Below are 144,179 nucleotides of genomic sequence, written 5' to 3' on the forward strand. Positions count from 1 at the left end.
TTGGGTTACGTGCTCATAAATGTGTAAACAGTGTAACATAAATAAAACTGTTGTTACTGTTTATATTGAAAAATCACATCCCAACATATATGCAACAACAGCAATATTAATATGTAATTTAATAATAACTAAGTGCTTTGCTCAAGGGTTTCACCTCAGTCGTGGTATTGAGGGTGGAAAGAGCCCTGGTTATTCACGCCCCCCCACCGACAATTCCCGTTGACCTGAGACTCAAACCTTCAGGTTACAAGTCCGACTCTCTATCCATTAGGCCACGACTGCCTCCTGATGACAATAAAATTCCCAGTGCTATTCGCTATTGATGCCAGGTTTCTTATTTAAAGCAATGGAGGACCCTGCACATAGAAAAATTACGCTAAAGGGGTACCCTGTGTATCAAGAAGTGATGCCAAAGGGTCCTGACCAAGTGTCAATATGTGACGAGATGAGTTAACCCACCAGATGAGTTAAGTATAAACAGGGATAAAAAGTACCCCATGCCCACAGTTAAATATACTGCTGGATCTTTAAGTTCAAGTTCAGCATCTTTAATGCTGTAGGCCTGCTTTTCTGCTGGAGGTCCTGGACATCTTGTTCAGATGCATGACATTACAGATTCTATCAAATACCAACAGATAATAAAATCTAAACCTGACTGCTTCTGTTAGAAATCTTATAATGGGCCGTGGTTGGAAATTCCATATTATAAATACTGCCATGTTGCTCCATTAATTGATGATTCACTCCTCTAAAAACAGTAGCCTAAGTGTCATTTATTTATTTATTTAGGCTATTTATTATTTATTTTTTATTAAAGTGACTGACAGCGCACAATCGACAATCTAATGGACTTTTATCAATCTATAACTTTCAGCCATTGTTTACAAACTTTATTCATCTAGTTTACTTTTTTAGAATAACAACAAAGTAATAAAATAAAAAAACAAAAAGTAAATAATCATGTAAAATAATAGCATATAATGTAAAATAATGTATAGCCTTTGCCTTACCGCTTAGCATACTGTAGGCTTTTCTTAACTAGTTATGTGAATCCTGGGATGAAGATGAAAAAATTTTGTCTACGAAACTAATTTGAAACTGAGCCTTATTATCAAAAGATTTTCATAATCATGAGAAATAAATTCAGTCAAGGTCAAGTGTGTCTAAACTGGTTTCCGAACTTTTGGATGCCTTTTTGCATTATGTTTGGGCCCTACCTATGCTAATGACATCAACAAGAACATCAATATTAAGTAGCACAAAATGCACAAAAATTATTTGAGGTTAAAATTCTTTGACAACTTTTTGTCATTAGTGTCTATAGATTATACATGCAAAACTTCATGAGAATCAGTCAAGTGGTCAAAATAAATTTTTGCCAACTCAAAATGGCCAACAGACTACAACATGTTACATTACTAATCACATTGTTGTCTGCTAGAGGGAACCACAGGATAAGAAATGTGATTTTTTTTCTATCAGTTTCCATCACTCTGAATAACAAAGAATTGTTTTTACAGAGGTAAATGTTTACAGAGATTAAAAAAAAAAAAAAAAACACCCTATGCTCCATATCCTTAGGTATATTTTTGTCTTCCCTTACTTTACATTAAAATTTTTCCAATTGACATAGTTTAAGCAGATTTTTTTCAGCAATTTCTCAGGGATCAACAGTTAATATTAATGTGAATGACACATGAATGTTCATAAATTGAAATCAGTGTAAATGGTTCAGAATAATGACTTGTAGTAAACAAGAAAACAATTGTTATAGTTTCATATGGATGAATAAACTTTATTAGATTGCAAAGAAATGTGATCTCTAAAGCACTTAAAGGTCATTAAATGCTACCTTCCTTTTAATATGTCCTAATGATATTACAAACATTTGTCAAATTGCATGACAGGACTTTATGTATTACTGTCCATTTAAAATTAGAAGTTGCCTCTTTTTTATTGTAGTAGCCTGCATATTGCTGCATTCATGTGTGCTCATTTCAACCAGTAAACATGCCAACCTTCACAAATTTCTGATGTCCTGGGTGCTAACATCAGTTAATTATGTATCAGCCATTTATATCAATTTAAATGGGAGAGGGAGGCCATAACACTAATGTTGTCCACCAGAGGGAGGCACAAGACAACAAATTATTTTAGATCGCATAGTTTAAAGTCTGTGTAAATGGTTTAATATATTAACTATGCATAACATTGGTTATATATTCATAAAGTTAAATAAAGGATAAAACAATATAAGTCTAATCTGTGATCTCCAAAATAGCCTTCATATTCATGTACTAAATTCAGAAAAAATTTGTCAAGTTGACAGACAAGTTAAAATGAAAATACAATATTATTTGTCCGTTGAAGACACTTAAATTTACATTTACATTTAGTCATTTAGCAGACGCTTTTACAAATAATGACTACAGAAGCAATCAAAACCAACAAAAGAGCAATAATATGCAATAATATATCCGTAACTGTATCCTCTACAAGGCGTTCGTGCTTGGATCCCGATGATCGTCGCTTGCTGTTATATTTTAGATTTATTTCTAAATGAAATTTAATGTCTGCTATTTTTTACACTTTAAAGTTACGTGAACACTCTTATAGCCCATTTATATAAAATAAATCACTTTTAGAAACTAAACAAACCTGTGTCAGGGTATTAAACATTTTTAAATTGAAAACATCGAAAACAGTGGCTTGCGTAAAGTCTGGTGAATACAAATATGAACATCTGAAATGTTAGTGTGCAGGTCTGATGCGTTGTGTGTTACAGTGTATACACAGGGGAGGAGGGCACCAATCCTCCCAAACTCCTACACAAGCGCCTCCAACACCTAATCATTAAAACACACACACATACACACACACACACATACACACATACACACACCCTATCTCCACGGATACTAAACTTATACACAACACCGCGTCCATCATAGCCTTGAAACATCGGGCTTGAACATCACCACACACCACGCGTGAGTATCTTTAACCAGATGTAATGGATATATCGGAGCGCGAACGTCAATTGTTGCCCCTTTTGTTTAGGGGCTTTGAGCAGGGGGCCATGTTGTGAGTTTATCAGCCAAAAGACATGGGGCTTTATTAATGAATTCTTATGAAATATCCTCGTTGTTGGGTTCATAACAGTGAGGTCAACGTGTAGAGATGTATAATTATTTGTAAATGGTTTTAAGGGTTGTAAAACAAACTTTTAGAGGTGAGAGGCCTGTGTGTTGTTTTATCAACAAAGCGTCTCGCGCACTAACGTTAGCAGAAACACTAAGACATTGAAGTCGGGCTTGCAAGGATTTTTAGTACACATTTGGATTTACGATTCAGTTGCAATGTCGCATATCAGTTCAATGACGCTGTTGAATTTTAAATAGAAATAAATCCGGTTTTGTTTTAAAACAAGCCCTATCTTGCGCTGACTGTTAGCGAGGTGCTAGCTGGCGGAGTCAAGGGCCCCGCGGTGCTAACAAACAACAGACAGGCCGATCAAATAACAACACTACTGAGACCAAACATTTAAGGATTTAGTTGTGAGCTCGAAGCTTTAAAGGCAATGCGGCATAATTTTACATCTAATATAAAGCCTACATTCACCGCCGTCCATCATTTGTGTGTTAGCCGTTAGCATTCTGCTATCCCTGTACACCCAAAACATTCACATAGAAACGCGTGATTTCAGGTCTTTATTAAAACGCATTTTCTAAATCTAGAATCGTATGCTTTTAAAATGTCCTGCTTTTAAAAAGTGAGTAAGCAAGGTTTAGTTATTGGGCACATTTCTGGAGATAATAGGAAATTATTCTGCGGCTTTGTTCTCTTGACGATTTATGTCATCTGCTAAATGATTAAATGTAAATGTAAATGTTATGTAGTTTTATGTTTATTTGATTGCATAGCTTACTTATTATGTGTGAGACACACATACTTGGTGTATATATATATATATATATATGTGTGTAAGTGTGTATATATATATATATATATATATATATATATATATATATATATATATATATAGTTATTATTGAAATGTAGTCCTTATCTTGGCGGCTGTTGACTGGTTACTTTGTTTACATTTAACTGTTGGCTTCTATGTAAAACAACTTGCATAACCCAATGATTTTCTTCAACATTGGTTTTATTTCACAGTGATTCTGTATTCCAAATAGTTCAAGATGAACAATTTAGTCAATTATTGTGGAATAAAATGAAGATTAATCATTAATTCCATGGAGGCAAATAAACGTTTTTTTTTTTTTTAAACTTCCCTGGTCCTTAAAACAGCACATTTTTCTGTAGGTTTTTCCGTGGAATGAGCATTCCATGCAGCATCTTAGGTATGAATGACGTGGCCTGGCAGGAGACGAGAGGCGGGATGCTGCACACAAATGGTGCGCCAGAGACTGGAGGGGTCAGAGTCCTTGCAGGGGGTTCTCTAGCCACAGTAGGAGGTGCTGGGCAGGGACCTGGAGGAGCTCACCCTCTGCCAGGTATGGACCGGGTGGCAAATCCCAACCCCGGGACCCCTCAGCCTCCACTGAGCGGTCGTTCCCAAGATGATGCCACTGTGGGCTATTTTTTTCAAAGGCAGCCTGGGGAGCAGTTGGGTGGCTGCACTGCAAGCAAACACCGCTGGCCTACTGGTGATGGAAACCATGTTGACCAGGTAAGAAAGACCTCAGTCGATTGTGAATGTGAATATGGGCACAAAGACAGAAGACCGTTTAATTAAATGTCACACCGACATGAAACAACAAGCTTATTTGAAACAACATACTTATTTTGACTTGTACTTATTAAAATACAGGAACAAACGTGATAATACGTATTTTTAATACATTTTAAATGACTAAAAACTTCTTGCTGACAAATGGTAAATTTGGTAAGATTTATAATTACAATTGATTAGTTTTTTGGGGCTGCACTGTGATCCTTAAATAGTTTTTGTAGACATCTAATGATTTGTGCTCTATATGCCTGATAAGATTTTTTTGGTATATGAACTATTGTTGCACTGAATGTGACATTTTAGTGGGTTCTAAATAAATAAATTCTTATTATTCAATGAAAGGTTAGATTTTTGTGAATTTAAAAAAAATAAAAGATCAAAAGGTTTAACAATGCAGATTAATTTTCAACAGCCTTCTTTGATCATATTTACCAAGTGTGCCGATATTTTTGGCCATGACTGTATATATGAAGCGGTATTGTTTTGATGCTTTAAAACCACTTTAGTATATATGTATATATAGTATATACACACACACACACACACACACACACACAAACACTTGTAAATATGTGACCCTGGACCACAAAACCAGTCTTAAGTCGCTGGGGTATATTTGTAGCAATAGCCAAAAATACATTGTATGGGTCAAAATTATCGATTTTTCTATTATGCCAAAAATCATTAGGATATTAAGTAAAGATCATGTTTGATGAAGATATTTTGTAAATTTCTTACCATAAATATACCACAACTTCAGTGTTGATTAGTAATATGCATTGCTAAGAACTTCATTTGGACAACTTTAAAGGTGATTTCCTCAATATTTTGATTTTTTTGCACCCTCAGGTTCCAGATTTTAAAATAGTTGTATCTTGACCAGATATTGACCTATCCTAACAATCCATACATCAATGGAAAGCTTATTTATTCAGCTTTCATATGATGTATAAATCTCAATTTTGAAAAATTTACACTTAAGACTGGTTTTGTGGTCCAGGGTCACACATTTGTGCTATCAAATGATCAGTTGCGATTAATCGCATCGAAATACCAAATACATATACTGTGTATATTTATTATGTGTATATATAAATACACACACATACAGTATGTATTTTGAAAATATTTACATGTATATTTTTATTTTTATATTCATATAATTTATATTATATATAAATGTATTTAATATAAAAACTTAACATATTTTTCTTAAATTTATATATGCATAATAAATATACACAGTACGCACACATTATGTAAACAAAAACTATTTTGGATGTGATTAATCGTTTGACAGCACTAAAATATATGTATAAAATATAAGTCAAATGTCTCTTTGTGTAGGTGCGCACTGTGGATGAGATGAATTATGACTTTCAAGCCTTGGCTCTGGAGTCTCGTGGAATGGGTGAGGTATGTTGTTAGAGTCCTTAAAAAGCCTAGTAATCCTCTTGCGTCCTTGTTGACCAGTATCACAAGTGTTGAGTTCCCTGTAATACTTTAACATATGTTAACTAGTTTTTTCCTGTTTGTATGATATACTTTGCAAAAAGTGAAAGCCATGTTGACCTTTTTTGCAGCTACTTCCTGCTAAAAAATTGTGGGAATCAGATGAATTGGCAAAAGATGGACGCAAAGGGATGTTGTTGGGTGAAGAATGGAGAGAAAATGCCTGGGGTGCTTCCCGTAAGTTCTTCTAAAATGCCACCATGTTTTGATCATGAAATATAACTGAAGAAGCATTCATGCTGAGATAAAATTGGACAAGTTTGACAAATTATGCTTCAGAGAAGGCTCACTTTAGTTTATGCTAAAGGTGTACCAAATATTTGTTGCGGTGATGTCTTTTGCCTATAATTTAGTTTCCCTATATAGTTGGCACTTTATACAGCAGAGATTGTTTCAAAGCAGATTCAAAGTATTAAACAGGAACATGACATGAATCAATGAAATGAAATGAGGCACATACAAAATTCTGCTACAAAGCAGCTGTGGCAAGTAGGGTCGTCAAAAGTACTGGTACTTTGTTACCAAGTCGATATCTGAATTTTAAAAATGATTCCAGCCTTTCCACTGTACCAGTTGTAACTAGTGTAGGTTCAATCCAGTATCAACTGATTCAAACATTCCATTCCAGTATTTGTGTGAGCACTCCATGAGTGTCAGAGGTTTTTTATTTAAAACTTTTTTTTTTGCAGTGTTCAATAGTTCCATTTTTAACAATAACTGATAAACTTTAAAATACAGACCACTTGTGAGCTCTGAGGTTGTTAATTAATTGTATGTGCTTTTCTTTAACCCATCTATTTGCATTAATTAAACAAATTTTTTATATAATTTGTGGTGGAAAAACTACGGTAACACTTTATTTTAAGGTCTCTTAACTAGTTGCTAATTAACATGCATATTAATAGAATATTAGCCATTTATTAGTAGTAATTAAGCACATATTAATGCCTTATTCTACATGACCTTATTCTACATCCCTAATCCTACCCAATACCTAAACTTAAGAACTATCTTACTAACTATTAATAAGCAGCAAATTAGGAATTTATTGAGGGAAAAGTCGTAGTTAATAAGTGTTCCCTATTCTAAAGTGTTACCAAAACTACATTACCCATGATTAGGGCTAAAATGACTATTCAGCTATCAATTACAATACAAAAATTGTCGTCATATTTTTTCGAATAGTTGTTTGATCTCTTTTGACCTAATGTAAGGGTCTGCAGTAATGAGATTTTACCACTGTGACACTGTAGCGCAAGAGTGTAATTCAGCCGTCCCTCATGCAATTAATATAGCACTATACAAAAGATTTAAACAAAAGCAAGCAGATTTAAGCCGGGCTCACATTACAGGAGTTTTAAAATCCTAACCGATTATGAGATCTGGCTGCAGCACACATATAAGGAGAATCTTCACAGATTCTCTTCCCTCAAATCTTAAAGTGTCATGAAACCCTAAAACACATTTTTTGAGATGTTAACGTATGTGAATAGGTTGCACATCAGTGAAAACAACTTTAGCGCTCATTATGTCTATTATTAAGGTGAAAGTGGTTATTTTTTGAAACATTTTCGTTCTTCCGTATCAAAAAGCAAAGTTGAGCCTGCGTCACAAACTGACGTATATGTGTTAATTTGCAGTGGTGATTAGTGGCTGGAGAGTACGTGTCTACGTCATCAGTTTCCCGAGCTTTTGGCAGCATTGAATATTAACCAGCATGCGCACATATCACGTCGTCTTCAAATAAAAAATGCAATAAGTGCTTGTGCTGAAACATTGTGCATCTGATCATGAACGCAATGACACGACAGATTATTGTGATATTTGTCTGTATAATGAGTGCGTTGTAGGTCTGTGTTTTATTGGTTGTTTTCTCCCTTCTTCCCACCCTCTACTTTTCCACAGTTTTACACGCCCATTTCTAGAGTCTTTTTCAGATCTAAGGTGTGAAAGACCAGTGCTGAAACAGGGGGGTTTCATGACACTTTAAACGTGCATGCACTACAAGATTTGAAAATAGTGGCTCATCACACACTACAACATATTAAGATTATCATGCCAGAGGGAGTGCCTCACGTGATCTCACGCAGCAGATCATCATTGATATTTACATACAGGTGCATCTCAATAAATTAGAATGTCGTGGAAAAGTTCATTTATTTCAGTAATTCAACTCAAATTGTGAAACTCATGTATTAAATAAATTCAATGCACACAGACTGAAGTAGTTTAAGTCTTTGGTTCTTTTAATTGTGATGATTTTGGCTCACATTTAACAAAAACCCACCAATTCAATCTCAACAAATTTTACTTACTAAAATGTACCTTTAAAATAAACCGACCATAAAAATAATAAACCCTCCTTTTTTTTTTTTTAAGTGGGCAAACTTACAAAATCAGCAGGGGATCAAATAATTATTTTCACCACTGTATATAGATTATAGATAAGTGCCAGTAGATATATAGAAAAGTTATTTCTATAGATAATAACCAATAACTTAATAAATAATTTTATATTTCTCAATCGTCTTTAATTTGATTGATGTAATTTGCAGTGCTTTATGGGATTGTAGTTCTTTCACTAACTAAAGCTGTTCAGTACACAGTCTTGTACCAGTCTTGTAGTCTTTTTGTCCAATTTTAATTAACTTTTTTTAATTCAAATAAAATGCTGTATTGTTGCCATTTTCCTCATAGCTAGTTGGCTTTGTTCATGGCTTATAACTCTTTAACTAAGACTTTAAAATCCCTAAAAATTAATGGGGAAAAATACTTCTGGAACCAGCGCCACTGAAAAACTGGGTACTTTATGGCCAGTCAGAAGCTTGCAATTCAGAATTTGCACAATATGCCAGAGTTATAAACACAATGTAAATAAGAGATTCATTGTGCAGTATAGACAGATATATATATATATATTTATTTATTTATTTTTTTTTTTGATTGCGCATGCACTGTAATAATTTACTCTTTTTAGTATCCATTTCATTAATTTAACATTTAATATTGGGGGCATCCAAAGTTATTTGACATTTGAACATTTTTTAAAAAGTAACGCAATAGTTACTTTCCCTGGTAATTAGTTACTTTTATAATGATGTAACTCAGTTACTATTTGTGAGAAGTAACTAGTAACTATTACTAATTACTTTTTTAAAGTAACGTGCCCAACACTGGTGATGACACAGAAGAACTCATCCACAATATCCACATTGACCGCCACAAATATCCACCACCCCTGCCATCAGCTTCAGCGTCTCGCACACATCAGCGTGACATAAACACAAATTTACATTTAGTCATTTAGCAGACGCTTTTATCTAACTAAATAAACTGGAGCAGGATTTTGAAAATATGAACAGCAAACAGGCTTTTCAACATGTCAGGACTCTTACTGGACAATCTATTAAACAGTCTTATTTGTGTTTCAGATCCTATCACCTTTGCTATCAATCTTAATAATTTTTATGCCCGTTTTGACACCTCTGATTTTTCAGCAGAGTGTGACAGCCTTTTGAATTCCATGCCTCTTCAAGAGTTGGATTATGAGTCCCTCTTAACTAAGCAGGATGTCTATTTCCAACTCATTAAATGCAAGCCGAATAAGGCTCCTGGGCCAGATGGAATTCCAGGTCGGGTCTTGAAAACCCTGGAATTAACTCCTATTCTTCATTCTCTCTTCCTTCGTTCGCTCTGCACTTTAAAAATACCTGTCATGGAAATCATCAATTGTCATTCCTGTCTTCCTGTCACATCCATCAGAGTTAAATCATTACAGGCCGGTGTTGTTAACCTCAATCATAATGAAATGTTTTTGAGAAATTGGTCCAAAATATAATTTTTCCATATGTTTCACCATTTTTGGATTCTTTTCAATTTGCATACAAGCAGAAAAGAGGTACAGATGACGCAGTGGCTTGTCTTCTGCACTTTTTGCTTCAACACTTGGGGACACCCCTGGAAATTATGCTAGACTTCTTTTTATTGACTTTTGTTCTGTCTTTAATTCAATTCAGCATCATCAGGTAATTAAGAAATTATAGGGCCTGCAAGTTCCATCACCATTAATTCACTGGATTTATAATTTTCTGCCTAATAGGCCTCAAGTGGTAAAAGTGGACAATTCATTATCACCCACCATTGTTCTTAATACTGGGGCCCCCCAGGGATGTGTATTAAGTCCATTTCTTTACATTCTCTATACAAATGATTGTCCATTTACTACTATCCATTATTTTAAATATGCAGATGACACAGCTATTCTTGCATTGCTTAAAAACAGTGATGATTCTTTTATGGATTATCAACGTTCCATAACATATTTTAGCACATGTTGTGATGACAATTTTTTTTTACATCTTAACATTTCAAAGACTAAAGAACTGGTTTTTGGCTCTTCCATAACACAGCTCCATCCAAGTATTCATATTAAAGGAGAGATGGTTGAAAGAGTGGAGCATTTTAGATACCTTGGTATTACATTGGGTGATCATCTCAGTTTTAATCAGCATATCTTAGGTATCTATAAAGCCTGTCAACAGAGACTTACAGTTCTCTGTAAACTTAAGCAGCTGTCTGTTCAGCCTTATCTGCTTCTCCTGTATCGGAGTATTATTGAGGCAGTTCTTATGAATGGTGCCATTTGTTTTTGTTTTTTTCATATGCTTACAGTTGTTAATAGGAACAAACTTTTAAAGATACGTAATTTGACTAATAGGATTATTGATATTCCTACTCCTAAATTATCTGACTGCGTTACATCAGCTACAATCCGGAAAGCACACACAATCCTAAATGACCCAGATCACCCACTCCATCGTTATTTCATCCTTCTCCCATCTGGGCGTAGGTATAAATTACATATGTGTAGGAGGACTAACTTTAGTAAGAGTTTTTTTCCTGCAGCGAAACAAGCTTTAAACGCATAGGAAATCAGCCATCATCTAACACTCTAGCTTTTTTGTATCTATCTATCTATCTATCTATCTATCTACTTATCTATCTAAAGCGACTTACAAATGAGGACAATGAAAGCAATCAAAATCAACAAAAGAGCAATGATATGCAAGTGCTATAACAAGTCTCAGTTAGCTTAACGCAGTACACGGAGCAAGGATTTTTTAAAATTATATAATAAAAAGAAAACGGATAGAATAGAGCAAGCTAGTGTTAGAGGCCTTTTTTGCTATTGTTAATTGTATAATAAATATAAAGAAAACGAATAGATGGAATACAAAAAGATTAGAAAAGCAATTTTTTTCCAAATTCTTTCAATTTTTTTTTTTTTTTTTAAGAAAACAAGCAGTAAATGAATAGTGCAAGTCTAAAAGGGACAAGTTTTTTTTTTTTTTTTTAAAGAATAGAATTAGAATAGAAAGTGCTAGAATTAGAGGGTCAAATAAAGATGGAAGAGATGTGTTTTTAGCCGATTCTTGAAGATGGCTAAGGACTCAGCTGCTCGAATTGAATTGGGCAGGTCATTCCACCACATGAAAACACACGAGCGTGGATAAACCTTAGCTTTCATTCATTCGGAAGATTTCTCCGGTAATGCCCCGCAAGTGCAAGGTCTGACTTTACCGGCGCAGTATCGCCTCTCTCAGCGTCTGTTCTGTGCAGTGAGCGGCAGTGAAGCAGCACATTCAGCTGGCCGTACCGCAGCAGACTCGTCAGTTAAATACAAAACAGCTTTTTCCAAGCACATGCCACTAACTAACTGTTTGGAATTATAAATATGAGCATAGTTCGTCTGCACTTTTTTGTTTGTTGTTTTAGTTAGTTACTCTGCAGGCAGAGTAAAAGTAATATAGCCAAAACCACCGCATAGCCGCCTTTAGTGTAGATGCATGTTGATTTTATCAGACGATGTTGTGATTATAAATGAGAGTGACTCCTGGTTAACATGTATTAATGGGTTGTGTTTAGTCACTATTTAGTGTGGAATTTTTCTACAATATTCACTCATGACAGTAAAATAGGGCATTCTAAGTCAATCACTGCAGTATTTCCTCTCACAGTCAGTAGAAAATGTGGTTAACAGCTGGACATGCATGAAAAAAAATACCGTCATATACCGTGAAACTGGTATAATTTTGAAAAATATCGGTGTATTACAGTACCACAAGAGCTATAGAGAGCAGACTGCTCCGTACGCTTTCGAATCGCTCTCGCGGATGTCAAACACTGATTGATCTGCGCTGCGCCGCTTCTAGTTGAACACACCTAGTGCTGCAGGCTTATTGGCTTACTGACGTTGATGAGATTAACCCCTTAGGTATCGAAATTTGGTACCGAACGACGAGACGTTTTTCAATACTCAATGGTATCGAGGCAATTCGGTCGGTGCCTAAAAAGTATCGAACCCGATACCCAGCCCTACGGCTTGGTGTATCTCGCCCTTTACAGATAACATCTGAAGTAACAATTGATTTACTTATATCCTAAAAATTAATCCTGTGTGACTGATATGTTGCAGATTGGGTAATTTTAGGTCAAGGTTTTGGCTTTCGGTCAATGATGTCCACTGTTGGTTGGGAATAGCAATATGACCGTTCAAAGTCTTCTTGTGGCTTTACCTACTGATGGCAGTGTAGAATTCTATGAGCAATCCAGTCATTTATTTAGACCAGTAGTCAAAATAGTCATTAAGTCTTGCAGTGCAAGTGCAATAGACCTGCCTCTTCAGGGCTTGACATTAAGCATTCTCATGTGGTTGTCTTTCGGACAAGTAAATTTGTCGTTTACTTGTCCGAGTATAAAAGTTACTTGCCCGGAGAGAAAAAAAAAAAAAATTAAATTGAGTTGTAAATATCATTATTTATTGTAGATACACAAAACATATTATAGTGTTTACAGAGTTTAGTAGGGTATATGCAAGTTTGTGTGCATGTCACATTTAGTCCAGCACTTCTGTCTTGATTGCCAGGGGTTAAATCCTGGTCGACGCCGTCTTTGGCTGCTGGTCCACCACCTCTCCACTGCCAGTGCAGCATCAAAATGCTTAAGAGCTGGGCCTTCCACTGATAAAAACATCAGTCGCTGGTCTGGGCTCAGGCTGGTCCTCCAATCAGACTTTACTTGTTTGCATGGTGGAGAATCCTCTCTCACACACAGTGTTGACTGGTAGGACAAGGTAGACATTCATCAGAGGCACCAGATTCTTGAACCGTGTACGCCTTTCCTCTGAAAAGCATGACATTAAGCTGTGAGTTTATCAGTACAGGGCTGTTTGTCAAAACATTTCATTTCAAAACATGAACTGAAAAGGGTCAGTGTTCATCCTGAAATTTTCCTGTTAAATACACCGAATATAAGGATTCAGAATTCAATATTCATTCATGTCAGTACAATATTACACACATCTGACATCAGGATGTTCATAAATGTGTCCCTCATAGGAACAGATGATCTGCCTTGAGCAAAAGCTTTGTAAGTCTGGAGGTCTGACACAACATCCTCAGTGCAAATTCCCTCCCTAGACAGAAGACCACTGAAGTGCTCTGTTAGTGACCTGACATCTTCCAGTCCACTCTCCCTGAACTGCATGCATGCACTGAGGTCTGATTTCTAACATTTGGGCCAGACAGATGGATCGAACACCCTAAAACGGCTGGCAGGACTGTCCCTTTCCAGGTCCTTCATCCTCTCCTCTAAATGTGAGATAATGACATCTGTTTGGACCATAACAAAATTAATTTTCAGAACAAATATAATTTTAATGAAATCCAAGAGGTTTCTGTCCCTCCATAGAGAGCCTGTGCAACTTAAACATCCAAGGCCCAGAACGCTAGGAAAGACATCATTAAAGTAATCCATGTGACTCCAGTGGTTTAATCTTAATTTTATGTAGTGATGCAAGTGCATTGTTGGCTCGTATGGAAGTAAGCGCTGTTACACGTGGATATATAGAGAGATGACGGTTTAATAAAAGGGAGAAGCGTGCATGTGGTGCTTCTTGGTCGTGAATCGTTGGAGGGGGAAAAAACTCTTACGGCTGATCCGGAATGGCTATGGTGTCGACTGTCTCGTTGTGGAGTATCTATTTTTGCTTGGATTACTCACCTTTGAGAACATTGGGATAAAAAGAAAAGATTCTTCTGTTGGACTCTGTATTCCGGTGAGGCTGATCTTTTATTCACTGAACTCACTGGACTGTTTACACTCTCACAACACACAAAAATATACAACTACGATTTTCAATCTTGTTGTAATTAATGGTCTCATCTGAAGGTTTGTTAATGTTGTTGGCTGGTTATTGAAAAATTGTACTGTAAATACACTGTGGGCTTAATGATGCTTCATTGTTTGTTGTGGGTAATTTATAGGCATTGCTTGAGCGGGGCTGACGTTCCCTTTTATTTACTGTACCACCGCTATAATATTTAGTAGAGTGTTACATATTGGTGGTTCAAGTTCTGTTTCTTTTATAAGCTTTGTTTGTATATATTGTGGAATATGGAGGAAGCAGATGCGGTTGCTCAAGCTACAAGTGTAAATACTAGTGATAACACTCATGAACATGTAACTGAAACCAGGATTGAAACAGATGAGGTGTGTAATGCAGATTTTACCGCAGATCCTTTTGTAACCAGGCGTAATCCGGCTGCTGAAATAACTTCTCTGTTAAGTTCACTTTATATTTCCGACCATGATGATGAGGGCACTGATGATTGTGAAGCTAATGAAAGTTGTATTGTGAATGATTATGTCAGTCAAACAATGCAAGCAGAAATATCTCAAGTAAAAGTGGATTTATTGGCTCTTAATACAAAAGTACAGGGCCCGGTTGCATAAAGCACCTTAAGTTTTTCCCTTAAGTATGACACTTAAGGCGTGATTTTCCCCTTACCTAAGGGAATGACTTGAGGGTGTTGCATACAATCCATTAAACCATTCCCTTAGTTAAGGGAAACAGTTAAGTATTTCACAACAGCGACCCAGGTTTTGCCGTTAAAAAAATCTACTGTTGCCATGGACACGTTATTTGTTAATGCAGATAGCGGTGTCACATTTTCAGGGACTAATGTGAATAAATCTATATTTAAATGCAAAGGGACAAGATAGTCATTTTATTTGTATCTAAAACGAGGTGATGTGAACATTATTAAGCACTAAACACTCCCATGCAGTGTATGTTTCATTCATACTCGAAGCCGGAGGGCGCTGTCGAGCTGAAAGTCCAATCCGGACACATAGAAGTATCTTATGATGGAATACAGCAGCAGAAATGTAAACACAAAAAACACACATACAAAATATATTTTCGCAATCGTGTGTTTATTAAGTCATCTCCCAGGTAATATGTAGGAAAATACAGGAATAAAATATTATAGAATATGTTCTCGCATGACGCACTCACTTTTGAGCTATTAGTTGTATGTAATTTGATTAATGTGAATAAATGCCTAAATCTGTTATAAAGCGGCCGATTGTGTCTTGTAGAAGACTTTAGGATTGAATCTTCTTGCTGTGTAACACTTAAGGTGACATTTTCCATACCTTACGTTATACTTAGAAAAATTACAGTTAAGGGGCTTTATGCAACACTTAATGGGCTTTAAGGGACACTTAAGAGAAATTCTAAGGGTTTATGACGTTTCACCTAAAGAAACCCTTAAGTGTCATTTAAGGTATATTTTATGCAACGCCCTTAATTGTAAGGGAAACTTAAGGGCGATCTTAAGGGAAAATTACACTTAAGGTGCTTTATGCAACCGGGCCCTGACCATTGAACAGGATGTTAAGTTGCAGAAAGTACCTTAAATAGGGAAACTAATTTTAGACAGGCGGTGGACGCTAGCTTGGCAGACTTGGATGATTACTTCCGTAACTGCTTGGCGAAACTAGAAAGAGGAATGACGGACTGTTTATTACGGAGAGATGCCCATTGGGAAAAACGACTAAAAGAGCTACATCTTACTAGTACCCCAGCTCTCTCTAGAATGCAATCGTATATACATACTGATTCCGTCGCATCATTATTTGCACCCATAACCCCAGTACCAACCCCAAGAGCAAAAAGTTCAATAAATAAATCTGCCAATTTAACTTATGATGCTTCTGCAGTGTCTGCTCCACAGAGTTGTGGGCTTGATATGCCAGCTGTTCCAAGGATGTCTTCTTTCAGTACTCAACCCCCATAAGGCTCGAGTTTCCCACTTTTGGTGATTCGTGCGAAATATCTGATGTGCTCAACTTTCTGGAGCACTGTGAAAACTATCTGGATATTAGACCACTTCATCATTTGGAGCTCTATGGAACCTTGAGCACTGTTCTGAAGGGACCTGCTCAGAGCTGGTGGAAGGCGGAAAGAGGTAAGGTAACAAATTGCCTAACTTTTAAAAAGGCTTTTATGGATGCGTTTCTGTAGGACCATTATCTTTCAGAAGTAGAAGATAAGCTGAAGTCTTTGGTGCAACAGTCAAATCAACGCCTAAGTGATTTTGCCTATGATTACCGAGCCCTCTGCCTCAAATGGAAGCCGGATCTGCCTGAGCATGAGATAGTGAGCCGCATACTTAATAACATCAATCCCAGGGTGGCAGAATGTTTGAGGGGAACTGTGAGGACGGTGGAACAACTGGTGAAGACTGGGTTCAGTGGTGGAGAAGGACTGCATGAGTGCGAAGGACTATTGGCAGAAGGTTGGGAGTCAGAACATCAAGTACAAAGGAGGTAAAAAACTTAACGAATGTAATACCTCGAAGGTAATGGCAGGATTGTCCATTGCACAATCGCATCCACTTTCATCTGTCCTCCTGGTACCTATGAACATAAGAGGGACAGATGTGAATGCAGTGGTGGATACAGGAAGTACTTAAACTTTGATGCAGCAAAGTTTGTGGAGGCAGTTGGGTGAAGATAAATCTTCAGTGGTACCAAGCACTTCTCAACATTTCATGATGGCGGATGGGAACGTACATCGGGCTGTCAGACAAAGCCCAGTCAACTATCAATGGCATGACAAGAGGTGTACAGTGGGTACGTATATTATGGAAGATATGCACTTGGCATTTCCTCTAATTGTTGGCTTGGACTTTCTGAGAGCAGCTGGAACCGTCCTTGATATGGGAAGAGAGAGATATGGCCTGGAAGCTGAAAAAGGGTTGACTTATTACCTTTTCTTACCTTCTTTAACCACCTTCGTACACTCCGTTATGCTGAAGGAGGCCAACACTAAACACTCAGCTGCTGTGACGTTGTACTACGCCTTACCTCCAGCCTGGCAACTCACCAATACTACCTTGAGCCTGGAAGTTGCTTCTTCTTGGGATACAGGCAATCGTGAAGAACTGTTGAAGCTAATGACCACCTAGCCTCATACCACCTCCAATGTTCTAGGAAAAACATCAGTGGAACAACATAAGATAATCTTATCAAAAGACATACCAATAAGATCCCGGGCTTATCGAGTATCTCCCATGAAGAAAAAGATCATCGATGATCATATCGACCAGATGCTTAAAGGTCGCATTATTGAACCTTCCTTCTCTCCTTGGTCCTCTCCCGTCGTATTAGTCCCCAAACCGGATGGCAGCTACCGGTTTTGTGTTGACTACCGACGGCTTAACAGCAGAACAGTACCTGACGCATATCCTATGCCCCTCATTCACGACATCTTGGAGTCTATGAATGATATAGCTTCAGGATATTGGCAAGTGGAGATGGAAAGGGGAAGCAAAGAGAAGACGGCATTCATCACCACTAAAGGTCTCTACAAATTCTGTTCTATGCCGTTTGGCCTCCAAAATGCCGCGGCCACTTTCCAAAGGCTGGTGAAGAAAGTCTTAGCGGAAGTGAGAGGTGACTTGTGCTTTGTGTACGTAGACGACATCATTACAGGTGCTGGTCATATAATTAGAATATCATCAAAAAGTTGATTTATTTCACTAATTCCATTTCAAAAAGTGAAATTTGTATATTATATTCATTCATTACACACAGACTGATATGTTTCAAATGTTTATTTCTTTTAATTTTGATGATTATAACTGACAACTAAGGAAAATCCCAAATTCAGTATCTCATAAAATTAGAATATTGTGAAAAGGTTCAATATTGAAGACACCTGGTGCCACACTCTAATCAGCTAATTAACTCAAAACACCTGCAAAGGCCTTTAGATGGTCTCTCAGTCTAGTTCTGTAGGCTACACAATCATGGGGAAGACTGCTGACTTGACAGTTGTCCAAAAGACGACCATTGACACGTTGTACAAGGAGGGCAAGACACAAAAGGTCATTGCAAAAGAGGCTGTCTGTTCACAGAGCTCTGTGTCCAAGCACATTAATAGAGAGGCGAAGGAAAGGAAAAGATGTGGTATAAAAAAAGTGTACAAGCAATAACCGCACCCTGGAGAGGATTGTGAAACAACAAAACCCATTAAAAAATGTGGGGGAGATTCACAAAGAGTGGACTGCAGCTGGAGTCAGTGCTTCAAGAACCACTACGCACAGACATATGCAAGACATGGGTTTCAGCTGTCGCATTCCTTGTGTCAAGCCACTCTTGAACAACAGACAGCGTCAGAAGCGTCTCGCCTGGGCTAAAGACAAAAAGGACTGGACTGCTGCTGAGTGGTCCAAAGTTATGTTCTCTGATGAAAGTAAATTTTACATTTCCTTTGGAAATCAGGGTCCCAGAGTCTGGATGTTACAGATGGCTTAAGTACCTTCTCCTCCACAGCCTCCGCGATTAGTTAAGTTAGTTAAGGCAGTTAAGTTAAAATGACACCCATACAATATTATCTGTGTGAATGGCATGCAGAATTCCAGCAGCGGTTCCCTGTTTTACATCTTGAATAGAGAGAAAGACATTTACTGGCCCTTCTTCACCCAGAAAGCAGACATAGATGAGCTCATTTTCAATTGTGCCTGCATCAGTTGCCCCGTCAATCAGAAATACTTGGTCGTCTTTAAAGTCTCCATTAGTTTTTCCCTCTCCATGTCATATATGACGCTTATGAAGCTGTTAAAAGAACAAACAAATTCAGGTTTTTTTTTTTTTTTTCTTCGACTGGAAAAAAATAGCAGTTTACAGTTGTGGGTGATGAAGGCAATACATACCGAGCACACGCTTTGTCAGAATCATAGCAGTCTGGAAGTTTTCCACCTGTTTTTTGGATGAGCCCATGACGAGAGGGTAACAGACTGAAAGGTAGCTCCTCCTTTGCAAAGTAGTAGGCTGTGTACATCACATTCTTCATTTTTTCAAACAAAGCCTGCTCCATTTTTTGCACTCCTTGAACAACAGCTGGCACTGGTGCATTAGGTTCCTTTACCCTCTGTGTGCAGCACTACAGTGCTGGTGGTTTTTGCTTTTGTCATGGGCCAGAAGTGTATCATGCCTGAAGGCATCTGTCCCCTTTACTAATGAAGATAAGCTGTAATAGAGTAATACTTCTCACTTTCCTAACCTCCTCTCAAACTCTCCACCTCATTTAGCAGGGGAGTGTAAAAACAACATACACAAATACAAAAGTTACTTCCCATGAGTCCTTCTGATTACACACACACAATGATGTATCTTTAATAATTTTACAGTATACAGTTTAAAAATCAAGGCTGTCACTATTCAGACAGTTATTTTGGTATTATTTTAAATTATTTTTTAAGTAATAAAAACAGGCCCAGTGAACAATAGCCTTTAAAATAATGTAAAACAACAATAGTTCAATAATTTTAAACAATACTGTTAAAATACATCAAGTATTCTATGCACATCGGCCTGTTTTATACTGCAAGAGACATACAGTATATACATTGAAATATGAATTAACATCGTGCAAGTCGTAATTTTAATGCTAAATCATTACTTGCCATGAGTGGAATAATAATGTGGATTAATTTATTGACGAGGGCGCCAGCAGTCTTTGTTACACTTTAGGAGGGAGGGAGCGAGGAAGGGAGGGAGCGCTCGCGTGCAAGAGAGTAGAGTGTAATGGCAGGATTTACATCAGCTAACTACAACCTGTTAAGAACCATCAGAGAATCACATCACCTTAATTAAAAGGGGTCGAAGCCTAGAAGCGCATCTAAATAGTTAACAAGCGGTTACTTGCATTGGTTTTGTTGGTGCTGAGTAATGTGTCCTGGTGCATGTATAATGCGTAGATTCTTGATGAATTCCTTTAGGAGTGAAAGCTTCGTCATTCCAGCCATGGGTTGATTGGTCCGAAGTGAATCGACAAAGTTACTGAACTTAAAACTGCCAGAAGCTCGGACTCCCCCCGGAAGGGGAGCTGCGAGAATTCCAAGGTGATAAGTGTGTCTCCAGGGCACCGAAAGTAAAGAGAAGACCTCACCTTTTGGGTGTGGGAGAAGTTTTATCTGGTTTCCTTGTAACACCCATTTTGGTTAGTTTGACCAATAACAAGGCGTATAGTTTCAGCGGGAAAGTGTTTCTTTGTCCCACTTGACACCTCATTTGCATGTTTTATGACTGGTCTGAAGAATCGGTGTAGTTTTTCCACAGTACAGTAAAAATAGTATGATGCATTTCCCAATCATATAGTGTACATCATTGTTTGAGGAACAAAGAGCAGATCATTTTAATACCAAGAAAGAAACACCTAGAAGATATTAAACCAGAGATACATTCATACACCTGAATATGAGAGTTTAGAGCTTACTAATACGTATAACGAGTGGTAACTAGGCTAATATAATAAGGAAACATACAAACAACACATGCATATACCAGATACATTTGTAACTGATTAATTATGTTCTAAATAAAGAAAATGTCTCTGTGTCTTATGTGTATTGTAATCATGGAGGTAGTCCACTGGTCAACCAGGCCGTTGGTGCCTGGTATCGAGGGTCATTTAGTTCTCTTTGGAATGTGTTTGAAGTCCGATGGAGAGAACAGAGAGTCGAATTGTTTAGCGCCTTTTTGACAGTGGGGGGACAACCATTGGCAATTTAGCACCCATATAAATGTAGAATGTGGGGCCAGGTCTGTGAATTATATGCAGATGTCAAAAGGCTAAAAGGGTCTCTTAAGACAAAGTCCCAATGACCATCAAGAATCATAAGCAGATGCTACACTATAATGAAGACTAGATCACAAATAAAGGCAGATATTATTGTTTTTGACATTTTCAAATTACTTGTTCGATCAGGCAAGTACATTTTTCTTTCACTTGCCCGTCCATAACATTCACTTGTTATGCAACAAGCGTTAATGTCGAGCCCTGCTCTTGTTTTGTTACCTGTAATGTTTATTTATTTTATTACTTTCATTTGATCTTTTTAATGTGATGTTTACATTATTTAACATCATTTGAAGGGTGCATGTTAATATTTAACCATCATTTCTAATAATAAAAATTATATTATATATGAATAATGAGCTAATTTTAATATTTTTATTTTTATTTTCAAATAGTTAAAAAATATACGTGTTAGTAGTTTTTGCTGTGGTACCAAAGTTGGTATCTAGAAAAGTTGAATTTTACTGGCACTTTATAGGTACTGACTACAAAAATTTTGGTCCAATGACAATAGTGTTGTTATTTAGCTCTTCAGTGTTGGTTCAGTTTAATAACTGTGTAAAGTTAATTCATTATGAATAAATTAACTTTGAAAAAATTAAAAAATTAGAATTTTCTTTTGTAATTTTGACAGCACTACTAATTAATTAAAATCCTGAAACGTCAACAATTTAACATCAATTTATTAAAAGTTTAACACAAATTACATGTTTAGGGCCAATTTTTTTTTTGTTGCCAAATTCTTTGTTTTAGCAAGTCTCATTATTTGAAAGCATAAGTTTCATTTATTCTTACAATAGCCTTATGAATTTTTGTTTCCTTCAGAGATTCTGTGTATTTACATTGTTTATCACATTAATCTTTTAATTAACGAAAATTAAACAAATTTTATTTTTTGGAAAATAAAGGAGAGTTAATTTTACAATTTAAACATTAAAGAAATATTGTATGATTATTCTTTAAAATTAAGGTTTTAATATTTTTAGTAGTAGTATACTACAGTCTGCTGGACAATAGTAATGTATTTCTGCCATAATGTAAAGTTAAACCAAACTTTTATTTTGATGGGTTGCTGTGAATCCCTTTACATTTCTGTGTAATATTGAGTTTTACTCAAATGAAACGGTCAAATGCTCATAAAGTGACTCTCAGAGCAGTTCTGGAAATGTTGTTCATGTATTTATGTCCTCATTAGTGAAACGGCAGACATTAATACTACCGAAAGCGTCACGTGCGCTTTAGTACAAGTAGTAAACAAAACCGCGCATCTGCACCATTCATTAACACAGAGACACACATAATTCATATTTAAATAGTCTTTTTACGGCTTAATATTTACGAATATTAGTGGGAGTGTGCTCGCCTGTGTGCGCGCGCATTGGGGCGGAACTCCGCAGTGTGCGACCATGTAGAGACAGAAATGACATGCCCTCGTGTAAATAAAAGATGAATAACATAAAGCTGTTTAGTTTGTTTAAAAGGTATAGATCTGTTCTATTGGAAAGGTAACTTTAAATAACTTCTGTTGTGATCTGGCGCCATAGAGAAAATTAAATTAAATAAAATTAACTTGACTTTCAGGGGGGGGGACGGGGGCCCCCATAATATAATGGCAGGGGGAACACTGGAATCTGTCCAGTTGACTTAAGCTAAATAGATAGCAGCTCCAGTATAAAGAGTAAACAATAAAATAAAGAATAAATTGAAAGATATAAAATTATCAGCATCAGCTGCGAAAAGTGGTTGATTGTTACTTGTAGTTATCATTCTAGAAATTCCATATTGCATACATCCATTATAGTAGCATTAGCTTGATTTTCTTGATGCATGTTTAAATGTTTTATTTGTCTTCTGGTTTGTTTTTGTCATAGCAATATTGTTTTCATCTGCTGTGTCTAGATCATTCTGTTTCTCAGCCCATTATGGTGCAAAGGCGACCAGGCCAGAGCTACAACGGGAACGGAGATGCAAGCTCGGTACTGTCCCCTCGCTCAGAAGGGGGTGGTCTGGGTGTGAGTATGGTGGAGTATGTCCTCAGTTCTTCCCCTGGAGACAAGATGGATGGTCGCTACAGAAACGGAGGCTATGTGAGTCAATTATCTTATTACACTCATTGGGTATCTTATTACAACACGTTTTTTTCCTCAAGCATATGTGTTATAAAATCAGGACAGAATTTGTGGAAGTTAATTGAATAAAACGATTCTGAAAGAAGCACTAGTGCAGAGGTGGACAACATCGGCCCTGGAGAGTAACAGTCCTGCAGAGTTTTGCTCCAACCTTGATTAAAACTCACCTGCCTGTAGCTTTCTAGTAACCCCGTAGTACTGGATTAGCTTCTTCAGGTGTGTTTGATTAGGGTTGGAGCTGAACTCTCCAGGACTGTGGCTGTCCAGTACCGACTTTGGCCACCCCTGCACTAGTGAATACAGGGAGTGTTTAAAGGGTTAGTTCACCCAAAAAATGAAAATTCTGTCATTAATTACTCATCCTCAGCTATAATCAGCTTTGTTTACGTTCAACATGCGTGCGCCTTCTACTGAACGTAAACACCGCTGATTATGTTGATTACTTTCTGGGGTGCTCGCCAAAATGACGGATGACTCGGTGAGAAGAACAGTTGAATAATTTGTTATTATTGTTTTCTTTGTGCACAAAAAGTATTCTCGCTGCTTTGTAAAATTACGGTTGAACTAGGGGTGTGCGATATATGTCGTCTGCGATAATATCGTAATTGTTGTTTTAACGATGTGCAATTTGACATTGAGTATTTTGCAAAAACCAACCAAAACACCCCTACAGAGAGCACGCATTCATTACGTGAAGTCTAGACTAGAGCGCGTGCGCATTTAGAGTGTGTTCTTTCACTGCATGATTCAGTCTATTAAAATGCATTAAGAATGATCACAAAATTCAAGATACGAGGCCAGAAAATGTCAAGTCACCTTTATTTATATAGCGATTTTAACAATACAGATTGTGTCAAAGCAACTTTCCAATATTAAAATAGGAAAATAGTGTCAATAATGTAAAATGACAAATTAAACACTCAATTTTCAGTTAAAGGCATTTCATTATTGAATTCAATGATGTCATTGTCCAGCTCAGTTCAGTTTAAATAGTATCTGTGCAATCAAGTCGACGATATCGCTGGAAATGAAGTTGGCGACAAGGAACCAAATCTCCATCGGTGACAGATTGGAGAAAAAACCTTGGGAGAAACCAGGCTCAGTCGGGGGGCCAGTTCTCCTCTAGCCAGACGAACCAGCAGTTCAATTCCAACAGCAGCAAAGTCAGATTGTGTAAAGGACTAATTTGGTTCCCGTGGTCTTGTCCCGATGGTTGTCTAGGTGATGAGGTCCTCACTTGGGATCCATCTCTGGGGCTCATCTAGGTGTCCTGATCTCCGCTGACTGGATCGGGTGGCTACGGTGATCTCGGAATAAGAAAGAAACAGACTAATATTAGCCATTCTTCTTACGATGTAACAAGTACATCGGGTGTTATGGGAAGTGTTCCCAGTTCTGGTTGACCTAAATAATGCAGCCTAACAATCCTTTAACGGATTTGAATATTAGAAGCGTATTACTGTATTATGTGTAAGCCAGGTTAAAGAGATGGGTCTTCAATCTTGATTTAAACTGAGTGTGTCTGCCTCCCAAACAGTGTTAGGTAGATTGTTCCAGAGTTTTGGCGCTAAATAGGAAAAGGTTCTGCCGCCCCCAGTTGATTTTGATGTTCTAGGTATTATCAAATGGCAGTAGTTTTGAGAACGTAGTGGACGTGGAGGACTATAATGCGATAAGAGTTCGCTCAAGTACTGAGGAGCTAAACCATTCAGGGCTTTATAAGTAATTAACAAGATTTAAAAATGTATAAGATGTTTAATAGGAAGCCAGTGCTTTGTTGACAGAACCGGGCTAATGTGGCCATACTTCCTGGTTCTAGTAAGAACTCTAGCTGCTGCATTTTGGACCATCTGGAGTTTATTTAGCGTGCAGAACAACCACCCAATAAAGCATTACAGTAATCTAACCTTGAGGTCATAAATGCATGAATTAACATTTCTGCATTTGACATTGAGAGCACCGGTCTCAATTTAGATATATTTTTAAGATTAAAAAATGCAGTTTTACAAATGCTAGAAACGTGGCTGTCAAAGGAAAGATTGCAATCAAATAGCACACCTAGTGTGTGTGTATGTATGGGTGTATAAAAATATATATATATATAATACAGTGGGTACGGAAAGTATTCAGACCCCCTTAAATTTTTCACTCTTTGTTATATTGCAGCCATTTGCTAAAATCATTTAAGTTGATTTTTTCCTCATTAATGTACACACATCACCCCATATTGACAGAAAAACACAGAATTGTTGACATTTTTGCAGATTTATTAAAAAAGAAAAACTGAAATATCACATGGTCCTAAGTATTCAGACCCTTTGCTCAGTATTTAGTAGAAGCACCCTTTTGATCTAATACATCCATGAGTCTTTTGGGAAAGATGCAACAAGTTTTTCACACCTGGATTTGGGGATCCTCTGCCATTCCTCCTTGCAGATCCTCTCCAGTTCTGTCAGGTTGGATGGTAGCGTTGGTGGACAGCCATTTTAGGTCTCTCCAGAGATGCTCAATTGGGTTTAAGTCAGGGCTCTGGCTGGGCCATTCAAGAACAGTCACGGAGTTGTTGTGAAGCCACTCCTTCGTTATTTTAGCTGTGTGCTTGGGGTCATTGTCTTGTTGGAAGGTAAACCTACAGCCCAGTCTGAGGTCCTGAGCACTCTGGAGAAGGATTTCGTCCAGGATATCCCTGTACTTGGCCGCATTCATCTTTCCCTCGATTGCAACCAGTCGTCCTGTCCCTGCAGCTGAAAACACCCCACAGCATGATGCTGCCACCACCATGCTTCACTGTTGGGACTGTATTGGACAGGTGATGAGCAGTGCCTGGTTTTCTCCACACATACCGCTTAGAATTAAGGCCAAAAGTTCTATCTTGGTCTCATCAGACCAGAGAATCTTATTCAGGTGTTTTTAGCAAACTCCATGCGGGCTTTCATGTGTCTTGCACTGAGGAGAGGCTTCCGTCGGGCCACTCTGCCATAAAGCCCTGACTGGTGGAGGGCTGATGGTTGACTTTCTACAACTTTCTCCCATCTCCCGACTGCATCTCTGGAGCTCAGCCACAGTGATCTTTGGGTTCTTCTTTACCTCTCTCACCAAGGCTCTTCTCCCCGATAGCTCAGTTTGGCGGACGGCCAGCTCTAGGAAGGGTTCTGGTCGTCCCAAACGCCTTCCATTTAAGGATTATGGAGGCCACTGTGCTCTTAGGAACCTTAAGTGCAGCAGAAATGTTTTTGTAACCTTGGCCAGATCTGTGCCTTGCCACAATTCTGTCTCTGAGCCCTTCAGGCAGTTCCTTTGACCTCATGATTCTCATTTGCTCTGACATGCACTGTGAGCTGTAAGGTCTTATATAGACAGGTGTGTGGCTTTCCTAATCAAGTCCAATCAGTATAATCAAACACAGCTGGACTGAAATGAAGGTGTAGAACCATCTCAAGGATGATCAGAAGAAATAGACAGCACCTGAGTTAAATATATGAGTGTCACAGCAAAGGGTCTGAATACTTAGGACCATGTGATATTTCAGTTTTTCTTTTTAATAAATCTGCAAAAATGTCAACAATTCTGTTTTTTCTGTCAATATGTGGTGCTGTGTGTACATTAATGAGGGAAAAAAATTAACTTAATTGATTTTAGCAAATGGCTGCAATATAACAAAGAGTGAAAAATTTAAGGGGTCTGAATACTTTCTGTACCCACTGTGTGTGTGTGTGTGTATATATATATATATATATATATATATATATATATATATATAAAAATAAATAATATATTAGTGGTGGGCCGTTAATCTATTCTCAAAGTTGGTTTGGGAGCTGGGTCTATACTACGCAAGCTATGATGACTTTCACCTTTATATTTTAGCGCGGATGTATACCTTGCCGAATTGCACTGTAGGGGGCGAGAACGAGTCTTCAAACCTGTTTGTATGCGTGCTAACATGGATGCAGCTATGAAGCCGGGTTTGCTTCAGGAAAATTAATTTTAAGAAGCTTCCCAATGGAAATCGCCAAGTCATTTCTGTCTCGTTACATGGTCACGCTCTCTGTATCGCACAGCGGAGTTCCGCCCGGTTCGCACACACACACACACACACACACACACACAAACAAATGTAAGCGCACACACAAGTGAGCACACTCCCACTCCTATTTGTAAATATTAAGCAAAACGCCTATTTAAATATGACTTCTGTGTCTCTCTGTGTTAATGTATGGCGCAGGCACGGGTTTGTTCACTACTCATACAGAAGACCGTGTGACGCTTGTGGCGATATTAACGTCTGTCGTCTCACTAAATGAGGACATAAATACATGAACAACATCTCCAGAACTGCTCTGAGAGTCACTTCATGAGCATTCGAGCGTTTCATTTGAGAAAAACTATCCTCACGGCAACCCGTCAAAATAAAAGTTCGGTTTCACTTGAAGACATTGGGCAGAACGTAATAGGCTACTACTACTAAAACTATTAAAACCTTATCTTTAAGGAATAATCATACAATGTCTTCAATGTTATTATCAATATTAAATTCTTGATGACTGCTAGTTGTTTACTACTAGTTGTGAACTTATTCTGGTCTACTTGGCAGAATTCAAATGAGCCAAATGAACCATTCCAAGATTACAGTGAGATTAATCTAGATTAAAAAAATTAATCTATGCCCACCACTAATATATATACACACACATACATACACTCACTCCGGGGAAACTTCAGGGAAACGCACGGCGAACGTAGTTCCAGGCAGCTCTTGACCGCATTACATGACCATATCACTTTGCCAAATGATTTCTGTTATTTCAAAGGTCTTACAACAGCAAAATAACCAAGACCCACAACGACACTGGCCAAATAAATAAATATAGTAAACAATATGATAAAAACGACAGATCATGTCCATGTTTTTGCCACAAAATTACGCTTTATTATGTACGGAAAGCACATACTCTATCTCTCCCTCTCTCTCTCCCTCACAGACCGCACATACATAAGTTACAGTTTGCACACACTAACATACATCGCGCTAATGTTGTTAGCACTACTCTGACGATTTTGTCAATAAACAACTTAAAAACTACATGATTTCTCTCATGCGAGGTAACAACAACGGTGCTGTTCGTGAACAAAAGGAACTAAGTTTCACTATAACTCTCTCTCATAACTTAGTTATTAACTGTATTAAGTAAGGAATAATTGACGACGGGCTGTTGGATTATTAGAAAAATAATGCACACCCGAGGTGGTGATGCGGTCACAACGCGAAGCGTATATATTTTGAGGTATTCATCCGTATTTCTACTTAAATCGCTATTGTGAGTAGGATTATTTCTTCCGATTTTATCCAACACCTCCGTTGCTAATTCCTAAATGTCATTTTTAACCTAGTAACGGAGGCTTGAGCCGTTGATAACAGACTAATAATACAGTTAATACAGTTAATAACTTAGTTATGAGAGAGAGAGAGAGAGAACCTCTGTGCGTCTCTCAATAGTAGAGGTCGACCGATTCATCGGTTTTGGCGATTAATCGGCACCGATAGTTGATTGCCACAACTATCTGTTATCGGCAAAAATCCATGCCGATAGTTTTCTGATTTGCAACCGTTGCTGGAGTGGCTGAGAAGGGTCCGCTGGCATTATACAGTGCGAGAACGGCCTTTAGAGGCAGAAATCATTGACAGTACGTGTTGTTTATTTTGACACGTGACACGTGACACTGCGCGCTGCACAGAGCGGAAACTCCAGACTCTCATTTAAATACAGGCGACAGAAAATCCTGCTGCGGAACAGAGCGCCATTCACATAGTTTTCTATTAAATTACATTATATTTGTCCCAAATCATTGTGAATGTACATAATGACTTCACCCTAGGCTATAAATTATGTATTGTGCATTTTTCAGCAAAACGTTTGTCTTTCTGTGGCTCTAATAAAGTCTGTATCCTTCATTTAGAGAACTGTAATACAGATCGCGCGTTCTCTTTCCGCTTGCTCTGTTTTTTGTTTTTTTTTAAACTCCGAACTTCAAACTCATTTATGCCACAATGTTCATTCTTGAAGCAAACTTATGTCCATTTGGTTATTAAATAAATTATTTTAGACCGCCACTTGATTTGAACGCAAAGCGTCTGGTGTGTGTGTGTGTGGGATACCTCTGAGTTCTCCTAGACGCAACGCTGCGCTTTTGCGTGTGACTTAACTTTTTTTTTTTTTTTTTTTTTGAGTAGATAATTATCAAGTGTTAAAAAATAGAAGCAAATAAAGTGTGAGTACACATACAATATTCATATGTATGTAATTTTAATGCTATGGCCTTGTGTAGGTATTTAAAGATGGCCATCTTTAAGCATGACTGTTGAAATTAAATGGTAACACTTAACAATAAGAGTCCATTCGTAGCATTAATGAAAACAAGTATTGTTCCTTGTTAGAGTGTGTTCATTTCAACATTCACTATTAGCTACTAATAGGCTACATTTTTAAATTTTAAAGTTTCTTCTTTTAACATTAGCAAACTATGAAATAACTTTAATGATCAATATAGTAAATAATATTAATATATTTATTCATTTACAAAGTATGGTTCAGTACACTTTTTTTTTTAAATAGTAAAGCACTAGCTCCCTTTCAGTATCCATTTTGAAAACTATCGGTTGATTAATCGGTATCGGCCAGTGTGGTCCAACCTAGCTATCGGTATCGTTAAAATTCACTATCGGTCGACCTCTACTCAATAGTGTTCGGCAGCAATGTCTCTAGTTATAGTGAAACTTAGTTCCTTTTGTTCACGAACAGTTGTTACCTCGCTTGTGAGAAATCATGTAGTTTTTAAGTTGTTTACTGATAAAATCGTCAGAGTAGCGCTAACAACATTAGTGTGACGTATTCTAGTGTGTGCAAACTGTAACTGTTATGTATGTGCGGTCTGTGAGGGAGAGAGAGCGGGAGAGACAGAGTATGTGCTTTCCGTACATAATAAAGCGTAATTTTGTGGCAAAAACATAGACATGGTCTGTCGTTTTATTTGTTTGGCCAGTGTCGTTGTGGGTTTTGGTTTGAAAGACCTTTGAAATAACAGAAAGCATTTGGTGAAGTCATATGGTCATGTAATGCGGTCAAGAGCTGCCTGGAACTACGTCACGTATGCTTCCCTGAAAATAATGCACACCTTAGAACGTTCGTCAGCCAATCAGATTCAAACATTCAACGTCCCGTAGTATAATCTGTTATTAAGGGCTCAAGCCTCCGTTACTAGGTTTAAAATGACGTTTTGGAATTAGCAACGGAGGCGTTGGATGAAATGCGGAAGAAATAATCCTACTCACAATAGCGATTTAAGTAGAAATACTGGACGAATGCCTTGAAATATATCATCTGATCGATGTCTTGAGGTGTGGCAACCGTAGTATAAGCGGAATAATTGACTTCGGTCCGTTGAATTATTAGAAAATAATGCACACCGAGGTGGTGATGCAGTCACGACATATATATATATATATATATATATATATATATATATATATATATATATATATATATATATATATATATATATATATCATATATTTACAATCACACGAAGAGTGCCGTTTTTGTTCAAAATAAGCATGATTGTGATATTAATTTTATACAACAGTTAATATTAAGAGACTTGCGTTTTAGACACCATATTGCTTGTTTTTGCTCCATTTCACCAACAAAAAACATTCCAAACACAGCCACAGCACTGTTTTGTGTCTCTGAGCAACATGACGGTGTTTCGTTTCCTGAATGAATCAACCATTTAAATGATTCGGTTCAGTCGCATTGCTGCCAAGTATATGTTCATTTTAAAGTAATTTCAAATATCAGTATTTAATGTTTTATGTTTAAAATATCAAAACATTATGTATTTGTAACTGCAGGTTAAAGCACTCCATGTCCTAAACAGTGTGTAAATACATCTAAATGGCACTTCAGATGCAACTTCTGCAAAGATTAATTTTGATACTGGTTTCATTTGTTTGGTAACAGCCTAAATGTCTTATTATTCTAATTGACTAATTGAATGTAACAATTTGACTCAAAAGATGTATACTTTTAGAAAAAAAAAGGCTTTATTACAGGTAAAATTGCCCATAAAAGGTAAAAATCAATTTAAAGTTATATGAAAAGATTAATTTCTATCACTGATGTGAACTGACCACACAGAATATGAAGAATATCAAAAACTGCAGCTGTCCACGGTAGTCAGATATCAGCACAATAACACAGTCGGCAAAATATCGTCTAATTATCGTTATCGAAAAAATCCCCAAAAATATTGAGAGAGAATTTTTTTTCAATCTGCACCCTCAGTTGATGTTTTTAAATCCCTTGTGAAAACACATTTGTTTTCTTTGGCTTTTAATTGTTGATCTTTAATTGTTAATTGTTATTGTTGATATCTATTGTAGTTTTGCTGTGTTGCTGTACAGTCCTTTGGTCTACTTTGTAGTGGAAAGGGCTTTATAAATAAAGTAGACTTGAGACTTAATTTGTGTTCCGAAGTCTTACGGGTTTGGAACGACATAAGGGTGAGTAATTAATGACAGAATTTTCATTTTTGGGTGAACTAACCCATTAATTCTTGGTTTATTTAAAAAACAAAACAAAAAAAAGAACAGAATAGGCATTTCTCCTTTTTACCCCATAGAAATAAGTAACTGGTCCCACCCCTGGGTGGGTGGGACAGCCTTGGTTACTTGGCAGTGGACTGACTTACTGTTTACAAACCAACACACCCCAGAAAAGAGTAGTCAGAAACCGAGCCATCTGTTTCCATTATTATTGGTCCTTTAAGATTTGACACATTGTTTGCGTATGATACAGTCATGGACAAAAATATCGGCACCCTTGGTAAATATGATCAAAGAAGGCTGTGAAAATGAATCTGCATTGTTAATCCTTTTGATCTTTTTATTTTAAAAATTCACAAAAATCTAACCTTTCATTGGATAATAAGAATTTAAAATGGGGGAAATATCATTATGAAATAAATGTTTTTCTCAAATACATGTTGGACACAATTGACCTATCGGTAAGCCCCGACCCCCTTAGTTACTGTTGCTCCCTCGGACAAACAAATGGAGTTGTCCACTGTCTTTCAATGATAGCTACAGTGTGAAAACCTTGTCCCACAATGTTTTTGCACAATTTTGGACACAGAAGACCACCAAATGGGAATTAAATATTCCATGGAGGGATTTATAAAATATTTAAAAATAAATACGGTGGGTAACTCGACGCGAGGGTTTACAGATTACAATGTAAGCGGGAGAAGTCTCATATTACGGTCGGTCATCACGATCGCGGATGGCAACATGCAGGATCAACACTGTTCATGTATCGCAGGGTACGATTAAATTAATGTACATTTAACCAGTTTAATATGGAGAGGCACTGAAATGTAGACCTACTTTTGTGTGTTTTTGACCTACACTGTACAAGACGCGAGAACAGTCCACTATTTAGGTTTGTACATTAGCATGGACTCACTAACTTTAACGTTAGCAAGTTTTAGCCAGAGATACCTTGCTAAAGCACAAAATAACATTAACGTTCTGCTTGAGCAGATGAAAACTGTAACTTAATGAGTGTATGACAACCAGAAAATGAATGTTTTTGCCTTCATTTGTATTGGGGTGAATACTTAGGGACATTTTGCTCTGTTTTGTTTGGATTCAGGAAATGTAATAAAATAAATTATATTGCCCATCCTCTCAGGATACCTGGAATCAGTGTTACAAGTACCCCAGGCACATCATTTTTCCATTTTTGCAGCATAAACCCCATAAAACCGATGCGAGCTTCGGATCGTCCAATGTTTCTCTATGGCGCTGAAACCTAAATATGTCCGAGTTCCGCTCCCCGTGCAACTGATACTCGACTGCCATTGGCTAGTCTGCATTCGAGGGGAGGGGCTTACCGATAGGTCAATTATTGGCACTTCTAGAAATTCTTATGAGTAAAATATCTCTGAAGTACAGTGGGGCAAAAAAGTATTTAGTCAGCCACCAATTGTGCAAGTTCTCCCACTTAAAAATATGAGAGAGGCCTGTAATTTTCATCATAGGTATACCTCAACTATGAGAGACAAAATGAGAAAAAAAAAAATCCAGAAAATCACATTGTAGGATTTTTAAAGAATTTATTTGCAAATTATGGTGGAAAATAAGTATTTGGTCAATAACAAAATTTCATCTCAATACTTTGTTATATACCCTTTGTTGGCAATGACAGAGGTCAAATGTTTTCTGTAAGTCTTCACACACTGTTGCTGGTATTTTGGCCCATTCCTCCATGCAGATCTCCTCTAGAGCAGTAATGTTTTGGGGCTGTCGCTGGGCAACACGGACTTTCAACTCCCTCCAAAGATTTTCGATGGGGTTGAGATCTGGAGACTGGCTTAGGCCACTCCAGGACCTTGAAATGCTTCTTACGAATCCACTCCTTCGTTGCCCGGGCGGTGTGTTTGGGATCATTGTCATGCTGAAAGACACAGACACGTTTCATCTTCAATGCCCTCGCTGATGGAAGGAGGTTTTCACTCAAAATCTCACGATACATGGCCCCATTCATTCTTTTGTTTACACGGATCAGTCGTCCTGGCCCCTTTGCAGAAAAACAGCCCCAAAGCATGATGTTTCCACCCCCATGCTTCACAGTAGGTATGGTGTTCTTTGAATGCAACTCGGCATTCTTTGAGTTTTTACCAAAAATTTCTATTAAAAGTTCACCATATGACATTCTCCCAATCCTCTTCTGGATCATCCAAATGCTCTCTAGCAAACTTCAGACGGGCCCGGACATGTACTGGCTTAAGCAGGGGGACACGTCTGGCACTGCAGGCTTTGAGTCCCTGGTGGCGCAGTGTGTTACTGATGGTAGCCTTTGTTACTTTGGTCCCAGCTCTCTGCAGGTCATTCACTAGGTCCCCCCGTGTGGTTCTGGGATTTTTGCTCACAGTTCTTGTGATCATTTTGACCCCACGGGTGAGATCTTCATGGAGCCCCAGATCGAGGGAGATTATCAGTGGTCTTGTATGTCTTCCATTTTCTAATAATTGCTCCCACAGTTGATTTCTTCACACCAAGCTGCTTACCTATTGCAGATTCAGTCTTCCCAGCCTGGTGCAGGTCTACAATTTTGTTTCTGGTGTCCTTTGACAGCTCTTTGGTCTTGGCCATGGTGGAGTTTGGAGTTGGACTGTTTGAGGTTGTGGACAGGTGTCTTTTATACTGATAACGAGTTCAAACAGATGCCATTAATACAGGTAACGAGTGGAGGACAGAGGAGCCTCTTAAAGAAGAAGTTACAGGTCTGTGAGAGCCAGAAATGTTGCTTGTTTGTAGGTGACCAAATACTTATTTTACCGAGGAATTTACCAATTAATTCTTTAAAAATCCTACAATGTGATTTTCTGGATTTTTTTTTCTCATTTTGTGTCTCATAGTTGAGGTATACCTATGATGAAAATTACAGGCCTCTCTCATCTTTTTAAGTGGGAGAACTTGCACAATTGGTGGCTGACTAAATACTTTTTTGCCCCACTGTATATTCCCATTCATATTCACAATCGTGAGCACTCCAGGGTGATTATGAATATGAAATTATCCAGCCATGGCTTCCTGCTTCACAGAAATATAAATAGGAGGGGAAACAAAGCCCAAATTCCCTTAATCATCCATCACAATGAGAAAAACCAGAGAATATATTTCTGATGTGCAGCAAAAGATAATTGAGCTTCACAAATTCCCATTTCCACCATCAGGACAATAATTAAGAAGTTCCCATCAACATAAAATGTTACGAAACTGCCTGGAAGAAGACATGTCTATATTGTCCTAATGCACGGTGAGAAGGAGAATTTGAGTGGCTAAAGATTCTACAAGGACCACAGCTGGAGAATTGCAGAAAATAGTTGAGTCTCGGGGTCAGAAAACCTTAAAAAAAAATAGTCAAACGGCACCTACATCAACATGTTGTTTGGGAGGGTTTCAAGAAATATTCTCCTATTTCATCCAAAAACAAACTCCAGCATATTCAGTTATCAGACACGACTGGAACTTCAAATGAGACTGGCCTCTATGGTCAGATGAAACTAAAAAATTCGATTTTTAGCAGCAAACCCTGAAATACAATGAAATAAACTGCTGTATTTTTGATGTTTTGATGGCCTAAATTTCTGCTGGAGGTCCTGGACATCTTGTTTAGACACATGGCATCATGGATTCTATCAAATACCAACAGATAAAAAAAATTAATAAGTGACTGACTCTGTTAGAAATCTTATAATGGGCCATGTTTGGATCTTCCAACCGTACAATAATCCACACACAAAAATGGGTCACTGAGCACAAAACCAAGCTTCTGCTATGGCCATTCCAGTCCTCTGAACCCTATAGAAAATGAGCGAGGTGAACTGAAGAGAAGCACCAACATGGAGCTGGGAATCTAAAGGGTCTGGAGCAGTGTTAATTTCGTCAACGAAGACGACGACAAAAAATATTCATTAACAAACCTTTTTTTCTGTGACTAAGACTAGACGTTGATGAGCTAAAAATAATAACTGATGATTAAAAACTATGACAAAATTTATGCCGCGTCTTCGTTAACAAGACGGGACTAGAATGTTATTTGAGGAGTACAGGACATTCAAAATACATCCTATAGGCTAAGTTAACTGTCTTGTCTTTCAAAATGTGTGTCCCTGTCATTGGATTGCAATCAGATGAGGTGCGTTCGCATATCTAGTCTCAGTATGGCAGCCGCAGTGGACGGATAGGCTACCAAAACGCGAACTAATGATCTGAAACAATGGCCTCAGCACCTGAAGGGCTAGGGATAGGGTGACCAGATGTCCCGTTTTTCCCGGCAGTCACAATTCGTTGTTGATTAACTTAAAGTTAGTGAAGGCGGGATAGGCGGAATTGCGCTGGTAGAAGCGCTCTCTCTTGCACACGCTCCACTTCTTCAGTTCTCATACAGCACGTGATCAGTTCTCAGCGCTCAAAAACACACACAGCAGTCCAAATGTCTATTGTGTAAAGTATCTCACGTACATGCAGTGTGGCTTAAGTGAACGTAAACAGGTGGGTGAAAACTGAATTTGTGTCAGTAAGTATTACATGCATCGGTCTTAAATGGACAGCATTCCTAATTAAATACCTATCTGTGTCATTAATGCTAACCAACAAAAGATGTTAAATAAATGTATACATGTTAAGTAAACCTACTGTATCTGAAAACTGAGTTTAATTTGTATCTCTACCAAAAAATGAATATTTATTCCAGTTTTTCCAAATTCAATCCTTGATTCAAATTTCTCATAAGCTTATTGATTTAAAGAGAGAATAGTTAATGACTATTTTTGTTTGAAGACTACATATAAAATGGCGGTAACACTTTATTTTAAGGTCTCTTAACTAGTTGCTAATTAACATGCATGTTAATAGAATATTAGCCATTTATTAGTAGTAATTAAGCACATATTAATGCCTTATTCTACATGACCTTATTCTACATCCCTAATCCTACCCAATACCCAAACTTAACAACTACCTAATAAGCAGCAAATTAGGAATTTGTTGAGGGAAAAGTCGTAGTTAATAGTCAATAAGTGTTCCCTATTCTAAAGTGTTACCAAAATGGCTACCAAAATAAATGTTGGTAACTGCAGTTTGACTAAAAGTAGCCTAATGACTAAAACTATGAAAGACTCAAATTACTAAAATGTGACTAAGACTATTAAGCATTTTCGTCTCAAGATAAAGACTAAGACTAAATAAAAAATGCCTGCCAAAATTAACACTGGTCTGGAGTGATTCTGGATGAAGAAAAGGTCTCTGAACTCTTGTCAGGTGTTCTCTAACCTCATCAGGCATTATAGCAGAAAATTTAGAGCTGTTAAACTGGCAAATGGAGGTTTCAAAAAGTATTGAATAAAAGGGTGCCGTTAATTGTGGCCAATGTGTATTAGAGAAAAAAAACATTTATTTCATAATGATATTTCCCCCATTTTAAATTCTAATTATCCAATGAAAGGTTAGATTTTTGTGATTTTATTTTTTTTATTTTTTTTATTTTTATTTTTATTTATTTTTTATTTTATAAAAGATCAAAAGGATTAACAATGCAGATTAATTTTCACAGCCTTCTTTGAACATATTTACCAAGGGTGCCGATATTTTTGGCCATGACTGTATATAAAGATATGCCAATAAAAATCACACAGAAGAAAGTATGTCATGTCATTTCCCTTTAAGGAAATAAATATGGTCAGTTTTGATTTCATGGCTTTGAAAAGTAAAGATGCACAGAGCTGGGTAGATTACTTACAAATTGTAATTCGTTACTGGTTTTTATATTTTAAATTTATTACAATTTATAATATACCATTACATTACACATTTTAGGTAATGTAATCAGACTACTTTCAGATTACTTTTGACCAATCTCGTCTTCTACCATATTGATCTAATTTTATACCATATTGATATAATAATACAAAGATTAAGAAAATATATTCCATTCATTGTTATAGCAACATGAAGTGCATTAAGCATTATATTATGTCACGGTTTCCCAGACTGTGGTTTAAGGAACTGCAAGGGGTTTATGAGTTTAAAGAAAAAAAAAATATAGCTGCAAGCAGCGATGGCGGGCCCAAGCCATCAGTGCAAACGCCACCCCGGTGGCATCAGGAAAACTGTGCCCAGCGGGCACATGCATTACAGTAACCCTCTGGCAGTCTGCTTTTGAGGGATACAGCAATGAAAGGGATAATCCAAACTATCAAGACATTGAGACACACACACACACACACACACACACACACACACACATACACATAACAATATATACAATTTTGGTAACACTTTCAATAAGGTTTCAGTTATTAACATTAACTATATTAATTAATATGAACAATAATTATATAGCTTTTATTAATGTTGGTCTCTCTCTATTCTCTCTTTCTCACACACAAACTCACACATAAAGAACAATGTAAATCTTTTGTAACACTTTTCAATAGGTTTTTATTTTTTAACATTATATAAGTTAACATTAAGTTAGCATGAACAATAATTTTATAGCATTTATGAATCTTGGTTAATGATATGTTCAAATTTGACTACTACATTATTCATTAAAATTTCTGGTTAATGTACATCAGTTACAGTACCATGAACTAACATAAAGATTTTTTTACTAACACAAATAAATATAGTAAAACATATGTTGTTCATACTTAGTTTGTTAGTTTTGAATGAACTAATGTTAAAAACTATGTTCTTGAACTATACTAGTAAACGAACAATAATTACATAATATTTATTAATGTTAATTAATGTTAAGTTAAAAATATATTAATACATTATTAAAATTTAAAGTTGTATCTTAACATTAGTTTGTTCTGTGAATTAACATAAAATTAATATTTTTAATGTTAGTGTTAACTAACATTAAATAAGATTAATAAATTATTTTAAATTATATTGTTCCTTTTTAGTTCATGTTAACCAAAGAGACCTTAATGTAAATTGTAACCAATACTTTTTTATATTCTATAACTATTAAAAAAATAAAATAAATAAATAACTAAAAAATAAAATAAATGAAAAAAATAAAACATTTTATTTATTTATATATATAAGAATACTGACAGTACAGAACATTCAGATGATTCTATGCATTATTTTTCATTCTGATACACAGACAGGCAGCTCATGAAAAATAAGGTCATGCCTCCATCTGGTGGTCACCTTTAAACCAATTTCAGTGATAGTTTTAATTGTTTTGTGGCCCCTGAGCATGATACATTTTTGAAACCAAGCATGTTTCCTCAGAATGACTTGTTATATTTATGTAAAAAGTTTTGAAGTGTTTGGAAACTGCACTTTAAAGATATAAGTAAATTACTGCTATTTTTTTTTACTGTTACTTTAATAAATCACCATTGCCACACCGTTCGAGAGATCCTAAATCTGTCCACAATTTAAAATCTTCAGTATATTGGCATCATGTTGACAAAGTTTGGTGTGAACTACTTGTTTCTGCTTGGAGGAGTATGAATTTATTTACAGCCTGTTTTCTCAAAAAACAAACATTAAAATAAAAATAGCCGACTTCCTGTTGGTCGTAGCTAATGACTGTAAATTAGAAAGTTGTCCGGCTTAATAAGAACAATTTATGTACCGAGTTTGGTGTCTTTAGCTAAAACTAACCCCCCCACTTTTGACAAAAGGTGGCGCTATAGAGTGCCTCTTCCACGCCCATTTATGAGCTTTTGCCGGTGTCTATCTGTCACTAATACGGATATGTGTATTGAGTTTTATGGAATTCTAAGCATGTTATCTGCCTCAAAATCACCGGAAAAGAATAATCAACTTTGACATATTACCACGGCAACAATATTTTAGATATCAATATTCCCTTCACAGTTTTACATCGGCCGTGTTTTGTCATTATTCTGATGAAGTTTGAAGCAAATCGGGTAAAAATAAGATGCTGAATTCAAAGAATTTTGAAGTTGACACATTTCCTGTTGCCAGTTGGTGGCGGTATAACTTTTACTCATAATAATCACATCTATTCGATCGGCATCATGCAACGAACAAACCCCTGAAGTTTGATCAAAATAAGACAATGTATGTGGATGTTATTAGACATTTCCTGTTTCTCATTTTTCGCCATAATTCATCGCCTCGCCACGGGCAAACCGTTCGAGATATCAAAAATCCCTCCGCAATTTAGCATCCCCAATGTCTTGAGATCATGTTCACCGAGTTTGGTGGCAATCGGATGGAAGTCCTCAGAGGAGTATTTAAAATTCCAGAGCATGGGCTTTTCAAACAGCCCTAAATAGCCGACTTCCTGTTGGCCGGAGCCTATGACATGTAGCGCGAAAGTTGTTCAGCTCAATGAGATCTATATGTGTTCCGAGTTTCATATGAATACGTGCAGGTATGTGTGAGCTACATATCATGTTTTCAGACTGTGTTCTAGGGGTCGCTGTAGAGCCCCTGTGCCACGCCCAGGTCCCAGCCTCTGCGGCTTCCTAATGACCGCAGATTCCAACGTGTGTGCAAATTTTCAAGAGTTTTTGAGCACGTTAAGGCCCCCAAAAACGCAAAAAAAATAATAATAATAATCCTGAAGGAATCAATAGGGCCCTCGCCATTCTGGCTTGGACCCTAATAATAATCAATTAAATCATAAAAATGTTAAATCAGAATAAAACACTTACTAAAAAAAAGAAATATTTTATTTGTTTATCTGCATGTCATGTGACCATAACCTACATCAGAGAACCATGAACTTGCAAATGTTATACTCTATAAAGTCTTATTTTAAAATCTTAGGGGTACTTTAAGTAAACATATCAGGTGAAAGTGGATCAGATTAAAAAAGTGAATGTGTATTCATAAATTTGTGCATTTTAATGTGTTTGAAAGACAAAAGCCTTCTAAAGGCATAGAAATACATGGTTAAACAACCTACAGAGTGATAATTCAAATAAAAATTAATGTTCATCAGTATTTGATGCAATGTTGAAACACTTCTTAAACATGAATTGATTTTTGTAAATCCAGTCTTTGTGTGAATGTGGACAAAACTGGAAGACTGAGTGTATATAAGCGGTCAGTTATTTTAGAAAGGAACATTAAAAGGTGAAAAAGTGGAATTAGGGAGAATCAATAAAGTATGAATAATTTATTGCTATTGTGTAAATAGTTTAGATTACGATTATTTTAAAATTTAATTTAATCTAATTAGAAGTACTTAATTTTTGGAATCTGATTACGTAATCCAGATTACATGTAATCAGTTACTACCCAGCTCTGAAGATGCATATCGCCTGCTGGTATTTTATTTTATTTTTTTATCTTTGAATGGCTCAAAATCTACAAAGGGGTGATTTAAATATAACACATCATGTAAAAAAAAAATAAAAAAAAATTTATGATCTTTTATTGGAAAATTAACCATTTGATCAAACATTGATAATTGCCTTAATCTTTTAAACAACTGAAAAAATAGTCATCAAACTACAATTTATAAAAATTACCTATCAAGTTCTCGATTTTATGTATCAACATATGAGAGTCAAATTTTATGTCTAGGGACTCCTCTCAAGATCAATCATTTAACAGTTCTGTTGCCAAAATTGTGAAACAAGATCAGTCAAGAATAGAAATTATTGAAAATAACTTGATTTTTGGTGATTCCAGGGTGGAGCAGATGCAGATCCAGATGGCAGGGAGAAAGGTGATTCAAAAGAAAAGACTTCTCCATTTGAAGAAGACAAAAGTCCTGAGTTGAAAGTCGGAGATGAAGGGGATGCCTCAAAAGCAAATTCCAGAGGATTGCTGAATGGGATGGATCGCGACTGTAAAGACTTCAAGTATGATGGTTCTTTTGCTCATTAAACTTGTAACAGTGTTTACAAAAAAATTTAACTTTCTTTTAAAAAGTATTTAAACAGCCTTCTACAATGCGAGTAAATCACTTGCATATGCAACAAAATTTCCATGCTAGGCAATCAAATAATGTCTATCGTTAGCCATTGGCTAATAATTTGTTAGATTTCACTTGCCAGTGTTTGAGTTGGAGACTAAGTATACGTTTAACACAGATATTTCACTTATCTTCATTCATTTTGAACACTGTGTGCTTGATTTTTCACTTTAAAGCACAGTTTTAATTCATCTCAATGGATGCGCACCGTATTTGGCGTACCATAAACTCCAGGGTGAAGGTGCTCGACTAGTTGTTACTTAGTTGAAAGCGTTCAGTGTATTTCTCACACAAGCAAAAAGAGAGCAAGACAGTTTTACTTAGCACATAGATTTGATGTGCTACATGTAAATTATTTTCTTTGTTGTATTGTCCTGTCAAAATAGTGGAGTTCATTTAGAGTTATTTAGCCTTTAAAGTCCCTGTGAAATTTTTTTTGTGTGTTAGTATCAATATGTTAGTCTTAATGTTATCTATAAGGCAGTTTTCTTCAAAACAGTGACAAAATTCGCGATTTACGTAACAATTAGAGTAACGATTCAGACAGTGTAAATAAATATGCTTTCGATTGGGACAGATGAGGTCTGGTTTCGCCTTGTCACGTGAACCGTGGCAGCGCACACAGTCTGATCTGGACTTTGCCTCCGGTCCAGAGATGCGATCACACGGAGCGAATCATATGCACGTGTCGGCATATATTAAACACTTTTAAAACTACACAGCCTCAGCGTGATTATGATCGCTATTTTGTTTTAGGAAGAGTTTCATATTGAATCTGGGGGGTCATCTATTAGACTGTGGCTGTTAAATGCGGCTTTACCGAGCTCAATGGCTCTGGCCCGAGCAGATATAAATAATTGGCTATTTTAAAACGGGGGTGGGGCTGCTCGATATATCCCACCCTGTCTTCCTGTTTCAGTTGAAATTGCGTCACCACATAGAATAATGCTGCGTGTTTCATGGCACTTCAGTGGACCTTTAAGAACAAGTAGAAGCCACTTCTGGTTTCTTCGGTAGTAAGCAGAGCTATTGTGCAAATGGCAGTGTCGTTGGCTTGTGCTCAACTATTACAGTCACTGTTTTGATTTCAACAAATCAGTTTGAGCGAATGTAGACAACATGATTAATATTCATAAACCCAGCAGATCATCAGATCGTAGTGTGTTTTATATTGTTACCAGAATTAGTATTATTATATTATCAGTATTATTGTTAGGTTATTTTTTCTTCTTTTTTTTTTCAGAAAAACTGAATGACCAACAATGTCTCAACACCACCACTAATCCTAATTTCAGTTAAAATGAAAAATATGCAGTCATACTTTTTCATTCATGCATGGTTACCATGTTTTAGTTATAATAAAAATGCTGAAAGTGTACTTTTAGATCATATATTTTATATAAATAAATAAATAAATAAACTTCAACTTCATTTCAGCATCAGGCGCGAGTCAAACGGAAACGGCGCGCGTATAGCCTGCATAATTTCATATCAAATCGCGAAAGAAACTGAGCATGCAATGTCGTGATCAGTTAAGTCACAAAATTACCAAAAAGGCGATTAAAGCTGCCATAAAACTGTGCATGCATGTAATATGTTATATGAGTTACATTAAGAACATGTCTCTGAAATTGTTTTCAAAACTGTCCTGGAGCATCCTAGCACTGTCTCCCTCATCTAACACACCCGATTCAACTCATTAAAAGAGACTGAAATGGGTCAGAAAAGGTAGAGTTGAGAGAAAATACGATGCGTGTCAGATCCGCGTCATGTTCAGTAGGTGCAGCTCTTAAAGAAATGGAAGCCAAAACAATCTAATAACCAGCTGCTGTGATGTCTGTTCATCAAGAACAAAAGAAAAAAGGAAATCAATAACTTTTATAGTTTTAAGGATTCATCTGTATTTAGATTAGAATTTAGTGTTTGATAACTTTATTCAATATCTGTATATTTCTTGAGGGGCACAGGTTGATAAATATGACATTTATTATAATGGGATTATGTGAAGATTATTTTAAGTTCACTTAAATTAGAAGTTATTTTTAAAGTCTAATAAACGTTAAAATTGATAGCTCTTAATTATAATGTAAAGTTGAATGGCTATAGTTAATGATTAAATATTAGGGGGAAACATTTGTATAGGGAAATCAGTATTAATTGGTATCAGTGATACTGGCCTTCAGTCATAAAAAAGATGCCATTAAACAAATATCAAAAATATACTGTTTTTATGTTGTTTGTACATTAATTTGAAGATTGAATGTGAAATTATTGCAATATAAAAGTATATTTAAAGACTTTAATGTTAGGTGGGATTAATCACGATTAATTTCAGAAAAATGTGCGATTAATAAGTGATTTTTTTTTTTTTTTAATTGATTGACAGCACATATATATATATATATATATATATATATATATATATATATATATATATATATGTATATATGGCAATTCTATTGCCAATGTGTGCCAAAGAAAAATAAAGTTATTGGTTTAGAATGGTTTAAAATTCAAATTGAAGAGCAATTTTGACAGACATGTAGAGTGACAAACCAGTTACCTTATTTGCTATTAAGTACCTAATAAATATATGCCCTGAACCTTTATAGGCTTTTTTGTTGGCTGACACTAGACCTTGTATGGATCCAGCTAAAGTAATAAGCTAAAACTAAGCTAAAGCTAAAAAAAAATTCAGCCTTTAATAGAATAGCAATTAGTGAAACTGTAAGAATGTCACTGCTTTCTTTTTGTTTTATGATAGTGAAGTATCCATGCTTTGATTTAAAAACTTATTTCCTACAGCCCTACCCCAGGCAGTCGCCAGGCTTCCCCCACAGAGGCCGTAGAACGGTTGGGCCCCAATCAGGCCGGGTTGGAAATTATGGCACAGCACCACCCGCATACTCTGCAGCCACCCAACCCTGTCACAAACAAACCTCCCACCGAGGACTTCCAGAGCCAGGAAGCCCAGAGCATGGGCGGCATGGAGCATCAAGCAGGCATGGAGTCGCTCCAATTTGACTATGCTGGGAACCAGATCCAGGTGGACTCATCTGGTGCTCCAGTCGGCTTGTTTGACTACAACTCCCAACAGCAGGTACAACTGCTCACCTGCAGTTAATAATTATATTTACACTTACTTTTGTTTTTTGTTTACAGTTACTTTTACTTTTTGTTTGTTTTTGCAGTATGAAGGGTCAATGTCTTGACAACGTGAAACTTCATTTGCATTGTATTTGACTTCTTTAATGTGACATGTCTTAGTGAAACGGAGTGTCCAGCTGAAATAATGTGTGTGGGACTTTGAATTGTAATGAGGGAAAGAAATGAAACCAAGGACCAAGTTGCAACCTGGGTATCTTTTTGCCACTACAGGTGCTGGTCATATAATTAGAATATCATCAAAAAGTTGATTTATTTCACTAATTCCATTCAAAAAGTGAAACTTGTATATTATATTCATTCATTATATACAGACTGATAGATTTCAAATGTTTATTTCTTTTAATTTTGATGATTATAACTGACAACTAAGGAAAATCCCAAATTCAGTATCTCAGAAAATTAGAATATTACTTAAGACCAATACAAAGAAAGGATTTTTAGAAATCTTGGCCAACTGAAAAGTATGAGCATGTACATCACTCAATACTTAGTTGGGGCTCCTTTTGCCTGAATTACTGCAGCAATGCGGCGTGGCATGGAGTCGATCAGTCTGTGGCACTGCTCAGGTGTTATGAGAGCCCAGGTTGCTCTGATAGTGGCCTTCAGCTCTTCTGCATTGTTGGGTCTGGCATATCGCATCTTCCTCTTCACAATACCCCATAGATTTTCTATGGGGTTAAGGTCAGGCGAGTTTGCTGGCCAATTAAGAACAGGGATACCATGGTCCTTAAACCAGATACTGGTTGCTTTGGCACGGTGTGCAGGTGCCAAGTCCTGTTGGAAAATGAAATCTGCATCTCCATAAAGTTGGTCAGCAGCAGGAAGCATGAAGTGCTCTAAAACTTCCTGGTATACGGCTGCGTTGACCTTGGACCTCAGAAAACACAGTGGACCAACACCAGCAGATGACATGGCACCCCAAACCATCACTGACTGTGGAAACTTTACACTGGACGTCAAGCAGCTTGGATTCTGTGCCTCTCCAGTCTTCCTCCAGACTCTGGGACCTTAATTTCCAAATGAAATGCAAAATTACTTTCATCTGAAAAGAGGACTTTGGACCACTGAGCAACAGTCCTGTTCTTTTTCTCCACAGCCCAGGTAAGACACTTCTGACGTTGTCTCTGGTTCAGAAGTGGCTTGGTAGCCCTTTTCCTGAAGACATCTGAGCGTGGTGACTCTTGATGCACTGACTCCAGCTTCAGTCCACTCCTTGTGAAGCTCTCACAAGTGTTTGAATCAGCTTTGCTTGACAGTATTCTCAAGCTTGCAGTCATCCCTGTTTCTTGTGCACCTTTTCCTACCCAAATTCTTCCTTCCAGTCAACTTTGCATTTAATATGCTTTGATACAGCACTCTGTAAACAGCCACACCTTTCAGTAATGACCCTCTGTAACTTACCCTCTTTGTGGAGGGCATCAATGTTCGTCTTCTGGATCATTGCCAAGTCAGCAGTCTTCTCCATTATTGTGGTTTCAAAGAACAAGAGATATCGGGAATTTATACTGTAGGGTTTCATTAATTGAAACTCAAATGTAAATATTCTAATATTTTGAGATATTGATTTTCAACTTTCATGAGCTGAAAGCTCTAATCATCAAAATTAAAACAAAAAAACTTTTGAAATGTTTTACTTTACATGCAATGAATCTAAAATATATGAAAGTTTCACTTTTTGAAATAACTTGCAAGAAAAATTGAACTTTTTCACGAAATTCTAATTTGAGATGCACCTGTACATATACAGTGGTGTGAACGTTTCTTTTTTTTATTTTTATTTTTTGGCATATGTCACACTTGAATGATTCAGATCATCAAACTAATTTTAATATTACATAAAGATAACTTGAGTAAATACAAAGTGCAATTTTGAAATAATGATTTCATTTATTAGGAGAAAAAAGCTGTCCTAACCCTACATGAAAAAGTAATTGCCCCCTAAATCTAATTGGTTGTGCCACCCTTTGCAGCAACAACTGCAATCAAGCGTTTGCGATAACTGGCAATGAGTCTTTCACATTGCTGTGGAGGAATTTTGGCCCACTCTTCTTTGCAGAATTGTTATTGTTATTCTGAATTGTTAATTCAGCCACATTGGAGGATTTTCAAGCATGAAAGGACTGTTTAAGATCATGCCGCATCATCTCAATCGGATTTAAGTCCGGACTTTGATTTGGCCACTCCAAAACCTTAATTTTGTTTTTGCAGTCTCTTTCTTATTGTTGAATCATGAACACTGACCTTAATTGACCGTTCGCAAAGAGCTTGATTGACAGGCAATCTGACCAATCAGAACGCGGATATTATGTGCCGTCGCTGCTATCCGCCATCTTGCCCGACAGCTATGGCCTCTGTCTCCATAGAAATCCATGTTAAAACGGGGTACAAAATATCGACTGAATTGAAACTTTTTCCAACTCCGCACATTTTAACTAAATATAAAAATGTGCAGAGTGTTAAGCTGTGCTGTTGTTGGCTGCCACGGTAACGGCAATAAGCTAAGGTATTTCTTTAAAGTACTTGTTTTGCGTACCAGAAAATCTGTCATGTCCGGCGCTGTATTCATTGCTTGCAGTATATGCACGTGCGCTCATCTGTTTTCAATGCAGCTAACCTCGCGACGCTTCGTCGTCTTCCCACTCATCAAACTATGACAGGTCCTCTACTGCAAAAAAGACGGTCACTCTGACACACTAAAGTGATGAAACTACGGTGCTATGTACTTTTTTAAAACCATTTTTATAGGTTTCACGTTATATTGTCGGCTCGGAAAATATGTAAATGCGCATGCTGAGTAGCTGCAGCTGTATCCCTTCAAGACGTAATCACAAATCAGACAGGAGAGTAGATTAACTTCGGTGGACTGAAAAATGGCCTGTTCCGCAGTTGAAATAAAACACTTTATGATGTTTATTCATGTTCATTTCGTGCTTTAAGTAAATATGAAAAGACGATCGGTTCACGTGTTTAAACTGTGGCAATAGAGTGATCTGTCACGACACATTGAAGAGCCACAAAGAGGTATTTGTTGTTTGAATTTCTTCAAAAATGACTCAATTTAAAAGCTGAGGGTCCTGAGACCTTGTTTCATATCAGAAGTAACCTGCTCTGTCTTCTCTGTCAGCGTGTTGTCAGTTTTCTCTTTGCTCTGCGATGTATTTTTCACTGTGTGAGAACATGTGTAGTAGCGTGAGAGCAGCATTGTTTGTCAGTCATGGCAACAGTGACTAAGGGTGGGTGGGTTTTGGGCGGTCAATTGAGACAAGTGAGGCCTGCAGTTCTTTTAGATGTTGTTCTGGGTTCTTTTATGACCTCCTGGATGAGTCGTCATTGCGCTCTTGGAGTAATTCTGGTAGGCCAGCCACTCCTGGGAAGGTTCGCTACTGTTACAAGTTTTCTCCATTTGTGGATAATGGCTCTGACCGCGGTTCGCTGGAGTCCCAAAGCCTTAGAAATGGCTTTATAACCCTTTCCAGACTGATACATGTCAACTATTTTGTTTCTCATCTGTTCTTGAATTTCTTTAGATCGTGGCATGATGTGTTGCTTTTTAAGCATGCTTTACTTTGTCAGACAGGTTCTATTTAAGTGATTTCTTGATTCAACAGGTCTGGCAGTAATCAGGCTTGGGTTTGGCTAGTGAAATTTAACTCAGTTCTCTAAAATAATGTGGTTAATCACAGTTCTTTCATGATTTAACAGGAGCGGGCAATTGATTTTTCACGTAGGGCCAGGTAGGTGTGGACAGATTTTTTCCCTTAAAAATCATCATTTAAAAACTGCATTTTGTATTTACTTGCATTTATCTTTGTGTAATATTAAAAGTAGTTTGATGATCTGAATCTTTTAAGTGTGACAAATATGCAAAAAACAAAACCAAAAAAAACAGGACAACTCTTTACACATTTCTTTTCTCCATGCTCAGTGTGACACACAGCACAAAGGATGAGTCAACTTTTCTCCATTTTAACTGGTTGCAAGTGTGATTACTATATTGCCCACACCTGTTAATTGCCACAGGTGTCTAAATACAAATTACAGGAGCATCACATGCTTGAAAAGCAATTATTTCTTACAATTTTGACAAGGTGCCAATAATTTTGTCCAGGCCATTTTTGAGTTCTGTGTGAAATTTGATCAATTTTGACTTCTGGTTTTTTTTGTTGTTGTTGTAGTGCAAACAAAAACAATAAGCACGTGAATACCAAAACATTTGCAATTGGAGCAATTTTCTGACAGAATTGCAAGGGTGCCGATATTTTTGGCCATGACTGTATACAGGTGCATCTCAAAAAATTTGAATATCATGAAAAAGTTAAAGTTAAACTTTCATATATTCTAGATTCATTACATGTAAAGTAAAACATTTCAAAAGGTTTTTTTTTTTTTAATTTTGATGATTAGAGCTTACAGCTCATGATATTCTGATATTCAGAAAAGTAAGTACATTGTTTGTGCAATGAATATTAAAACATAAAAACTTACAACCCGAATTCCGGAAATGTTGGGACGTTTTTTAAATTTGAATAAAATGAAAACCAAAAGAATTTCAAATCACATGAGCCAATATTTTATTCACAATAGAACATAGATAACATGAATGTTTAAACTGAGAAATTTTATGCACAAAATGAGCTCATTTTAAATATGATGCCTACTATAGGTCTCAAAATAGTTGGGACGTGGGCATGTTTACCATGGTGTTGCATCTCCTCTTCTTTTCAAAACAGTTTGAAGACATCTGGGCATCGAGGTTATGAGTTTCTGGAGTTTTGATGTTGGAATTTGGTCCCATTCTTGCCTGATATAAGTTTCCAGCTGCTGAAGATTTCGTGGTCGTCTTTGACGTGTTTTTCGTTTAATGATGCGCCAAAAGTTCTCTATAGGTAAAAGATCTATACTGCAGGCAGGCCAATTCAGCACCCGGACTCTTCTACTATGAAGCCATGCTGTTGTAATAGCTGCAGTATGTGGTTTTGCATTGTCCTGCTGAAATACACAAGGCCTTCCCTGAAATAGATGTCGTCTGGAGGGGAGCATATGTTGCTCTAAAACTTTTATATACCTTTCAGCATTCATAGTGCCTTCCAAAACACGCAAGCTGCCCATACCGTATACACTTATGCACCCCCATACCATCAGAGATGCTGGCTTTTGAACTGAATGCTGATAACATGCTGGAAGGTCTCCGTCCTCTTTAGCCCGGAGGACACGGCATCTGTGATTTCCAACTAGAATGTCAAATTTGGACTCATCTAACCATAGAACACTTTTCCACTTTGAAACAGTCCATTTTAAACGAGCCTTGGCCCATTGGACACGACGGTGCTTCTGGACCATATTCACATATGGCTTCCTTTTTGCATGATAGAGCTTTAGTTGGCATCTGCAGATGGCACAGCGGAATGTGTTTACCGACAGTGGTTTCTGGAAGTATTCCTGGGCCCATTTAGTAATGTCAGTGACAGAATCATGCCGATGAGTGATGCAGTGTCGTCTGAGGGCCCAAAGACCACGGGCATCCAACAAAGGTCTTCGACCTTGTCACTTACGCAGAGAGATTTCTCCAGTTTCTCTGAATCTTTTGATGTTATGCACTGTAGATGATGAGATTTGCAAAGCCTTTGCAATTTGACGTTGAGGAACGTTGTTTTTAAAGTATTTCAAAATCTTTTCAATTCACAGATTGGAGAGCCTCTGCCCATCTTTACTTCTGAGAGACTCTGCCTTTCTAAGACATCCCTTTTATAGCTAATCATGTTACAGACCTGATGTCAACTAACTTAATTAGTTGCTAGACGTTCTCCCAGCTGAATCTTTTCAAAATTTCTTGCTTTTTCAGCCCTTTGTTGCCCCCGTGCCAACTTTTTTGAGACCTGTAGCAGGCATCAAATTTGAAATGAGCTCATTTAGTGTAAAAAGTAAAGTAAAAAGTCAAAAGTGTACAATTTCTCAGTTTAAACATTTATGTTCTCTATGTTCTATTGTGAATAAAATATTGGCTCATGTGATTTGAAAGTCTTTTAGTTTTCATTTTATTCAAATTTAAATAAAATGTCCCAGCATTTCCGGAATTCGGGTTGTACATGGGTATTTTTTCTTTCATTGCTTGAATTATAAGGGCATTCTAACTGCATTCTAATGGGCTTCATTGCGCAGTGAATGCTTCAGGACTCTCAAGACAGGTTTTTGTTTGTTTTTTGCAAAGTCGGTGACATACTCTGTCAGCTCTCCTATATCATCTGTCTCACACATACAGCACAATGACTATGTCAGGGGAATGTCTTTAAATTCTAATCAAGGAAAAATCATACCTTCTGTTGTCGTCTTTTTAAAGAACTTCAAAAGTTGTGCTTGAACCATTTTGCGTGAAAAATAACGGAAACTTGCTTCAGTTTGTGCGCAGCTTGTTACACTACAGAGTTCTAATTGGCCTATCTCCGTTATGTAGTTTGTGAATTATCATAAGTATCATTTTAACCTTTAATTTGCACGATATGTTTTACATAATACACAACATTATTAATCTAAAGGGGATGGTTAGGGGGGATAGTGGTTTTACTGAGGGGATGCTTTTTGTATTTTTTTTCCACCAGGGGGAGGCCCCCCCCAATTCGATTCCTGGGCGGAGTTGAAAAGTCACGAGCAATGCAAAGCTTTTGCATAGCAGTCATCTGCAAGCTGTGGCATCGAACATAAATAATTCTCTTGATGCTGGATTCTCTGGGAGCCTAAACAAAGTTTTCTTTCCCTCACAACCAAAAACACACTTCTTTGGTGACATTGTTTATTTTGTGATCAAAAACAAAATGTAAAGTCCTTCTTAAGCAAGTCCTATGCAGCTTTGCTGACTACTTGAGTAACCCGAATTAACCATGTCGATGGGCGTGCTCTTGCTCTCGCTCTGGTTGATGCATGCACGCACTCTTCCTGGAGAAGTGCCCATAAAAGGAATTCTGCCCTTTATGATGTCATACAGGGCCATACTTGGGCCATACCTTCACATTAGATCAATGAATGCATTTTTGCTGAAGTATTAATTTTAGGGATGCTCCAATCGATCGGCCGGAGATCGGTATCGGCCGATAATCACATTTTATGACTCGATCGGTACTCACTACACTTGGCCGATCTCACGAACCGATCGCAATTTGATGACGTCAGAGCATGAGGACGTATATGATGCGTGGGGACATAAATGATTTGGCGCCGCAGTCATGTCATTGCCGGTGTGGAAATGCTATGACGTTTCGAGAAACAATGAAAAATTCGCTATTTGTTGTTGTGTATGTTTTGCATGATGATATGATGAATAGATGGTTCATTTTTAACAGCAGATTCAGTGACGTTAGAGCTGATCGGTGCATCACTGCACACGTCTGCGGCGCGTTATGGCTCAACGGAAACCGGAGCTGATCGTGAACACCCTTGTCTGTGCTTATACCAGTCATGTTTCTGAAGCGGCTCTCTGCGCTGCTTGGCTAAAAATAGTCTTTTGTAAGTTGGCACCGCGTGGAGAATGGAACAAAACCTCATCGGGGTAACGGTAACATAATACGCTGATCGTGGGCTGCTTTTAAATGAACATTTATTTATAAAACAAAATATCTTCTTTTGCCATATTAGCCCACTCAGTAGCATTAACACAGGTTTTACTCCTTTCAGACTTTATCTAGAATGTCACTGTTTCTGTCACTGCAACTTCCCGATCAGGTGAACACACACACACAAATGAAATTGTCTGCCTGATTAAAAAAATGGGTAACAATTTACAGTAAGGTGTCATTTGTTAACATTAGTTAATGTATTTAATTAATATGAACAAACAATGACCAATACATTTATTACACTATTTATTAATCTTTGTTAATGTTAGTTAATAAAAATAGTTGTTTATTGTTCGTTCATGTTAGTTCACAGTGCATTAACTTATGTTAACAAACACAACTCGTGATTTTAATAATGCATTATTAAATGCCGAAATTAACATTAGGATAGATTAATAAATGCTGGAGAAGTATTGTCCATTCTTAGTTCATGTTAACTAATGTAGTTAACTAATGTGAACTAATAAACCTTATTGTAAAGTGTTACCAAAAAATGTATTTTAAAAAATGTAGTTAATATTTGCAAAATGTATTATTTATTTTCTCCACCCGCAAATAATCAGAATGCATTTTTTAATTACCCAACCCGCGGATTATACGCAGCGCCCGTGGATATAACCGTGATCGCACTACTCCATTTTGTTCTTTCAGTAGTTTAAATGTTTCTATTTCTTTTTTCCTCTTCAGTCTTATATTGGACCGTATTAAACCTTATGAGTTATATCAGACTTCTCCAATGGTTCTATTTATTTTGTCCTCTCTCTAACATTGGACAACGTTAAATTAAACCTAATGAGTTGCATTAAACTACTCCAATTAGTTCTTTTAGGAGTTTAAATGTTTTTTTGTTTTTTTTTGTTTGTTTTTTTTTATTAATTTTGTCCTGCTCAGACTTGTATTGGACAATGTTTAAGTTACATCAGACCTCAATTTTAGGAGATTAAATATTTTGTCCTCCACAGTTTACTATTAGATAATGTTTAAATAAACCTTGTGGGTTGCGTCAGACTGCTCCATTTTGTTTGTATTTATTTTTGTCTTATATTAAGTATCCTGATATACAATGGGTACGGAAAATATTCAGACCCCCTTAAATTTTTTACTCTTTGTTATATTGCAGCCGTTTGCTAAAATCATTTGTTAATTTTTTTTTCCTCATTAATGTACACACAGCACCCCATATTGACAGAAAAACACAGAATTGTTGACATTTTTGCAGATTTATTAAAAAATTAAAACTGAAATATCACATGGTCCTAAGTATTCAGACCCTTTGCTCAGTATTTAGTAGAAGCACCCTTTTGATCTAATACATCCATGAGTCTTTTTGGGAAAGATGCAACAAGTTTTTCACACCTGGATTTGGGGATCCTCTGCCATTGCTCCTTGCAGATCCTCTCCAGTTCTGTCAGGTTGGATGGTAAACGTTGGTGGACAGCCATTTTTAGGTCTCTCCAGAGATGCTCAATTGGGTTTAAGTCAGGGCTCTGGCTGGGCCATTCAAGAACAGTCACGGAGTTGTTGTGAAGCCACTCCTTCGTTATTTTAGCTGTGTGCTTGGGGTCATTGTCTTGTTGGAAGGTAAACCTACAGCCCAGTCTGAGGTCCTGAGCACTCTGGAGAAGGTTTTCGTCCAGGATATCCCTGTACTTGGCCGCATTCATCTTTCCCTCGATTGCAACCAGTCGTCCTGTCCCTGCAGCTGAAAAACACCCCCACAGCATGATGCTGCCACCACCGTGCTTCACTGTTGGGACTGTATTGGACAGGTGATGAGCAGTGCCTGGTTTTCTCCACACATACCGCTTAGAATTAAGGCCAAAAAGTTCTATCTTGGTCTCATCAGACCAGAGAATCTTATTCAGGTGTTTTTTAGCAAACTCCATGCGGGCTTTCATGTGTCTTGCACTGAGGAGAGGCTTCCGACGGGCCACTCTGCCATAAAGCCCTGACTGGTGGAGGGCTGATGGTTGACTTTCTACAACTTTCTCCCATCTCTGGAGCATCTCTGGAGCTCAGCCACAGTGATCTTTGGGTTCTTCTTTACCTCTCTCACCAAGGCTCTTCTCCCCCGATAGCTCAGTTTGGCCGGACGGCCAGCTTTAGGAAGGGTTCTGGTCGTCCCAAACGTCTTCCATTTAAGGATTATGGAGGCCACTGTGCTCTTAGGAACCTTAAGTGCAGCAGAAATTTTTTTGTAACCTTGACCAGATCTGTGTTTTGCCACAATTCTGTCTCTAAGCTCTTCAGGCAGTTCCTTTGACCTCATGATTCTCATTTGCTCTGACATGCACTGTGAGCTGTAAGGTCTTATATAGACAGGTGTGTGGCTTTCCTAATCAAGTCCAATCAGTATAATCAAACACAGCTGGACTCAAATGAAAGTGTAGAACCATCTCAAGGATGATCAGAAGAAATGGACAGCACCTGAGCAAAGGGTCTGAATACTTAGCACCATGTGATATTTCAGTTTTTCTTTAATAAATCTGCAAAAATGTCAACAATTCTGTGTTTTTCTGTCAATATGGGGTGCTGTGTGTACATTAATGAGGGAAAAAAATGAACTTAAATGATTTTAGCAAATGGCTGCAATATAACAAAGAGTGAAAAATTTAAGGGGTCTGAATACTTTCCGTACCCACTATACATAATGTTATGCATAAACCCCATTTTAAAGGCATATTAAAATTTTCACTGTATAAGGAATAATTTTTGTGATTATTTCTATAACATTATTACATATGTTATATAAAGCTTGAAGCATCAGAATCAACATCGGTATCGGCCGATCACCATGACAAGAAATCGGTAGTCTGTATCGGCTGCAAAAATCCTGATTGGAGCATCACTAATTAATTTCTTAACAAAATTTGGGTATCGGTAAGTTTATTTATTTATTTTCTTCAGTAGTGTACATCTGAAGTAAAATCTCTGGTTGCTGCATATGTATCTTTTTTTTTTTTTTTTTTTTTTAGAGCCCGACCGATATGGGTTTTTGGGGGCCGATACTGATATTAGGGAGTAAAAAAGTCAGATATCGATATATCTGCCAATATTATTTGTGTATACTGTAGTACAGTATCAGTCAAAAGTTTGGACACACTACTAGAGCCCTGCACGGGCCTAAAATTTTGGCCCTAGCCCGGCCCTGGCCCGAGACGCTCAGGCCTTAGTCCGGCCCGTGTCCGACAGCTCATCAGAATTACCGACCCGAGCCAGTCTCTTTTCCCCTTCTCCCAAAACCGCTTATACTACTGTTTCAGCTATTAAAATAGTTCAGTTTTGTATGAAATAGAAAAGTGATTGTATTTCGTTTCGTTTTTTATTGTTAATTTAGAAAAACGTTTGGAGTGTTTTTTTGTTTTTTTTTATTCGTTAAATGTAAGTTTTTGTTTTTTAAAGTAACGACCAAGCGGCCAGTGGCAGACAGCGAGTTGATCATAGCCTTTGTTTGATCAATTTAGCTTTATCAAATCATCACGTCTTCTCTAAAATGAAATCTATAATCATAAAACAGCTCCACAATGTTAGTTTAAACGCTTGACCTAGATAAATGTGCACTAACGCATATCCAGTCGTTTGTGCGGAGAGTGGAAGCTGAAGCGAGCTTTACATAACGCGCCAGAGCGATCACTTGCATTGGAAACATTTCAAAATACGCTGTCATTTTTGCTCATAAAGGTAAGAGTAATAGGCTACGTTGTTCGGAACTGAAAAAGGTTCTACTTTTGTGTGCACTCACAATATCAACAAAACGTGCTTTTATACAATAAAGAAGAAAAAAAGCAGTTTCGGTTTTGAGCAAGCGGAGTGCTTCTGAAAAACCGAAACACAGCAAATACTTGCCTCACTGACTTGATAAATATAGTATCTATAGAAAGCTTTGAATTACTACTTTAAAACGAAATAATTTGAATCGAAAACAAACTCTTTCATTATAAAATCCCTAAAGATGCATTTCTCTCTAAAGGCGCATCCAATGAGGAGATGGCGAGTCAGGATCATCATCAAATGCATGGATGATCCAAAATGCCGCTTTTCCCGAAGCATTGGGAACTTTTAGTAACTCCCTACACTCCAAATTGTCCCTGATGCTCTGCATGGTCAACTGTCACCTGTATGCTAATGCGTGCGTATATGCGTTGCATATTGCGTAGGCGACGTATAATATTTATATAATATAATCAGTATTTCATACAGTAGCCATGTGTGCTCTGTGCGTATATGGGCACAATAAAAGGAGAGAAGCTAAATGAGCCAGAGTCCGATTTACAAAAAAAATAAAAATAAAAAAAATATTCCCGAGCCCGGCCCGAATGGACTCAGCGGACCTCTTGCAGACCTCTACACACTACCATTTGTGTGTCCAAACTTTTGACTGGTACTGTATGTCACAGGTTAACCTGTTGACTCTATAGACTTGGACTTACAAACACACCCATTTCGCTTGTACTGGACATTGCCGGCAAATTAACACCTGTGTACACACCAGGAAAGTGTTATGGAGTTTTAGTTTTGTTTGGTCTAAGTTTGTTACTGCTGTGTTTTGTTCTAGTTTTCAATTCTTGATAGTTTTCCTTAAATCACAATTTTTCTAAAAAAAAGTACAAAAGGTCAGTACATACAATACATGTGGTGATTTATATTTATTTTTCTATAAATTTTCTACAAACCTTGTTCAGTTAAATTTCCAGGTTCATACTCTGTACAATCAAACCCTTAATCTAGGTCAAACTGGTTTTTAAAACAACTGCCACATCACTTCCTGTGGAAGCTGCCAGTTTGTTGTGATGTCAGAGGGGAGAGAAATTAGGAACAGTTAGTTTTCCATTTAATTTGTTGTTAAACTCTCTTCTGTTAATGGTTGTTGTTTTACTTGTTCGGAGGGTTTAAGTCTGGTTGTGCTGGATATTTACATTATTCCATTTGTTTGTTACAGACAATTTTGTTTGTTTTCTCCCCAGTTGGTATGCCCTGTAGGAGGGGCATTAGCCTATAAATAGGCTTGCTAGCTGAAAGGAAGTCAGTTTTACATTTTGTCCTGGGTTCTGATTGTGGACTGAGCAATGTTAGATACTTGGGCCATTTTGGTGTAGCCGAAGTAAGCACATTGTTGCTGTTTTGTTTCTTTTTGTACAGTTTTTATTTATTTTTGTTTTCTCATGCACTTGAATATTTCTTTCACCTTCCAATAAACCACCCATTTTTGATATTGCACCAACATTTTGTACAGGACGTCATTTCCTTTACCACTCCAACTGGTTGGCCTTCCCACACTGTATATAGAATACAGTACAGGTGCATTTCAATAAATTAGAATGTCGTGGAAAAGTTCATTTATTTCAGTAATTCAACTCAAATTGTGAAACTCGTGTATTAAATAAATTCAATGCACACAGACTGAAGTAGTTTAAGTCTTTGGTTCTTTTAATTGTGATGATTTTGGCTCACATTTAACAAAAACCCACCAATTCACTATCTCAACAAATTTAGAATATGATGACATGCCAATCAGCTAATCAACTCAAAACACCTGCAACGGTTTCCTGAGCCTTCAAAATGGTCTCTCAGTTTGGTTCACTTGGCTACACAATCATGGGGAAGACTGCTGATCTGACAGTTGTCCAGAAGACAATCATTGACACCCTTCACAAGGAGGGTAATGACTGAATGAATGAATGAATGAATGATGCATTTATATAGCGCTTTATTGTGTATTGCTGTACACCCAAAGCGCTTTAAAATCATGTGGGGGTCCCTTCTCAACCACCACCAGTGTGCAGCATCCACTTGGATGATGCGACGGCAGCCACAGGACAACGGCGCCAGTGCGCTCACCACACACCAGCTACAGGTGGAGAGGAGAGAGAGTCATAGAGCCAATCAAGTGGATGGGGATTATTAGGAGGCCATGATTGACAAGGGCCAGTGGCGGGAATTTGGCCAGGACACCGGGGTTACACCCCTACTCTTTACGATGAGTGTCATGGGATTTTTAATGACCACAGAGAGTCAGGACCTCGGTTTAACGTCTCATCCGAAAGACGGTGCTCTTTAAGCTACAAACATTCATTGCCAAAGAAGCTGGCTGTTCACAGAGTGCTGTATCCAAGCATGTTTAATAGAAAGTTGAGTGGAAGGAAAAAGTGTGGAAGAAAAAACTGCACAACCAACCGAGAGAACCGCAGCCTTATGAGGATTGTCAAGCAAAATCGATTCAAGAATTTGGGTGAACTTCACAAGGAATGGACTGAGGCTGGGGTCAAGGCATCAAGAGCCACCACACACAGACGTGTCAAGGAATTTGGCTACAGTTGTCGTATTCCTCTTGTTAAGCCACTCCTGAACCACAGACAACGTCAGAGGCGCCTTACCTAGGCTAAGGAGAAGAACTGGACTGTTGCCCAGTGGTCCAATGTCCTCTTTTCAGATGAGAGCAAGTTTTGTATTTCATTTGGAAACCAAGGTCCTAGAGTCTGGAGGAAAGGTGGAGAAGCTCATAGCCCAAGTTGCTTGAAGTCCAGTGCTAAGTTTCCACAGTCTGTGATGATTTGGGGTGCAATGTCATCTGCTGGTGTTTGTCCATTGTGTTTTTTGAAAACCAAAGTCACTGCATCTGTTTACCAAGAAATTTTGGAGCACTGCATGCTTCCTTCTGCTAACCAGCTTTTTGAAGATGCTGATTTCATTTTCCAGCAGGATTTGGAGCCTGCCCACACGCCAAAAGCACCAAAAGTTGGTTAAATGACCATGGTGTTGGTGTGCTTGACTGTCCAGCAAACTCACCAGACCTGAACCCCATAGAGAATCTATGGGGTATTGTCAAGAGGAAAATGAGAAACAAGAGACCAAAAGATGCAGATGAGCTGAAGGCCACTGTCAAAGAAACCTGGGCTTCCATACCACCTCAGCAGTGCCACAAACTGATCACCTCCATGCCACGCCGAATTGAGGGAGTAATTAAAGCAAAAGGAGCCCCTACCAAGTATTGAGTACATATACAGTAAATGAACATACTTTCCAGAAGGCCAACAATTCACTAAAAATGTTTTTTTATGAAGTATTCTAATTTGTTGAGATAGTGAATTGGTGGGTTTTTGTTAAATGTGAGCCAAAATCATCACAATTAAAAGAACCAAAGACTTAAACTACTTCAGTCTGTGTGCATTGAATTTATTTAATACACGAGTTTCACAATTTGAGTTGAATTACTGAAATAAATGAACTTTTCCACAACATTCTAATTTATTGAGATGCACCTGTATATGTTACCCTGAAGGGGAGGAGTTTGTCCATTAAGAATGTTTAGGCCTAAATTACATGAATGGTAATATGTTTGATGCTTTTCAAGTTAATCATATAACTTGTTAGAGGTGATGATTATTAAGGTGCTGTCTGTAAGCTTATAAATCCTCTGTAACTTGTATAATGAGGAGTTACTATTGGTCAGTTTGAAAATGAAGGAGGAGATTAAACCTATAAAAGAACAGAGGAATGTTTGGAAGAGAGAGAGAGAGAGGAGGTGTTTGTTGGACCAGTAGCCAACCGTGTATCCTATTTTTTGTTATAAATTGAGTTGTATTTTGAACTGTTTATTTTTGTTAGTTTGTTTTCTTTTCTTTTATCCTTGTTTTTTCCTGAGTAATTTTTTTACTCTGTGTGCATTGAATTTATTTAATACACAAGTTTCACAATTTGAGTTGAATTACTTAAATTAGCTTTTCCACGACATTCTAATTTATTGAGATGCAGCTGTATATACTTAAACTGAATATATTTACATTTTACATTTACATTCATTTAGCAGACACTTTTGTCCAAAGTGACTTACAAATAAGGACAATGGAAGCAATCAAAATCAACAAAAGAGCAATGATAAGCAAGTGCTATAACAAGTCTCAATTAGCTTAACGCAGTACACGTAGAAAGTTTTTTTTTAATTTTTTTTTTTTATTATATAATAAATATAAAACAGAGAATAGAAAAAGAATAGAGCAAGCTAGTGTTAGAGACCGCCTTTTTTGCTTTTATTAATTATATAATAAAAAGAAAACAGAATACAAAAAGATTAGAAAAGCTAGTGTTAGTATTTTTTATTTTATTTTATCTTATTTTTTTAAGAATAGAATTGGAATAGAGAGTACTAGAGTTAGAGGGTCAAATAAAGATGGAAGAGATGTGTTTTTAGCCGATTCTTGAAGATGCTGCTCGGATTGAGTTGGGAAGGTCATTCCACCAGGAGGGAACATTTAATTTAAAAATAAATTATATATATATATATATATATATATATATATATATATATGTATATGTATATGTATATATATATATATATATATATATATATATATATATATATATATATATATATATAATTACATAAACACATTTTTTGCAATGATCACTGAAATGTGGTGATCAAACACTTATAATGAAGTAGGGCTGATTGTCATGCGCAGTAAAGCCGGTTCCGTGATTAGCGGTAAATCTCCATCACCTGCTTTCAAATGGAGCGGCGTTTAATACACAGAGCCGTAGATCACTGACAAGCTACGTGCTTGCAGGAAGTGTCACGGAGGAGAAGAAAAAGTTGAATAAAGTCTTTTTTTTCACACAGTGTTCTCGTCGCGTCATACAGTTCAGATTGAACCACTGATGGCAGATGGACTATTTTGACAATGTCTTTCATACTTTCCTGGGCCTTCACAGTGTTAATTACTCGACAGTGATGGGACAATGGGACAGTCACAAGTCTCCCGGTTTAATTACTTGACAGTCAAGGGGACAGTCACAAGTCTTCCGGTTTTCATCCAAAATATCTTAAATTGTGGTTTACAGTAGGTTATGTATTTCACAATCTAGTTAGCAACTTGCCGTGAAGACACCGCTTAACTACTTGTCTGCCGCTGCCTGAACAAGAGACCTCCTTGCTAAACTGAATGGTTGGCTGGTGTCACTACAGCCGGGTTGCCAGGTTTTCACAAAACCCATGCAATTGCTACTCAAAACTAGCTCAATCGCATTTCTATGGGGGTCCCCCGGTAAAAATCGCGTTCCAGTGGGTTAAATACACATTTTTTGATGGGGTTCCCTGCTGGGTTTACGTGACCTGGGTTGCCAGTAGCAAACAATGGAGTGCACTCTGCTGGACAAACTAAGTAATTACACCATTGGCAAACATTTTATCTGTTTCATATGTTTCATATGTAAAAAAAAAAAAAAAAAGAATTCATATCGGTGGCATATCTTTTTTTTTTTTTTTTTTTTAGTTGTTCCAGAGATCCAGTCATCTTACAGTTCAGCAGTTGACCGCAGCACAGCAGCAACAGTACGCCCTTGCTGCAGCCCAACAGCAACACCTTGGTAACATTATTACTTTCAGACACTCTGTCTCCTTTATCTTGTTTCCACCATAATTTTTTGTTTTGTTTTAAGAGGGCAAAAGAAGACACAGTAAAAGTTCAATAATTGAGTGTTTAGTAGTTTAATTTCATTGTGCAGGCAGTCTTTGAAATGAATATGGCCTGTTGTTCCGGTAGGCCTTGCACCTGCTTTTGTGCCAAACCCTTACATCATCAATGCTGCCCCTCCTGGAGCAGATCCTTACACCGCTGCAGGATTGGCAGCAGCTGCCACACTTGCAGGTATACACATGTACACACTTTATAAATATCAACCATGTTATAGACAATCCTGGGATCTTAAGAATGGAGTCCTCAGTCTAAAGCTCATGTTTTTCCATAGGTCCAGCTGTAGTCCCTCCTCAGTACTACGGAGTGCCGTGGGGCGTGTATCCAGCCAATCTCTTCCAACAACCGGCTGCAGCTGCTGCCAGTCATTCCGCCAACCAGCAGGCGTCCAATCAGGGTCCAGGACCGGGACAACAGGTTGATGACATTATCTCACCATATAAAGATTTGGTCACACTAGACTTTGAACATACAAAATTTCTTTGGACACTGCAATGGGTATGATATGATGTCACTCTGCAGCGTCTTTTTAAAAACCTAAATTCAACACACAATAAATACTAATAATTCCAAACTGTAAAAATGTGCAGTCTACTCCCCTTTTCTGCGGTACTGCAGTTTTTAAATGTATGTTCTTTAAATTCATGCAGTGAATTTTTCTGTTTGTCTCACGGTTTCATGTGATACTATTTCGTAGGTCAGAGTTTACCAAACTTGAACTTTGGAACGTAGCGCAGTGCAAAACTTCTTTGAATGCGAAAGAATGAAAGTCAGTGGATTGAAAAGTGTAGTCTGACCAGCCCTTAAGCCTCGTTCATTGTGTGACATTACTTTTAGGAGGATTTGAAAGAGATAAATAGATAGAGCTAACTTGTACTGAACCAAGGCTATCGACGACAATTGTGGCATAATGTCGATTACCGCAGAAAATAAATTCCACTTATTTTTTGTAAACCCATGGATATATTAAGATATGTTGGTGGAATCACACAGGGTTATTTTAAATATTAAATTGCACACTGTTGTTATATCCAGTCTTCATCACCTAAATGCATCTGTAACACATAACCAGAAATTAATTTGTCTAGCTGATTTAGACCAGTGGTTCTCAACCTTTTTGACAAGAGTCTTTGTAGATAATTCTCATAATTTACAAGAATGTTCAAAGGCCCCCAGCCCTAGTTTTGTTTTTCAAAACGTATTTAATCTATGGGCACAACTAGTTTCTGAAAAGTAAAAAAGTAAATGCAGTAATTATAATTAAATCACCCTCATGTCGTTCCAAACACGTAAGAGATCCGTTCATCTTCGGAACACCATTTAAGATATTTTTGATGCAATCCGAGAGCTCTCTGACCCTCCATAGACAAGGCTTGTACCACAATCAAGGCACAGAAATGTAGTAAGGACATCATTAAAATAAGTCCATATGACATGAGTGGTTCGCATGTGGGTGCTGCTCCTCATGTTGAACACGCATGTGCTGTGCCTTGTTTCTTAACTTGGAGCATTTTCTCCTTTAGTTCATTTAGCATGAAATATTATATGAATGTAAAGCTTAGAGGAATGCTGGCTTATATGCATTTGTAAAGGTGTGTGTAATGACAGCTGCAGATAAAGCCACAATAAGCCTGCAGAGCTAAGTTGTCAATCCATCTTGATGGGTGCCATGAGTGGAATATAAACAGGTGTGTAAACTAACCAATGAGAGGGCAGTTTTAATCGTAAGACTTGCATAAACACATTTAGTTATGCTTTGTAATGTTGCCTTGTGAAAGTGAATGTAACCAAGAAGAAAATGCTACAATGTTAGTTCCTGTTTTGGAGCAAAGTAAGCAATGTGCAGGTCTGAAAATGCCATTAATCAGCTTTACAGTTCAAATAGTAAATGAGTTTGTACTGAGAAATGTTAAAATACAAACAACATTTCTTCAGTGTTACTGTAGTCATGATTTGATTTTACTGTAACCATGATTTAAAAAAAAAAAGAACAAAAAGTCAGTTATTTTTAGGGTTGCATCGATCCAATACTCAGTATCGGTATCGGCTCCGATACCAGCATTTTCTGCGGATTGGGTATCGGTCAGACGAGACCGATCCGAACCCGATATTGTGCGTATACTATTCTGTGTTATTGTTAAGCCCCACAAAAGCACAAAAACATTATAAAGCACCATAAAGTCAAAGTCCAAGTGTTCTGAAGCAGTTTAATGTGAGGTAAAGATGAATATTTAAGTCGTTAAATTCAAGTTCAAGTAAATTCTTCCGCTGTCTGTCATCCTCCATTCAACATTCAAACTGCGTGTCATTTTTCGGTTACTACAGTCAAAACGGTGAAAATCTCTTAAAGAGCACTCAGTAACTGAGATTTAAAACTGTTAAAAGAAAAGGCTCAAACAATCGCACAGATTTAATAAACTACGCATTAATATCTCTTTCCTGTGTGCTTTGAACTTCTCTATGCGGAGCGCAGCGCGCTGTGGCTCCGTGTTGCTTCAAGCGCATCATTCTGCTCACTGGATGAGCATAAGTGCTTATAATACTTTTGCCGGAGTGTCTATTTATACTAAGTACAAATAGCCCGCCTTGTTGGCAGAAGCTATTTACACTAACTCCGCCCACTAACGTGTGATTGGGATAGTCAACATTGCAAAAGACGGATGCCAATCATCAGCTCCAGTGGCACAGATGGTAAAGCTTGTGTCATACTCCTTTTGACGCGATCGACCCTGGTTTGAATCTGCCTTTTGGTGAACTTTTTTTTTCTACCTTTTCAAATTTCAAATGACATAAGAAAAGCATTTATTTTTAATAAAAATGAAGGAAATAATCAAAAAGTTGAAAATAAAGTATCGGGTAGGGTTAGGGTAGGTGTAGGGAGGGCTTTTGTCCCAATAAGGTGGCATCCATTTAATAATTTGAATTAAAATAAAAATTTACACTCAAGTTATTGCATACTATTTTATAATGTTTTAGAATACTGATAATTGCCACTATTTGCAATAAGTAGTATAAATAGCAGAAAATCCTGTTATTTTAACAGTGTAAATAGAATCTATAGCTGTTTGCACTTAGTGTAAATAGCATATCACTAAAAAAAACTGTTATTTTGACTGTGTAAATGGAATCCAAAGCTATTTGCACTTAGTGTAAATAGTATCCATCACTAAGAAAATATGCTATTTTCACTTGGTGTAAATAGCATCTATACCCTACTTTTCCGCAATGAAAGATTAAAAATAGCATTTCTTGTACTGTCCTATGATAGGACAGAAAAAGAAAGGCTATTAATAATCTAATGTATAGCACAGTAATGGAGGCAGCAACATGATCGATAGGACTCCATTTAAAAGAAATGTCTTTTAATTTTATAGTTTATTTATATGTAAATACATGTACTTGTTTTCATTAATGTATTTTACAACAATACAAAGAGCAATGTGTAACATTTTACCAGATTTAGTCCTACACTTATTCACATTTATTTGTTCCCCACTAAATAATGTGATTTCACTAAATGTTTAGATTTTATAAAATTGTGCACTCATGATTTTTCTAGAATAAATTTTGCTGCTAAATTATCCACTAACCTAGTTTATAATAGTATTTTTGTCATAGATTATGATTATATTTTTTCATTTGTTATTTTTCATTAAAATGAAGTTGTCTATATTTAGTAGATTGGGTTTAACACACAAAAGAATGACGATCAGGTCAACACACAGAGGTATAGAAATTGTACATTGATTAAAAAAAAATAAAAAAAACCTGCGCTTGTAATGGAAACAGCCGATACTCAGAATTTTCTGGATCGGATCTGAAAAAATGGTACCGTTGAATACCCTAGTTATTTTCTCTTGTAATCAACATTGACACTGATGCTATTGATGTAACTAAACTAGTATTGACACAGTAACATTCATTTAACAAGCTTTCACAGTCACAAGACCAAAGAGCTCCTCAGATACTGAGTGCTATGACCTTAGCATTGTTTAAATGTTATCCGGAATTTGTATAAGGCATCTTTGCTTAATTCATCACCCGATTGATAGTTTAAAAGAGCAATGTTTTTACTTTCAGACCCTTTTAGCAGCCTTTTTTCCATAGAATATACAAACTGACAAACCTAGCGACTTTTTTGGATAAACCTTAGCTGTGGTTCAGTTGGAAGATGTCGGCAGTGCTGCCCCGCAAGCGCGAGATCTGACTCTCCCGGTGCAGTGTAGCCTCTCTCTGCATCTGTTCTGTGCAGTGAGCGGCAGAGAAGCAGTACATTCAGCTGGCCGTACTGCAGCAGACTCGTCAGTAAATGAGTACAAAACAGCGTTTCCAAGCACCTGCAGCTAACTGACTGTTTGGAATTATAAATATGAGCATAGTTCGTCTGTTAATATTATGCACTTTTTTTGTTTGTTGTTTTTTTTTAGTTTGTTACTCAGACATAGGCAAAAAAAAAAAATATAGCCAAAACCACTGCATAGCCGCTCTTTAGTGTAACGTTAGATGCATGTTGATTTTTTTCAGACAATGTCGCGATTATAAATTAGTGACTCCTGGTTAACATTTATTAATGGGTCGTGTTTAGTCACTATTTAGTGTGGAATTTTTCTACAATATTTGCTCATCATAACAGTAAAATAGGGCATTCTAAGTCAATCTGCAGTTTTTCCTCTCTCAATCAGTAGAAAATGTGGTTAACACCTGGTCATGTATGAAAAAAATAAATACCGTCATATACCGTGAAACCGGTCTAATTTTGAAAAATACTGTATATACCATCTACTCTGAAATGCTCCACTAATCTCCTGCACATTAAAATGCATTTCAACTCAGGCTGACATTACTGAAAATGAATAGTGAATTAAAGATACTAGTAGCTTTAGAGACTAGTGGTTTACTTTAGGTTGTATTGTAACTCTTCCCTCACCCAATCCAGGTGATTCGTGCAGGGACCAATCAGCGACCTTTGACCCCTGGCCAGAGCCAACAGAGTCAGCAGGAGTCCCTTGCTGCAGCTGCTGCAAACCCAGCGCTGGCCTTCACAGGCATGCCAGGTGAGTCATGCTTTGACCTTTTCTTCCTGTTTTAACTTGTGCAGGTAGTCTTGGGTTGGTTCTTCCTCATATCATAGGCTGTGCTTAATTTCCGTTCATCTGTGTGCTTTATTTATGTGTTATGGGAATCTGAGGAAATGTGTGTTTTTGGCCATTAACAGATCCAGCGACTTCCAGTGATCTCCCAGGAAAGTTCATGGTCATGCCGATAAAATTAGAAAATGGAAGCAGCACTGGGTGTTTATTGATTTGTAAATCTTTTTTATCACTGAAATGCATGAACACAGTGCTTTTGTGCTCATTTTGGCAGTTCTTAAGTCTGTCACGTCCATCCTTAATTAACGAGTGCGGCGAAATTTTAGCAAAATCAGTCAGTAGCTGTGACAGAGATAACAAAAATAGAATTGTTTCTTGTTGGCTCAAAATAGGGCACCACCTTTAAATGTCTTGTTAATGTCTTTAGTGAATTTAATCTTTTTTGCTGGTAGATTTCACAATTAAGTTTACAACTTATTTTTTTACAGTAACCCCAAAATCTAGTAATCAACAACTAAAAGTAATTAAGTAATTAAAATAATTTACTTGGTCAAAAGGAGAGGGAACCCTGAAGTAAAACCTTTTATTTATTTTTTTGTCTTTAAGCTTGTAAAGACACTGATTCAGACCCCTGTTTGTTATGGTTTGATCAGGTTACCAAGTTCTAGCACCGGCTGCTTACTATGATCAGACTGGAGCACTGGTTATGGGTCCTGGAGCTCGCACTGGCCTGGGTGGACCTGTCCGACTGGTCCAAACCCCTCTCCTCATCAACCCAGCAGCTGCACAAGCTGGTGAATATACTTGTTTTTGCGTTCTCTTTGAACTGAAAACCTTTTCGGAACTTTGTGTTTAATAATGAATGTGTTTTTTTTTTGTTTTTTTTTTATTCTGTTGACCAAACTGATTTACATTTTCATTTTATTACATTCTTTCCATCTTCTTTGACTTCTTTCCGTCCTCTGTTGTCTAGCTGCAGCGGCATCTGCATCAGGTTCTGGTAACAGCATGTCTGGTCCTGCTAATGGTCTGTACCGGTCCATGGGTTGCCAACAGCCCCAGCAGCCTCAACCTCAGCAGCAGCCACCTCCACCCTCTAGTGGCCTGCCTTCCAACTCCTTCTATGGCTCTGGCTCAGTGGCGCCCAGCTCCCAGAGCAGCTCGCTATTCTCTCATACAAGTGCGGCACCTCCTAGCACCTCTCTGGGTTTCAGCAGCACTGGTGGATCTCTAGGTGTTGGGCTAGGCTCTGCACTTGGTGCCTTTGGCTCCTCAGGTTTGTTGCACCATTTGCATTTGCATCCATTAGTGACTGTTAAGTTAAAAAAGTGTGTGAAATCAACCCCTTTTTATGTTCCATTTTGATTAGAATGCTGTTTAAATAGACATCTGCCCCAGTATGTTTTAGGTCACGTGTAAAAACTCAAGGTCCATGGGCCAAAACTGGCCCGCCACCTCATGTGGCCTGCAAATTAATTTCTGTAACAAATAAACGAAACGCTTGCCTATCAATCAGTTAGTAGTGCTTTCCTTGTAAATATTAGCCCTTCACACGTGTCACATCAGTGTGTTCTTAAACTTTGTAACATAATAAACTGTTTAATTAAAATTGGCTTTCGTGCTTTAGCTGGTACTGAGCCTGAGATGGACTCACTCAGCGCTTGCCATTTATCAGCGTTTTCAACAACATGATTATGAAGAGAAACGATTGGTTTGTACTAGAAACTGAACATTATTAAAAAATTATTATCTGTAATCTACAACCTCTGCAAATGGAGTGATGTCCGTTTCTTGAATGAAGCGGCAAAATTAAAGTTGGAATGGTTTCTCATTATGTAAAAAGGTGGGCTGCTAAAGACTAGTTTATTCACATTATAGGCATTTGAATTAATTTAAAACGTCCCTATTTCACATCATTATTAGGTGCTTTAATAATATAATTGCATGTATGTTGCATCATTGCATGATTGAACCAGTTTATTGAAACGAACTTCCAACTTCAAAAGAACCAGTTCATGTAAAAGAATTGAATTTCCCCGTTACCTGAGGCTATGGATTGCAGGTAATATTGTAAATGATTTTCAGTTTCTTATACAGAATGATTGATTCGCTTCATAAAACCTCAATATATCGTCAGGAGCATGGGTATTTGTTTTGTGGCATGTGACAAATTTGCATGTTGCACTCTGACTGTCACTGTGTGACATTTACACAAACATGCACTAACAACTAACATGATCGTTATAAAACTATTTAAATCGCAAAATACATTTGCTTAGTTGATATTCTAATTCTCGAATCTGTAACTATTTCACAATCTAGTTGAAAAAAATAAAATAAAATCAGTACATTAGTCAAATTGAAGTGTCAAACTTGTATAGCCATGGAAATAGGAATGTAATGCATTATATCTTTTTGTTTTTTCAAAACATTTTAATAAAAACAGTAATAGTCTGTTTAAAAATTACCATTCTAAAACAGAGAGGCATAAATATATGAAGTTTTTGTCATCGACCACACCATTGCCAATTTTTATATGTAAGAAAAGTTTTACATGTTTAATGTTTGTTACGTAATATGATTAATTAAGAAATAAAGACTTTGAATAACTAACCAAAATTGAATGTTTTGGTGCTGTTTTTGATGTGTCTTTGGGGGATGTGTGCCTTTGTAATCATCAAGCTCTAGAATTGCCCCTGATAATGAGCTATGAAATTGATCTTACATTTTCCTGATGTGATGTGGAATGGGCAGGAATTGAGTATCTGAGCTTCAGAAATTGATACTCTTGCTTTAGGTGAAGGAACTGTCTAAATAGATTTTGAGACGCATGGATTTGGTTGTCATAGCAGATCAGTTTGTCAGTTGTGCTCAGTTGATCTTATCTATCTTTATTTTTTTTTTTTTTTTTTTTGTACTTTTGTACTCATGTACTCCTGCAGTATCAAGTTCCACTAGCAGCAGCGCAACCCGTCGGGACTCCCTTTTGGCCAGCTCTGACCTGTATAAGCGTGGTGGTGGTAGTAGCTTGACACCCATTGGCCAATCTTTTTACAACAGCCTAGGATACTCTTCCTCCCCCAGCCCCATTGGACTGACGCCTGGCCACTCCCCTCTGACACCTCCACCCTCTCTGCCCTCCTCCCATGGGTCCTCATCCAGCCTCCATCTGGGTATGATCTCTTAGTTCAACTGATTTATCCAAATCAGAGTTTGTTTCCCTGATCTATATAATGACTGGATTGCTCATTGCATTCTAAACTGCTATCAGACGGTGAAGCCACCGGAAGTGCTCGAGCGGCCATCTTACTATTCCCTACTGACAGAGAGCATCATTGACTGACAGCCAAAACCTTGACCTAAAACTGCCCGATCTGAAGTGCATCAGTCACACAGTATTAGTTTTGTAATATAATTTTGTAATAATAAGTGTATGTAAATTAATTTTTACTTTAGATGTTATCTGCAATGTTTATGGTCTTTTCGGGCAGGATAAGCGATTTTTTGAAATTAAGGTGTGTGCCTGCTGCGCACTTGCCGACATATGTAACTGATCCAACACAAAATAAATTTATTTCGCGACATTAAACACATAGCCATTTACATACTTAGGACATTTGTGTTGTATATACAGGGAGGCCTCAGATATAAAAACACTGACTCGTTGTGTGATGCATTCATTAAAAATCCTACGATTCCCTATTAATACAATAGAATGTATGGGAATACTAGGAATAGTGGTCGACCGATATTGGTTTTTTGACAGCTAATGACGATTTCTTGGAAAGCAGGGTGGTCAATATAAAGCCAATATAATTGTATTTATTTTAATTAATATTTAAGAAATTTTTAATCATTTGAAAATGGATTAAAAAATTAATTTGTAAAATAAACATACTTATACTTTAGATGACAAAGTATTTTTCACAAATAAATAAATAAATATTTAATAAATATACTTAAAAAGGAAGTAAACACTGTAACCAACAGAGCACTCAGTATTCTGGGAAGTTTGTGTGGATTGGGAATAATATTTTTTCAAATAAAGCCAATGTAACACTCATTTTACATACAGCACACAGTGAAAATTATATGAATATGACAGTGGGCATATGCATAAAGTGCAGCATAATTTGAAATCACGAGTTTAAATATTTAAAGCATTCAATTCGCACCAAAAGTTACGCAGAGAACATGCGATCATACCAATAAGATGGTGTGGTGGCTTCACTTGATGTCATGAGCAATCTAGTTCTCTATTGTAGATCCGTGGTTTGTTTTCCAGTTTGAGTTAAATGAAAACAATTTTCTGCCAGGGGTGGTGCACATGTTCTGCAGGAGAAACTATACAAGCAAAGAAAATTTTAAACTCAAAATCCTGTTTTCCTCTCTCTCCTGCTCTTCTCAGGTGGTCTGACCAATGGCAGTGGTCGTTATATTTCGGCTGCACCAGGAGCAGAAGCCAAATACAGGAGTTCAGGCAGTACCTCCAGTCTTTTTAGCTCTAGTAGTCAGCTCTTTCCCCCACCACGAGCCCGCTACAGCCGCTCAGATGTCATGCCTTCAGGACGTAGCCGCTTACTGGAGGACTTCCGAAATAATCGCTTTCCCAACCTGCAGCTGCGAGACCTTCCTGGTCACATGGTGGAGTTCTCTCAAGACCAGCACGGATCCAGGTCCCAACTCCTCCCAGTTTATACATTTGCAGGATTTTGGAAATCTTGGATTTTTTTAAATTCAGTTTTCCAGTAATAAAAAATAGGGAAGATTACCTTAATACCCAGAAAAATAATTAGTTGTGTTTGAAAATGTTTTAGAATCACATTACTTTTAATATCTGTGTTCATTGTATGTCAGTCTTGCACATTTTACAATTTCTGACGCCTGTTTTTTTATTTTTTTTATTATATATATATATATATATATATGTATGTATGTATGTATGTATGTATGTATGTGTATATATATATATATATATATATATATATATATATATATATATATATATATATATATATATATATATATATATATATATATATATATATATATATATATATCCTATATCTATATATATATATATATCCTATATCTATATATATATATCCTATATCTGCTTATTAACAGTGTTGTAAATGTTTTTGTATTAACTTTTTTTTTTGGAGACAGCATTTGACATTTTAGATCATGCGTGTCTGGAAACATTGCAAAAATAGCAAGTGAACACAATTAAAACACTATTGTCATATAAAATTAATGTCCTGGAAAATAATTTAATGAAAGACCTGGAACTCTCTACGTTGAACATTCCTTTTAAATTCCTTAAAACATTTTGTTAAAATGCAAGGTCATTTTCTCAACGTCCAGGTTTATTCAGCAAAAGTTGGAACGTGCAACTCCTGCAGAGAGGCAGATGGTGTTTGGGGAGATCCTACAGGCTGCTTACCAACTCATGACCGATGTCTTTGGGAACTATGTCATACAGAAGTTCTTTGAGGTAATTAATTTTAAACATTCAACCACAGTGTCTAGGACTGCGTTTCTAGGATATGCATTAGTCAATTGCTCCAATGCTTTTCCCCATCAGACTCTGTTTTTAACAGGATCAGGCTTCCACCTCTTGTTTTTTTGAATATAAAAATGGAAAATGATCAATTTTGTCAGTTAAAAACAGACACATAATACTAATCTAGGAAGTCTATTGTTTGTCCACTAGACGTGAATGCAATTTTTTTTAAAATGGAAATACACTACCAGTCAAAAGTTTTGAACAGTAAGATTTTTAATGTTTTTAAAGCCTCTTCTGCTCATCAGGCCTGCATTTATTTGATCCAATATACAGCAAAAGCACTAATATTGTGAAAATACTTTTACTATTTAAAAAAAATGCTTTCTCTTTGCATATATTTTAAAATGTAATTTATTGCTGTGATCAAAGCTAAATTTTCAGCATCATTACTCCAGTCTTCAGTGTCACATGATCCTTCAGAAATCATTCTAATATACTGATTTGTTGTTCAAGAAACATTTTTTTTTATAATTAGTATCAATATATAAAACAGTTGAGTAATTTATTTATTTATTCATTTTTTCAGGTTTTTTGAAGGATAGAAAGATCCAAAGATCAACATTTATCTGAAATAAAAAGCTTTTGTAACATATGCACTATACCATTCAAAAGCGTTGGAGTCAGTATAATTTTTTTTTTATTTTTGGAGGGGTGAAAGAAATTATAGAAATTAATACTTTTATTTATCAAGGATGCTTTAAATTGATCAAAAGTGATGATAAAGACATTTATAATGTTACAAAATATTTCTATTTCAGATAAATGCTGTTCTTCTGAACTTCTATTCATCAAAGAAACCTGAAAAAATTATACTCCGCTGTTTAAAACTATAATAATAATAATAATAAATGTTTTTTGAGCAGCAAATCATAATATTAGAATGATTTCTGAAGGATCATGCGACTGGAGTAATGATGCTAAAAATTCAGCTTTGAAATCTCAGGAATAAATTACATTTTAAAATATATTCAAATAGAAAACTGTTATTTTAAATACTAATAATATTTCAAAATTTTACTGTTTTTGCTGTACTTTGGATCAAATAAATACAGGCTTGGTAAGCAGAAGAGACTTTGGTAACACTTTATTTTGATGGTTCCTTTTGAACATTCTGTTGTTGACATTAAGTAATGTTGCAACTACATGTCAACAAACTCTCATAAGAGTATTAGTAGACTGTCTGCTTCATATCTACTAACTCCTTATTGTGTTGGTCTCCCAACAGATATTCTACTGACTATAAGTAACTTTGCAAGAACGTGTCAACTTAATCTAACCCTAACCCTACCAGTCAACTAATACACTACTAACACTCTAATGAGAGTTAGTAGAAATGTAGATACAACATTACTTATAGTCAATAGAATGTGTTAAAGGGACCATCAAAATAAAGTAAAACCGAGACTTCTTTAAAAAAAACATTAAGTCTTACTTAAAGCTTTTAACTGGTAGTGTATATTCTTTTTTTCTCCCAAAAAATGCTTTTACTTCTGAAACTGTAAATGAATTAATGTTTGTGAATGAAATATAAATGTACGTTTTGTGTGTGATGACTTGTTCATGATGCATTTCTGCCTTTGAGAGTAACTGCTTTCTCCGTTTCTCTGCTACAGTTTGGCAGTGTGGATCAGAAACTGGCACTTGCGACTCGTATCCGTGGCCATGTGTTGCCGCTGGCTCTGCAGATGTACGGTTGTCGTGTGATTCAAAAAGCTCTGGAATCCATCTCTTCTGACCAGCAGGTAATTGTAAGTTGCCTTTTGTTTTCTTTCCACATTACACATTAATCCACGATGTTAGGCGTTGTTTGATTGTACTGTAACTTTATACAGTACAGTATAGTCCACTAGGATTTTTAAAAATTTTAAATACATTTAAGTCTACATGTATTAAATAGAAAATGTTTAGAAATGGTGGTAGTTCTCAGAACTACAGAGTGAGTAATTGTTTAATTTCATGTTTTAATTTTTTTATTTCTTGTGTGTCAGAGTGACATCGTACGGGAGTTGGATGGTCATGTGCTGAAATGTGTCAAGGATCAGAACGGAAATCATGTGGTGCAGAAATGTATTGAGTGTGTCCAGCCCCAGGCTCTTCAGTTCATCATTGATGCCTTTCAGGGACAGGTATCCGCTCCACAGACACTCAAAACACCCAGAAACAGAATTTACATACATGTTGGTGGCAGACCAAATATTGATGCATATTATTGCATGTCTGTTGAAAAACTTCTTTAAGAACCTTTGTAGTCTACTCTAGTCCATGTTAAAATCAGAGATTTTGCTATACAATTTATACCCTGGTAGATATTTTCTGGCTATATACTATATCAGTAGTCAGGACTGCTTTGTTACTTACACCTGGGGAGAGTTGCATAAAATGCTTAGACTAGTATTACGGGTTAGTCATCTAATTTATTTTTTTAAGACGGCTCATACTGTAATTCTTAAGTCAGTTGCGTAAAAACATAGATTTGAAAATGTAAAAGACTGATTATTCTTTATCTAACTGCTAGTTGGCCACAATACTACTTAAAACAAAGGTTTAACTTAGTAGCTGTATCTATGACTGTCCCCTCTGTGTAACGAAGAAACAGACTAATATGAAAATGCAGGGTGTGTCATGCCATAAGTAAATATGTGGATTAACATAGAATGAATACAAATGTAATTATTTGGTTAAATTTTAAGACAATTAAATTATATTGTGATTGGAAATTATCTCATAAATTGCTAAATGATTTTAGTCATACCTCCCTGACCCTAGATGTTGGTATTTTAGAGAATCACTTAAAATATGATTAGTAGGGATGTAATAATATGATCAATATCGTTATATTATAATCACGATAGCAGAACTATCGTGGTCACATGACGATATTAAAACAATAGCAATGCTTTATTTTCGCGGCAGATGATTACAGCAGTTCACTATATTTGTCTAGACATGTTTTTTATCTGAAGCTGGAGTTTACCTTCAAAATAAAAGCTCTACTGTCATTTACGTCAAAAGCTTAAAAGTGCAGTATGAATTGTTGACAGCTAGCAGTTTAAATGCAGTCCAAATTCAAAATATCTTTTTCAAATGTAGAAATAAGGAAATTATTGTAAATGACATTCACAGGGAGCTTGATTGACAGGCGATCTGACCAATCAGAACACTGATATTATGTGCCGCCGTTGCTATCCGCCATCTTGTCCGACAGCTACAGCTAAAGCTACAACTTTTTTAATATAGGCTAACTAAAATGTGCGCAGAGTTAAGCTGTGCTGTTGTTGGCTGCCACGGTAACGGCAATAAGCTAAAGGAATTCCTTTAAAGTACTTGTTTTGCGTACCAGAAAATCTGTCGTATCCGGCGCTGTGTGCATGGCTTGTAGCGCTTAAGTTAAAATACTGAGTGTGAAATAATAAAGTAATTTGTTAAAATAATGTGTGCTCTTATCATTCTGTGGACAAAATCCCATGAACTTCGACCCGATCAGGAGCTGTATATGCACGTGCGCTCATCTGTTTTCAATGCAGCTGACCTCGTGTCGCTTCCCACTCGTTAAACTATAACAGGTCCTTTACTGCAAAAAAAAAAAAACAGTCATTGCAACACTGTAAAGTGATGAAACTATGAAGTAAAGTGACTAAACCATTTTCATAGGTTTCACGTTATATTGTCGGCTCGGAAAATATGTAAATGTGACTAGAAACACCAGAGACCAGAAATGTAAAGCATGTTCCAGTCGGGCGAGACTTCCGCGTTCAGAAAAAGGTGGATTAGATTGTTTAATTAACGTCTACACCTACCCCAACCATAAACAAAAATGCAAAAACAGTAATTATTGTACAGTGACAAAAAGCTCAGTAGCCGCAGCTGTATGCCTTTGAGCCTTAACCACAAATCAGACTTCAGTGGACTTAAACTTGAAAAATGGTGTGTTCCGCAGTTGAAATAAAATACATTCTGATGTTTATTCATGTTTATTTCGTGCTTTACGTACATATGAAAAGAAGATCGGTTCATGTGTGCTGCTTGAACTGAGGCGCTACAGCGATCTGTCACAACACATTAAAGAGCCACAAAACGGTGTTTATTGTTTGAATTTCTTTAAAAATGACACAGTTAGGGTCCTGAGAACTTGTTTCATACCAGAAGTAACCTGTTCTGTCTTATCTCTCGGCATGTTGTCAGTTTCCTCTTTGCTCTGCGATGTATTTGTATAGTGTGAGAGCAGCATTGTTTGTCAGAGATAGCAACAGTAACTAAGGAGGGCGGGTTTTTACAGTAGGGAAACTGAACCTTTGCAGTGTAAAGCAAAAATAATATACCTATGAAATATTCATTTTCATTTATTTTACTGTCGAATTGTTTCACAATATATGGCTATTGCTTTCGTTGTTATATTCTAATTTGTTTGGTTTCCTAAAACACCAGTGTGAATGTAATTTAGACTGAGACAGTATATCACAAATAAAAAGAGGGTTGAGTCCCCTTTAAAGTTCAGGTACAAGTCAGTTCACTGACTTTTTTCTGACTTGAGTTTTCTTAGCTAAGAAACATGGGTTGGAGCTCTTAATTTTGAGCTCTCAGAGTGCATTAGATAGAATGATTTAATTTTAAAATGTACAACATTTCCCTTTTTTTCCCCTCCAAATCTTCATTTGCCTTTTTAAAAAAAAAAATTATATATCACATCGTGGCTTTTTTAAAATTTTCTCCTCTCTGTGTGTAGGTGTTTGTTTTGTCCACTCATCCGTATGGCTGCAGGGTGATCCAGCGTATCCTGGAGCACTGTACCCAGGAGCAGACCCTGCCCATCCTGGAAGAACTCCACCAGCACTCTGAGCAGCTGGGACAGGTACGACTTCCTGAATGTTTCATCCAGGAATTCTAGGAATCTCTGAAGTCCACCACTGTTGCTTTAGTTAGTTTCTTATTGTGTGGCCTCTTTTCATCTTTCATCAAAAATAATCCCAGTAGAAAGTGTCAAAATTTAGGTAATTAACTGTTCCAAAGGGCCAACATTGGCAGCTGCCTTCTAAGGAGCTGTTTACACAGAACATGTTTTTGCATTCCACTGCTCTTCATTTTCCATTGCTTTTCTTTATAAACATATACTATACAGACTTTAAATGCTGCAATAAATGGAAGCACAACACTCAAAGCAAGTCACAGTATTCTAAAAAATGCAGCGCTTTAATATGTCTCAGTCATGGTTTTTTCATTCCACTGCCATGTCTAGTTTTTTTTTTTCAACATAAAAATGTTCTGTGTGAATGGCTCTTAAGGCTGCATCCAAACGTGGCTGATTAGAAATGGTCTTCATGGCAAACAGTGCTTACTCAAAGGCGTGAGAGACTCATCTAATGATCCATTAATTTCAATGCAGTGTTAGCATGTTGCTGAGCTAACACAACTCTGCTCTTAAAGACCCCGCAGAATGGCAGAGTTGTATTTTCTTATTGAACCAGAACTTGGGGAGAAAAATGAGTCGAACTTCGTGTGTGTGTTTTTAAATTGCCAATAACTTTATTGAATCATTGTTTACTACTAGAAATAGTGGTGATATTAAGAAGGAGGGACATTATCATTCTATAGTGAGTTTTATTGGACAAAAATTTGGATAAGCCTTTGAGTACACAGAGACAATATTTTGAGGGATTTTATTTTGAAATGTGTATATCTGCTTAAACGTTTGTCGAAGTTCAGCAACCCTCTCAATAATTTGAGTGAAATAGAGGATTGTTCTGTGTTTGCCTTATCTTTGCATTATTAAATACATGCAATGCTTCCCTGTAGTTAAAATCATGTAACTTAACTTGCTGCCTAGTTTTTGCATTTTCGTACTTTGTGCCTATAATGTCTAAAGATTTTACCCTATTAGATTGCTCATCCCATTAGGTTTGTGTGTGTATTTTATTCATTACAATATATACAGTGTATGTATGTGTGTGTGTGTGTATATATATATATATATATATATATATATATATATATACACACACAGTATATTAGAACAATGAATGTGTATTGTTCATAAAGTGTCCAATCTCTCTCAAAAAAAAAAAAAAAGAAATTATATACATGTTATTTTTTATTTATTTATTTTTATGATAAATTGGACACTTTATAGACACGTACATTTTTGTTCATTGTTCCTTCTGTGTGAATGGAAAGGAGGCCATGCAATGAGAAGAGCTTAGGGTTGTAGTACTTTGTGGGATAGGGTGGAGGCGATTGCATGATGTCTTGTTTATTTTATAACTTTTTGCCTACTTTGAAGTTGCATTCAATTGCTTTGAAGGATTTTCTTATGTCCAGTTAGATGTGCTGATGGATTTTTATGATGCAAAACATTACCCACCCCTTGCCCCCCTCACTTATTTTATCTAGAAGTATCAAGGCGTTTCATTGGAGATGACCCCCAAAACATATTATACAGTGTCCAGCGATGCACTGTTCAAGGTCAGAGTCACGCGCCTTCCTCCCACTCACAAGAACCTCCTGGCGTCTTCTCGTCTACCTCCTAACCAGCCTGTGTTTAACACCTAGATGCTTCTCCAGTTGCTATTTGCATTGCAGGGTTCTTTTCACTCACACTTTACCTTATACAACTTTCTTCCTTAATGGCTGCCACATCTCTACTTTCTGCCTAAAATCCAATCCTAATATATTATAGACCTTATTTAGTGTGGACACCAATTAATTTGACACAAGCAAGGCTGTGAGATATAGTGAGATATAGAAGTATATAGTGTTGTCACAATACCAGAATTTTGGTAGTCTGGAAGTCAATACCAGTAAAATGTCAAGATATTGTTTCCAATACAAATGAACTATACTATTATTATCATAGTAGTGTAGTAACTTTACAATTTATGATACTATAGCAAAAAACTGTTTGAACTAGGGATGCACCGAAATGAAAATTCTTGGCCGAAGCCTAACAAAATGAAACACTGTGCCAAGGCGAATACTGAACACAGTTTTTCGCATTTTTTTTTCCCCATGTAGGCCTATTTTTCCTTCTTTTTATTTTTTTTTCACCACTGCATTAATTTATGCCAAAATGTGATTTTTACTGTTTTGTCCTGCTTTTCAAATAAAATAAAAAAAATCAATTACAAAACAACAATTTAAAAATATTTACTTGACACTGAACATTTTTTAACATTCTATCAGACATTATACCAATGAAGCACAATTTAACTTACCCCCTTCTTGAATCAGGCATGTATTTTTTACTGTACAAATAAATGCAGCCTTGCTGAGCAGAAGAGAATTCTTTTAAAACATATTACAGATCCCTATTTGAACACTATTGTGAATGTTATAATTGTATAGAGCTGTTGTAGGGTAATTATTATCATCATTATTATTGTCTTATTTTTTTATTTTATTTTACAGAACAACAGTAAAATTACAATACTAACATTTATGAATGTTGATGGAGTTGTTGCTTTTTCTTAGACATTATTTTGGCAGAAACCCGCAGGAAGATCTTAGTGCTTCTTTTTGTTGACCACAGCATGCAGATATTTAAATGATTCTCATTACGAATTTGGGAAGATGTTTGTCGCACTTATCACATTGACACGTGTCTCTTAACAAAAAAAAAAAAAAAAAAGTTACCGAGCAAATGACGAGTAACTGTTTTAGCTCAGAAGTTCCTCGCGCTTTGGACTTTGAACCCTGGCGCCGCGAGCTCGTGCAGCGCTGCAATCCGTGCGTGTATTAGAAAACATAACATTCTGCAGTTTATTTACTAATCATTTGAGGCCATTTCGCGATTTCAATCATCATAGTAACAGCATCAACCACCTCTTCCTCTTCTCATCGGAGACATGAGATGCAGCGCTAAGCAACTAACTGTAGGTGCTTCGTGCTTGGAATGATTTTTGCGTCTTTCTCTGACAGTTTTAAATACTTTCACACTGCAGACGTGTTTGCTGCATTAGTGCGCGCCTCTGTTTGATCGCGTCACGTCATTGTTCGGTACAATTTATTCGGTCTTATCGCTTATTCGGCCGAACACCGAAAGAGATTTTTTTGCTATTTTCGGCCAAACAATTTCGGTTGCCGAACATTCGGTGCATCCCTAGTTTGAACAACTATTTTAACTTCAAAATGTAAAATATTGATTCTAATTATATGTAAATAATAAATTAAAACATGCAGCTTGTAGTCTTCAAATATTTTAGTTATAAAATACTGTGTCAGGTCTGTTAATCTTCATTTACACTGCATTTCTTAATGCACACATCTATTTGTACACTTCAGATTAGGTTTGTGAGGCACATAAATGTAAGAGACACTGACTCGATAGGGAGAGTGATAGTTCTAGTTCACCCAGGGTCATTCAGCAGTCCTTATTGTTGAGTCCTGACATAGTCGACGAACTGTATATCTAACCCTCACAGCCTTGTTTGTTGTCATCCAACTAAATGGGGACAATTCTCTTAATAAGGTCTGTTTCCCTCTTTTAATGATTTTATTTTTTTTAATCTCTCTGTAATTCAGTGTTTCTGGCACTTTCAATCATTTTCTCTCTCTGCTCCACCCAGAGCACCTCAGATCAGCAACTTGATTTGTGATGTGCATCCAAAATAGTTGAACTAATCTTGTGCAAATAAACTTACCCAAAACAATAAAGTAGTGACCACTCCTTCAAATTTGAGGGAAAATTAGGATAGACAAAGGGTTTAGACTGAATCCCACAGCTTCTGATATTGGCGTGCGCGTTTTTGCCACCTTCCAAATGAATGTTGGTGTGTCTGTATTTGAGTGGGTGTTATGTGGTTTCTTATTGGGCTATTTGCCAAATACCCATTTTTAGGATCAATCATTGCTTAGATAAAATGGGAGTATTAATACATCAATGGCCATGGGTTGCTATTTTTGAAATCACCCCATTGAGGGCCTGGAGAGTTCATCTTTTTTAAGGTCAGTTGTTTTATTGTGAGGGTATGTGGTTAAAGTAGCCTTGCTCAACCTTGTACTAGTATTTCATATACTGTTCTGTTTATTTATGTTTATTTATTTAATAGCTGTTACAGTAATATTATGTATATTCTTTCTCTCTCCCTCCCGCTGTCCTCTGCCTGTCTCCACCTTCAGGATCAATATGGTAACTATGTGATCCAGCATGTTTTGGAGCATGGGCGTCCAGAAGACAAGAGCAAGATAGTGGCGGAGGTCAGAGGGAAGGTTCTGGCTTTGAGCCAGCATAAATTTGCAAGGTCAGTTAATCTGAGAGAACTGTATTCTAGAGATGAAACGCTATGAAAAATTCATAACACAATTATAGTGACCAAAAACATTCTAAAACTCTTAACGTTGCTTAATGTACCAAGACCAAATTTGGAGGACCAACTTTAATATACACATTATTAATAAAGAATATTATGTACAGAGAAGCAGTAGAGCCCAGAATTTGCACAGAATGTGCAAAGATTCACATTAAGCATTTCCTCTCATTCCTCTCCATTATAAAGAAAAAGTTTAACGAGGCTAGACATTAAGTTAGAGATGTAAAATTTTTTGAGATGCATCTGTATACTTTTACTGTTCACTGAATTTGGCCTTTTTATTAAACCACTGTCTTTGTCCATTAAGCCACATTGTGTTTTCTTTATAATGATTTTCTATGGAATTAAAATTTCCAACGTACAATTTAGCAATCTGCTTGCTTGATGTGTTAGTATACACCTTACTGATTTTGCAGAGTGTGGTCTTTGATTATCATTATCTTACTGCATTGTCACATGAAGCGTTTTCTTTATAAAGGTTTATATTAGGGAGAAAATGCTTAATTTTCATCCTTCAACTTGGATTATTGTACCATTGTTTTAGAAGTAAATAGTGTTTATGACAAGAGAAATGTGAGAATTTTTTTTTTTTTCTGTAGTTGTAGGTTGTGCGTTAGCCTTAATTTAGACCAGCTTAATTATAAGCAAAACAATCATTTCAGGGATATTCTGACATAAAGGCTGATGTTTTTTTTTTTTCTTGTGCTTTATAATGAAGGCTTTAGGAAACTTGTCATTCAAATCTATATGAACTAGAAAAGCTGACATGTAGGGTCCTATAGCGACTACGAACACATTTCCACCATTTATGCCTATGAAAGGTGATCAAGCCAATCAGAGTAGGTATGTGGTAGAGTGACTTGTCTACTTTCAGCCTTGAAGAATGTAACCTAGTTGAGAGCATAGCACTATTATCAATTATTTTAAGATAATCTTATCAGTTTAAAGGCATCCACATAACATCTATTCAAGTTAAATCCAAGTAATACTGGATACGTGTGTGTGTGTGTGTGTGTGTGTGAATATGTGTATATATGTATATGTATGATAAACCATGGTTTACAGCAAAACTCAGACACCTTCGTCAGGCCAAAGAGGACGCCTACAGAAATGGGGACAGAGTCTTGTACAGTCAGGCCAGGAACACACTAAATAAGGAGATTAGAGTGGCTAAAAGGACCTACGCTAAAAAGCTGGAAGATCAGATCATTTCCAATGACTCCGCTTCAGTGTGGAAAGGCCTGAAAGCCATCACCAAGTACAGGACACCATCCCCCAGCACTGAAGTGAATCAACAACTTGCTGAAGACCTGAATGAGTTTTATTGTAGATTTGAAACTAGGGTTGGGTATCGTTTGGGTTTTTTTCGATACCGGTGTCAAATCGATACTTAAAAATAATAAAAAATAAATAAAAATTACATTATCTGAGTTATTCAAGCCATCTCTGGTATTTTCATAATAATTAAGTATATTTATAATCCATTGCCAATCGATGTATTAGTAGCTCAGGCATGGCACCGAAATGAGGCACCGAAATCTCCGTTCTGATTCGGTTGTAGTACATACCGGTTACATAGGTACCGGTGCCATATTGGTACCGGGTTTCGGTACCCAAGCCTATTTGAAACACCCCACACCCGTCCTGACCATCTCTCTACACAACCGTTAACACCTCAAGCAACCCCCATCTCCCCCACTCCTGTACTTCAGATCAGTGAAGAAGATGTGCTTCAGGTCTTCAGGAAGAACAAGAGAAGGAAGGCACCAGGCCCAGACGGTGTGACACCAGCCTGCTTGAAAACCTGTGCTGACCAGCTGGCCCCCATCTTCACACAGATCTTCAATAGATCTCTGGAGTTGTGTGAAGTCCCTTCCTGCTTCAAACTCTCCACCATCTTCCCTGTTTCAAAGAAACCCAAGATAACAGGAATTAATGACCTGTGGCTCTAATGTCTGTCGTCATGAAGTTATTTGAAAAATTGGTTCAATGGTTCAATGGTCATTTGGTTCTGGCTTATCTGAAGGACATCACTGTACCCCCTGCAGTTTGCTTACCGAGCAAACAGGTCCGTGGATGATGCAGTCAACATTAGACTGCATTACATCCTGTAACACCTGGACAAATCAGGGACTTATATGAGGATCCTGTTTGTGGACTTTAGTTCGGCCTTCTTCAACACCATCATCCCTACACTCCTCCAGACCAAACTAACCCAGCTCTCTGTCCCTAGCTCTATCTGTCAGTGGATCACCAGCTTTCTGACAGGTAGGCAGCAACTAGTGAGACTATGGAAATTCATGTCAAACAGCCGCTCCACCAACACTAATGCTCCTCAGGGATGTGTTTTCTCCCCACTGCTCTTCTCCCTGTACACCACACCACACTCATCGGCCTCATCCAAAGAGCTGGCTGTCTGGTACAGTCTAAACAACCTGGAGCTCAACATGCTCAAAACAGTGGAGATGATCGTGGACTTCAGGAGAAACCCCCTGCAATCTCCCCACTCACCATCATATACAGCACTGTGACTGCAGTGGAGACATTGAAGTTCCTGTGACCCATCATCTCGCAGGACCTGTATTGGGACACTCACATCAACTCCATTGTAAAAAAAAAGTCCTACAAAGGTTGTACTTCCTTCGCCAGCTGAGGAAATTTAACCTGCCACAGGAGCTGCTGAAACGGTTCTACTCAGCCATCATTGAGTCTGTCCTTTGCACTTCAATAACTGTCTGGTTTGGCTCGGCTACAAAATCAGGGATCAGAAGACTACAGAGAACGGTTCGGACTATCAGATTATTGGTGCCCCTCTGCCAACCCTTCAAGAACTGTATGCATCCAGAGTGAGGAAAAGGGCTCAGAAAATCACTCTGGATCCCTCACATCCAAGTCATCCCCTTTTTGAACTTTTGCCATCTGGCCGGTGCTACAGAGCCCCAATTACCAGGACAGCCAGGCACAAGAACAGTTCCTTCCCCAGGCAATCCAACTTATGAACAGTTAAATCCCCCCCACCCCCCATTATGCAATAACAATGTGCAATAACCTTATATTTATTTGCTACCACCTCCATCCTAGTACATCCCTGCATCTCCTTCTATTCTATCATATATAGCACAACTGTATATACAATCATTTGGTTCAAATTATTTTTCTTTTTCATTTTTTTATATTTACAAATGTGTTTTTTTTTTTTTATTCTCATCTTATTTTTATTGTCTGTGTGTCGTTGTTGTCTCTGTGAACTGGAAGCTTATGACACTAAAACAAATTCCTTGAAAAATTTGGTCATCTTAGTTTGTCCAACCGGTAAATGTTTCACCCCTACTATAATCAGATGATGGGGATTTTGTTATGAAGACAATGCTAAGTTTTCTTTCTATAAATATCAAATTAAATATTAAAAATATAAAGACTAATATAAATAGTACAGTTTTAATTAAATGTATCTAGAATTTATTTATACAAAAATTTTTACAGAGCTACATCAATCTTAAAACAAGTAGTTGTTTTATGGTATTACAGTACAGCTATTATTTTCAGTCAGTTTTTTCAGTTTTTGTTTAATGTATTAAATATTTAAGATATTATGTCAAGATATATAAAGATACCCTTTGGTCATCAGAAAACTTTAAATTTCCCTTTACTTTGTTTGTGTCTGTCTCTTGTAGTAATGTTGTTGAGAAGTGTGTGATTCATTCTTCCCGTGCGGAGAGGGCCCTGCTGATTGATGAAGTCTGCTGTCAGAAGGATGGCCCTCACAGTGCCCTCTACACCATGATGAAGGACCAGTATGCAAATTATGTAGTGCAAAGAATGATTGACATGGCTGAACCTGCCCAGCGCAAGATCATCATGCACAAGGTATAAGCACAGAATGCTGTCGCATCATTAAAATAATTGAAGAAAATCATCACAGGCAGTATTTAAACCATTGCTGTTGTCAATTTCAGATTCGGCCCCATATTGCCACTCTCCGTAAATACACATATGGAAAACACATCCTGGCTAAGTTGGAGAAGTACTACATGAAGAGTGGATCAGACCTAGGCCCTATTGGGGGCCCCACCAATGGCCTAATGTAAGGGCCTCCCACCCAACCCAAGCCCCATTCCCTCAAAACCACGTCTGTTATGGGCATCTCCTCCACCATGGAGTTCATACCCTTTAGGGGTTTTACCAAAAAAATTATTGGCCTCACCTAAGAATGCTGAGATGTCTGACTAGTCGCTGGTGCAGTCCCCATTGTTACCTCCACCACCCCCCACTAGAGAGTGCATGGTCTGTAAGCTGTTTCCTGGGTAAAGCACAACACCCTTGTTCATGATGTAATTGATGTAACTGACTGTTTCCTTTTTTTCTTTTCTAGTAAATATCTTGTACATTTTTTTACCTTGTACATTCTCTGTAGAAAAAGAAATGTTTGCTGAAGATTTACAGTTCTTACAATTTACACCAGCAAGTGACTTTATAAGGCCAAACTGAGTGATCCTTTTTAATTAACTTTCTTTTTGTTTTGTTTTGTTTTTATATCCATTCTTCTTAATGGCACATTCAAGAAGCGTGGTACATTTAAGCCCTGTTTTAGCCCGATGGTACACATGCCAAAGCTGCTGATGAAAAATAATGAACCAGTCAGCTTGATCTTAAAAAATTCTTGCTTGTAGATGACTACTTCCGTCTGCCGTGCCATTGAGTTAGTTGCGTTAAGATATTCTCAACCAATCATAGAGCTTTGCTGCCTAGAGTTTGCTGCCTTTAAATGGGGGTCGTATCAATAAGAAATGGTTTGAAGTGGCTGCAATTGTCATCTATTTTCTTCTTTCCCTCCCTCGCACCATATTTGATTAACTGTTCCGTTTTGTTTTGTTTTGTTTTTTTAGAAGCGTGTGGTTACAGTATACTATACACCCCACTGACCAAGTCTGTTGCACACCTATTGTCTTGGTTCATTATTATGTTTCGAATGAATTGTAAGGACACCAGTGCACCTGCCATTATACACAGCTATGAGTTAGACCGATACCTGGAATTTTTCCATTTTGGGGTGCGTGGGAGGTATGCAAGGTGTGCAGGGGGTGGGGAGATTTGGCATGCTGTGTCTGGATTTAATGTTTTAATGGAATGATTTTTCTTTGTCATCATGTTTGTGGAACATCTGTCTGTTGAGTAGTTTTTTTGAACACTGCCCTAGAAATGGTATGGTTGTACTGATTATCATCTCTTTACATTGTAATAGCTTAGGCAAAATGTATAGCATCTTCATGTACAAGTACAAATATTAAATTGTTGCTGTTTTTTGGGTGTGGGGGGAGACGGCGCTTGAGTTTTAGATGATGCTCTCTTGGGCAAAGTGGAGAAGTTGGTAGGCGACGTCCCTGTCCTTGGAGTCATCCAAGGGCGTTTGGCTTCGGAGCAAGTAGGACATATTTGATTTCATGAACGTGAGACGTTGCGGGGTAGGATCAAATGTGCGGCATTCAGCAGTGTAGATTGAGAATGTGCAAGAGTATACTTTTCAGACAATGGACGTGGGGCTGCCGTCTTCTGCTGCACAATTTTTCTGTATGGCTAATATATTAATGGCTTTTGTTCCTTTGCTTCATATGAATAAATGTAGAATACATGTAGTATATGTGGAGTTATTAAGTGTAAGTTTATTAGTTAAATAGAAGAAAAAGAATCTAGTTGTGATGTTGGACAGGCCTTGCTAAATTGCGTAGTGATTTGCTTTTATTTTGTCTGTACAGTTGTACATTTGTAAACGTTAACGCTGTAAATGGAATGTCTTTTACACTTTTTGGGGAAGAAAAATCAAAAATGTGCATTTTGATGTGTGAATATTCATCACTCCTTTCCCTTTGAATATAATGTATACAGTTTTCTTTGAACAAGCGTTATTTTAAAAAAAAAAAGAAAAAAAAAACTTTTTATGCGTCACAATCTCAAGGTGGTTTTGTTTTTAATCAGTTCTTGGAAAAGGTCAGCCTCTTTATGTACCTGGAGCAATGACACCTTCTGTTAACATGGTCATTTTGACGTGTGGCAGTTGAATAAAATAACTAAAAATGTATGAATTAAAAAAATTAAAAAAAACATGGGGCTGTCTTTGGTTCTACCTGCTACCATGGAAATTTCACAGGACAGGACAAGAATTATTTTTGTATAAAGGAGTGCTGTATTTTGGAGCAGCCACTAACTTGTAAGCAAAGTAATTGTAAGATATTGTCAATTATATAAATATGAACATATGAGTTTTGTCACACTGTCAAAGTCATGTACATTTTCAGGTGGCCTTATGTACATTTCCAGATGTTAGATGAGAAAACTTTTTTTTTGGAAGCAGAATTGTGACTATGTATGATTAAACTGTTCTTCTAACATTTGATTTTAGTGTCTGAAGCTTTTATTATTCATTCTAAATGCACTACACTCACTGCACACTCATTGAAAGCTGAAAGGAATATTCTTGGTTAAATATTCCTCATTGAAATGTGGTGTGCTATCGATTATCACAAAATATTGCTGCTGTGTCTTTTTTTTTTTTTTTTAAAGTACATTTCCTCGCCCACATAGAACTTAGTACTTATTGAATCTTTTGCAACTTCTGTTACTTTGAATTCAAAATAACAACAAAAGAAAAGTTATTGATACCTGTTTGATGCTGTTTAAAGAATCAATTTAAAATAACTTTTTAAAAATAATATATAATACAGCATATTTTCAGTTTTGACTTAAATTGTCAGGGACATGTCACACAGCTCATTGGTCCCATCATAAAACCACTCAAGTTTTTAATTGCAATACAGTTCCTTAGATTGCATATCAATGGGAGTCATCTAAAGGGTATTATAATTGGCAACACTAAAGTAAAAAAAACTAGCTGACGATATAGCTTTATTTTAGAATTATTAGACACAAATTCCAGTGGCTTTATGTATTCTTAAGTCCTTTCCTGAGTCCTTAAATTTAAATTATAATCATTGTGAATTGCTACCAAATAGAAAATGCTCTAAATTGCTCTAATGCACTCGTAATATTTCAATTGAGGGTATTTCTGTCAAATATAGTGTAACACATCTTGGTATACAAATAAAAAAAATAAGATGTGTATAGGTGTTCAGTAAACTTCAAGCCTATTACCGCCAAAACACACAAAAAAGCAAGAGGGTCTGTCTCATATAGCATACGCAACTCAGTCTCTCTTTCTGGACAAGCCGACTTGTAAATTAATTAGGTTTTAATAAAATCCTCATGGAAAAACAAATTTCATTATATGCGAAGGTCATCATATGAAACTCTTACAATAGTGACGGTCTGAATTTTATTCATTTTGATTCCCTCAACAATAAATTCAAAATGAAGTGGCTAAATCAATACCTATTAAAACCATCTTCTATTTGGAATGTTTTTCACCAACTTTTTTCACAACTTGGTGGCATTCATTTTCTTCTAATGTGTAATAATGACATATCCAAACTCCCTATCAAACTTTTCAACTTTCATTGACAGTTTCTCGGAGCATGGACTCTATACTTTATTAACATAATTTTTCATCCCAGAGGTGTTTTATTTGGAATAATAAGAACATTTTATTCAAGAAAAAATCTCTGTTTTATGATAATTGGTTTAGTAATGGTTTGTTTTTAGTAAAGTGGTCATTTAATCAAACAAATTTCTCTCCAAATGCCGAATACCTAACCCCAAAAGAATTTGCTAAAGTTTTGGGAGCTATTCCTTCTGGTTTGTGTATGCTTTTTAAAAACTAATCATTCTTCTGTTTCTAACCCTTGTGATACTCCAATTGCCAAATTTGTCATTCTCAGTCAGTCAAGACACAAAAATTTTAAAGTAAGATCTTTATTTCTTAAGAAGTTGATTTTGGTTCCACATACTCTCTTCTTGGAATAATTTGTTTGATCTTAATTTAAAAAACTGGTCTAGACAGCAAAAAAAATCCTTTTCACAAACAAAGTGAAAGTAGTATACTTTAAGATGATCCACAGTTTAACCCTTTCAAGAAATGTATACAAAAGTCTAGAGCTGAGGAACTGAGTTTGAACTGAGGAAACAGTGGTTCACCTATTTTGGTTGTTAACATTACTCTCAGAAGTTAAAATGATATTGTCTTTTTTGTCAAGTAACTTTTTGCCTAGCAAATCTAATCTGAGAAACATTATATTTGGATTTTTTGACTTAGACCCCACAAAAGAAAATATCAGTTTTATTGTTATTTCAAGTTTTCTCTTAAGCAAATTACTATCACAAATGCAAATTCTCAAACTGTAAACTAAATTCTCTGTCTTCCTTAAAGAAATGGAAAATTGCTTGAACGTGATCTCTGTATATGCTAATAAAAAAGCTATAAGGACTGTTAGAATTTGATCTGCTTTTGGGCTCTTCATGTGATGATTTTTGTAATTTAATGGCCCTCTTATTTTTTTATAATTATTTTTAATATATTTTTTGTTGTTGACACTTTCATTACTGTTATTGTTGTTATTGTATGTTGTATGTTTTTTGTTTTTTGTTTATATGATCCCTTTTTTCAGGAAAAAATAAATACATAAATACGTAGGCTACATACCACTCAAGTTTTGATCTCGAAGGAATTCTCTTATAATAAATGAAGAAAACCGATTTTCAATAGGTGATCTATTCCTGCTCGAAATCAGTAAAGTTATTGATGAAAATGCTATTTTTCTCACCAGATGGCGCTATTTTGCTGAGGTTTTATCGTAAGTCTTACTTAGTGCCAGGTTTTCAAAATGAAAGTTTGATGCAAAGAGTGATGCAAACTTTTTTTTTTTTCTTCAAACTTGAGAGTTTTTAGTAAGACATGTTATTTGAACATGAAAACTGAGAAAATTTAAAACTGTGTTTATTAACGTTTTGCCCATAAATTATTTTGTTCAAAAGATCTGGAGAGAAAACATGATTTATAGTTTCAGCTTACAAATCAAACGGATTTGCTAAACGGTATATGAGCAGGATCATGAGTTTTTTTGTTTGTTTGTTTTTGTTTTGTTTTTTAAAGTAGGAAGACTGAAGAAGAACAGTTAAAAGATCTGACAATATCAATCAACATAAAAAACAAATGTTAAAAAAATGACAAGAATTGTTATAGAGTTGTTATCTCACATAACTAATGGGCAAAAGTTTTATAGGCTAAATTAGTGCTCACATATATCAGTCATTAAACCAGTTTTATCAAGATGCATCAGACCGAGTCAGAGCGCTGTCGTGAAGTGTCTTCCAGCCAGAGTAAAGATCTCTTTGAGAGCTCTTTAAGTCCTGAAACACTTCTCCTGTTGTCATAGTAACCTACTGCAGAACCACATTAAATGTTCAGTGTTGTGTTTGGAGTATGTACACTCACTAAGCCAAAACTGGACATTACTTATGAAGACAGCTGCATTTCAAAGAGACAAATGTTTTGGAAGTGATGACTGTTTTAAGAGCCAGTCCAGTCTCCTTGGAGATAACACTAATATATTGCACAAATTTGTTCCACTGATTTTATTCCAGAACTCATGAGTGTGAAAACCATATTGTGTGATTTATGCTGCAGTGAAATTTCCCAGATACATAAACATGAATATGATTTTTGGACATCATTAATTTCCAAGTTGTATGTCTTTAAATGTGTTAAGTTTAATTTAAGAAACCTGTGCATCAACAATTACAGTCCTTATTTTTATTCAGTTGTCTAAACCAGTGGTTCCCAATCTGTGCCAGAGTTTGCAGATGGTGTGGGAGCTTTTGAGGTCAAATATAGATGTAAAAAAACATCATAGGTATTCAGAAAAATTCATAGGCAGTTTCCAGGAATAGATAGAGGACAAAAGGGCTTCGAGGACAAAAGGTTGGGAAAGACTGTAAATGATTGCACATTAACTCAGCTGCTATCACTGTCCACCAGTTACATTTATCGGATTTTTGTACTAATTTCCCTCTTTGGCCAATCCCATAACTCAAGGGCATATAAGGGTGCCAAATAAGGGCAAGGGCTCACTGTGGCAGCTGTGTTTTCTCTCTGATTGTAAGTGTGATCAGACTTCTTGGAGGTATGAAACCAAGGCATTTCTGAGACTGATTATAATTGGATGGTGAACTCTCTGAGATATATTCACATAATCCATCAATTAAGGAAGGTAAATCTGAGCCTACCATAAACTGCAAATCCTACAGGAAGGTGCACTTGTGCATCTTGTCTCAGTACTACTGGATCCTTGGACTTTCATGTTTGTCCATATCTATTTTATTACATAGGCAAGGCCAGAAATATGTAAATAGGACTTGTTTGGAATCCTGTTTCTTCTACCTCTGATTTGTATACAAGCTAAAAACACCCATGTATTCAGTATTCAGGAAAAATAAGTTTATTCAAGTATGCTACACAAATATGGTAAAATAAGCTCAATAACTGCTGATGGTGGGGATTGAGTGTTTTTGCCTTGAATCCACGGAAAGAAGCAGCAAACACTTTGGAAATACCAATCAAAAACCCCATTATTTTAATCTCCTCACATTCTTTGTTACCTGCCTCGCAGACACATTACTGACTGATGGCTCATTAGGGGAGGCAATTTGCCTTTCAGGTGTGAATCACTAAATATTAATGGTCATTGTCATTTCCTCGCATACTGCCTTTCTAACACAAAGCATGTCTTTCAAAAGTTAAATGAATATGTTGTTATTTGTGAATGATTGAGCAGGATGATTTTCACATTATTTTTGTAGCAAAAACTCTAGTCTACCACATCCAGTTCTCAAAATGCTTGTGAACAAATATTTTATCATGTGACTTATCTTATTAATAATGATAATATCTTATTTCAGTGACTTAACAATTTTAGTTTTTCACTAACCATGAATGAATATTGCTTTATCAAAAGTACAAACTTGTTACATGCTGCTCACATATTATTGTAGCACATTTTGTGTTCACAGTTTCTGTTTTAGCACAGCTTTAGCATGGGTTTCTTCTGAGTTTTCCCCCACAATCCAATTGTAGATACTCTACAAAAAAGTTGTTTATTCAAATATGCTACTTTATTAGTATACTTCTTTTAAAATTAAAATAAAAAAGTATACTTTCAGTCTACTTTTTATGTGCTCATTGGATATATGTTTTTTTTTTTTAACAGTTCTATTTTTTGGCATTTTGACTTCATTATGATAGGACAGTGAAGAGCAGACAGGAAGCAAAGTGGGAGAGAGAGAGAGAGAGGGGCAGTATCGGGAAATGTCCTCAAGCCAGGATTCGAACTCTGGACGCTCTTAATGCAACAGCGTTGTGTACTTGGCAAGTATACTGAAAAGTATACCGAAAAGTCAAAGTATGTAAGTATATGATTGATCAGGTTATGCTGGGATAACATGGATCACCATCAGGTTTCAGCTGTGACAAAAAGGTTGCCATTCCGATGACCGATGATCCAATATAACATGGTTTAATCTGTTACTACACATGGATGGTGTTTGTAATGCTCAAACTGCCTGTTCAAATTTCAAGAAATTCTTACATAGTACATTTTGCAAGGCCTAGACCGTTGCAAGGCCTATCAGTAGCACTAGTGAAAACTCCCTTTGAACTTTTACACCATGTAAATTTGCAGTCCACCATCTGAATTTGTGGACAAAAGCACCAAGTCAATTAGACCATGATTTGTCATGAGACAAATAATTATGCAAGATACTGAACACTGCCAATATACAGCCGTGAAATACTACTTCTTTATCATAACTGTATATTGCAGAGAGTAGCCTATAAACAAAAAGTGGGTATATAACTAGTAAACTGACAATATACTTATGAGTTCACTTGCATTATATTTGCAATACTAAATAAAGTTAGGGGTGGAAAGATGTCATTGTTTCAGCCTGCCTCAAAATTCAGGACATTCACAGAATATATAAACAGGCGTCGGCATAAAGATACCAGGCATTACTTGAAACCAATCTAAAGGTGAGAGAACTCAAAGGCATGTCACCAACGAAAGCACATGTGGGTGTTAGATATTCCATCTGCATTTCTTTGAAACCAGATCAGTTAAAATATTAACCAGATGTTGAACAGCAATATTTTCTCCAGAAAGAGTCCTATTATCATTCCCCTCCATTTCGCACCTAGAGTTTGATTGTTTTAGTTCTTATAAATTATGCTTCAGTGTAAGAAACAGTTTGACACTGCTAGCTGGTGAGAAAATAGAGCTGTATTTGATAGTTCAATCCAGGGAGAATAATATGCCATCTGGAAGAATCGTCACATTCCACATTACAAGATGGGAAATCCAGAACTTATATCTTGAGTTATCATACTTGTTCAAATTGGTTCAAAATGAACAAAAATATAGATGAAACTCTGTTAATTGTTTTCAGTGTCAATGTAATTTGATCAATTCTTTTAAAACACAGATGTTTTGTGACACTACTAATGGCAGGTATTGGATTGATTAAAGGTGGAAACAGTTTATTTTCATTCAGGAAGTTAAAGGATTAAATGCAGAAGTCATCAACACTAACAGAAGTATCTGAAATCCCTGTCTGAAGTCCAGCTTTGTGCTTCAAATCACAAATCAGTAATAACCAAATCTAATTAAAAATAATAAATGAATTCCCTCAATGGAAAATAGACTGGTACATTCACACCCATACATGAGTCTCCTCTCAATTAGTGTCAGCTGGAAAGTTCAGTAAGAGGTTACTGGAAGTGTAACTCAAATCCCTTTTAGTACTTTCATTACCAGCCATATGGAAAGAAGTTCACCAAAGTATCATATGGAAAAGCAATGGTGTTGTTCAGACAGACAGTGAAAACACAATTTTTGGCATATTTTAGCAGACAAACAAAATCAATGAAATACGTCAAACTTTCCAGTAGCTAAAAAATTAGTTACTTTTTTCGCTATTCCTCACTTTATATGTGTGAACAAAGTGTAAACATATAAATTAGCTAATAAAATCCAGTCTTGATTTTCTGCACATTAAACATGCAATGCAATGATGCCATGTTACAATATTTTTATTAAACTTTTTATTTAGTATGCAGTGAGGTCAAAAAAGGACCAGCTAAAGAATTATATTTTTGTTTTTATTTATTATTTTATTCATATTATGTTGATTAAAGAGAGAGAGAGAGAGAAAGAGAGATTTTGAAGCAGAGGTTGAAGGGACTATATCAAAAACCCTTGATATTAGTGACAACCGACCAGTGGCCGTTAAGTGGACTTGTTTACTTGTGCTTGCACTTGCTTTGTGCCCACTAAACATACAAGACAATCATAAATTGATTTAATCCCCTGATTATCGAGTACTCATGCATTATACCATTTTGTAATATATACAGTATAGTGCAATTTGTGTTCAGAATTAACATTCCAAAAAGAAAAAAAGTGCACTTTAAATACCTGGCATGTGCACTTAATTAGCCAAAAAAAAAAGAAAAAGAAAAAAAGGGTGGAATGCACTCATCAGTCGCATGAAGTAATTACATAGCAGAGGGGGAGGAGCTACCAGATTCCATTAATGAATGATAAAATAACCTTATAAAATTCATCCACTATAATTGAGTACAGTGTATAGTGCATCATTTAGGATGCAACTCTAGTGATTTGGGGGCCCCAAAACAACAACTTTTTGCTGTTACTTTTGTAACCCTTATTTCTCCCTCATATTTTAAATTTGCACCTGCGATTGCACTTGTCAATTTAATGGTAGTGAATAGTCACGATCTTCAATCTTTAAAAAAAGATAGAAACATTAAATGTGTACACTTTCTTCTCTGAGGTGAATAAGTTGAACGAGAAATGTATAATAAACCCCAATTATTCTATTATTTGTGTTGATAGTTAAAATAGTTTATTTATGATTTATTTTAATTCGCATTCTCTGTTCTTTTTCTATTCTATCTACTTGTTTTCTTTTATTAGAAAAATAATAATAACTTGGCCCTCTAACAATAGCTCTCTTTGTTCCATTTCTATTATATCTTCTTTTTATTTATTATTTAAATAAATAAATAAACCTTGCTACTTGTACTGTATTAGACTACCCGGGATTTGTCACAGCACTTACATATTGTTTCCCATATCTTTATTTTAAGTTGGAATAGGAGTTATTTGAACAATAAACAAATCACCATTAAATACATAAAAGTGGCACAGTTTTATTTAGTTATACATGAAGATAAAATAGCATGAATTTAAATAAACTAAATATGATGTTTTGTGATTACAACATCAACATTACAGCCTAGAAACTATTAGTGACACAAGCTAAAAACAATATCTAAGCACAACACTTGAATGATCTACACACAAGCTCTTATTTTATAAAAACATGATGCTCAGCAACAATGGCCAGTAGAAGAACTGCAGTAGAAGGCGCTATATAGAAAATATAGTAGTTCAGGATGTTACTAAATTACAACCATAAATTCTAAAACAGTTATCACGGTTGGGCCATTGAGAATTGTTACAAACTTCATGTGAAAAACTTCATCATTAAATATAATGCTAAGTGCTGGGCTGCTCATGCACAGTGTACACGCAGTTAATATGGGTGCTGGAATAACTATGCACTGCTTTTGTGTGCAGTGTTAAACAGTTTAATAAACGGCCACAATGGCCTCAAAAAACACAAGATGAGCAAATTTATTTTTAAAACACACTAAAATTTATAAAAGAATCATTTTAGAGTTATTAAATTGAATGCAAACAGTCACAAAATAATTGATTTGTCAACAGTTTACACATTAATTCATGATTCTTGTGTCAAATGAACAAGGCCCACTGTCTGTATACTAGTCAATCATTGACTATTACCAGTGCAACATAATACATTAAACATACAACCTAAAATTCATCAGTTCGTTTTAATGCAGATTGTTCAGGTAATTCATTAATTTTCTGTCTTTTTTGTGCTATATTGCAACTTAATGGACTCCAACTCGGTTGGATGTCTACATTCCAGTTGTTGTGGCCTGAAATAATATAAAGGTTTCAAGTGTCCTGCCCATCACTGTCCTCCTGCTGCTGGGTGACTGGCGGGTTGCCTGGATAATCTAAAAGCGAAATAGGGGTCTCCTTTGCTCCTGTTTGCTCCCTCTCACGTCTAGTGATTCCTCTGCTGCTTGCCTTCGAAGATATTGTCTGACCCCGGAACAGCTGAGCCTGACGTTGACAGAGACCCACTTTGCTGAGCAGTATAAAGACATCTCCTTGGAAGGCCTTGGTGAAGATGGCATATAGGAAAGGGTTAGCGCAGGAATTCAGAGGATAAAAGAGCACCAAGAGGATCTTGGAGTTTGACACAGTGATGAGCGGGTGGTCCAACGCAGCGGTCATAGCATACATCGAAATTGGTGCCATGCAAAGGAAGTCTGTAAAAATGAGCACAGCCATACGCTTGGCAATGTTGGTGTCTTTGTTGGCAGACTGATGACTGGGGTTGTGAACAGCACAATAGATCTTGATGTAACAGGCACAAATGACTACAAAAGCCAGGATGTTAAAAACAAGCACACATAGGATGTAGATCTGGTCCACAAGTGTCTGGGTGTCCATGGGCAGACAAATGCTGACCTTCTGGTAGCTGCTGACCCCAATGAGAGGCATAAGAGCCAATAAGAGGCAAAAGATCCAGCCTACCAGCATGATGACTGAAGCATGGGACAGACGCAACTTACGGTCCAGTTGCATGGCGTATGTGATAGCATACCAGCGTTCCAGAGTAATAGTGGTCAGTGTGTAGACCGAAAGTTCACTAGCAAAGACGGAGAAGAACCCAGCTAGGTTGCATCCCGGACCAGTCTGCCAATCAATAGCATGATTATAGTATTCAGAACGTGTGTGAAGGTCCACGGAAGCAATCAGCAGAAGATAAATGCCCATACACAGGTCAGCAAAGGCCAGGTGGCACATTAAAAACCTTGAAACTGACAGTTTGTAGTGGCTGGTGAGCAGCACCAACAGTACAAGCAGGTTGCCCAACACAGCAAGCAAACTGACAAACCACACCGTTACCCTTAGAAAGCTGAAACCCATGATGTCCTCACATGGGTTGAACTCATCAGGGGCAGGAAAACAGGCGACCTCCTCTCCCTCCTCACATACAATGTAGTCATAGCGGCTGTCAAACTCATGGCTGGTGTCTTCCTGGGGGTTCTTCAGTGTTTCGCCAAAGCCCACATCATCATCTGGGTGCCCGCCAAAGTAGGTGTGGTAGTGCAGGCTGCTGTAAAAGTCCTGGTGGTCGTAGGTGTCTCTAAAGAGGTTATCACCCGAATCGATGCCAGGTTCTATGCTGCTGTGCAGGCCAGGAATTGTAAAAGTTCCCACAGATCTTTTTTGAAGTTGGTTATACCTGGCAGTAAGGTTACATATGATGTCCTCTAAGTACCTGCAATGTAAAAAGCAAAAATCCTTATGCTTGCATGCCAGAAAAAAACGTTTTAAAAAGGCCTTAAATCGTTTTTGCATGCTCACTAAAACTACCTTAATATTCAGAATTTTTAATAGAAATAGGCAACCAATTATATGACACCATAGTTTAGAGTAGTATTGCAATGAATAATCAAAGCCACAAACCCTCTTTTTTTCTTCAAGTTCTTGAATGCACAGCAGTGGCTGGGGTAGGTCAGGTCTGCCGTAATCATGTGTCTGAAAGTCTTGATTGGTGGTAGTTTTTTGAGGGCCCAGACATTCCGAGCACAGAGTTCCCGAAGTGACTCCAAGCCTCTGGTTGGTAGGGAAGTGACAGCCGATTCTGATACATCACTGATGAGAAAAGAAGACAGCAGACTTTCAAAGAATGGCTAAGATATGCAACAAAATTCCCAAACATTGAAATGCTTCTGGTACTTCTGTTGACGTTGCTTTTTACCAGTGCTTTTTCTAAAGTGTTGGCTGTTTGTTCTAATGACTTGCCTGTCTTAGAGCTTGATCATTATATATTGAATATTCTGAAGACAAAAATATCTGAATTAAAGTCCCATTTTCCGATAAACAGATCAAATACTTTCTAATTTAAACAGCACTCATGGTGCTCTCATTATACAGCATTCTACGAATACTAGAACTAGTGCTGCTGTCCGTGTGTTCTGGCACAATATTGTAAACAATTGTTCAAGTAAGAATATAAGATGGGACAAAAGATGGATACATTGTCAAAATACAATGTGCATTAGGGCTTGCAATGTAAATGCAGGCTTAGGGTAAGCTGTGCTGTGTGGGTTTCAGTATTGCCTAAAGAATAAATTTACCACTGCCTGTTTTGTTTTTCTCTGAGAATCATCAATCCTCCCTATAGGATATTAATCCTCAGAGTCGAAAATGTCCATGATAATATGAGCTTGTTGATGTTTTTGTTTTAAACAGATGTTCCAAAGAGTCTATTGTGCAACATGAGTTTAAAATGAAGAAGAAGAAGAAAAAAAAAACAACAAAAAAAACAAAAAAACAATTGCAGCCTGCTTGTCTGATTTTTTTCATTTTGAGATAGTTAGCCAGTGACCTCATAGCAATGATTTCACACTGAGCTGACTCCTGAGAGGGTAGCTGAGGGGCCACATTATTAACTTATTAAAGAATTATGATTTCAGCAGGCCCACATTAGCAGACAGATAAGATTACTATGGTCAACATCCTGCATTCAGATGAGAAGATATTTTTGCACAGGAAAATTATTAGTAACACAGATGAAGAGTAGGCTAGATTTATGAAGTCTGTTACGAACATAAATATATAATCTTTGTCAAATCAGTTAAACCACCTGTTATGTCCCTTTTTTTTTTTTTGAAAGAGAAAATGTTAAAATTGAAATTCCATTAAAATTGTCAAAAAATTATGCATTATGCAAAAAAAAAAAAAAAAATTGCATTTTTGTCTTATGACAAATGATCTAATCTCTAAATAAATGTTTTACAAACTTGTACAAGTCATCTTTATCTGCCCTATATTACAATCATAATAATACAATCTTAATCTTATAATTTAGTTCATTTATAATTTACACACACACACACACGTCTGGTTTTCTATCCTTGTGGGGACTCTCCATAGGAGTAATGCTTTTTCTACTGTACAGACTGTATATATTCTATTGCCCTACACCAACACTACACCTAAACCTACCCCTTACAGGAAACTTTCTGCATTTTTAGATTTTCAAAAAACTTCATTCTGTGTGATGTATTAGCTTGTTTACCCGTGGGGACCTCAATTTAGGTCCCCACCGTGACACAAGTCCCCATGAGTCTGTGTGTATTCAGGTTTAAGTCCCCACCTGAATAGAAAAACAGGTACACACACACACACACATATATTTTTCCATAACCAAAGCGCAGCAAAATCATTCATGGACAAGGGCAGCAAACCCTGAGTAAAAGAGCTCAGAGAGAACTACAGACACTGAATCTCAAGTGCTTTCAGGAGAAACAAAAGGCACTCACAGGAGCATTGGCCCACTGCTAGTCCCAGCAAACATTCTCTCATCCAGCTTTGTCAGCTGCTTATTTCTATGCAGGTACCTGTAAAGAAAAGGTTTCAGTTTGGTGATTATAATTCTGTCATTAAATGTTAAAGATGAAATTAAAAGAGTTTTTGTGGTGCTTGTTAAGCCACAAACAAACCCATAAACCCTAAAGTATTTAGTAGGTAACTTGTCCCAAAATATTTGTGCTGTATAAATGCTGCTTGTTGAGAATAGGTGCACAATTATTTGTTATAAGTCTTCAGATTTAGGCCTTTCACCTGGCTGATAGCAAAAATCCCACTGATTTACATTGAAGCACACACGGGACGGAACCAGAATATCATAAAGACTCTTTGGGGCCAGGAAGAAACCATTTAGCAAAATGCCACAAAACCTTAGTATCACATTTTCTTTAGAAAATGCAATCTCCAATAATTTTATTCAAGATAAAAACATTTTTAACAGCTGCTCCTTTAAATAACCTACAACACATTTAAGAATTTATTTTCTTTTTTTTTCTTGCAAAACAAGACAAAAATACTGAATTCTGAAGAAAATTACTCTGTGCAATGTGGTTTCTAAAATAACATGAATTTCATAACCATGCTGGATGAATTCTCCAGTGAAATGTAATAGCCCAACAAGGCTTGCTAGGGGGCCCACCTTTACAAGCAATTTAGCAATCCAGAAATGGAGTTTAACACTTTCATCAGGTGCTTTTGTCCTGGTTTAGCAGTCCAATGTAAACATGCAAAAGACATTGGCAAGAGATTACAACCTAAGGGAGTTTGAGATATGAGGGAGATTGACATTAATATCCTGTATTCTCAGCAGAGGTTAATGACACAAGAAATCACAATAGTAAATATTATACCCCCAAAGTATCCTTTACTCAAGAATATATTTTTCCATGGGAACTGATTGAGAAGACACTAGCATGGTATGCATGCCATTGAATTAAGTGAATGGATAGTTCAACCAGATATAGAAATTATATCATTATTTAACCAAATGCTGCTGTTTTTTCAGTGGAATAAAAAAATACTTTTCATTCAGTTGATGCAGTAACAGTTCATAGTGTCAGAACAACAAATCTGTCAGAAAGGATATAAAAAAAAAAGTTCCATACAACTTTAACATTGTATGCCTAAAGCAGGGATCCACAACCCTGCTCCTAGAGAAGTCCTGCAGACCTCACTTCCAACCCTGAGCCAACACACCTGTCTGTAATTATCAAGTAACCCTAAACACCTTGATTAGCTGGTTTAGTGGTGTTTGATTGGAGTTGCAGCTGCAATCTGCTAGCTTTCCAGAAACAGTTGTCTAAAACAATACGATAGCTTTATGTGAGCTACAGACCATATTTTAAGTCCTTTTCGGTCTGTTTCTTGGAAGATTATAGCACAAGTTTAAGAACCTATTTTGGTGGTGCTTTTGGTGTTTTTGGAATGGTGTATGGTAAATAAATCTTTTAAAAACAGGTTTGTAATGTAATTAATGTGATATGTATCTATATATATCACATTAATTACATTACAAACCTGTAATATATATATATATATATATATATATATATATTAGTGCTGTCAAACGATTAATCGCATCCAAAATATCATGCATGTATTTTTTAAATATTTACATGCATATTAGAATATAAATATATATTTTATATTATATATAAGTATATTTAATATACAAACATAACATTTTTCTTATTCATATACATGCATGTGTTTGTATTTATATATACATAATTAGTATACACAGTATACACACATATTATGTAAACAAAAACTTTTATTTTGAATGCGATTAATCGCAATTAATCATTTGACAGCACTAATATATATATATATATATATATATATATATAATATACTGTGTGTGTGTGTGTGTGTGTGTGTATATATATATATATATATATATATTAGTGGTGGGCCGTTATCGGCGTTAACGTGCTGCGTTGATGTGAGACTCTTATTATAAATATCACCATTAATCTATTCTCAAAGTTGGGTTGGGAGCTGGGTCTATACTACGCAAGCTACGATGACTTTCACCTTGATATTTTAGCGCAGATGTATACCTAGCCGAATTGCACTGTAGATGGCGAGAACGAGTCTTCGAACCTGTGTGTATGCCTACTGTGAAATTACCACATCAAACGTGACGAGCTAACTATGCAGCTATGAAGCCGCCGGGTTTGCTTCAGGGAAAATTTATTTTTAAGAAGCTTCCCAATGGAAATCTCGACAAGACTAAGGTTGTTTGCACCTTGTGCAATGCGGAATTAGTTTACTGTAGGAGTTCTTCCAGTCTCAAGTACCACCTAAACGCAAAGCATCCCTTAGCTAATGCAGAAGATGCCGGGCATCAAACTACTATGTTTGAGTGCAACCGAGGCAAGCCCGTCAGCACAGCTCTATCAGCCAAGCTAACTAATCTCCTCGCTCAGTGGATTGCCACCAGCTGCCGGCCCATCAGCGTGGTTGAAGATGATGGACTCGAGCTTGTTCTCCAGGCGGCCACAGGTGACCCATCTTACAAACTACCTGAGAGGCGAACTATCATGAGGAGAATACATGACCAGCACGCCGCAGAGAAAGCTGCAAAAGATGAGAAGATGGTAGAGGCGAGGTGTGTAGCACTGACTGGGGACCATTGGACATGTCAACAACGATAACTACCTCGGCATTACTGTACACCTCATTGATGCCAGCTGGGAACTTCACTCCTTCGCTTTAGGTAGGCTACGTTATGTAATTTTAAATTACATAATTTAATTTAATTACTTAGCCTATTAATTACCACGACACCACGAATTACCACCACATTATGTTTGCTTCTTGATGATTGCTAGTTGTTTACTACTAGTAGTGAACTTATTCTGATCTACTTTGTCTGTCCGTTAGGTGTGATGAAAACAGAGGAGCATCACTTTGCAGAAGCGTGTGCCAGGCAGTTTCTCGACGTCGCTAATCAGTGGGGGATAGCTGACAAAATCAGCACTATTGGAACAGACAGCGCTCCTAATATGGTGGCAGCAGGGAGGATACTGCCATTCGAGCATTTGCCCTGTGTTGCGCATGTTGTACAGAGAGCTATTGTAATGTCACTTCGGGAAGGTGGTTTTGATGGTGCACTGGCCAAGTGCCGTAAAGTGGTCGGACATTTCAAACACAGTCCGGCCAACTCAGACGAGCTGAATGTCCAGCAAGCCTCCCTTGGACAAGTTCAGGAGCCACTCGTGCAAGATGTTCCAACACGGTGGAATTCCACCCTTGAGATGATCAAGCGCGTGAGGCGCAACAGAGAGCAAACAACGCTGTCTCAGCAGAAGCACAATCTCAGATGATGATCCTGCCTATATTGTGCGATTCAAGGCTGCCTTCACCAAGGACCTCAACCAGCGGAGGGAGAATATAAACCTGGAATGGCTTAAGGTATGTCAGACTGACCAGAAGATAACTGCATTGTTTGACCATTATAGACTGTTAAGTCAGTAGATCGGTCAATGAATAGATGAATGAGTCATGAAGAAATATGGAGGTTGGATTTGGAAAGTGAAATTTTCATCAATCAATAATTATTATTTTTTATTCATCAAAGGTGGCGACTGCTCTAGATCCACGATTTAAGGACCTCAGGTGCTTGCTCAGAGCAGAGAGGGAGCCAGTGTGGGCAAAGCTAAGTGAGTTGGTGAAGGGAGAAGAACCTGCTCTGCAGCCACTCTGGGAGGAGAACCCTGAGCCACCCAAGAAGAAAACAGCCCTGCTACTGATAGGATCAGACTCAGAATCAGATGAGGAGACACCAGAAGACAATACTGTGGAGAGGTACAAGGTAGAGCCCAGTGCCAGTCTAGATCAGTGTCCACTGAAGTGGTGGTCGGAGCACACTGCTGTCTATGGTAAGATGGCCCACATTGCCCGTAAATACTTGGGGACTCCTGCCACAACTGTCCCATGCGAGAGACTTTTTTATTTAGCAGGCCATATTGTGCAGAAGAGGAGATCTAGTTTATCTCCAGAAAATGTGAACAAGCTGGTCTGCCTGAGTGACTGGTGGAAGAAGGAGAAATAGAGCTTGGACTGATTAACACAAAGCTACTGACTGTAAACAGTTCATCACGACCTCTTATGTAGGCCTACAGTTCAAAATTCATGTTTAACTGAATAAACAGTTAGTAAACACAAGTACATCTTATTGAACATAATTTATTTTCATCACCAATTATCATAGTAGAACAGCTTTCTCAAGCAGTTTGTGATGCATTTTGGAAACCGGAGATGAGCCCTGATCTTGAGAAACCCGTTCTCAAAGACTTACTTTTAGACATTATTTGGGTAGCACACATATTCTGAATGCCTTCGGCAGAATTCAAATGAGCCATTTTAATCTAGATTAATCTAGATTAATTCCAAGATTACAGTGAGATTAATCTAGATTAAAAAAAATTAATCTATGCCCACCACTAATATACTGTATATATACATAGTGAGGGGGGAAATTGTTTGATCCCCTGCTGATTTTGGACGTTTGCCCACTGACAAAGAAAAGATCAGTCTATAATTTTAATGGTAGGTTTATTTTAACAGTGAGAGACAGAATAACAAAACAAACAAAAAATCCAGATAAATGCATTTCAAAAAAGTTATAAATTGATTTGCATTTTAATGAGTGAAATAAGTATTTGATCCCCTATCAATCAGCAAGATTTCTGGCTACCAGGTGTCTTTTATACAGGTAAGGAGCTGAAATTAGGAGCACTCTCTTAAAGGGAGTGCTCCTAATCTCAGTTTGTTACCTGTATAAAAGACACCTGTCCACAGAAGCAATCAATCAATCAGATTCCAAACTCTGCACCATGGCCAAGACCAAAGAGCTGTCCAAGGATGTCAGGGACAAGATTGTAGACCTATACAAGGCTGGAATGGGCTACAAGACCATCACCAAGCAGCTTGGTGAGAAGGTGACAACAGTTGGTGCGATTATTCACAAATGGAAGAAACACAAAATAACTGTCAGTCTCCCTCAGACTGGGGCTCCATGAAAGATCTCACCTCGTGGAGTTTCAATGATCATGAGAATGGTGAGGAATCAGCCCAGACACGGGAGTATCTTGTCAATGATCTCAAGGCAGTTGGGACCATAGTCACCAAGAAAACAATTGGTAACACACTACGCCGTGAAGGACTGAAATCCTGCAGTGCCCGCAAGGTCACCCTGCTCAAGAAAGCACATGTACAGGCCCGTCTGAAGTTTGCCAATGAACATCGGAAAGATTCAGAGGAGAACTGGGTGAAAGTGTGGTCAGATGAGACCAAAATCGAGCTCTTTGGCATCAACTCAACTCGCCGTGTTTGGAGGAGGAGGAATGCTGCCTATGACCCCAAGAACACCATCCCCACCGTCAAAAACATGGAGGTGGAAACATTATGCTTTGGGGGTGTTTTTCTGCTAAGGGGACAGGACAACTGCACCGCATCAAAGGGATGATGGACGGGGCCATGTACCGTCAAGGGCCAGGGCATTGAAGCCAGCCAGGACATTGAAAATGGTTCAGGGGATGGGTATTCCAGTATGACAATGACCCAAAACACATGGCCAAGGCAACAAAGGAGTGGCTCAAGAAGAAGCACATTAAAGTCCTGGAGTGGCCTAGCCAGTCTCCGACCTTAATCCCATAGAAAATCTGTGGAGGGAGCTGAAGGTTCGAGTTGCCAAACGTCAGCCTCGAAACCTTAATCAATGACTTGGAGAGAATCTGCAAAGAGGAGTGGGACAAAATCTCTTCTGAGATGTGTGCAAACCTGGTGGCCAACTACAAGAAACGTCTGACCTCTGTGATTGCCAACAACGGTTTTGCCACCAAGTACTAAGTCATGTTTTGCGAAGGGGTCAATACTTATTTCACTCATTAAAATGCAAATCAATTTATAACTTTTTAAAATGTGTATTTTTTTTTTGTTGTTATTCTGTCTCTCACTGTTCAAATGAATCTACCATTAAAATTACAGACTGATCATTTGTTTGTCAGTGGGCAAATGTACAAAATCAGCAGGGGATCAAATAATTTTTTCCCTCACTGTGTATATATATTGTAGAACCTGGTCGAAAAGAACGCACACGCATAATCTTAACTCAAGAACATTCCTGAGTCCTTCCTCCATCAGCTCGTAAAAGTGACAAATGACCAACCCAACGCTCACAGTATCTGACTAAGCTTCCTGTCTGTTCTCCTTATCATCTCATGAAGCTGGGAGGAGAACATCTGGCCATTCTTTGAAGCACAGGATTTTCAATGTTGGTCTTGACCAGTTTACCATAAATAAAGTCAAATAAACAGACAGTACAAAGCACGTGGGATCTGGACTTGTTCCAGCTCAGGCCCTCCCTAAATCCCCTGACTGCTTTTGACCATAATTCAATGATGGTATCAACAAGGAAAGACAGATATATGTTAACCAGACTTGAACAAACCTACAGCACAGACATCCTGGTGACCCCAGAGCAAACCCCCTTTTCCAAGTTGCATTCCAAGACGATGCCGCCTCTTGTGCTCGGACAACAAAGAAACTCTAGTCACACAGAGTTTCTTTCAAAAGCACAATTTGGAAAAGACTGCTGCTATTAAAAGCAATATATCTAAGAGACAATACATATACGAATGTGGTATTTTATGTTTCATATATCTGACTGTAGTTATCAGAATTTAGGATATTTTTAATCTATGACTTAACTCGTTTAGTAGATAAAATTATAGGTATTCAATATAAGTATCTCATGTTTGATATTAAATTACACGTTATGCTGATTCCAGTACATTGAAATAGATGAATGTAGACTTTTAGCATCACAAGGTATGATTATAACACTTTGTAGAAATCTGCTAGGATATTGTGGCTCAGGTGACATATTTATGAGCAGATAATGTATGCACGAAATATTAGTCATGTTGGGCGGGGCTCCGCCCTACAGAGACAATGTGATTGGGTCAGACAGTGACTAGGATGGACTTAATTCTGTCCGATAAAACAGACACCCCAACTTTGAACAGCTCAGAACAAAGAACGGGGTGAAACAACTGGTGCAACTGCAAGAAACGTGGCTGAAAGTCTGGGCGTTGCCCCTCGATCGTGCTGTGAAACATCTGGCTGATCATCAAAAGACTTCGACACCCTGGCCACGTCTGACCAAAGGAAAACTTGCAAAGCTGCTGCGTAAGAACTTCAAAACTCGCTATTCGCGCGCTGCCAGAGAGTCATCCAATCCAAAGGAGGAATCCCGAGTGATGTCACGCGACAACACGTCAGCAGGAAAAGTCCTGGGTTTCCCTTCATCAACCCCTAAGTACAGCCTTCAACTCCCACGCACGATAAGTAAACAAACAAATCTCTTATTCGCTGAAACTGGTTGAGTTGAATGAATCGTTAAAAGATAACAATAACTGAGTCTTCCGTTTGTGATGTCCCAATAAGGTCGTCCTTAATTCTCAAGAAAAGAGAATAGTTACCTTCCTTCAAACTGCTTTGATCTTGCCATAATATGTGTATGTGTGTGTATGTGTTTTGGTTATTTGTGTTGTACCCTAGAATAGTAAATAAACGCTCGATTCATTTTTAATGAATAGTCTGGTGCCTTGATTTTCAAATCTTAAATTATTTGCCATAGATCGTGTTACCTGTTGCTCAGGCAAATTTCCCAATCAATTCTGTATTTTTATCAACAATAAGAAGCATTGCTGAATTATACGTATTAATACTCGCGGGACGAGTTGTTAATAAGGTATAAATTATACAATTTTGATTAATATCAATTAATCAGATCAAAACCGAATTTCTACGATTTGGTTCCCTAAAGCTAAAATTTATAAATGAAGGATAAAACCTTAAAATAATATTACAATATATATATATATATACAGGACACTTAATTTCTAGTGATTATCGCCGATTTGATTGTACAGATAATATTTAAACTAAACTTAGCTAGACAATGACATCTCTGAATTCAATAATGAAATGCCTTTAACTGAAAATTGAAAATTGAGTGTTTAATCTTATCATTATACATTACTGACACTCTATCCTCTAATTTGACATACAAGACCACTGATAATCTCCCTCGATCTGGGGCTCCACGCAAGATCTCAACCCGTGGGGTCAAAATGATCACAAGAACTGTGAGCAAAAATCCCAGAACCACATGAGGGGACCTAGTGAATGACCTGCAGAGAGCTGGGACCAAAGTAACAAAGGCCTCAAATCCTGCAGTGCCAGACGTGTCCCCCTGCTTAAGCCAGTACATGTCCGGACCCGTCTGAAGTTTGCTAGAGAGCATTTGGATGATCCAGAAGAGGATTGGGAGAATGTCATATGGTCAGATGAAACCAAAATAGAACTTTTTGGTAAAAACTCAACTTGTCGTGTTTGGAGGAGAAAGAATGCTGAGTTGCATCCAAAGAACACCATACCTACTGTGAAGCATGGGGGTGGAAACATCATGCTTTGGGGCTGTTTTTCTGCAAAGGGACCAGGACGACTGATCCGTGTAAACGAAAGAATGAATGGGGCCATGTATCGTGAGATTTTGAGTGAAAACCTCCTTCCATCAGCAAGGGCATTGAAGATGAAACGTGTCTGGGTCTTTCAGCATGACAATGATCCCAAACACACCGCCCGGGCAACGAAGGAGTGGCTTCGTAAGAAGCATTTCAAGGTCCTGGAGTGGCCTAGCCAGTCTCCAGATCTCAACCCCATCGAAAATCTTTGGAGGGAGTTGAAAGTCCGTGTTGCCCAGCGACAGCCCCAAAACATTACTGCTCTAGAGGAGATCTGCATGGAGGAATGGGCCAAAATACCAGCAACAGTGTGTGAAAACCTTGTGAAGACTTACAGAAAACGTTTGACCTCTGTCATTGCCAACAAAGGGTATATAACAAAATATTGAGATGGAATTTTGTTATTGACCAAATACTTATTTTCCACCATAATTTGCAAATAAATTCTTTAAAAATCCTACAATGTGATTTTCTGGATTTTGTTTTCTCATTTTGTCTCTCATAGTTGAGGTATACCAATGATGACAATTACAGGGCTCTCTCATCTTTTTAAGCGGGAGAACTTGCACAATTGGTGGCTGACTAAATACTTTTTGCCCCACTGTATATATACATATATATATATATATATATATATATATATATATATATATATATATATATATATATACAGTATATTATACAGGTGCATCTCAAAAAATTAGAATATCATGAAAAAGTTTTTTTTGTAGCTTATTTCAGTAAGTTAAACTTTCATATATTCTAGATTCATTACATGTAAAGTAAAACATTTCAAAAGTTTTATTGTTTTAATTTTGATGATTAGAGCTTACAGTTCATGAAAGTCAAAAATCCAGTATCTCAAAATATTAGAATATTTACATTTGAGTTTGATTAAATGACCATCCCTACATTATAAATTATGGGTATCTCTTGTTCTTTGAAACCACAATAATGGGGAAGACTGCTGACTTGGCAGTGGTCCAGAAGACAATCATTGACACCCTCCACAAAGAGGGTAAGTCACAGAAGGTCATTACTGAAAGGGGTGGCTGTTCACAGAGTGCTGTATCAAAGCATATTAAATGCAAAGTTGACCAGAAGGAAGAAATTGGGTAGGAAAAGGTGCACAAGCAACAGGGATGACCACAAGCTTGAGAATACTGTCAAGCAAAGCTTATTCACACACTTGGGAGAGCTTTACAAAAAGTGGACTGAAGCAGGAAAAGGGCTACCAAGCCACTTCTGAAACAGAAACAACGTCAGAAGCATCTTACCTGGGCTAAGGAGAAAAAGAACTGGGGCCTCATTTATAAATTGTTGCGCAGAAACCGTCCTAAATTTGATCTTACGATCGTTTCTCACGAGTGTCGTTTCTCACGAGAAAACGAGTGTACGCGCCTCTTTCAGATGTGAAATCTATGAATTGCAAATTATCTTGAACTTGCGCGCAATTGAATGGTTTTAGCTCTCTGCCTTGTAAACGACTCCTAATCAATATCATTAACATATAAAATATCACCAATCATCATAATTTAGAAGAGCGACCTGCAAGAACAGCTTACATTTGAAAAAATCTGCATTACTTCGACAATAAAAAGTGCGTACGTCTGCTCGAACCCTGACGTGACGCTAAGCACTTTTCCACGTCAAAGACCGTTTTTATAAATATGAGCGTTGGCGTGGATTTAAGCGTACGCACACTCTAAGATCAAATCTGTGCGTACGCACGCTTTATAAATGAGGCCCCTGGACTGTTGCTCAGTGGTCCAAAGTCCTCTTTTCAGATAAAAGTAAATTTTGCATTTAATTTGGAAATCAAGGTTTGGAGTCTGGAGGAAGACAGGAGAGGCATAGGATCCAAGCTGCTTGAAGTCCAGTGTGACATTTCCGAAGTCAGTGATGATTTGGGGTGCCGTGACTGCTGGTGTTGGTCCACTCAGCTCTATATTTCTTCGCGGCCCGGTGAAACACACCAAATTGAGAAACTAATGGAATGCATAGTTGATATAAAAAACTGGATGACAAGTAATTTCCTCCTGCTAAGTTCTGAAAAAAAACAGAGGTGTTAATTATCGGACCTAAAACCTCCACATGTAATAACCTAGAACACTGTCTAACTCTGGCAGCTCTGTCAATTCTTCGTCATCAGTTAGGAACCTAGGTGTGCTATTTGAAAGCAATCTTTCCTTTGACAGCCACGTTTCTAGCATTTGTAAAACTGCATTTTTCCATATTAAAAATATATCTAAATTGAGACCTATGCTCTCAATGTCAAATCCAGAAATGTTAATTTATGACCTCAAGGTTAGATTATTGTAATGCTTTATTGGGTGGTTGTTCTGCATGCTTATTAAACAAACTCCAGATGGTCCAAAATGCAGCAGCTAGACTCCTTACTAGAACCAGGAAGTATGACCACATTAGCCCGGTTCTGTCAACACTGCACTGGCTCCCTATTAAACACCTTATAGATTTTAAAATCTTGTTAATTACTTATAAAGCCCTGAAAGGTTTAGCTCCTCAGTTCTTGAGCGAGCTCTTATCGCATTATAGTCCTCCACGTCCGCTGCGTTCTCAAAACTCTGGCCATTTGATAATACCTAGAATATCAAAATCAACTGCGGACGGCAAATCCTTTTCCTATTTAGTGTCCAAACTCTGAAACAATCCACCTAGCATTGTTCATGAGGCAGACACACTCTGTCAGTTTAAATCTAGATTAAAGACCCATCTCTTTAACCTGGCGTACATGGATCACACTAATACGCTTCTAATATTCAAATCCGTTAAAGGATTTTTAGGCTGCATTAATTAGGTCAACCGGAACTGGGAACACTTCCCATAAGACCCGATGTACTTGTTACATCATAAGAAGAATGGCATCTATGCTAATATTAGTCTGTTTCTTTCTTATTCCGAGATCACCGTAGCCACCCGATCCAGTCCGTATCCAGATCAGATGGTGGATCAGCACCTAGAGATGACCTCTACAGCCCTGAATGTCAGCGGAGACCAAAATACCTAGATGAGCCCCAGAGACAGATCCCCAGAGAAGACCTCGTCACCTAGACGGCCATCGGGACAAGACCACAGGAACCAGATGAGTTCTCTACACAATCTGACTTTGCTGCAGTTGGAATTGAACTACTGGTTTCATCTGGCCAGAGGAGAACTGGCCCCCCGACTGAGCCTGGTTTCTCCCAAGGTTTTTTTCTCCATTCTGTCACGATAGAGTTTTGGTTCCTTGCCGCTGTCGCCTCTGGCTTGCTTAGTGAGTCTCCAAGTCTTTGGAGATCTTAAACATTTCTGTTTTGTAAATCTTTTTGATTGATCTTTGAGAAAATATTGCACACAAACTGAATATTTCAAGAATTTATATATATATATATATATATATAAATTCTTGAAATATTTCAGTTTGATCTTTGAGAAAATATTCAAATTTTTTGAGATACTGAATTTTTAATTTTCCTAAGCTCTAAGTCGTAACCATCGTTACGACTTAGAGCTTAGGAAAATTAAAAATTCAGTATCTCAAAAAATTTGAATATTTTCTAATAAAGATATTTTTTTTTTCATGTTTGAGTAAACTATTCTGTTAATGATCAATGCTCCATAAATGTGTTGCATCAGACTTGTGTATTTATATGGTTTTAGATACATTTGTAGCACTTAATTGTTTGAATTTGTGTTATACAAGTTTTTATAAAGAACTTTACACTGAGTCCAGCTTTGTGCCATTGAAAGCATGATGTTGGACTTTCATAAAGCCATTGCTGTACAGCCTCCTGTTGAATAAAAAGCAAAAAAATAAGAGTCATGTATAAGAGTCTTTGCACTTTGTGCAAAAATCTTGCTAATAACAATGTCTACTCGTTCAGAACTTGACAATATAGAGTAGATGTACAAATAGCCTCTCCAGGAGACAGAGATGCTTGAGTCACTGCAAATAACTGCACCAGGAACTAGAATTACAAATATCCTGTGCTAAAAGGGTTTATTTTCAACACTAGAATCCTTCCAATGTAACTATAAGTAACAATAGTTATGCACTTTCTCAAAAAAAAAAAAAGAAAAAAAAGTAAATTATGGAGGAAATGGACGAATGACAGCTCAAAACTAATTTTTCTCTGTTAGTGTGACAAAAATGTGAATATGAGGGAATATTACAAGACTTACACTGACAGCAGATCATTGGTAATGCCAAGAAAAGCATTAGCTGGAATTTCAGCAATATAGGGATTATCGCTTAGTTCTCTGCAGGAAGAGCAGAAATAGATTAAAAGAATACCTTCAAAAACACTTATCTGTATGAAAACTGCTGCATTAGAACACTCCTCACAGTAGGAAGTATGAGTCATCAGCCTGGATATTGGTCAGGACAGGGAAGATGGTGAGGCCTGTGTTGAATAAGCCTCTGAAAATACAACAACTCCTGGTTATTATTTCAAGTTCTTATGCATTGTCCATAGTGACACTGATTTTATTGCTAGAGGTAACCACTTTTGGTTGCAAATAAATGTTCCTACTACTGAGTGGTGGGCTGACTACCTGATTATAGCTTTACATATCAACACCATGCTCTTGGGCACAATAATCAAGCATGTAGTACATTCTATATCTACACTCAAAAATAAAGGTGCTTGATGATGCCATAGGTGAAAGAGAGTACCTCAGATTATAAAAAGGTAAGAAAGAACCAAAATAAGAAAAAGCCTTTGTGGAACCAAAAATGGCTCTTCTATGGCATCGCTGTGAAGAACCTTTTAAGCACTTTTATTTTTATGAGTGTATATATAATATAATCTGTATAATGCAGTTTTTGAAGAGTGCATGTGCACAAATGCATAAAAGAACCCCGCTAACTGTACGTGACTTCATTATCAACAGTCAACAACATTTTTTTAGGCATAATCCTCAATAAAATATTTAAAACAGGAATACATGACAAAACATGATTTCTTTTTTTTTTTTTTGCAATTTGCAATTTGCAGACAAAAAGCATGTAGACAGTGTTTGCTCACAAATACTGTAATTTAGGGAGATTCTTAAAAGCCTCTGGATGGATGAATGTCAAATTTCTTGTGTTTCTTATTTCTCTGAAATGAGAGAGAGAGAGAGAGAGAGAGAGAGAGAGATTACATGAATTCAAAATGCTCTTTTTAAAGTGCTTGAATAAAAGAGATAGGATCCTACAGTATCTTAGCTGGACATTATGCTTGAATGTAACAGAATTAATTACACATTATTTTTGCAGATAATGGGAATAACAGTTCTTTACGTCATTTTCTCTTTATCAGTTTACTCAGCCAGATATGCTAAATGAAAGCACATTTTCTAGTACAATAAGAACACCTCAACAAAGAAAGTACAGTGGCAGAACAGTTCACTAAAATCATGGGTGCATTTAATCAGGGATTCAATGCTGGTATTGTTCTATTAACAGAGTTAAATGCTGGTTGGTTTTGTTCTAAGTGAGAGTAAATCTCAAAAGGTATTAATGAAAATATTATTTGTTTGTCGCAGGTAAAAAATCTGAAAAGGTCTGATTCTTTCACTATTGCTGCGCTCACGGATCCCCTTCTTCAATGAAGATGGCCCTGCCCCCCCTGCGCTCGCGTTTCTGTCCTCCCAGTTACCTCGGAAACAGAAATGGAAAACTCGCGGGGTTGAGCGATCAGGTTTGAGTGATTTCACGCTGACACAGCTCCCGTGTTTCACTCTCCATGCAGCTCTTTGATCTGCCAGTGCTTTGAGTAACAAAAGTTTGTAACATCTCTGATTACAGGTAGAATTAATATATTGTGATGTTGTTCCATATTATGGTGGAAAATAACTACTGTGGTAAAGACTTTGGTTGAAAATGGTAAACAATTTATTATTTTACTTCTATGGTAAAGATCTCTTCAGTAGTTTAATCGTGAGATACGGGAACGAGTACTGCGTCTGCTAAGACTCAATGGGAAAACTCTGGTACGTCCAGATTATAAAACCTGGTAAATGTGGATGGCGAGGCCCAGCCAGCCGCCGCACAAATCTCTGTAATGGACACACCGCTAGACCAAGCCCAGGAAGAGGCGTCGCCTTTTGTTGAGTGGGCTCCTACTCCCATGGGGCATTGTAGGCCCAAAAAAGAGTATGCTAGCGCAATAGCTTTAATTATCCATTTGGAAAGTCTCTGCTTCGTGACTGGAAACCCCCTGGTGCAGCCGCCGAAGCATATAAAGAGCTGTTCTGACTGCCTGAACGGGGCAGAGCATTCAACATCCACTCTCAACACCCTGACGGGGCAGAGTAAATTCAACTCGTGGACTTGCTCCAAAGGCGGAAGCACCGATAGAATTATTACCTGTGCTTTGAACGGAGCAGAGAGCACTTTAGGTACGTAACTGTGCCTGGGCTTCAGGACGACTTCAGAGTCACTGGGCTCAAATTCGAGGCAAGTGGGGCTCACAGAAAATGCCTGCAAATCTCCCATATGCTTTACCGATGCTAACGCCAGTAGCAGAGCATTTTTTAGCATTAGGTGACAAAGGTCAATGGACTGTAGTGGCTCAAAGGGAGGGTTCTGTAGCATTTGGACCAGTCAGACACACAATTTTGCATTTGATTTAACAAATCAATTAGTTATTAGATTAACAAATAGTCACAGACCCCTCACCCAATACACATACTCGGTGCCAGTAGGTCTGTCAAGGACTTCAGGCCCCCGGTTTCATGGCAACCCATCAGTTAACACTAGTTTTATTGATCAAAGGAATGCAAGCAGAGCAACTCGCACTACGTTTTTCCTATAAGAAAGACATTATGCCATAAAAATGGACTCTTCTCTAATTAATTCATAGAAAAACCTTTCTTTGAACGAACACACATATCATTCAGGTCATTGTGTATATTATTACTGTTCTTGTAAATGTTTTTGTGTATTGTATACTGTTTTATGCATGCTTATGATAGATCACTTGTTAATATCACTTTAACTCATACCATGTCTGGTCTCTATCAAGTCATCTTCAGATGATCTAATTGAGAGTGAATATTACATGTTGATTCTTATGCAACATATTAGTGTCCTATGAATCTTTAATAGTTTGTATATCAACTTCCAATCCAACCCCTTTGCAAATTACCATGCTCTCAGACAAAGGGTCATAAAACCCCCCAGTATTTCCAAACTCCCGCTTGGAAATTCAGCCTTTCTCATTGGTCAAGCCCATCCTGAGAGGCGTGACTTTTTGCAGACCTTAAAGGGCTCACACACAGTTCAGCCTTCTCTCTTCTGCAAATCTCTCTTCTGAAAAAGCTCTTCTGCTAAATCTCCGGATTGCCGCCTGTGTGGAGAGCCTGAGCCGGTACCGGCGTGCCAGGTGGGCTCCAACATATCTCAGTCTGCGGTTCTGTTAGATCCTAGAAGGATGTGAGCTAGAACTCTTCTGGACCCTTAAGTCTTGCGCCAGGCCTTGCGGCTTTGACTTTCCATTCAACCAAAGCTCCTCGGACCTCAGATGAAATCTTTCGTAGCTCTTTTTCACTTTCTACCTGGAAAGAACATTTCTATCTCAGAACATCTTTAGAATTCATCACTCTTCAACCCGGAAGAACGTGATCGCGAGTCCAAAACCTTGAAGCCATCAAGACTTTTCATACGAGAGTGCATTCCGGACACTCGCCAACAGCCATGGAAGTGCAAGTATGGTACATCTAACCAAACTAAACAGAGGTTTAGTATAAGTTATAGACCCCGTTATAAATGGTGCTGATGGTTTTACTCAGGTGGTTAACTGACTCTTTCCATAACTGCATTCTGTTTTCTCTAATGGCTTCATTCATCCACTTTAGCTCCCCTTTTGTATATACGCGTGAGTGTATGTATGTTTGTTTGATTGTTTAGATTAGTTATGTTATTAGTTATGCCCACGCTTGGCATTTCAGACGCCTTTGTATCAAGGTGGACCAGGCCTGCATAGAAGCTCTGGCCCCTTGGAAAGACCCTCAGAGGATGGAATGGGGCATGCCCCTGGAAATGGTCTGCAGAAGGAAGGAGGTCTCGACAGACGCTTCCAACACAAGTTGGGGAGGGCTGTGCGATGGGAAACCGGCTTTCGGCCACTGGTCGAAAGAGGAGGGTCGGCTTCACATCAACTGCCTGGAAATGCTGGCAGTATGTTTGGGCCTTTGCACCTTTCTGCCAGACCTAAGGGGACACCACGTTTTAGTCCACTCAGACAGCATGACGGTGGTGTCCTATATAAATCGCCAGGGCGGCCTCTCCTTGAAGTGCCTCTTCATTCTGGTAGAGCACCTCTTGGAATGGGCTCAGCTCAACTTGCGTTCACTGAGAGCAACGCATCTGCCGGGCAGGTTGAACCAAGGTGCAGACATGCTTTCTTGGAGCAAGGTCCCCTCAGAACAGTGGATGCTCCACCCACAAACGGTTCAAGAATCTGGGAGATCTTTGGCAAGGCAGAGGTCAACCTCTTCGACTCAGAAGACAACTCTCATTGCCCAACTTATTTTTCGAAGGACAGGGATGTGTTGGCCCACGATTGGCCCAACCTCCTACTTTACGCTTTTCCCCCGATCGCCCTGATCCCACAGGTAATCAGGCGAATCAGGGAACAGAAACACAAGGTTCTGTTAGTGGCCCGCTTTGCAGGAACCAACACTGGTTCACAGAGCTGTCTCGGCTGCTCTCAGCAGCCCCGTGGCCCATTCCCCTGAGACGGGACCTCCTCTCTCAGGCGAACAGAACGAAATGGCACCCCCAGCCCGAGCTGTGAGCCCTGCATCTTTGGCCTCTCCATGGGAGCCTGCGGACCTCCCCGAGAACGTACTAAATACAATCTCTCAGGCTAGAGCACCGTCTACGAGATGCCTCTATGCCCTTAAATGGTCTGTCTTCTCCGCCTGGTGTACAGCTAGCGGCGCAGACCCAATTTCCTGCAACATATCTCTGATATTGTCCTTTCTGCAAGAGCTGTTGGATAAGGGTTGTTCCCCTTCCACACTCAAGGTCTATGTAGCAGCCATAGCAGCCTCTCACGCTCCTATAGCTGGCCTATCGGTGGGCAGGAACAACCTAGTTGTTTGTTTTTTGAAGGGGTCTAGGAGGCTCAACCCGCCTCGCCCCTTCACCGTCCCTACATGGGATCTGCCCACGGTATTGAGGGCTCTAAGGAACTGTAGCAAATTAGCTTAAAAGGGAATTGTATATAAATAATTACAATTAATTATGATTAATTACAATTATTTATATCGGCTGACAGTAATAACTGTAGCAGAATTAAATTGCCATCAACTGATCTGTTCGTCCAGCGACCATTCAGTGTAAGCTCATTTCAACTCTAAGAAAGGATATTTTCGTGGCAACAGAAAATACTTTCCTAAGTATTAATGCATTAGAGCATGTAGTAAGGATCAAAAATCGTAAAGGGACATTAATTTGCAAGGCAGAACCAGAAACGCATGTAATTTGTGCACACAACTTTTATTAACTAAAGTAATAGACTGATGCTTTCATAGTGAAAGCAGCGCTGGCAGATCAAAGAGCTGCATGGAGAGTGAAACATGGGAGCTGTGTCGGCGTGAAATCACTCAAACCTGATCGCTCAACCCCGCGAGTTTGCCGTTTCTGTTTCCGAGGTAACTGGGAGGACAGAAACGCGAGCGCAGGGGAGGCAGGGCCATCTTCATTGAAGAAGGGGATCCTCGAGCGCAGCAATAGAGAAAGCAGCCTGTGGAAGTGAGCGCAGCCTCACACACAATTGTGAAGCTGACAGCAATAGAGAGGTGACAGCATTCCACTCCGAACCGCTTAGAAGGATTGTGCCGCTCGATGTAATGATCCTCACATGTACAGTAACATGCACTGGCAGATCAAGTTAAGCACACGGGATGTGTGAGCATTCTTCTACAATCCACCTAGGAGGATAGAGGCGCTCTCACGCTGATCCTCATGTGTAAAACACAGTGGCAGATCAAAATGAAGCGGGGAGAGAGCAGGCTTTGTGCCGGCGTGAGATTGCTCAGACCCGGTTGCTCAGCTGTTTCTCTCCAAGCTTTGCTGAGAGAGGAGAAACTAGAGGGCGGGGCTGCCTTCACCTCTGCTGCTGCGACACTGAAGGAGGCGGAAGAAGCGGCGAATCAGCCGAGCAGAGAAGTCGCTGGTCAGCTTTATCCGCTGCAAAGGCGTTTCAACGGCGGGCAGGCTTCGAGACTCATAGATCAGCAAAGAATGTCATGGTCGCTGAAGGAGAAGAAATCTGAGGATCCTATGGCGATATGCCCGCTTATATAGCCAGATAGCCCCACTCATTCTGACGGGTTCTGGCGGCTTTGTCGCCATAGAACATTGGTTTGTTTTAATTCACTGCATGAACCAATGGCCGTGCAGTTACACTGCGTTATTGAAGAAGGCTTTAGTCATCGGAGAAAAAGGAGTTTTTCCATAGAGTCATATCAGATGCAGTATGAGTGAAGTATCGATGGGGAACTAAATTTTAAGTTCTTTTTTTTTTGTAACTTATTTCAAAAAGTGAAAGTTTCATATATTCTAGATTTATTACATGTCAAGTAAAACATTTCAAAAGTTTTTTTGTTTTCAAAAAAGTCAAAAATCCAGTATCTCAAAATATTAGAATATTTCCTAAGATCAATCAAAAAAAGGATCTGCAAAACAGAAAAGTTCAAGTTCTTTAAAGTATGTTAATTTCTGCACTCAATACTTGGTCAGGGCTCCTTTAGCACAAACGACAGCATCGGTGAGGTGTGACATGGAAGTGATCAGCCTGTGGCACTGCTGAGTCACTATTGAGCCTACAGTTCGTCTATATTGTTGGATCGACTGTTTCTCATCTTTCTCTTGAAAATATCCCATAGATTCAGGTCAGGTCAAGCATGTTGGCTGGCCAAGCAAGCACAGTACTATTGTGGTCAGCAAACCACTTGGAAGTGGTTTTGGCACTGTGGGCAGGTGCTAAAGTCCTGCTGGAAAAGGAAATCAGCCTCTCCATAAAGCTTGTCAGCAGATGGAAGCATAAAGTGCTCCAAAATCTCCTGGTAGAGATTGACTTTGGACTTGATAAAATACAATGGACCAACACCAGCAGATGTCATGGCACCCCAAATCATCGCTGACATCGGAAACTTCACACTGGACTTCAAGCAGTTTGGATTCTGTGCCTCTCCGGTCTTCCTGCAGACTCCAGACCTTGAATTCGAAATGAAATGCAAAATTTACTTTTATCTGAAAAGAGGACTTTGGACCACTGAGCAACAGTCCAGTTATTTTTCTACTTAGCCCAAGTAAGATGCTTTTGACATTGTTTCTGTTTCAGAAGTGGCTTGGTAGCCCTTTTCCTGAAGACGTCTGAGCGTGGTGACTCTTGATGCACTAACTCCGGTTTCAGTCCACTCCTTGTGAAGCTCTCCCAAGTGTTTTAATCGGCTTTGCTTGACAGTATTCTCAAGCTTGCGGTCATCCCTGTTGCTTGTGCACCTTTTCCTACCCAATTTCTTCCTTACAGTCAACTTTGCATGTAATATGCTTTGATACAGCACTCTGTGAACAGCCACCCCTTTCAGTAATGACCTTCTGCGACTTACCCTCTTTGTGGAGGATGTCAATGATTGTCTTTTGGACCACTGCCAAGTCAGCAGTCTTCCCCATTATTGTGGTTTCAAAGAACAAGAGATACCCGAAATTTATACTGTAGGGATGGTCAATGAAACTCAAATGTAAATATTTTAATATTTTGAGAGACTGGATTTTTGACTTTCTTGAGCTGTAAGCTCTAGTCATCAAAATTAAAACAAAAGAAAACTTTTGAAATGTTTTACTTTACATATAATGAATCTAGAATATATGAAAGTTTCACTCTTTGAAATAAGTTACAAACAAAATAACTTTTTCACGATATTCAAATTTTTTTAGATGCACCTGTATGTATATACAGTATATATACTGTATAATATATATGTATAACAGCACAAACACACTTTAACAATGTTGTTAATAATAATATATTTATGATATAAAGGATTTACAATTATTTTAAATTTCTATAGCTTTAAATATAATACTGCTTACATTTGAAATCCTGCCAATATGTTCATACTGTACATTTCAGCATTTACCCAAACATACAAAGTATGTTTTCTACACAATTTATTAATTTAATTTAATTTAATTTAAAGGGGTGGTTTACTGCGATTTCACTTTTGTCATTTTAAATAGTGTGTAATGTTGCTGTTGGTGCATGAACAGTATCTGCAAAGTTGCTGCGCTGAAAGTTCAACATAAGCGGAGATATCATCTTTTAAAAATCAGGAAGTTTAATGCCTACAAAAACGACTCATATGGGACTACAACGAGATACTTCCCGGGTTGCATACGTAAAAAACCCATAAATTTGCATCAACCCCTCCCTCCGGAACATGCCAAAGAGGGGGCAAGGCCATGTTCTGCGGCTTTGTCGAAGAGGAAGAGTTATAGTGGAGAGTTGTAGCCATGCCGTCGAAACGGTGTTATTTTCACCCAGCTGTCAGGTCTTCTGTGTTCGGGCTTCCTACGGATGCTGTAGTTCGTCAACAATGGTTAAAATTTATGTTTGATTATGTTCCTGACAATTACAATCCTAATTAGCTCTCTGTGCTGCACATTTTACGGAAGACAGCTTCCAGAATCTACGAGTTCAATGCGGATTCACACAGAAACTATTACTAAAACATGGAGCAGTTCCAACTTTAAAACCAGAGGCAGCAGTTGTTGGGCCACAACCTGTAAGTAAGATTTCATAATTTTAAATGTATTTGCATGTATAATTTCAGACGTAATGTTTTAGTTTTATCAAGGACGTAAACAAATGCCAACGCTGGCTTAGCCAGTTAGTTCGATGCTATTTTGTGTGTATAAGACAAACGTGTACAAACTTCAAAAAATCATATGTAATCACAACAGCAAACTTCCATTCAGAAACGTTTTGTAAGAGCCGTGCTTGCAAAAGTTCTGCTTGACTCTCTTCATTACCGCTTTCTGGGTCTGATTCTGGCTCAAACTGATACGGCAATATTGACACCATTATTTACATTTGACTGCAGCACATGCAACTGTCGCCCGTGAAGGTAATGGGCGTGAAGTTTCCGGACAATGTGCAGTACGCAGTTGCTGCTAACCAAGGCATTGGTTAGTTAGGCCGGTGTGTTGTGATTGGCTAATCACAACACACCGGCCTAACTAACCAATCTGAGCCCATTGCCTATTTCTGAGGGAGTGGTTTCAGAGAATCAGGAAGTCAACCGGTCGTTCAAATGACAGAGGAGAAAGCGGCTTACAATAAAGGTGAAATATATGAAAAATAAGGCGTTTTTTAACAAACGAAACACGAAGATATGTTATATTGCACCCCATAAACACAATCAAGCAAAGAAAAAAAGCAGTAAACCACCCCTTTAATTTATGTGGTTAACTGGAATTTATATATGGATTTTGGATGCTTTAACTTACATATGAGTAAGCTTTCTCAGGTTGTAGAAGGAATGCTTCTCTAACCTGCTCAAAGAGACATCCACGGACAGATAGCTAAGGAAAGAATGGAGAAAATTATGTTAAAATCCTGAGTTTTATAAAAAAATACAGGGTTATTTCAAGTTGCCCACCCCTAAGCAGAGGGGAAAAAAAAACCTTTCAGTATTTATGATCAAATCAGTCCATGTCACCTCAGTACTGTACATCTGTAAATAACCCATCAAACCATCATCTGTAAATAGCATATATGCACATTATTCACAATTCTGTCTATGGACATTTTCTTTTTCTCTATATTTTTATTACTATTGTTAATATATTGTTAATATATAACTATTGTTATATATTGTTAATATATCATATATTGTCTATTCTCTTTATTATTAGTATTAGCACACTACATTTCTTTAAACACAAAAATTTAGGGTGTTGACAGGCTTAGCACATGTACAGTAGAGATAAAGAAGTGTGATCGTATCACTTTCTGAGAATTTATTAGTGGTTTACTTTTCCTAGTTGTAAATATAAATTTAATCCAGGTCACTTCCAACATTATATTTCGACTTATCTTCCTAAAGTTTTCAACAAAACACATCCTAATATGCAGGACTAGCTGCTGATGCCTGTTCAGACAATGGCTTATTGGCTGAAGGTAAAAGTAATAAGTAGTGCTCTCAAACAATTAATGGCGATTAATAGCATCCAAAATAAAAGTTTTTGTTTACATAATATATGTGTGTGTACTGTGTATATTTATTCTGCAACCACTTTAGATTTTATTCACTCATAAATAGTACACACACACACACACACTGGTAAATTCTCTTATAACAAATGACTCTGGTCTCTAAAAAAGTACTTACATTCTTGAGATATTGACCATATTTGCAAAGGCATCTTGGGGAACTGTCGTCAGGCTTGACTCATAGAGACTTCTACAATTGAAAAGATCATCACAAATACATATAAATTTGTATGATAATTACAGCGTATTTACATATTTACATATTAAACAATGTTGCACATGGAATTTCAAAGAACATCATTGACAATATACAATGTTAAATATCACAAAATTTTGTTACCTATTCATTGCTTATTATTACTATTTTCCACATATTAACCCACTTTATTAAGCAACAACCCAAGAAAAATAAACCATTCATTGTCATGTATTAAGAATTTTACAGTGTGTCAGATTATGGACTGACAGATATCTTGAGTCATGAGTCATTATCTTTGAATTAAGAATCCTAACAGTAAGGGCTACTATTCCCCACATTTGGGTATCTCATTCTGGTATAGATTTTTTTTGCCCTACAGCATTACTTTTCTTGCAGTGCACCATCCACCATCTAGATGCCAATTTAATAATTCATTGCTCAATGACATTTTAGGAATGCATTTTCATTGTTAGAGTATTATCACTGGAATATTTGCTTCACTGGGAAATGGCAAAATCTGTAAGGGAAAAAAACATGAATCTGGTCCATGGCTTTCTGTCCGATTGTCACCAGAGGTCGCCCTTCCATCATATTGACTCTCATGCTACACAGACTGTTACACTTATGCTGGACTTCAGTTCCCACAATCCATTTCACTCACAGCTGCAGCCAAACACACTCTCTACATAAGCCATGGACTTCCTCTTTCTCACTGCCGAGTATTGTTTAGCGTTGATCACTCACCTAATGATAGCTACATTACGGAGCCAGTCTAGTTTTCCCAGTCTCAGTTCATAGTCTAGTCTAGTCTTGTCTTGTCTTGTATTGCCTGTTACCTGTTACCTGATACCTGATTCTTGCCTGTGTATCTTGGATTTAACCCACCTTGCCTGGACTTTGCTTGTGTTATTTGGATTACCCCTCTTGTCAAACCCTCTGGATTGTTTGCTGATCGAAGACCCACGCTTGCCCTAGGAATTCTCTTTGTCTTGCCTGTTTTATACCAGTTTGCTGGTGTTTCGACCCTGCCTGTGTTTTTGACCACGTCTCTGAATAAAAGCCTTGCACATGGATCTGCATGTCTCTCATCCCTGTTGCCTCGTAACAGAATACTCGGCCACACAAGGATCCACTGGCTTTTCAAGTGGATACTGGCCAGGTATGGACATTGCAAGACTGTTATTAGCCCTTGAACAGGGTACACGATCGCTCGAGGACTATATTCAAGAGCATTTGAACATTGCTTATTATTCTGATCTGCTGGACTGTGTTTTGTTAGACTTTTCTTGTGAGGGTGTTAATCAACCACTGAAATCTGAGCTCATTCACGAGGGTCCACGTTCATCACTGAGTAGTTTTTTGGATTATGTTTTGTGGACTGACGGTTCAGCGTTCACTGTGGGTGTCGTGGAGGAACGCAACACCGTGTCCACTCATGAAATGACGGCTGCACCAGAATGCGCTCACATAATGGCGGTGACAGTGGAGGCCATTCACAAAATGGCGGCCACGTTAGTTTTCCTAGCCTAGCCTTGCCTTGCCTTGCCTTGCCCTTGTCGGATTGTGTTTTCCCCTGCCTGGACTATAGCTAACGTTTTGGATTACCTCTCCTGTCTCGCCCCTTTGGATTCTGTACGCCGATCGTCGACCCACGCTTGTCTCTATTTACTCTTTGTCTCGCCCATATTATACCTGTTTGCCATTGTTTTGACCCTGCCTGTTATGACCACGTCTCTTGCAAATAAAAGTCTGCACATGGATCCGCACGCCTCTCGTCTCGTCAGCCCCATAACAGAATACTCGGCCACACGAGGATCCAGCAGCTTTTCCAGCAATGGACCCTGGTCAGGTATGGACACAATTAGTCTATTGTTTGCCCTTAAACAAGGCCCGCGGTCATTGGAGAACCATGTTAGAGAGTTTTTAGCTTTCTCTCATTATTCAGATTTACCGGACATAATCCTGATTGAGATTTTTTGTGATGGCATTAATCAGCCTCTGCAATCTCAGCTCAGACGCGAGGGTCCGCGTTCATCACTGAGTTGTTTTTTGGACTATGTGTTATTGACTGTTGGTTCAGTGTTCACTGTGGGTATCGCAGAGGAATGCGACACCGCACGCCCTCATGTAATGGCAGCTACACTAGAACTCGAGCACAAAATGGCGGCCACAACAACACCCCATCATGTCATTGCTGCCATTCATGAGCCAAGTCAAGTCATAGTCAATCTACAGGAGTCAGGACAAATCACAGCTGATCTTCACGAGTCAAGCCAAGTCAAAACTGATCTTCACAAGTCGAGACAAGTCACAGCTGATCTTCACAAGCTAAGTCAAGTCACCGTTGATCGTCACGAATCAGGCCAAGTCAGAGCTGATCTTCACAAGCTAAGTCAAGTCACTGTTGATCTTCACGAATCATGCCAAGTCAAAGCTAATCTTCACAAGTCGAGACAAGTCACAGCTGATCTTCACAAGCTAAGTCAAGTCACTGTTGATCTTCACGAATCAAGCCAAATCAAAGCTAATCTTCACAAGTCGAGACAAGTCACAGCTGATCTTCACAAGCTAAGTCAAGTCACCGTTGATCTTCACGAATCAAATCAAGTCAAAGCTGATCTTCACGAGTCAAACCAAGTCAAAGCTGATCTTCACGAGTCAAACCAAGTCAAAGCTGATCTTCACAAGCTAAGTCAAGTCACAGCTGATCTTTACGAGTCAAGCCAAGTCTCAGCTAATCATCCAGAGTCACTTCACATCTCAGCCGATCTCCTAAAGTCAAGTCACGTCACAGCTGCTCGTCCAGAGTCACAGCAGCACGTCACATCTGCTCGTCCAGAGTCACAGCAGCACGTCACATCTGCTCGTCCAGAGTCACAGCAGCACGTAACATCTGCTCGTCCAGAGTCACAGCAGCACGTCACATCTGCTCGTCCAGAGTCACAGCAGCACGTCACATCTGTCCATCCAGAGTCACAGCAGCACGTCACAGCTGTCCGTCCAGAGTCACAGCAGCACGTCACAGCTGTCCGTCCAGAGTCACAGCAGCACGTCACAGCTGTCCGTCCAGAGTCACAGAACGTCACAGATGTCCGTCCAGAGTCACAGCGTCACGTCTCCGCTGACCTTCCAGAGTCACAGCGTCACGTCTCCGCTGACCGTCCAGAGTCACAGCGTCACGTCTCCGCTGTCCATCCAGAGTCACAGCGTCACAGCGTCACGTCTCCACTGACCTTCCAGAGTCACAGCGTCACGTCTCCGCTGACCTTCCAGAGTCGGGTCACGTCCGGGTTGACACACCCAGATCATCAAGGTCAGTCTTTCATTATCCCAGTCTGATATCCAGTGTGAGGGATTCACCGCTGGTGTCTGCACGCACAGCTGGTATCCCCAAACCCACTCACTCTAGCCCTCCTGTTCCTGAACTGATTCCCCTGTCTGAAACGCTTCCCCTGATGGGAATCGCATTTTGGTGTGTTTGGGCTGCATACACCACCACAGAACTCCCAGAGGTGGCGGCGTCCACTATGATTTCTCTAGAGGTGGCGGCTGACGCTGCAGAACCTCCTGAGGTAGTGGCGTTCACTGCCGTGTTCCCTGAAGTGATGGTGCCCGCTGCAGTTTCTCCAGAGGTGTCAGTGGTATCTGTCAATGAACTCCCATTCTGTTGTGTTACGGTCGAAGAGACCATTACTGAACTCTCCCTGTGTCCTGTGTTTACCACTGTAGAACCTCCAGAGGTGGCGGCAACCGCCGCAGAACCTCAGAGGTGTCAGTGGTATCTGTCAATGAACTCCCATTCTGTTGTGTTGCAGTCGAAGAGACCATTATTGAACTCTCCTGTGTCCTGTGTTTACCACTGTAGAACCTCCAGAGGTGGCGGCAACCGCCGCAGAACCTCAGAGGTGTCAGTGGTATCTGTCAATGAACTCCCATTCTGTTGTGTTACGGTCGAAGAGACCATTACTGAACTCTCCCTGTGTCCTGTGTTTACCACTGTAGAACCTCCAGAGGTGGCGGCAACCGCCGCAGAACCTCCAGAGGTGTCAGTGGTATCTGTCAATGAACTCCCATTCTGTTGTGTTGCAGTCGAAGAGACCATTATTGAACTCTCCCTGTGTCCTGTGTTTACCACTGTAGAACCTCCAGAGGTGGCAGCGGTATCTGTCAAAGAACTCTCGTTCTGTCCTGTCACGGCTATGGAGGCCATCAAAGAACTCTCGTTCTGTCCTGTCACGGCTATGGAGGCCGTCAAAGAACTCTCGTTCTGTCCTGTCACGGCCATGGAGGCCATCAAAGAACTCTCGTTCTGTGCTGTCATGGCTATGGAGGCCGTCAAAGAACTCTCGTTCTGTCCTGTCACGGCTATGGAGTTTATCAATGAACTCTCGTTCTGTTCTGTCAGTGCTATTGGAGAATACTATGAACTTCCTGTGTTCCCTACCCCAGTCCTTGTGTCTGTGCATGTTCTGTCTTCTCCCTGTGTCTCCGTCCTCCCTAGGTCCCAGGCTCTGCTGTGGGTTCCTGATCCGTCGTGGTGGGCTCCTGCTCTATCTGCGCCACCGTGGTGGTCTTCGGGTCCGTCTGCTCCGCTCTGGTGGTCTTCATCTCCACCTGTTCCACTCGCTCCGCTGTGGTGGTCCACTATCTGGCTCTGGTGGTCTTCTGCGCTACCCTGGTGGGCTCCTGCTCTATCTGCGCCGCTGTGGTGGTCTGCTGTCTGGCTCTGGTGGTCTTCTGCACCACCATGGAGACCTTCTGTCCCGTCTGGTCCGCCCTGGTGGGCTCAAGTCCCGTCTGGTCCGCCCAGGTGGGCTCTAGTCCCGTCTGGTCCACCCTGGTTGGCTCAAGGTCCGTCTGCTCCGCCCTGGTGGGCTCGTGCTCTGCCGGCTCTACCTCGGTCCCAGATCACTCCGCTGCCACAACGACCTGGCCCTCCATCCCTCCCCCTGTTCCGCCTCCGCTCCACCTCCCTCCTGATTATAGACACTGTGGAGCGTCTGGAAGCCACTCTTTGGGGGGGGGGGGGCTCTGTCACGAATCTGGTCTGCACTCCCGGTCACTCACCACTAGAGGTCACCCGCTCACCACATGGACTTTCACACCACACATCACATGGACTCCAATTCCCATCATCCCACTCTGATCACAGCTGTCACCAATATCTCATTGCACCAATCACATGCACACCTGATCACACCAATCACACACACTATTTCAACCCTGGACATTCTCTCCCCCGTTGCCGAGTATTGTATGCATTATCGCTGCCCTACAGAGCTCGTTAGTTTTCCTAGCCTTGCCTTGCCTTGCCCTTGTCGGATTGTGTTTTCCCCTGCCTGGACTATAGCTAACGTTTTGGATTACCTCTCCTGTCTCGCCCCTTTGGATTCTGTACGCCGATCGTCGACCCACGCTTGTCTCTGTTTACTCTTTGTCTCGCCCATATTATACCTGTTTGCCATTGTTTTGACCCTGCCTGTTATGACCACGTCTCTTGCAAATAAAAGTCTGCACATGGATCCGCACGCCTCTCGTCTCGTCAGCCCCGTAACACTTGCATTTATGTGTACAGTACAAGCAGAGAGTGAGAATCGCACACACACTTTAATAACCAGTAAAACACAAATAATCCATGCCGGAAGAAAAAAAAATTCCACAAAAGCACAAAGTGCAAAAACAAAATGCAAGAACATTCAAGAACTTTGAGCAAAAATAAAAACACCAACAAACAACGACTCACAAAACATGACTGACTAATCTTTAATATGACTCGGGAATGACAAGCCATCTCAGCGAGGGATTTGTTCATTTCATGTTGACAACGCATGCACAACATCTTGTTAGTTCTGTAGTCTTATAATCTACATCTACATAGTTCAACATCTTATTAGTTTTTTTTTTTTTTTTGACTCATTCTGTCACAGAGGGAGTTTTGGTTCCTTGCCGCTGTCGCCTTTGACTTGCTCAGTTGGGGACACATAATTTCTAGCGATTAACGTTGATTTGATTGCACAGATACTATTTAAACTAAACTGAGCTGGACAATGACATCTCTGAATTCAATAATGAAATGCCTTTAACTGAAAATTGAGTGTTTAATCTTATCATTATACATTACTGACACTCTATCCTCCAATTTGATACTGTTAAGTGCTTTGACACAATCTGTATTGTTAAAAGCGCTATATAAATAAAGGTGACTTGACTGTAATGCGATCCTAATCGCAGGTCTCTGTTCTCGCGATATTACCTCTAGATATTATTTAAAGTTATAGAACATTAATTTTTTCCGTTAAATTTATATATACTTGTATGGCACAAAACAAAATGTATACATCTATAACATTCAAAACAATATATTACCCAAAATCTGTACCAAAAGGGCCAAAACGTACAAAAACATGTTTAACAATAATGCAACATAAATCACATAGGCCCGTAAGGAATCAGTATATCAAGAAACTCTGCATCAAGATTCCTATTGTTGCATGTATTAACCCTGTACATAAAAAAAATGAACCAAGTACAGAGAACATTTAGCAAATCAGTAAAGTGCAAAATCCTTCAAATGGTAAGGCAATCGACATGTCCTGGGAAGCACATTCTGAGTGGACACTGTAGTATCAGGTGATTCAGAAACACCTGCTGACAGTCCAGCTTCAGGTGTGCCCAGTGTTGGAAGCAACAGTCCAGAGTCCGAGCCCTGCACATTTTCCATAGGGCAAGAAGATTATAGGGTTCCAGACGGTTGAAATTGGGGGTGAGTTTGCAACTGAGGCAACGGTGGTGGTTCCAACGGAACCTGAGGTGTGGGGAGTTCCGGTGGCACAGGTGTAATGTGGGGTGAGAGGAGTCCAGACAAGGTGTTCAGAGTGTTTGGCTGAACAGGGGAGGAAGGGGAGGTAAGGGTGAGGGTGTTCTTTGGATCAGTGATGTACAGTTTCATGTGATTGTAATGAATGATTTTTGCTTTCACATGAGGTCTAGATACATCCCGAACTTCAAAATTAACAGGGGTGGAACTACCAAAGGGTACCAACCATTGGTTGCAAAACCTCATATGGGCCCACCCAACGTGGATACAGTTTGTTGTGGCAGTGGGTAGGATCATCCACTAAAACCAAGTCACCACGGTTATACAGAATGTATTTCAAATGGCGATCATAGTTCAGGCATTGTTGGTCTTGAGCCCTGTCTCGGAAAGCAGTTGCAGAACGATAAGCACAGGCCAGTCTCTTGCGCAATTTGTTAGCATATGCTGCTGGTGTGCCCGCTGTTGGTGAACTGGAAGCATTATTGTCCTGAAGTAGTGTGTCCAAGGGAACGCGGGCGTCCTGGCCATGAGCCAGAAAGAAGGGTGTCAGTCCTGTGCTAGTGTGCTTAGTGGTGTTATAAGCCAATGCAACCTGCGGGAGGTGCTCATCCCACTCCGTACCTGAGTCAAAAAGATGTTTGGAAAGTTCATCTTTTAGAGTGCGATTAAAGCGCTCAACAGCTCCATCACACTGAGCATGATAAGGGGACATACGGAGCTTCTTGATTGACAAGAAGTTACAAAGGTGCTTTATGAGGTCAGATTCAAACTGTCTGCCCTGATCCAAGTGTAGAGCCTCAGGGAGACCATGCTGTGGAATGTAGTGGTCAAAGATGCAACCTGCCATTAGACAGCTGTCTGATCTTTTAATGGATAGAGATTGACAAACTTGGTGTACAGATCCATCATTACTAGTACAAAATGGTTACCCTTGGTTGAAATAGGCAACTGTTATGTCTGCGGCTACTATTTGGAATGGTCAGGAGAGATAGGAATGAGTGGCGCCTGCAGTCTGGGCACAGGAGAACGACGTGACTGGCAAGCTGGACATTGGGAACAATGTTTGGCAATGTTTGAAGACATATAAGGCCAGAAAAAGGACTGCATAGCTCTGTCCAACATTTTGGGCAGACCATAATGACCCACTGATGGGTGTCCATGGATATGACTTAGTATTTCAGGAATCAACGATGTAGGAACGATCACTTTGTGATGTAGCATTTATGTTTCAACTTAAAGAAAAGCTCAGACCGAACTGTTTTGGAAGATCTTTATTTTGTTAGTTTACTCCAGTGGCAGTCACATGAAAGGTGCACATTCCATGATGACTGTTATCAGAGTGAAATATTCAGGGTGAAGTTTAGACAATCAATGTTTGTATGTTAATGTTCATGTCTCTCTGTCTTACCGGTTCCTGGATCTGCCTAAAAGGAGGGGCCCGCAAACAGGAAGCCGACTACAGGTGCATCTAAATAAATTAGAATGTTGTGGAAAAGTTCATTTATTTCAGTAATTCAATTCAAATTGTAAAATTTGTGTATTAAATAAATTCATTGCACACAGACTGAAGTAGTTTAAGTCTTTGGTTCTTTTAATTGTGATTATTTTGACTCACATTTAACAAAAACCCACCAATTCACTATCTCAACAAATTAGAATATGGTGACATGCCAATCAGCTAATCAACTCTGCAAAGGTTTCCTGAGCCTTCAAAATGGTCTCTCAGTTTGGTTCATTAGGCTACACAATCATGGAGAAGACCGCTGATCTGACAGTTGTCCAGAAGACAATCATTGACACCCTTCACAAGGAGGGTAAGCCGCAAACATTCATTGCCAAAGAAGCTGGCTGTTCACAGAGTGCTGTATCCAAGCATGTTAACAGAAAGTTGAGTGGAAGGAAAAGCGTGGAAGAAAAAGACGCACAACCAACTGAGAGAACCGCAGCCTTATGGGGATTGTCAAGCAAAATCGATTCAAGAATTTGGGTGAACTTCACAAGGAATGGACTGAGGCTGGGGTCAAGGCATCAAGAGCCACCACACACAGACGTGTCAAGGAATTTGGCTACAGTTGTCGTATTCCTCTTGTTAAGCCACTCCTGAACCACAGACAACGTCAGAGCCGTCTTACCTGGGCTAAGGAGAAGAAGAACTGAACTGTTGCCCAGTGGTCCAATGTCCTCTTTTCAGATGAGAGCAAGTTTTTTATTTCATTTGGAAACCAAGGTCCTAGAGTCTGGAGGAAGGGTGGAGAAGCTCATAGCCCAAGTTGCTTGAAGTCCAGTGTTAAGTTTCCACAGTCTGTGATGATTTGGGGTGCAATGTCATCTGCTGGTGTTGGTCCATTGTGTTTTTTGAAAACCAAAGTCACTGCACCCGTTTACCAAGAAATTTTGGAGCACTTCATGCTTCCTTCTGCTAAACAGCTTTTTAAAGATGCTGATTTCATTTTCCAGCAGGATTTGGCACCTGCCCACACTGCCAAAAGCACCAAAAGTTGGTTAAATGACCATGGTGTTGGTGTGCTTGACTGGCCAGCAAACTCACCAGACCTGAACCCCATAGAGAACCTATGGGGTATTGTCAAGAGGAAAATGAGAAACAACACACCAAAAAAATGCAGATGAGCTGAAGACCACTGTCAAAGAAACCTGGGCTTCCATACCACCTCAGCAGTGCCACAAACTGATCACCTCCATGCCACGCCGAATTGAGGCAGTAATTAAAGCAAAAGGAGCCCCTACCAAGTATTGAGTACATATACAGTAAATTAACATACTTTCCAGAAGGCCAACAATTCACTAAAAATGTTTTTTTTATTGATCTTCTGAAGTATTCTAATTTGTTGAGATGAATTGGTGGGTTTTTGTTAAATGTGAGCCAAAATCATCACAATTAAAAGAACCAAAGACTTAAACTACTTCAGTCTGTGTGAATTGAATTTATTTAATACACGAGTTTCACAATTTGAGTTGAATTACTGAAATAAATGAACTTTTCCACAACATTCTAATTTATTGAGATGCACCTGTATATGTTACCCTGAAGGGGAGGAGTTTGTCCATTAAGAATGTTTAGGCCTAAATTACATGAATGGTAATATGTTTGATGCTTTTCAAGTTAATCATATAACTTGTTAGAGGTGATGATTATTAAGGTGCTGTCTGTAAGCTTATAAATCCTCTGTAACTTGTATAATGAGGAGTTACTATTGGTCAGTTTGAAAATGAAGGAGGAGATTAAACCTATAAAAGAACAGAGGAATGTTTGGAAGAGAGAGAGAGAGAGAGAGAGAGGAGGTGTTTGTTGGACCAGTAGCCAACTGTGTATCCTATTTTTTGTTATAAATTGAGTTGTATTTTGAACTGTTTATTTTTGTTAGTTTGTTTTCTTTTCTTTTATCCTTGTTTTTTCCTGAGTAATTTTTTTATTTACAATGGATATTTTGCTATGGCCCTTGTTACACCTTTTTGTAATTTGTGGCACTTGGAATTAAAAATTGTTTTTCCATGGACATTTCTGGAGTTTTTTTTTTTTTTGCTGTTTGTTTAGCCACGACCATCCTACCACACACTTGCAAGGCAGTTTCACCAAAAGAGTTGCATAACACCCCATTGTGAATGATGAGGCAGCTAAACTGTGTCCACAGTTTTCTGAGATATGGGGAAGCATCACGTAGCCTCCGTAAGGGTGTTTCTACCCAAGAGAAAACAACAACTAAATCTGGATCTGACCTTTGTTTTTCCATCACATCCAAATCACTTTGGATTACAACGAGATTTGATGTTGTGTGACTTGGAACATCACCCTGAGAGAAACTTTCAGATTCCACAGGATTAGTGTCTGGCCGCCTAGACATGCCGTCTGCATTAAGGTGTTTTAGCTTCATCACGATGAATGACATGCCAATCATAAAGGTCCAATTCTATGGCCCAACGAGCTCGTCTACCCGTAGGATCATGATCTAAAGGAAGTTTCTTAAAGGGATCCCCGGGTATTAAGACATGTATAGCTTAATATAACGTCAATGATGTCTCTTATTTAAATATGTAGTAAAAAACCCATGAAAATGCATGTTATTTTAAAAAAACAACATCGTTTTTGGACCATGGGGAGCGCCATTATTTTACGTGCACAGTACATTCTGTGTCGATGACGTCAAATGGTTGCACTCAGTGAGATACTGGCGCTTTTTACCACAACACAACTCAGAAAATAAAATACTGATACAATACCACATTATGAGACTTTTGGTTTAGATTTTTCAGTCGAAGGGCAACAAAAGATGCGATGTAATGTAAGACTTCACTGCTTTCCTAGCGATAAGAAGAGGAGAAAAGAATGGGAAGATGCCTGTGGACGAATAAAATTTCCTAAAGACCCGCTTCTTTGTTCTCTCCACTTTAGCCCTGATGCCTTTGAGTCTTTTAGTAGACCACAGCTATGAAAGAGCTTACAAACGGCTGAAACAAGAAACGCCAGATGCCATCTGTTAGAATGTAAACATGCCGACGCTAATCATGAAGCGCGGCCACTAGAGGAGTTTCTCAGCGCGGATTTCCCTTGAGATCCAGGGCGATTACACTCCTTCTGGGGAAAAATCGATGGTACAGCATTTGGTTTAAACCTATACTTATATCCATCGCCACATGTAAGCTTTTTCAGTAGCTGTGGTCATCATATCAGTATTTTATTTTCCGAGTTGTCTATTCCGAGTTGTGCTGTGGTAAAAATAGCAACAGGTAGCGCTAGAAGCTCACCGAGTGCAACCATTTTACGTCATCAGAAAAATGGCGAACCCCATAGTTCAAAATATGTATAAAACGAGGTGATTTTTTTAAAATAACATAAATCTTTAATGGGTTTTCTACTACATATTTCAGTAAGAGACATCATTTACGTTATATTAAGCCATACAAGTCTTAATACCCAGGGATCCCTTTAAGACCAACCAGAGGCTTGTGATCCGTAATTATAGTGCAAGCAAGATATTGTCGGAAGTGGCAAACTGACCACACAATGGCATACAGTTCTCGATCGAAAGTAGACCATTTTCTTTCTGAAGCAGACAGCACATGACTGGTGTATGCAATGACATGCTCTTTTCCTTCCACCTGTTGTGAAAGAACAGAGCCCACAGAATGAAGGGAAGCATCTGTGTAAAGGAGGAAAGGAGCTGAAAGATTTGGAAAAGCCACAATTGGCAATGAAATCAGCGCCTGTTTTAGTACATTGAAAGCTTCATTTGGAAACACGGTGGCCTAGAAAAGTAACAGAGGAGCATGCTAGGTGGCACTTGGATGGCTTAAGTTTTAGACCAGCTATATGAAATCGCTGGAAAACTTCACATAAGTGCTGTAGGTGTTGCGGGAAATCGGCACTGTAGATGATAATATTGTCTAAGTAGATCAAACAAATGCTCCAGTGCAGACCCCGAAGCACAAGTTCCATTAAGTGCTGGAAACTGGGAGGTGCATTGGAGAAGCCATTGGCATCATACGGAATTGATACAGCCCAGTACCAGAGGAGAAAGCAGTCTTTTCTTTGTCAGTTGGGTTAAGTGGTATTTGCCAGTAACCAGCAGTCAAATCAATAGTGCTAAACACTCTGGCTCCAGAAAGCCTGTCAAGGGTATCATTCACCCGAGGAAGAGGGTGAGAATCCTTAATTGTAACATCATTGAGGCGTCTGTAATTGACGCAGAACTGGTGTGTGCCATCATTTTTCCGAAAAACCGGAGCTGACCATGGACTGTGAGACTCCTCAATGATGTTGTGGTCTAAGAGCTTTGACACCTCTTGTTGCAGTACAGCCTGAGTAGCTGGTGATGTTCTATATGGGTGCAATTTTATTGGAGCAGCGTCACCAGTGTTAATTCTATGCATGATCAAATTTGTTTTGCCATAGTCATGAGAATGAGAGCTAAAATTGTCAGCGAACTCTGTCAGCAGGCTCTTCAGCTGTGTCTGTTCTTCAGCATTTAACTGTGTATCCCCCAAATGCACTTCAGGCATTGGATGGACAGCTTCTGTAGGAGTAGTCACGGCTGAGACTAATGCATACTCATCATGTGTATTGCCAGTGACTAAGAAAAGCTGGCCTAATGGGCATTCAGCATCAAGAGAGACTTGGTCGTTAGTGGGGTTAACAACTCGAACCATGTGGGGGTGAGGTTGCAACTGAGGCAATGGTGGTGGTTCCAACAGAACCTGAGGTGTGGGGAGTTCTGGTGGCACAGGTGTAATGTGGGATGGGAGGAGTCCAAACAAGGTGTTCAGAGTGTTCGGCTGAACAGGGGATTTTGAGGTCTAGATACATTCCGAACTTCAAAATTAACAGGGGTGGAGCATCAATTATCCAGCATCAAGAGAGACTTGGTCGTTAGTGGGGTTAACAACTCGAACCATGCCCCTCTCTTTTTGAACTGAGGTCAGTGTTTGAGCGACACCTAAGGCCACAACTGGAGGAGGCTGTGGATCCAGAATACCCACATATGTGTCAGTGAAAGGATTCGCTACGCCATCATTCTTTGACAGAAATTGGGATTACCATCTCTTCAGTTCAGTACCGGCCAGTGCAATTTGAATAAAAGGTGTGGGTGGAGTAGAGTTATAACCTACTGTATCAGAGTGGACCATTATTGGGGATGAAGCTGGCATTTGGTCCCCAATGACAGCTTCTACTCGTTTCCCTGATGTGGTGAGAAAGGGGCTTTCCCTCTGTGAGACTGAGAGAAGTGTACATGTCGTGTGGGGGAGGTGTAATACCTTGGTGAACTATTGGAATGGGGGGTGGCGACGGAGAGCTATGTCTGCGATAACTGGAATGTCTGTACTGTGGACTGGGTGAGGGTGAGCGAGCATAACGGGTTCCATGTTCATGGTCAAGATCAGGACGGCACTCCCGTGAAGGCGAGCGGCCAGACCTGGAGTCTCCATAATGATGTCTGTGGGGGGGTGTATTCGTCAGATTGTGTGGTGTGAGGAATGTGTGACTCGCGACTACGGGAAAAATTAGAGTAGCTACAATGTCTTTGGCAGGAGAAGTCATCATTTGGGGGTGGTTGATCATGTTCGGAGTAGCCATGGTGGTGTCGTGGAGAACAGCAGTCGTCCCGAGGGTTATCTTATTATCCAATGAAAGGTTAGATTTTTGTGAATTTTTCAAATAAAAGATCAAAAGGATTAACAATGCAGATTCATTTTCACAGCCTTCTTTGATCATATTTACCAAGGGTGCCGATGTTTTTGGCCATGACTGTATATATAGGCTAACAATAGCCTAACGATTTTATTGTGACGTTTATGCTCTGTTATGTTAGTTTGTCATTCTCTTCTGTTTACTTGACTTCCTGTTTCAACGCGATTTAGTTTTGGTTTCATTAGTTTCTGAATATGACTTCCTTACATCGTAACACATACAAACACAGATTATAAATAAATAAGTAAATATATATATATATATATATATATATATATATATGAGTGCTGTCAATCGATTACATTTTTTAATCGCGTTAATCACAGTCATGGGCTGTGATTAATCATGATTAATCGCAAATTTAAAATACTAGGATTTACCTGTAAATGTGTTGAAAAAGAAATGCATGAAAAGTACATTAAAAAAGTAGCCCAAAAAACCGCAACCCACGGCTCTGTAATTTTTTTTCCCGCGACTGTATTTTCAAAATAGCCCACTTGTGCCGTTACCCTGGCAACACTGGTGCTGTACCCTCATCACACAATGATAGATAACCTTCCGCGCTGCGATGACGGGAAGAAGTTGGGGTCAAACCTTATTAAACGATTAATCTGCGCTAAAAAATGAATGTGTTAAATATATATATATATATATATATATATATATATATATATATATGGCGATAATACCGCATATCACATTTTTTTCAGCCCTAGGGACAATTAGTTACAGGTGTGTCAAATCACATTAACCATAGAAACATAGAAACCAAAGATAAGCCCTGCGTTCCATTCCGAAGGGCTCATCCCTATGCCCTAATCCCTTCAAAGAGTGAGAGCTTCGAAGGGTTGAAGGGTGTAGGGGACCAAACAACTGTTTTCATCATCCCGTGCCCACACAGAGGCGCCGTCATCATGGAATCAGCGCAAAGGATCATGGGAGCCTGGAGTGTCCATCAGTTGTACCCTTTGAAATGCTTCATTCCGAAGGGCCCTTTGAAATGGCTAGTTTTGAGCACTTCGGTTTGGAACAACCCTTCAATATGGCGACCATGATTGTTTTCACTCCGAAGTGCCCTTCGGAGGGCGATATATCCCGTTTGGAACGCAGTGTTGTTTGATTAAAATGAATGACAAACAGGAAGAATTCAAGACAGCTTCCCCCTTAAGACTGAACATCCAACTCTAATGCGTTTTCTTTCTCAGTTTCCTTTCACTTAAGACCTAAATGACTGTGTTTACGAGGACACATATTAGTATGTGTATTTAACTGTTCAAGGTCAATAAAGCAACAAAAATAGTCAGACGCTCTATGAGCAGCGCATTCACGTGCGCACTGCTCCGAAACAGTATCACAGACAGCGCGTGCATATAACTTGTTTTAAACCGCAATGCTTAAAAATGTGTGAAACGATAAATTCTTGTGACCATGGCACACAAAAATGTGACGTGAGTGTGAGTGCATAACTGCGACAGAGACAATAGTCCAAAATCTCTACAGACTGAAAAGATGGAACAGTTTGCCCATATCTCTAATTGGCAAATTTATCATTGGTAGAAATGAACATACTCAAATATCAATTATCTTTTCTCTATGATTACTGCCACTCAATACAATATCTAAGTTGTACTTTTTATTTCTCCACGTCGGAATCATGAGAAGTAACCAGCCTGGGCCACCTCAATGAAGGCCTTTTATGACCTTTGATGTTCTTCAGTCAAAGTACAATATACAAATCAAACTTATTTTCAAAATATACCATTATATACAAGAAGATACTATTGGTTCTGGTACTCTAAAAACTGTAATTCTCCCATCTACCAAACTATTGAATTTTTTAAAAACCAAATAAAATAATATCAAAAATAAATACATCCTCAAAATATACAGAAAATAGCATAGTTGCTCCAATTCAACAATGGGATAATGAAATATTCCATTTCTTCCAAATATTTCATGCCAGATATAGAACAAAATATTAACTTGCAATAATATTTATGGTATGTCTTGCAATACCAGAATTTAAATAATTCAATATAGAATTATCCATAGAACACACTTCACAACGTACAACCTTCAGCGAATGGGTTACATGAAAACAGTAAGTGTCCATAATGTCCAGCCTCCAAGTACTTTCTTGCATTCTGCTTGTGTCCACTTGTTCACCACTTTTGGTTGGAGGTTATGAGCAGGCTCAGCATTCCAGTCTGACCCATAATAACTCTACTGGGAGATGTGTCTACATTAAAGATTTTTGATCATCTCAAATCAGTTTTATTACCCTACTGACAATAGCAAAAAACAAACAAACAAACAAAAAACATTATCTTTAATTGGAAACATCAAAACTATTCAATTATTAGTACACTCAAACCTGGAGAAATTAATCACATCTGCACATGATAAAATTGATTCCAAACCTGGTCCTCTTTTTCAACACTTTCAGAATTGATTCCTCTTTGTCATAAATCATGATAAGCCCATAAGGAACATACCTTACGTAGCTGAAAACCAGTGCTGGGTAGATTACTTACAAATTGTAATCCGTTACTGATTCCAAATTACATGACAAAAATTGTAATCAGTAACGTAATCCATTACATTACACATTTTAGGTAATATAATCAGATTACTTTTTGATTACTTTTAGATTACTTTTGACCTAACTCATTTATGACATTGATTTAAACAGGATAATCTTATACCATAATGATGTAAAAATACGTAGGCCTACCATAATGATGTAAAAATACAAAGAGTGAGAAAATATATTCCTTTAATTGTAATTAACAACATGAAGTGCATTAAACATTATATTACATCAAGGTTTCCCAAACGGGTTCGTAAAGGAACTGGAGGGGGGTTATGAGTTTAATGAAAGGCTAACAATTAATTAAATCATAAAAATGTAAAATTAAAATAAATCATACACGTACTAAAAAAGATTAAATGCATGCCATATGACCATTAACCAATGTCAGAGATCCGTCAACATGCAAATGTGATACTTAATTATTAAAATATTTATTTTAAAATCTCAGGGGTACTTAAAGGGGTCATTGATTATGATTTCACTTTTTTTTTTTACTTTAGTGTGTAATGTTGCTGTTTGAGCATAAAAAAAAAAAACCATCTGCAAAGTTACTGCAAAGTTCAATGCAAAGGGAGATATCGTTTTTTACAGAATTGCTGATTGACCACCCCTTTAAAGTAAATACATTAGGTGAATGAGGTTCAGATGACAAAAAGTGAGAATGTCTGCAAATTAGAAATAATGAGAATTTGTGCATTTTAATGAGTTTGAAAGACAAAAGCCTTTCAATAATACATAATAATACATGGTTAAATAACCTACTGAGTGATAATTCAAATAAAAATGTATGTGTTCATCAGTAGTTGATGCAATGTTGAAACACTTCTTAAACCTGAAATGATTTTTGTAAATCCAATGCTCAAATCCTCTGTCGCCACCTGAATAATAACTGTTCTCTGTGTGAATGTCCACAAAACTGGAAGACTTTCTGAGTGTATATAAGCAGTAGACTATTTTAGAAAAGAAATAGGAATATAGGAATTAGGAATTAGAGAGAAACAATAAATGGTTAATTTATTTCTATTGTGTGAATAATATGTAATCATGTAATCAATAAAAAAGTAACTGTAGTCTGATTACGAGTATTTTAAAATGTAATTTACTCTAATTACAAGTACTTAATTTTTGGAATCTGATTACGTAATCCAGATTACATGTAATCAGTTACTACCCAGCTCTGCTAATAACATAACTTAATATAACTTATGTAGCTTATAACTTGTCAGGTTATGACAATTAATTTTCTTACCATAATTTATATTCCACTGCCTTCAAATAAATTGTATTTTTCTTTTCTTCTTACCTTCCCTTTTTTCTTTCCACTGTCAGTAATTTGTTTTGTATTTTCCACCTTTAAAAAAATAACAACATAATAAAAACATAACGAATGCTGTTTCCAGTTCCAAGTCTCCACTCCATTTCAAGTGACAATTTCCATAGCTGTTTATGAGCACTATTTATTTATTGCTCATAAGCTAAGCTTTTAAAAACTCATGTACACATGAGTCGCTGGGATCCTGGATAGCAACATTTCAGAGAAAATTAATCTGAGTCAGACCAATGAAGATTTTGATATGGATATAGCCTAGGATCATATGAGTAGGATCAACAGCACACAGTATAAATTAGCACAGCATGTTGATGCTTTTGTAATCTGCTCTTGAAACTGTGAATTCAGATTTAACAAGCGGAGAGTAAATTCCTTAAAACCATGAAATAACACAATGGAGATACAGTATATATTGACCAAAAATCTTAAACTGAATATTAATAATTCCAAATTTACCTGAAAATATCTTATTACCATAACTTTTTGTGTGGTATAAGACTTAACTTAAGACAGAAGTCATATGGACTAATTTTATGCCACTGGAGCTTGACAGAGTCCATCCAGATACTGTACACTTTCACAGCACGAGAGTATGATGATCATTTTTATTTTAGGTGAACTATTCTTTTAAAGCCACATAGAGATTTTCATTAAGCAAATAATTATCATTACAAATTGGGAATAGGGTATATATAATAGTTCTAAAATAAACTTAATAGATGAAGAGACCAAAACCGAAGAATGTAAGTCTGCAAGACTTCAATTCTGGAAAAAAAGGGCCTGGATAGTGCTTTACAGAGGTCTTGAGGCAATTAAAGTGTGATTCTGGTTACTGCCTGTTTTCTCCTTGAGTGAATGGAGCAGTTCTTTGAAGTGGTAAGTCTAAACAAAATCGTGTGGATTTAATCGTGGCCAAATCAAACAAATATCTCACCTGTTTTTGCTATATAAAGGAAAATGTTGCCTCTATAACGTGTTTACACAGACTACAGCTACAACTCTAAATGGCAAAGAAAACATAATTAATAATGTTGTCAAGTTGTTGTTGTTTATAAAAGCATATAAAGAAACTGCTATATGGTCCAATTTTCACTTGCCAAAAATGGCCACTGATGGGTGTTTAAACAATGGGCTGATTCACAGCCCAAAGCTGGAACAGGTAGACAGACACAAAGAGGAAAAGACCACCCTGATAAATTAAACAAACTCAATGACAGTGAACAGACCGTTACTTTACACCGCAATCCTGGTTGGCTCGCCTCAACCTCAATCCAAATAATTGCACCACATTACAGTGGACACATGTGTGCCAACCTCAGTCTTTAAGAAAAGCAGTCGCTCAATCTGTCTTTCAAGGTACAAAACCATGAAAGCAAACTAGGGAAATGAGTCGGTTTGGAGGAAGGTATACCAACACAACTGATGAAGGTGTTACAGGAAGGTAAAAAAAAAAAAAAAGAACTGAAAGATTTTTATGACTTTTGGTGCCATTAGTAGTACCAAGTACATTCTTATCAAACATCATATCAATCTATCCTGGAACAACAAAAATGTATCTTGTTTTGACCCATATATTACAGGTTTATGTTCTCATCTGAAAGTCTCAGTTGTAATAGCAATAATATTTTTTGTATAATTGTCTTTTATGCCCCAGCTGTGCAAGCCACGACAGTGGCGAAGGAACAAAAACTCCATCAGGAGTTACTCGTCCCATCTGGTCTATTTTTGGCTGCAGTGTATTCAAAGTTATATTTATCTGTCCACCTCCTTTCAGGCAAGCACTCTGAGGAGGAAGGAATGTTGCGCTCCAAAGTTGGGCGGCAGCCTCAATTGGCGCACTGATTTGGTGGTAATTTCATGTGATGGTGCCTGACGAGGCGAGATGGAGGAAAAATAGATAATGTGATCGTGACTGGACAGACGAGCCATGGAGGAATGTTCCTGGATGGCTAAACAAACCCACGGAGTGTGTGGATTAGAGCATGGCATGAGGCACTAGTCAACAGAACAGAGGAGGTCACCAGTGTCCTCCTAACCAGTAAATGTGAGTGTTGACCTTTTAAAAAATTAGATCTCGGCAGTAATTTCCTACCATGTAAAGATGAAGTACATTATGGAGTGAGATAGATGATGTGTGTGATTTTACCACAGTTAAAGGTGAAGTGTATCAATTCTGCGTGTTTTCAGAGACATACGATTTTGATACCCCGCTATACTTGGAACAGAAATAAATTAGTAAAAATGCCTGATCAAAGGGTATTATCAAGAATGTTAAAAACACCAAAATTAGCATCACTTAGGTTTAATCCAACATTGAAGACAACACTGCTTTTTAGAAAACACAATTCTTTGTACAGCAATATATAAAAAAGCCGGATTTCTTTCTTTCTTTCTTTTTTAAAAATTTAATAATAAATAATAAAATTACATGCATAGCCTTTAGGGTTTGTTTGGCTAATTAATATCCATGACTGAATGTCTTGTTTTAATGTGCTGTACTATATGTTCATGGTAGAAATCTATCTATCTATACATGAAATGTCATGAGATTTCTTTTTAATGTTAACCTAACACAGCACAGGCCTA

The 144,179-nt window shown here is 38.0% G+C and overlaps 3 protein-coding genes across 12 annotated transcripts in view; 2 read left to right on the forward strand and 1 right to left on the reverse strand.

Annotated features, from left to right (window-relative positions):
• The first annotated feature begins 2,818 nt into the window (after window positions 1–2,818).
• pum2 (pumilio RNA-binding family member 2) lies at window positions 2,819–88,528 on the forward strand. Of its 10 annotated transcripts, none has more exons than XM_058756236.1 (23): window positions 2,819–2,990; window positions 4,312–4,693; window positions 6,104–6,172; window positions 6,340–6,445; window positions 23,160–23,347; window positions 41,649–41,821; window positions 44,740–45,034; window positions 61,979–62,072; window positions 62,249–62,353; window positions 62,454–62,596; window positions 67,116–67,233; window positions 67,923–68,063; window positions 68,243–68,545; window positions 70,212–70,442; window positions 71,678–71,945; window positions 72,637–72,766; window positions 74,452–74,586; window positions 74,827–74,964; window positions 77,562–77,687; window positions 79,223–79,294; window positions 81,947–82,068; window positions 85,812–86,004; window positions 86,094–88,528. In XM_058756236.1, the coding sequence occupies exons 2-23, from the start codon at window positions 4,340–4,342 to the stop codon at window positions 86,223–86,225; spliced, it is 3,636 nt and encodes a 1,211-aa protein (XP_058612219.1). In that variant the 5' UTR covers window positions 2,819–2,990; window positions 4,312–4,339; the 3' UTR covers window positions 86,226–88,528. The 10 variants fall into 10 exon arrangements, with proteins under 10 accessions (XP_058612219.1, XP_058612218.1, XP_058612215.1 ...); XM_058756235.1 differs by having other exon boundaries at window positions 4,327–4,693; XM_058756232.1 differs by lacking the exon at window positions 2,819–2,990 and adding an exon at window positions 3,015–3,084 and having other exon boundaries at window positions 4,327–4,693; window positions 74,452–74,580.
• A 7,777-nt stretch (window positions 88,529–96,305) lies between these two features.
• The window catches only part of tshr (thyroid stimulating hormone receptor), a 48,648-nt gene continuing 774 nt past the window's right edge, over window positions 96,306–144,179 (reverse strand). Inside the window, exons 2-10 of the mRNA XM_058755802.1 lie at window positions 123,572–123,643; window positions 122,688–122,762; window positions 114,208–114,282; window positions 113,526–113,600; window positions 113,363–113,440; window positions 112,903–112,971; window positions 100,595–100,672; window positions 98,733–98,921; window positions 96,306–98,544 (exon numbers count right to left, since the gene is read on the reverse strand). Coding sequence (XP_058611785.1) covers window positions 97,146–98,544; window positions 98,733–98,921; window positions 100,595–100,672; window positions 112,903–112,971; window positions 113,363–113,440; window positions 113,526–113,600; window positions 114,208–114,282; window positions 122,688–122,762; window positions 123,572–123,643 — 2,110 coding nt within the window. The 3' untranslated portion in view covers window positions 96,306–97,145. The remainder of the gene's footprint in view (window positions 98,545–98,732; window positions 98,922–100,594; window positions 100,673–112,902; window positions 112,972–113,362; window positions 113,441–113,525; window positions 113,601–114,207; window positions 114,283–122,687; window positions 122,763–123,571; window positions 123,644–144,179) is intronic.
• The window catches only part of LOC131527003 (centrosomal protein of 128 kDa), a 73,729-nt gene continuing 72,925 nt past the window's right edge, over window positions 143,376–144,179 (forward strand). The window contains exon 1 of the transcript XR_009267582.1: window positions 143,376–143,637. The gene's annotated coding sequence lies outside the window, so the exon portion shown is untranslated. The remainder of the gene's footprint in view (window positions 143,638–144,179) is intronic.

This window comes from Onychostoma macrolepis, chromosome 20 (assembly GCF_012432095.1).
Source record: "Onychostoma macrolepis isolate SWU-2019 chromosome 20, ASM1243209v1, whole genome shotgun sequence".
Classification (NCBI taxonomy): domain Eukaryota; kingdom Metazoa; phylum Chordata; class Actinopteri; order Cypriniformes; family Cyprinidae; genus Onychostoma; species Onychostoma macrolepis.

What these genes read in the sequence shown, in the direction of transcription:
- pum2 (XM_058756231.1), top strand. An exon ending in AAATGCCTGGGGTGCTTCCC is followed by an intron (nt 6,446 to 23,159) that starts GTAAGTTCTTCT and finishes TGCTGTGTCTAG; the next exon opens with ATCATTCTGTTTCTCAGCCC. An exon ending in AGCCCAACAGCAACACCTTG is followed by an intron (nt 62,073 to 62,248) that starts GTAACATTATTA and finishes TTGTTCCGGTAG; the next exon opens with GCCTTGCACCTGCTTTTGTG.